We start from the raw sequence: 121,896 nt of genomic DNA, 5'->3' as shown, positions 1-121,896 counted from the left end.
GGCTAGTGTTTTCATGATCCTGGACCGAGGCTGTGTGAAGGTGAATCTCGCACGATGAAAATGGAAAACGTGGGGGTGCCGGTGTGGCTCAGTCAGTTGAGCGTCCACTCTTGATTTCGATTCAGGTCATGATCTCACGGCCACGAGATTGAGCCTCACATCCAGCTCCACTCTGGGCATGTCGGCTGCTTAAGATTCTCCTCCCTCACCCTCCGCCCCTCCCCTACTTGTACCCACTCTTAAAAAAAAAATGGGGGACAGGGGCGCCTGGGTGGTGCAGTCAGTTAAGCGCCCGATCCTTGACCTTGGCTCAGGTCATGATCTCATGGTTTGTGAGTTCAAGGCCTGGCATCGGGCTCTGGGCTCTGCGCTGATGGTGCAGGAGCCTGCTCAGGATTCTGTCTCTTCTTCTGCCTGCCCCTCCTCCACTTGTGCGTGCACGCACACACACGACTTTCTCAAAACAAACTTTTCATTTTTTTAATTGAAAATTTTAATTCACTAAAGACACCACAAACAGAATGAGAACAGAAACCACAACCTGACAAATGAGATTTGCAATGCGTGTAACTGACAATGGGTTAACAGCCAGAAGACATAAGGAACCCTGAAAGCCAGTTTCTTTAAGTCATTTCCAAAAGACTTGAATAGAAGCTTTACAGAAAGGAAACCTAAGACCAAGAAACACTCAGAAAGGTACAAAACCTCCATAACCAGTAACAAAGCCTCTGTAACACTTCACACTGCTAAACACGCACAGATCGCCATCAGACGCAGGCGAGGTCCCGGAAGAGCTGGAACATGAGAACGTGGCAGGAAGGCACACGCTGTTCGGCTATGTTGCGCCATCTAGTGAAGGTGAATGTAAACATGCTCTATGCTCCAGCAATTCTACTCCCAGGTGTGAACTCTGTGAAGGCTCCTGCACGCGTATGGTCGCAAGACATGCTGAAGAATGCTGCCGACCAAACCAGCTGACGTGACAACGAATGTCCATGGACGGCAGAATGAGCAAATAGACTGAGTTTGCGGGTGCTGACTCAGCTGCATACAAAATGGATCGATCTCAGAGAGGCAGTGTGGACTGAGACAGCCACCTGCAGAACAAGAGTAGAGCTCCACTTGTGAAGTTCAGTATGTATGAGGCCAAGTAGGAGGCCAAGTGATACACTGTTCAGAGACACGAACATATGTGGTAACGCTATAGCAAAGAGCAAGGTGGGGACTGACACAAAAGGAATACCCCCCCAGGGGAATAAAGAGGACACTGCGAAGGGCACCCAGGTCACGGTGACGCCAGTAGTCAAACCCAGTAGTAGGTACACCCGTGTACTTACATGTACGCTGAATTATTATTCCTTGTGTTTTGCGTATATCTTCTAAATATCCTTCATATATACCTAATACTTTATAAAATTTAAAAAAAAAGCCTACACTGTCTTCAAAGGTGGCAACACTCCAAAGGAAATGAGATGTTCAAATACAGACAATGAACCGTATACAACAATTCAAGCATATATCCATTGGTATAGAGATTTCCTAAATTAGGAAGAAAATGCCAGGCTACTAGAGAACAAAACTGAATTATATGCAACTGCTTATTTAAAATAACGTTCCGAGTCTTCCCATGATTGAACAGGCTTTGCTTCACTTTTGTCCTCTCAAACAGCTAGAAACCAATACTTAACCTTTTTGGTGTTTTAACCGTGACGCATGCTGTTTTAATGACATTTTTGTTTATTAGGACTAGAACCAAATGTATCAACTAGTAAGAAGTGTAGACTTAAACTGTCTTCTTGGTCGTTATGTCTTGAGGTTTATCAGGTGCTGGATGCTATTTAAAGTCCTCTCCATCTAGCTGTCTGACTTCGGAGACTCGCGCTATCTCCCTAGCCCTCCTCTCTACGAAAGAAAAGACTAGATTACTTCCACTGTTTTATCTGGCTGTTAAAATCCCATGACTATAGTCCTCATCATCTTCATTTAATTTTGCCTTTCTTTGCTACTTTTTCCACCTATAAAGCATAATTATTCACACTCAAGTAACCATGAATTCATTAAAAAATACACACGAACCCAAAATATTCTTGATCCTTCTAATATATTCCCATTAATAAAAGGGCTTTCACTTTAATTTTCATTTATTTCTACTTCTTTATTTAAAGTCAATAATAAAGTCACAACTGTAAAATGGATGCATTTAAAAACACAAAAGATACATTTCAATGACAAAAATATGTAATGGCAACGAAAACCTACTGTATACTTTGCCAAGGTCCAGAGTAAAAGACCATGTGAGCAAGTCAATCTTCAAATATATCCTTAACAAAAACTCTCTTCTGAGTAGTCAAATCATCATTTAAGAATATGTATGTTTACTATCTGGACACGAGCTCCAAAACCGACAGAGTGAGTATGGAGAGGGCGGCCGGGGTGGGGGGGTGGTGCTGGATAAAAACAGGTGGGCACCAGGAACAATACTAAACTTCTAAAACTAACATTTAATTTAAAATAAAGTGACCATTCCTAACAGATGACAATTGTATCAACTATTTTTTTTTTCCTTGATAGAAATGAGATGGGACATTTCTTAACAGTAACAGCTTAGCAATCATCTAAAAAAAGAAAAAAATTGTGGAGATAACACCCAACCCCCCAACCCCTATCACCTAGCCCTATAGTCACTGGTATAAAACAAACACCTTCCATGAAATTATCTTTCCCATTACTAAAATACCCTCATTTACTTGAGATAATTCATACTTAGAATATTTCAAATGCTCATTTTTAAATGTGTAGAATTACCAGAGCTGAGATTTTTTAAACCAACTATGTATTACTAATAGTTGAATCTTTGAAAAGAGATAATAACAATGCTTTTACTATGTATCAGTTGGGTTTCCTTAAACATAGTTGATCAACTACGGGGAACAGGGATGCTGGTGGTAATAAGTGATACACTCAGATTCTTCCTTTTAAAAAATACATAATCCATGTTACATGAAGTAATAAGTATGTTCCATTGTGTACTTTCTTAACAAGGAATGACTATTTTCAGGCCCTAGTGGGAAGAAAAGGAACAAATCAAAAATGGCATTTACTGTTGTATCGCTGATAAGCTATAATTAATATTCAAATGATGGATAGTTTGTGTGTGATATTAAGAAAAAAGTGATCATTAGAACTTCACCAAAAACAACAACAACAACAACAAACAACCCACACACCGTGAGAAAGTTAAATGAGCACAACATAGGTCCCAAAGATTACACTATGATTCTGAACTGGATTTTCAAAACAAGAGGCATCTACATACAATTCCTGTGAACATCTCCTACACGACAAAGATGAGTTTCTTTCCGAGGCTAGCTCAGTCCTACCTTGTCAAAGACAAAGATTCAAATGAACCAGAAGTTCCATTTGCTAAAGTGCACCTGCTTCTGAGAGCAACCCAAGAAAGGGCCCATTACTCAAGCTTACTCCCTACCTGTCTGTCGTATCGACAGTCATACACAACAGTGGATTTTTTTTTTTAAACCGAACACTTTATACAGTGGACAAGAGAAAAACCCATCCTACACATACTATCTTCTAAAACTCCAGAGAGTAGGATAACCTCATTGTTTTTAAATACTGAAAATGTAAAGGGTCCATACAAATCAAGAACTGTATTGAGTATATACTTTTTATTTAATATTCACTTGATGTGCTCTTAAAATCTCTAGGAGAGAAGCAGATATTTTCCCAAGTCTTTTGGCAATAGATTCAAAAGCAAAAGTAGCAGTGCCACTGAACTCCACGAAACTTTTTTTTAAAGCTAAATTATTCAACATCTGTATTGTTATTGCACTCATAGATTGCCCGGGATACTACAGCAACTCAACAATAGTGACTGCAACCAAAGTAAGGTGAGTGGGTCTACACAGCGTTTGATTTCCTAATTCGCTCAGAAGGTTTTCATAGAGGAAAGGAAAACAACTGCTGTTCAAAAACCAGTATATGCTTAACAATTATGTAACCTTCTATGAAATGAAATGTAAGCCTCAGCACTACAAATCTGTCAGGAATCAGAAAAGGATTTACGGTATACAAATCTTGAGTATTGTTGTATTCCACTCTTGAAGTCACTCTGAGTTAAAACAGCCTTTTTTCCAAGATTTAAAGAAAAATATATTTTATAAAAAGGGATTCTTTTTAATTACTGAATACATCATTTTTATTACTAAGACAGAAACAAGTTATACCTTTTCCACTATAGTTCGCTCTGTTGAAAGAATTCGCTCTCTTTTAACTCCTAACAAATGCTACATTTTCAAGACTAAAGGAATTATCAGTAGGCATTCTTTCTTCTTGATCTAAGTTATTTTTCTCTAAAATATGTCAAGTAAGCCTTTAAAGATTCAGGGAGAGGGAGTTTCATGATTTTTTCTCTCAGTAAATTCTGAGGTGGTTCCTCTGGCTTCATGGCATCGCTGTGATCTTTCTCGTCCTCTTCTTTGTTATTCTCCTCCATTTTCTCATCCTCCTCACTGTCTAGAGGCTGAGGGATAAGCTGATTACCCACAAATACGTAAGTATTGATTCTCTGTTTAACCCTCTTTCTTTTCCTTTTGGGTGGAGCCCTCTGAGGAATCCCCTTGGCCTGTATCTCATCATTTATGAAATTTCGAAGTGTACGTCGGATATAAATGCGAGCCAAGTCTTGGAGATTCCGGACGGCACAGGGAGCTAAAAAAAAGAAAAGCGCAAACAAAACACACACAGAGAACACATAAAAAAGCAAAACATTATACACTGCTCATTTCTTCACAGAACAAAATCTTTCCTAGCAAACGTTAGAAAACACCAAGTATAAAACCTCTTCTTTTTCGAACAAAGATTTCAAAGGTGCTCTCTATATGCCACGCCACCATTCTCAATTCTGTGGAAAGCGGGGAGGTGTCTATGTGTAGATATGTATGTGTGTCCCCAGGTATATGCATGAAAATTCTTTGAAAGAGGAAGTAAGAACTTAGAAATGGGTTCCGTAAGAATGAAGCAGTTAGGGGATAAGAAGAGAAGATAGATTTTATACCACATATATTTTTTTTATGTTTTTGATGTTGAAAACCATACAAGAGAACGATCTATTCCTAAAACTCAAAGGCAACATTTGAACGACTGCCTCAGTCTGAGCTTTAAAGCTTGTGCATGTGTGTACACACACACACACATACACACACACACACACACACACACACACACACACACACCGAGTTTTCCTCTGTAAATCAGTAAGTGCAACTTAGGCAAAGGCCCACCAGAAATCATGCTGTATACAATGTAATAGGCCAAAACAGGCCAAAGCACTGAGATTTCCTTCAGTGATTGATGTTTACTTCTATCAGATCCAGTCGGTCCTCCGCTCCCATCTCCCACAGATCTACAAACCCATAAGCCCTAGAACACATACTCTTCCTTGTAGCCTGCTCTGTTCCAGTGCTTTAGACATAGAGAAATTAATTCTCTCGTCCCACTTGAACTTCATTTCTCCTAGTTGCCATCCTTGTGGAAATAAAACTACCATCAAGGAGCCTTCTCAAACACCTGAACGAAACAAAACACAACCCTCCTCAGTTAAACAGCACTAAAAACTCTCCATGTATGTTTTATTTCCTTACTTTTGGTACTCTTTTTCTGGCTACTTCCCTTGCCAACTTTTTTTGTTATAACCTATGAAATCCTGCCTTCTGTAGGAACTCTTTGGTATGTGGCCTCCCTCTACCATCAGACTGTAATCGGCCCCCCTCTACCATCAGACTGTAAGCTCCAGGAACGAGGGGCCACGGCACTTCCTCCTTGTGCTCCGTACAGGGGCCTGCAGATACCAGAACTGCACAGTCTATCACCCTGTCCAAGGCTCCGAGTGCTTCCTTCCCCTAGACCCTATCACAGGCTGGATACACGCTGCAGCAAGGGACAGGGTTTTTGGTAAAACGCCAGCATGGGAGGCCTTTCCGGGCTGATTCAACGATCCCTCAGCACATACCTAAGTGGCCCACGACAAAATCTTCTCTTCAAACTTTTTTTTCAACTCCCCTACTGCAATCTGAAATAGAAAAGCATTCCCAAGGGCCACACTGGGCATGTCCAACTAAAAGTCATTTGTTCCCCTGTCTGGGCCTGCCCCCAACTACCCAACATGGAAACTGAAACATGTAACAATTTGAGTTCAAGTCCCGCTTCTGCCATCTGTGAGTTTTGTGAACACTGGTTAAGTAAAAACAGATGGGAAATCTCATCTCTTATATGTTAAAATGTGTAAACTACCACCTGTTCTGCTTATCGCCCAAAATTGTTAAGCTGTTTCACAGTCACTCAACAACCATGTGGTAAACTATACGCCAGGTACTATTAAAGAGCTCATTTAGATAGAGTGAACGATTTAGACTAAGAAAGTCCCTGCTCTTATGGAGATCATATATTTGGGGGAGGGATAGATAAAAAATAATTATGACAAAAAAAGAAGATATGAGAAAAAACACCAATGACGTACAAAGTAACATGGGGTATGGCTACTTCCGACTGGGTAGTCCCAGTGGTCTCCCCTAGGAGAGGCGTGTCTGAGCTAACATCTAGACGATACGAAGAAACAGCCGTCTGTGAATAGCTTCATGCACAGGGAATGGCGAAAAACACTAGAAGGTGAATAAGCTTAGCACGTTCAAAGAGCTGAAAGAAGGCTGGTGTCAATGAAGTTTAGAGCAGGAAGCAAACAGTAACGGAGGTGATCAGGGGTGATCTTACAGGCCCTGGTAAAAAAATGTGCCTTATATCAAGGGTTTTAAAAAGGCAGGGTCATAATGCGATGAAAATGGCACTGAGGGTCCGCTGTGGAGTATGGACCATAAAGAGAGGGAGCAGGAGCCCAGCGGGAATACTCCAGTAATCCACCTGAGATCTGACCACACTGTGATGCAGATTAGAGTAAGGGAGGTTGGCAGTAAAGACGTAGAGAAACGGACAAGTCTGAAACACACTTTGAAAGCAGGCTGGACGGGCACTGGATGTGGGAGCGTTTTTGGCCCAGGCAGCTTGGTAGATGCGACTGTCAATTAGTGACACGACAAAGAGGAAGAGTAGCTGGGGAGGAGAAAATCAAAACTCTGTTCCGTATGAAATCTGGAATGTCTGTGAACATCTCCTGGAAGAAGGTTTCAGAAAGGAAAACAACAGTGACCACCATCTCCGCGTGTTACAGGCAACAGCACACTTAGCGCTGGGGAAAAGGAAGTAGACAGAAGTGAAATAACTTGGTCTCGGTCACAGAGGTTGTAGGTGACAGGAGGTGGGACCTGAACGTGGGCGTTTTCACTGCACGGTCTCTGCTCCTGCCCAACCGCAAGCAGCTGAATCATGTGTCTGGGACTCAGGGGCGAGGCCAGGGCTGGGGACAGAAATCTGAGAGCCAACAGCCTCTGGCGAGCACCCAAGGGGGAGTGTGGACACAGAAGAAACCTGTGCCTGAGTGAACACTGAAAAAGCAGGGGTGGGGGAGGCTGGTGGAGAATAAATCTATAAAAGAGTCTTGGGAATTTTAATAAAAGAGCTAAGAAATAGAGCTATAATTAGTCTTTTACAGCTGGTCTTTGTTCTTGCACCCCGCCCTCATTTTCGGTATTCTCTTTTAACACCCGAATTATGTTCGTCCTCTGCCAACACTGCTATTCCAAGGACACTGTTAGAATGATGAACCTTTCAATCCTAAACTGTCAGAATACCTCACTTCATAAAGAACCAACCAGACCCAGAATGGAAAAAGATTCAGACTTAAGTCCTAAAATAGCACCCACAAGAGCTTCATGTAAAGTTTGTCTAAATGATACACAAACTTTTAGGTAATTCTCAGAATTGAAAGTATTCAAAATCCCCCCGTATTTTCTATTCTTTAACACTCCCTTGTTTGTAATGCTTCCAGTTATGAGTTAAGGATTTGATACTTACCCTGACTACTATTAAAACTTTATTTTGAATCAAAGCTTTCACTCCAAAATTATCATTAAGGTTATCTCTAACACGCACACGGAAGCTCTATTTGTTTCCCAAAAGGTAGTCTCTGCAAAGATTTCACGGGAACCTAGCAGTCAGCACTTTCGTTTTTATTAACAAAGACTGAAAAGGGCATTATATTTAGGCCAATCTCACAAAAGCATTGATTCGGGGCCACTTTTGAACCTACAAAAACAGCAGCTTCTATAAGTGGCCACATAACTGTTGCCACAATTTATGAAGTCTCTTGCCCCTTGAGATTTTTAACAAGAAGCATACATTTGGCTTTGCATTCCTGACAGAGCTCTGAAGACACCTGGGAGTTACCTAAGTAATAAGGGCATAACAGGTTCCTTTCAAGCACCCCTGGGTTTATGCTAATAAGGCAACTTTTGGTAAGCCCCTGAGTGAGTGGGCTGGTTGCCAGAGGACTGGAACTTTCACCAGCACCCTCTGGGAGGGGACGAGGGGCTGCAGGTTGAGTCGGTCGTAAATGGCCAATGACTTAATCAAACCTCCATAAACAGCCTTCACTGCAAGGGTTCGGAGAGCTTCCGGGCTGATGAACACGTGCAAGTGCCAGAAGGGCCCTCAGAGGAGGCGCGGAAGCTGGGTCCTTCCCACAAACCCTCTGTGCCTCGATTCCAGCCGGCTGTTTCTGTGCTGGCCCCTGTTACACTAAACCCCGTAATCCAGTAAGTGAACTGTTTTCTTGGGTTCTGTGAGACACTCCAACAAATTACTGAATTCCAGAAAGGGGTCACGGGAGTTCCTGATTTACAGCCAGGCTGACGAAACACGGGTGAAAACGTGTACCTGTGGCTGGGGGCTCAAGTTGGAGGAGATGGCGGCAGCCTCGTACAAGCCCTTTAACCTTCGGGGTCTATGCGAACAGTGGTTAGTGACACGAGGGGTCAGATCACAGGACACCTAGTTGGTGTCCACAAAGAATTCGAGAATTCCTTGGGGTGGAAAAACCCACATGTCTGAGAGATGAAGTATCTAGTGGGTGGTGTATGGAGGAAAGTTTTGCCTAAGTTGGTATAGAATTTTTCCCTTTTTCCTTTTCCCCTTCTAAAGGGCCCACCTGAACTTGAAGCAGCTCCTTTAGAATGTTGCATACCACCCCGTGAACAAAGGAAAGAAGATGTGAACTGAATCAAAAGTAGTGATAAACCTGAGGAAAATTCTAACTACATTTTAGTAACTATTTATATAGGCAATTTCATAGCTACAAAATACACTTGCCAGAGATTTGCATGTGTATTTTTTTAGTTCTCTTTTTTTGCTAACATTCTTTCGTAACTTAATCCCCTATAATTAATGAAATAATGTTCTCTAATCAGCAATTTTAACAGAAGAAACTTGTTCTTATTTTCCAAACATCCTATTAAGTTTTGACAAACAGTATCTTCAGAACTTTTTCTTTCTGTGAACATTATTCATAAAAAGGCTTTTATTTTTTTACAAAATCGTAATTCCTGGCTCATTTTTATGCTATTGGGAGCTGATGATTTTTTTTCCCTTTTATTGTAGAGACTTTCGAGTATGTATACAAGTGAGTAATAGTGTAACGAACCCCATGTACCACTCAGCTTGAACCCTCAGCATACAGCTAATCTTACCACACTCCCATTTCTTCCTCCCAAATCCATCACAGACGATTGTGATGACAAATTTGGATAGATCATTTCACCTGTAAGTATTTCACACGTATGACAGATTTTTTTTTTTTTTTTAATTTAGGCTCTTCCCCCTTTTATCCCTTTCAACCAAATTTATGCCCCTACTTTACATTCACAGTTATGTCCATCAACCCACAGAGGATAGTCTTATTAACTACCTAGAGCTGTACTGTATGGACATCTTTAAAATGAGAAAGAATGAAAATTGCCCATTTGTAACTGTGTTACTGCAAAACCACATTTACAAACTAGACTCCTCTAAAGGACACTAAACTAGGGAAACTGTCAGATAAAGAGGAATGTCTCGGGCTACAACAGTCTCCATGAGAAAGTGAAACACCTAAATGGCTGATGCACAGAAGTCCACAGGGACCTCTATAAGGACACTTATATATCTTTACAGATATACATTATTACATATGTGGTTAGGCCACCGTGTCACAGAATTTTTTTCATTACTTCTTTTTTGTGACTCTCTAACCTGTTATGATAGGTTAACGAAAATGGTCATAAATATGACCTGTAATTCTGATATTTGGAAAACAGGAGGGAAAAAGTAGTTTTACTTTGTTATTATTATTATTGCTTTTAGTTATTGCTTTTAGCAAGGAGTTGAAATATTCAATGATCTTAGTACGGTATGGTCTACTAAATATTATAGTATGTAGTATATGGTATATACATACACCTATATATACAAGGGAATGTGTGTGTATGGTCTACCAAAAAGTATACTTTGAAATAACTGTACAATGCATGTGAATACAAGTGACAGTTACTTGATTCTGGTGTTCCTAGCACCACAGTCCCTTTCAGTCCCAGAATACATCTAGCACGTGTCTCTGAACAGACAGGAAGGAAGTTTAAATTCAACATTCCAGCAGAGTAACTTTACTAACAGAATGGATCTTTTTGATAATCCTTTTTTTAATCATTCTTATTTTCAATTTTCTATATACTCAAGTTTTCTTATGTAATCGTCTTATGTCGCTCTGTTGTGTAGATTGACTCAATTTTGTAAGTAACGTACAACAGCAAAAAGTACGTTTGGAAAAAATGGCTGATTAACACTTTCCGAATTGTGAAAGGTTCAATTTTTTTTTTTGAACTGAGAGCCTGATTTCTTTCTAAATGAGATTAAAGTGAGAGCACTGTGTCAGAATTGATGCATCTTGTGAATCTGGAAAGAGTGGTCAACAGGTCTCTCTGATGGCAGCTCCCGTTACAAAAGAACGCTAGGAAGCCCTCTCCCGGGGTCTAGGGAAGAGACCCCCCCCCCTGCCGCTCACTGCCCCTTACCACAGAACCACATGGGTCTGTCTGCACCACCACATACCTTCGTCCCCACGGCAGGAGGAGTGGTCTGTATGGTTCGTGCGTGCGAAGCAGCTGTCCACGTGTGGCCTTTCCCTGGTCTTTTCCTCCGCTCACCCACACATGAAGCTCTGCTCCCCTGCATTTACGGAGCGAGCCCACACGACGGGAGGCTGGCCACTACTGCCTGTGGCTGCGTGGATAGTCTAACTTAAGGGTGCGGACCTGAGCCATATTCCGCCCCTACTCCTTTAGTAGGTGATAAAAATGACGTTTCAATTCCTAGCTATCTGACCGCCAAATCCTTCTCTCCATTGGGAAGAACGTGGAAGAGGGAAAAACAGGCCACAAAAACCACGTAGCTCACAAGAGGGTAAAATAAACAATGAAAATAAAGTTACATGTAAAGCCAGGTTCCTTTGAAATATATTCATTTAAAAAGCAAGTTAAAGCAAGAAGTCTACCATGGTAAAGTTAGTTCACTTTTGGGAAGGAACTTACTCACCGATTTCCAAAATCATGCTATATCACAAGCCAATTAATATTACTCTTCCCTCTGTTTCTACTTTCAGCTGCAGTAAGTTTATTACTTCCTCCTTCTTGAAATACTGTTTTTTTCATGATTTCCAACACAAGCACCTCTTCTCTCTCCTCACTCTCCCCCAAGTGCTCTCATCCATTCTCACAGCTGAAAATGCCATTTTTAGGTTGAGGATTCCCAATTTACACCTCCCCTTGTGCAGTGGGTTTACAACCACTTGACTACCTGCCACGTGCATGCCAACAGGAAACTCGAACACGGCCAGAATAAAATACCTGATCTTCCTACACCTGTTTCCAAACTATTCCATCGCCAGTCCTGCAAACAGCAATAAATGGTACCACCACTCAGCTAGCCGCTCAAGGCCAAACTCTCCATCCTTCTTTTTCTCTCTACCACCGCCTACAATTCAGTCTACTATTTTTCTACCTTCGAACAAGTCTATCCACAACCAACACTGACTTTACCTTTGATAAGGAAAGCCCTGTATATAATCTATCTTCTATACGCTAGCCAACCAACTTCGACTACCCTGAAACTTGTTTCTGGTCTTAGAACAACCAAGCTCTTTTCAGCTCAAATAAAGGCTGTTGTGTTTGTCATCCTTCTGTGTAGAAAATGACAACAAATTTAATATAATTAGTAAAGTCACAGCTATAATTAATAAATTCATGATTTCTTTGACCTGCCCCTTCTTTTCCTATGTCCATGAAGGCAGCTAACTGTGTCTGGTGCAAGGTAGGGGTTTTAACCCACCCCCACAAAAAAGCTGAATAAATCTGTTGAATATATAACTGCATGTTTATTTGCTTTTTCATAATCATATAGTCCATTAAATCCCAACCATAAGAGTTTAACAACAGTCACGGTTCGGTCGGAAAGGACCAACAGTTACTTACGGAGTCCTACAGAATCTGGTTTGCCATTATCATTCTTACTTGGTTGTACAAGTGGAGCAAACGAAACAGCAAGGATATTTTTACTTTCCCAAGTGTTTTGTCCAGTTCGCATAATTTGTGTTAACTATTTGGAGGAAAACACAGAAACAGAATAGCTTAATCCTGGAAATGCGATCGCCTTACAGTCACAATTTTGTTTTCATGGAATAACTGCCAATGGTTGCTATATAATCACCTGTACTTGAATGCAACCAAATTGCTATCGTTTAAATACTTGCCATAAAATAATACAGAAGAAATCACAAATATTTGCAGCTCAAGATAGATAAATCAATGTATATAGAATATCCAAATATGGTCAAGTGACCCATCATGTTATAGTTGGGGTCTGATACCTTCTAGGGGTCTCATTCCAACCCACGTCTGCCAGTGGATCCCAAATTAGATGCCTCACATAGGTTCAGTTGTTTGGTTAAAGCATTGTATAAAGCATTAATAAAACCACGTTCTGATTACTGTACCAATGAGTCAACTTCATGGTTGCCCGTGATGGTCATAAAATGCAGATTCTAATTCTAATCGCAACTTAGTACTTCACAAATAAACGTAATTAATCACAAGAGCATTACAAGTTTTACCTACCTGGCAAAAACTCATCCCCAGTCCTTGGGAAAAAAAAAACTAGCTCAGTACATGGCTTGATCAAGCTGAATTAACATCTTCAATTTCTATTATAAAAATAAGCCCATTTGACATTCGGATGATAGTATATAATTAATATTTAATAAAATACCAATGGGAAGCCCTATCTTAAAAATATTTGGAAAGGTATTTTCAACAGATAACAGAAGATTGTTCATCTGGGAGTCTCAACTCTGGAAGCATTCAAGTAACAATGTTTTTCCAGGAATGTTTTTTAATGAATGTTTTTATATTATGTCTTTTTAATTACGGACAAACAATTTGCTACAGAGCTTAGTGCATGGTAATGGTGAAGTCTACTGAGTTGCAAATAACATGCTGTGATGTTAAGGGACCCCCTCCCCCAAGATTATAAACTCCAAAATGATGAGGCAAGGTCCCAGTTGTTTTATATAATTTATCTCCTACCGTGTAAACCACAAGGCGTTTTAAACATCTCAAATTTAGGTTAATATGAATATTAAGGATTTGTTTTGAAACGCATTTTTATAAAAATTTTTTTTTTGAGAGAGAGAGAGAGCACACGTGTGAGCAAAGCGCAAGCAGGGGAGGGGCAGAGGGAGGTGGAGAGAGAGAATCTCCAGCAGGCTCCACAGGGGTTGAGGTCATGACCGTGAGATCGTGACCTGAGCTGAAATCGAGTCAGACACTTACCCGCCTGAGCCACCCAGGTCGCTCCATGTTTATAAATTTTTAAAGTAATTTCCTTTTGAAAGATCCACCCATTTCCTGAATACATTAGTATTTCATACACTTACTATCCCTAATAATTCCAAACCGAAGGCAGATAAATAACTGAAAAAATATTTTCGAATGAGTCTATGTCATACTAAATCAAGATTTAAAAATTTACTTGTTTCTTTAACGGATTTAAGCAGTCCAAACCAAACCCCAAATAGAATTTCTCTTTTCTACGCTCAAAGAACTAAAGAATGTTGGAAACTGAGTGGCTGGTAGAGATCTTCACACCCAACTGAACAGCTCTGGGTACAAAAACTGTGGGAGGAAGCAACTTGGCAAACATCACATAGGCTAAGCTCTGGGGAGACAAAAATCTCTTCAAACCCTAGTAGAAGGATCTCTTCTGTATCTGCTTTGGTTCAAGAGTCTGTTTCAAGGTTTTGTTTTTGTTGTTTTTATAGCTAGATCTGTGAAGAGTACTGCTTCCTTAAAAATCACAGCCTACTTTTCACTGATAGAACATTTCCCACCTTAAACTAACGTGCTTAAGCAAAGGACAGTAGAAGTTACCTGATCTTCTATAGGCATGACCAGAATGCCTCCAACTTTCAGTAAGATTTTCATGTAGTTTTCATGGTCCTTCTGGACACCAGCCCCACAATAAATGCGGTCATACTGATGACTGTCAGACGCTATCTGGAGGCAATTACCAACCACAAATGCGGGTTCACAGAACTCAAATCTGCACGAAAAAACAAATATCTTTTAATTCATTTAAACAAAAGGTTAAATCTAAAAAAATTAACATAATCCACTTCTTTGAAATAGTGAAGTTACCAAAATTAAGGATAAAATATCAGGAGATTTGATTTAAATATCATATTTATGAAGTTAAACTGATCAAATATATAGTTTTATTATCAATGATATAATTCACATTTTTAAAACAACCTGTTTTTTTTGCCATACTGAAACTTCACTTAGGGCTTAAAAAACGAGCATAAGGAAAAGCTCCTCATGATACCAATCTTGTGATGCCCCACAAGTGATATACACTAAGTTCACCTTCCACTGTCCTTTCCAAAAAAAAAAAGAAAAAAGGCCTATGGGCCAGCGGCCACGAAAAGGGCTCGTGCAGTCCACATCTCTGTTTGACATTTCTGCCGTGGCTAACAGTGGCAAAGTTTCGTCAGGAAAGGACGCACTTCAGCAACCACTATGATTAGGGAGATTTTAGCAAAGCTACGTTACAGGGCTGTTATGTGACTGCTGCTTTGGCCCCTGGGATCTCCCTATGCAACAGAAGGAGATAGGGCTTCAAAGCAAAGGCATCTTGTCCAGGCCGCCTGTTCCTGGTTACAGTGTTGGTTCATGGTATAGAGAGTTATGCTTTTACAACTATCCTATTTAGACTCCTACTTTATTCCTTAAGGTGTAACAAATCTGTAAATAGTTTCTAACGTATAACATTAATTAAAACCCAACGCACTAATAAAACCTATAATCTTTTAGAAAACTAATTCATGGAATATCCTTTTACTTTTAAGTTGATTAACGTTAATATGACCACACGTAAAACTCGGGCTATTATTTGAGGATGGAATAATCCATGTTAAAAGTTTCGGCATGCGGTAAAAAATGACAAAGATTGAATCATAATCATTTCTACTTTGTAAAACATATCCTGTCCTTTGCTAATTAATAGACTTATTACATAACAACCTTTCATTAAAATTCACTAAACAACAGACACGTTATATTCACTAATGTTTAAAGAAGAGTTTACCAGAACTATGCCCTGTCTTTGGTCCCCTACCTTCTTAGTGGAGGCTTAGAGGTGGGGTGGGAAGGGTTGAGGAGTTGGGATGGGATGACTTATCAGTGTACCCTCTCTTCCCCATACCCCCACACTAGGGTAGAGTCCATGCCCCATTATTTCTTTCACTGTAACTGCCTCCTCGCTGCTCACACTTCTCAGGTCTCCCCTCCATCATTTTGCTCCCTACTGCAGAGGACGGAGTGAAGCTCCTTAGAGTGCCACATGGGGCTCTTTATGACTCTACCATCAAGTTGTCCTGCCAGATTCATTTCCTGCTTCTGCCTTCCCTGCTCTTCCCCCTCACTGCCCCCCCCACCCCCCCACACACACATACTATGTTGTAGCCAAACTGAATTACAGTTGACCCTTGAACAAGGCGGAGGTTAGAGGTGCTGACCCCCTCCCTGCTGTCAAACATCCGAGTATAACTTATGACTCCCCCAAAACTTAACTACTAACAAACTACTATTGACCGGAGGCCTCACAATGATAACATAAACGGATGACTAGCACTTTTTAGTTACATGTACTTCATACTGTATTCTTACAAAAAAGTAAGCTAGAGAAAAGAAAATATTAAGAAAATAAGTAAGAGAAAATACATGTATAGTACCGTACTAAAATCTGCATTTAAGCCGTCCTGCACAGTTTAAGCCCATGTTGTTCAAGAGTCAACTGTGTGTGCTTCTAGTTGCTTAGAGGAACTAGCACGAATTGTTTGGAAATCCTGTAGCTGGGTACATGCTGCTCCTTTGACTGAAATACCCTTCCCTCTCTCCTTCCCTTGATAAATGCCTACCATCCCCTCAAGACACAGTTCAAGTATTGAAATCACAGTTCAAGTAATGAGATCTTACCCAACTCTATTTTAACAGTATCTCATTCTTCCTACTAGCATGGTACACATAAAAGTGCACCTAGGTTAGGGCCATGCTTAAGTTCCTTTTAAACTCAAGATTATGGTATGACCTATGATTGCCTAAAATATGGCCAACGTATAGTTTCTTGACTTTTAAGTATAAGATACTGTGGATCATGTGGTTTAATCATTCTACCAAACTCACAGTAAGCATTCTTTAACAAGAAAACATTAGACTATTTTCACTGAAATCTAAAAATCTTTATTCTTATAAAAATTCATCTTTAATAATTTAATTTTATGATAATTTAAGTCAGTCTTATTTTTGGGGAATTTGTATTTTAAAAATTAAATTATTAAACCTCTTTTATCAAGTCTATTAAATCAACTTAAAAAATATGCTTACGGTTTAAAAAGCTTCCTATTTGTTAAAAATGCACGGTAACTTACAGAACTATTACTTAAGACAACACCATTACGAGTACACAACTTACGATTAAGACCACTTCTCAGATTAGTGACAGTTTATCCGTCCTCATCCAAGCAAAATTAATTAGAAATAATTTAGTGCCTGATTCTAAAATCAAAGGTGTGATTCTGGTCAAATTTCCTAAGAAGCACAATTCATTAAGTGAAATATTATTTATCGAGCCCAGTTGTGTGTAAAGATTGGAAACAGAATGGGAAACACTCAAGCCTACATCTAGTGGAAGAGACAAGAATCAAAGAATGTCACTAATACAGATATACAGCTATAATAAATGCTCTAAAGGAAAGGAATATGATTCCATAAGACTAAGGACGAAAGGAAATAGACCTAGGGAATCGGAGAAAGGCTCCCTGAGAAATGTCAAGTTGAGACAGGACAATCTAGAACCACAGGGGAGCCAAGATGGTCGTCACTAGCCACGTGTGGATACTAAGCCATTAAAATGCAGCTAGTCCAAATTGAGCTGTACTGTGAGGATAAAATTCACACAGGATTTCAAAGATTTAGCCCAAAATAAATGTAAAATAGCGCAATATTTCTTTTATTTATGTGTAGGGGCGTGTGTATTTCAACAGCCACATAAACTAAAGATACTAAACAAATACCCTTCTGCTTATAATCTCTGACGAGGCGCTTCAAATACTTTCTCCTTAATACAGGTTTCCCTTTGAAACATTCCCCTGGTATTCCTTTCTATTTCTGTGAATATTTCTTCTGAATTTTAAATGTATCTCCATCACCTATGACAGTCCTCAGAATACATTTACTAAGAGAACCATACAAAAAACATAAATGTTTTCTACCTATCCACTTTGAATAGGAACCCAAAAAATCTTAGGACTAGAAGAGAAACTTGCCCAGAAAGATACAGAAAAATATGTGCCTATGATACTTTCTATAACAGTACGATGATCCTTGCTGTACTAAACTGGTCACTATTAAAAAGCTGTAACTTCATGCTACAGAAGATAGTTTTTCTCAAAATGCCAAAAAAGGCAAAACTCAAATAATTTCAAAAAATCCTCACCTTTAATGAATAAATCAACTGTCCTATAACTGAAAGGTACTTTTTTGGGCCTTTCAGAAGATCTTAAATAAGCCACAATAACATTAGGAAAACGACCTCATCTTTTTTCCCCCTAGAATGCAGATCAGAACAAGTATATTTTGCTTTCTCTTAGGGAGTAATCTCTAAATCTATAAATTTCTACTAATGCAAATGGAACATATATTTCTAACAAATACATACGAGTTCTTTACACTTTCATTTAACATAGTCAAATTAATTTATTTTAACAGAATATTCGAATCTGAAAGTTTAATTGAACTTGAGATGTTCCAAAAGGATTGAACTATTTCTAGATATAACATAGTAAAATTTCAAGGACATAAGAAAAACTGAGGACACTGTAATGTCTTCAAATGTTGGCACTAGAACATCTAGAACATAGAAAATTCATATGCCAGGGGCGCCTGGGTGGCTCAGTCCGTTAAGCATCCGACTTCAGCTCAGGCCATAATCTCACGGTTTGTGAGTCTGAGCCCTGCGTCGGGCTCTGTGCTGACAGCTCAGAGCCTGGAGCCTGCTTCTGATTCTGTGTCTCCCTCTCTCTGCCCCTCCCACACTTGCACTCTCTCTCTCAAAAGTAAACATTAAAAAAATTTTTTTTTTTAAAAAGAAAGAAAATTCATATGCCAAACACATTACCAAAAAATTGTAACACTACCAGTTTAGTGGTCATTAAGAAAAATATCTACCAGAGATAGTGTCTCATCTGGAGACTCTTGATTATAACTATGGCTTAACCTTTTCTACCAGTAATACATGAATCCTTCACATTATTAAAGAACACAAAACAATTCTCAAAATGCATTATTATTTTATACATTGTATCTAAAAAAAAAAGTAGGTAATGGACTATCTTTCCTAATAAAGGACTTAGAGATGAGCTTTAGTCCTTCTAACTAGGTACATATTTGAGGATCTTAGACATTCTGTATTCTAACAGTAAAACTGTGGCTTATTTTTATAACAGCATTTCACGTAAATAAACTCACACCAATTCCATGGCTAATGATGTGTGTAGGCCAATGTTTATGGATGTGCCCCCACCCGTGTCAGATGATGCCCAGGCAATATTTACAGAGAGCTGGACGACTGACTGGAGACGTGGACGGTAGCTACCGTGTCATCAGAGTAAATTACAACTCCTATTCATTCTTCCAGTGTTGACAGGAAAATAAAGAAAACATGTTCTCCCGTAGGCTTTCACTATCTTCTGAAAGCTGCATCTCACCTAAGTTTCCACAAACCTCTATAGAGGCAAAGGACATATTTTAAACCACAAATACAATCTGTGTATAATCTGGAAGACTTCAGCAATAAATTAACCAGAACTTTTCAGTTTACTATAAAATAGTACTACACTATTTATAGATCTATACAGGAAATCTAGGTTAAAATTAGTGAAAAGGAAAACCCAAATTCCATTTTTTCACATCAATCAAAAACTATACGAAACCTAGTGGGGAGCAGGGAGGCAAACGAAAATGGCATTTCCTTCGTGGTTATTATTATTCATAAATTATGGCTCACGTGTGCTTGCTCTAATTTTTATTCTTAATTTAGGAAAGTTCATTAAAATTTTATGTCTATTAGTAAAGTGAAAAGTAGCAATCATTTTTATTCTTTGAAGAAAATTTCCAAAACAAAATTTCCCAGATGGAGATGACTCACGCTCCTAAATTACACCGAATTATACCTAACGATAGAAGTTATCCGTACACAAAATAAACAGCTCTGAAATGCGTGTAATAACTACAAATTTATTCACTTGAGACTTTAATCATTTGTTGATTTAAATCTGCAAAGCCAGGAACTGTTTTCAGACTCTCTTATGCGGAGAGGGAAAACTATCTGGCACGCTCTTACTAATAACGTACACTGGAAATCATCTGTGGGAAAACAGAGAGCACATTATCTTGGCTTACACACGAACACTGGCCCGAAATAACACTGGGATTCTCATCACTTACCTTAGCAGTGGTTTTCTTTATAGGTGCGTGTTGAAATATCTTCATCTGGAGTCGGACAGGTGATTTCCTTCACAGCAGGGACCTTGCCAACTTGCCCATATAATTCTTTTGATAAGCTGCTAGGAGATCAGGGTGACCTAGCCTTGCCCTGCAGCTTCCCTCTTAGACGGATAGTCTAGGTCTAGGAGCTGACTGAGAGTAGAAAAAACAACATTCCCCTTCAATACACTGTTGAAGTGGGGGGCTGACAATTTGCACACCTAGTTTATCATGTGCCACAGGATGCTGTCATTGAAAGTTTAGACAATTATTCCAATGGAATAAAGGATTTCAAGGTCATAGGAAAGAATCCTACCTTGTTCTCAGACCTCATCCAAAACCACCTGCCAAATGAATCACAGAAACCTCTTTTTCTTAAAACACTTAGTCAAAATATACATTTTGGGTCTTGAGAGCTATGACTATTTAGTTAAAACAAGGCAAAACTTCAGAATTTTCCACTGGGAAGAAACATCCAGGGAAATATTATTATCTCTTGCTCTCCAAATGCAGTTATACCATTCAAAAACTCTTACAATCAATAATTACGCTACGGAATAGTGTAAAATTTAAAAAGCAAAGACTTTACCTTTTCAAGTGCTTTCCCTTCCAACTGCATCAATCTCATCTCAGAATAATTTCAAGCATTATTTAAAGCAAAGTGTGAAGAGTAAGTAAATACAGTGTTTTTTCATTGAAAGAAGCTTTACGAAAATCCATAGGATCAAAACCAGTTTCTAAACACTTTATAGGAAACAGGACAGGTACATCACATAAAAGCGAGCGTCCAAGTATTTCAACGGTAATTTCTTCTCCTAAATCCAACTTTTCCCCGTGCCATTTCTCACGGATGTTAAAAATACGGAACTGATGAACAGCCGTGGTGACTATTTTCAAGCACTTCCGTTGCCACCATTTGAATGTATGTCGTGACTGAAAACAGTTCACAACCTGTAGTAATTGCTATAAAACTACCATCTGAGCATTATTAGTGTATCGAAAATATTCAAGTATCTGAGAAATATTTTGAAGTAATGTTGAATGTACATTTGTAGATCTCAAAACTACTTCAAGTGTGCCGTAATTCTCTTAAAGAGGAAGTAGGACTATTCCAGTGGTAAAGTCGACAGGACATAGAAGCATTTTTCCAAGGCAAATCAAAGCACATGCAACACAAACCTACACTTAAAAATCAAATTAGGCCACTGGACACTGCCATAAGCCAATTACATCTTTGAAACATAAAAGAGTATACTATCTGCACTTAACTAAAACTCATACCTCAACTGCATTGCCTCGCTCACTCATCTCTGCCCCCAAAAGTAACTCACACCATAGGTGAGTTTCATCAGTGAACAGGGTAAGTATGCTTTGTAATAAAAATGCTACCGTGCATTTAACCATGTTAACAGCCCTCCTTAATCCTAATCAAAGGGAAATAAATGACGAAAATATAAGCGCTGCTTCAACTTTTGTATCTGGAGCTAAACTGCTCGACTGTCATTCATGGGTAGCTTCCTGCTGGAACAAATATTGGGATAAATCACTGTTTACATCATCATAGCTAATTCAGAAGTAAATAAAAAGATGGACATAGCCGAGGTCACAGCCTGTCCAGTCTTCAGTTTTCCCACTTGGGCAACGTGGACACCAAAATGGCCTCTAGGACTGTGGATTAAGCACGTGGAATGTACGTGGTACTTAATGAACAGACAATACATATTAGGTGCTATTATTTTTTATTATCTCATTACTGTTTTCAGTACTCATATCATGATTCATGTATATAACAAACTATATAGAAACTATAGTCTTCTGTTCAAACGGAATGAAAATCTTCAAATAAATCAAACAATGCTGCACTCATTTGACTACTGATGTTAGACTATTCCCAAAATTAGCTAAAGTATCCTTGAAAGGGAGGGGAGACAGGATCGAGCGATGTATTCCTAGGAAATGGCACACTCCAAAGCATGCATTCTAGGGAGCTGAGTCAACTACATGCGCATGTATATATTACATAAATACATAATATTGCTATAAAAAAGTGTATACCAATTACCAACTCATTTGCAAAGCATTTACAGGATAAAGGTTTACAATTCAGGCTACTTTAACTGAATTATTCTTCCAAGCAACTACCACCAGAGAGATTATTTTGCTTACTGCTCAAGCACAAATACTGATTATAACTTGACCTTCTCCAAACTTCTTCCTTCATGAAAGCCAGACACCTAAGGGCCTTTAAGACCTAGGCCCAAAGACTTGTCTAGATCAGAGTGAGCTAAAATAAAGGTGTTCTCAAGAGTGTGAAGATACAAGGGTCAGCAAACAGGCCAAATCCACCCTGCTGCTTGCTTTTGTAAAGCAAGTGTCCCTACAACACCTCATGCCCACTCCCTTTCAAAGTGTCTAAGACTGCTTCTGCATTATGGCAGGGTTGAGCAGTTGCTAAAGGGACCATTTAGCCCAGGAAGCCCAAAGTAGTTACTACTTGGTCCTTGACTAGAGAAGTTTGCCAATGTTTTAGAGGAGCCTAGGAATCAAATGTCATGTTTATAAGGGAATTTCAACGAATCTGGAAATACCAACGTAGAGCAAGGATAAACCATACAAGAGAGCTCCCCCTCCTGCCCATCTCCAAATACAGTCAATTCAGAGTAGCCTCTCCAAATTATTTTGTTTGCTGATATAGGAGTAAGGCATGGAAAGAAAATTTTAAAACGCATACATTACAATAAAGACACTTTCTTCTAAAAGAAGAAATACTACTTTCAAGACTCAGGAACCCAGCTTGCTTTATAAAATAAACACAAAAACACACACTTACATTTCTTAAAAGGTCACCTTACATTATTTTTTTTAAGGTTGAGTAGTTTATGGATTTTTTTTCCCTACCTACTGTATTTGGGAGTTATGATCTCCAATTGATACATGTAAGAAAATTTAAAAATGCAGTTTAAATCGTAAGTGACATAATAGTTTTGAAAAAGCAACTGATGGGGCGCCTGGGTGGCGCAGTCGGTTAAGCGTCCGACTTCAGCCAGGTCACTATCTCGCGCTCTGTGAGTTCGAGCCCCGCGTCGGGCTCTGGGCTGGTGGCTCGGAGCCTGGAGCCTGCTTCCGATTCTGTGTCTCCCTCTCTCTCTGCCCCTCCCCCGTTCATGCTCTGTCTCTCTCTGTCCCAAAAATAAATAAACGTTTGAAAAAAAAAAATTAAAAAAAAAAAAGATTAATCTTTAAAAGAAAAAGCAACTGATTAAAAAAGATCCAACCCTCCCCACCCCCCAAAAAAGATCCAAACCAATAGGATAAGAAGGAAGAGTATTATGTTTCAGCTACCTATTCTGCGTTACACATAATCAAAAATAATCTGGTACTAAGGAATACCTAAAGAGCAATTAATTTTCCAGAGTTCCTTTCTATTTTATTAATTAAAATATGCACCTTGATGACCTGTTTACAATATAATGTGACCGCTTAGAAATGGGATTTTTAAAATCACTTTGCACAGCAACTTTTTCAAATTCCAAAAGTTAATATAAATAGAAATATCATCCACAAACACCAAAAAAATTGCAAAGAAATCATCAAAACACAAGACAGAAAGAACACGATTATATCTTTATAGTTTGTCACCAAAACCAAATAATATAAAAGGACCAATACAGGAGGCCAATGAGAACTCATCGACTTTGATATCTCAGCTTCCAACCACTCACCACGTTAAGCAAATGGAAACGTTTTCCCAGTACCTAGTGGTCTTTGGATGTAAGATACTTCTATATAGAGATCTGAAATATTTAAATAATACTTCAGAACACTACCTGAAAACCAAAATAGATAATATTTCCAGAACTAATTTTTTAGACTAGTTTATTAATGTACGAATCTGCTTTAAAAAGTTGCAATGCTTCAAAAACAACTGTTATAAAGTCTGACTATTTTAACTAAAATAGCAAGACCATTAAAAATTATAAACATTTAGAGAAATCATATCACCATGTTTTCTAACTCATCATTTTATGAATAACAAATCTATATCACAGAGTAACAACAAATTCAAGAACTACAAGGAAATTTTAATCGTTTTATAATTATATGAAAACAATTTTAGAAAAAAAATTTTAATTGAGACAGTTAAATATATAGTCTTCACACTTCTCTGTTACGGATTATTTGATATTTAAATTACATCAACATAGAAATGCTTTAAATAATAACATATTTTATTGTTTCCCAGGCCTAGCTGTCAGCACTAAACTTGAGCTCCATAGATACCTGTATAGAGATGCTTCAGGGATTCAAGGTTCATCCTTGAGTGCATTCTGTTGGAAATGGATTACTATCTAGTAACACCAGACTTCATGGTAGAACTTAAACACTGGCTTTCACTAATAGTGCCTCTGTATTTTCTAAGTTCAAATGTATTCAAAAGGCCCTTTTGTGTATACTGTTTCAACAACAAAACACATAAAATAGGAATCCAATAAATTCAACAAAATTCTATAGTTTTGATCAACAATATAAAAAATATTCCTGTCCACATCTTAAGCATTTAACATGTTACAAATAAGCAGACAGAAATGATAAGACACAAAAGGATGATAAAACTGAATCCCAATTTCCTATAAAATAACTTCGGCTAAAAACTTTTTTTTTTCTGTCAAACAATATGTTATTCTTGGGAACAGACTATGAACCAACACGGTAAGCACTTGAAAAATGATTCCAATGTGATTTAAATTTTAACTACTTATAAAGACAAGCATAAATAAGACAAAGGATGGTGTTCCCCAAATTGACGCAGAAAATTCAAATGGCTTGCTCAAATACATGGAATTAACTATAGGACAAAATAAACCTGAACACGTTCCAGTTCACTCCAGCCTGCCCGCCTGAGGTCTCTCATAACCCGATTACAACCACAGCCAGACAGAAGACTCCCCTTCACTGAGGATTTGCAGCAGCGTATCCGTTTTCTAGTCGTCACCCAATCGAGTGCCACTTGCCAGAGGACAGATACACACTGGCCAAGGCAAGGGGAGAAAAAGCGAAGAGCAAGCAGGGGGACGGAGAGAGGGGCAGAGAAGGGGGGGAAAGAGGAAAAAACACTCCGGCAGACGTTCACAGGGCCTTCTCCGCTTCCTTCATGCACTGTCCCGAGGCTGAAACTCTTTTAGAAAAAAGCCTTCAGCCCTGACTCAGACTCCCAAGTTTCTCACCTCCGTGATCATGGCCAGGGTCTAGAGATGAGTGGGGAAGGCCCACTCCCGACAAGCAGAGTTAGAACTCTGGCTTTGTACTAAAACTTTGCAAGAGAAGGTGACCTTGTTCTAAGCTAGTGTTCTAAGCTCTTTAAGGCTTTCTTGGAAAAGATGACTAGTTGGAAGATATGCCATCACGTTTTACACAATTTCGCAGAGTTCGTGTACTTCAGCATAAGACACCCTTGTCCCGTAGCGCTATCATTGCTGAATTTTAGGAACACTACACACTGAGAAGACTCCCCTGCCAGGCGAAGGACCCAAGTCTGCACTCTCTAAGGGAAAGTCCGAATTCAAAACAATGTTTTACAAAGCAATGGCTTCAACACAACCTTATCACAAAATAGATCAATATATTTCTATGATAATTAACTCTAGTTATATTACAAGGTAATTGAGTGTTTTTAAGATAGTCCTTCGGGGGCACCTGGGTGGCTCAGTCGGCTAAGTGTCCAACTTCGGCTCAGGTCATGATCTCACGGTTCGTGGGTTTAAGCCCTGTGTTGGGCTCTGTGCTGACAGCTCGGAGCCTGGAGCCCGCTTCGGATTCTGTGTCTCCCTCTCTCTCTGCCCCTCCCCTGCTTGTGCTCTGTCTCTCTCTGTCTCTCAAAAATCAATAAATGTAAAAAAAAAAAAAAAAAAAAAAAAAAAAAGTCTTTTGTATGCTAACAGGTATCACCCTATGTTAAAGAGGGCAGAACTATTAAATTACCGCTCCAAAGGTATAAAACCAGTTTCAGAACAGTATTTTCTAACGCCAGAAAAGGTGCTTGTATGATTTTTAATGAATGGAACGTAACCCTACCGCCATTACTATCACTGTATCCGTCAGTGACGGATGCAGTGATACTAATGATTACAAAAGTTACTTTGCGTTTATTTATAATTTACAGTTACACAGAACAAAAATGATAGCGTGATTCCTCTAACTTAATTTTTTCAGTCATTTTATACCACACTGCATTTCTGCTGCATTCAGCGGAGCAATTCAGGATTGATGAACAGCACTGAGGAACAGACATGTCATATTTAGCTGCTTATCAACTGCTTTCAAATCAAAACTATAGATGTGAATACTTACTTGTCAAAGCTGTCACTATTTTTGATGAAGCTCTCCAGTTTTTCCTTGGCATATTCCACCACATCTGAATGAAGCTCAATCCCGTGATTTATTCCAAAAGGACCTGCAATTGTAGCAGCAGCAGCATTTTTATAAAATATATATATTTATAAATACACACACATATACGTATAGTAATATGTCTTTACAGAGTTCTTTTAACTTCTGGTCACTTTTCTACCACAGGGGCATTTAAAAGGCTTGAATATGTGAATGTCTGCTAGCTAGATTTAAAAAGCTGAATCGAAAATCTCACTGTTTCCATGGCTTTGAAAGAAAGAAAAGAAAAAAGAAAAAGAAAGGAAGAAAGAAAAAAGAAAGAAGAAGGAAGGAAGGAAGGAAGGAAGGAAGGAAGGAAGGAAGGAAGGAAAGAAAAACAAAGACTAAGTTATAGAGAGTTCTCTCGAGAGCAGCCCATCTGTCAGGACAATATTGACTAAGCAATAATCATATTCTTATCTAAAGTTTTGAGTTCTTCACCATTACATTTTCATTTATCACTTGTTAAAAACTGGGTAATTCTAAAGTGCCTGACACCATGGGCTAACATGGCTATTCTATAAATGTCTCACACATCCCACTATATGCTAAGTTCCTACACTCTATGCCTTCCGGAGCTCCCCACGTCTAGCAGAATGTGGCCACCAGACGGCAGGACTGCACAGCCGATTATTTACTCTTCTGTTCCGGTGTCTCACACTTCACTTAGCATTTCTTTCTACCCACAGCCAAGGAGGAGTGACATTCTAGGAATGAAGAAAAGGAGAGCTTTCTGAGCCCCAGGAGATGGTACTGGGAGGGAGACCTGGGACAGTCACAAAATACCGGCAACCGAATTCACATCTCCCAGAGCTACTGGGCGCATTACCGCCTGCCCCATGACACACAGGACAGTAACACAATCTCACCTGGGTAGGCTACGTGCTTTTGAACTTCCAAAACTGAGCCAGAGTTTTCTACTCTATACTTATATTTTTATTTTGAAATTGGTCTTCTAGGAAAAAAAGACGTGTATGTATCTTCCCTATCTTATACATACTTCTTTTTGTATCTTGTATCTTAGGAACTAATTAACTGGATATACCCCCTACTGAATGTCATTAGAATACAATACATAGTGGAGTTCTACTGACCTCTAAGATCTTTTAAACAAAAAATATCAGTCACCAATTATCATGTTTGAATGTTCAGAGGGCACCTGAAAAAAAAAATGATGTATGATCTACAAACTACCTAAACTAGAAAAATTAAACCAAAATGTTTGGATACTATCTTCAAGCCAAAATCAGATAATGCTTTAACCTACTGCATTTCTAACATATTCCATTTAATATGATTAAAAAAAACGGTTATACTTGAAAAATGTATTCAGATACGGGTAAAAAGGTACATGATCCATCAAAACGCAACAGGTAGAATTAACTACCTTTGCAGTGTTTTCATACTTTTAAAGTAAGTTATGCTGATTGATGCAATCTTAAATGTTCTGTTTTGGTCTCCTTACAGTCAAACAGTTGGGTCGTCTGAAAACTGGAACATCCTATCTGGTATCATTTTAGACCTCTTGTAATTCCTGATTATTACCATAAACAAAAATAACCTGTCTTCAAAAATGAAAGTGGCAAATAAATAAATAAATAAATAAACTCAGAGAACACATGGGGACATCTCTTTTTTATACTGAATCTGAATACTTTAATAACTTGAATTTCCATAAGGAAACAAAGAATGCTAGGAAACACTGAACAAAGTTTTCCTCACTAAAAAAACTCAACTCATAATTACTTAACATTATGCACATATTGAGGAAAATACTGTTCTAGGAGATAAATTCCTAGGTGATCCATTTAATGTAAAACAAAGACTTCCATATTTTCATTATTCATTAAGAATCTAGCTATAGTAATCAACTATTCTTATGAGACCAGACCTGGGCTACATGGATAAGAAATCAATGAAAAACATCCATATTGCTAGAATCTGAAGTTTCCTTTAAGACCAAATGCATAAGCTACATAATAAAGGTGTCATGTAAAGAATCTGGAAATCAAGGCTTGTATTCAGTATTTCACACTGCTTTCTTAAGAGAGGGAGTCTGACCTTGAGTTCTATTTCAAAGGGACTACACAGGTGGTTCATCACTTAGAAGTCTCTTTTTTCTTTCCTTGCTTTCTGCTTATTGTCTAAAACCAAAGTGGCAACTTTTGGAAATAAGGTTAAAGTTCATTTAGAAAATTTCTTAAGGATGTTTTTCACATAACTTGTTTTTCACATTACCTGGGTATAAAAACAATTTCATTAATATATAAAGGGTTTGACCATACCGTAAACAGACGTGCAGAATATATTATGTATTCACTTCTAGTGCAAATACACCATTTATGATTTTTTAATGAACGAAATATAAGTAACATGGAAACATATCCTTATCACTATTAAGCTGTATAATTAACATATTAAAAATAGTAAATTTAAGAGAATTCATTAATAAAAGACAGAACTTAAATAGCAATGTTGCCAATATCTCATTTATTTAGAATGTAAAATACAACTGGAACATTTTAAATATAGGATAAAAATGTAGTGTGATGCTGTTTATTACAACTCATATTTGACACAGGCATTAAATAGAGCAGAAAATAAAACCTAGAAAACTAAGAACACAAACACAGCTACTTCCAAGGAAAGGGCCTCAGAGACCTAGGGTGGGAAGGAGACATTTCTGTCATTACACCCTTTTGTCTAAAGTGTCCAGACTATACCCATACATATAACTTTTTATCAGAAAATAATGGGCTAGTCAAAGAAATCACCAAAAAATAGTCTTCAGATTTTCAAATTAATAAAAGAATTCTAACAGAAAGGTACAACGGAAAAAGTGAAACAGTATCCAAAAGAAGTGTCAACACTTTCTAGCACCATCTAAGAGATAAAGTATAAATGTAACTTTGTATTCAGTAGTTACCAATTCTATTCTGTATTTGCCAATGTGAAGAGGTTTTTCTGTAAATGCTAACAGTTTCATTTTTTGTATTACATATTAAAAAAATAAAAGTACTAACAGTTGACCATTATCTCTAATAGCTAAACATTAAAGAAAAAATAGAAATATATACAGAAATCAAAGTTTAATTAAGACAAATAGCGATTAGGAAAACCTAGGGGCTCCTGGGTGGCTCAGTCGGTTGAGTGGCCGACTTGGGCTCAGGTCATGATCTCATGGTTTGTGAGTTCGAGCCCTGCATCGGGCTCTGTGCTGACAGCTCTGAGCCTGGAGCCCGCTTCGGAGTCTGTGTCTCCCTCTCTCTCTGCTCCTCTCCCGCTCACACTCTTTCTCTCCCTCAAAAATAAATGAACATTTTTAAAAAATTAAAAAAAAAAAAAATTAAACTGTAAATGCTTGGTTCCCACCCCAGGCAGACCAAGGGAATCTCTCAGGGTGTGGCCTAGGCCCTACAGATAACCTTAAACACAGTCCAGGCTGAGCACACTAGCCACATCCTCCCGATTTTTAAAATCTCTTTGGACTATCCAAATCTCTATTCTCATTGGTAAAGTGTTACCAATAAAAGCATGTTGGATAAAACTAAGTATTTACCACAAGGGGGAGCAGGTGAATCAGTTATTTGAGTTCTATGAAACTAGTATAAAGTTTCTCAATAACAACTGAAATATATAATGTAAAAACATTTTTTAATAAGTTCCAATGATATTTTATTACTAACTTTAGTTGCATAAAATAAAGCATTGGGGGAAGATTTATAAGCAACTTTGTAAGAATTCAGAGACACTAACAGGTAAGAGAATAGGTTTCGTTCTCTCTGTAAACATCTTGGGGTATAACAAAGAGACACAAATAGTGCAAAGGTACCTAAAGGAAAGGGAAGTAAAAGCAATCCGCAAAAGATTAAGTAATCATTAACTAGATAAAAAGAAATTGATCTCATATATTGCCACTTAAGATGACAATTTCTTATGGTTTTCCGTACATTTTTGTACAAAAAGAGCACGTTAAAGAAAAACAGGGTCAAATGTTTACTGAGTCCTGCCACGTTCACATAACCATTCTGAAGCTAGCTGGATCTGCCTAACACTAGACTAGACTTGGTTCTCCGCTCTGTAGGTTTAGGAAAGGCTTCATGAAGCAAATCTTGAAAATTTTCCAGAAAGTTCCAGCTCCAGTCCCTCGAGCTCCTCTCAGCTGACGGCGGATTTCTAAGTGCTATTTTTCTTTATTACACTTGAATTTTAGATGTATGTTTACACAAAATCTGAACATGTTGGCTTAAACAGTTACAGAAAATAGATCCGAGCCCTTAAGTAAACTACATGTCCAAAACCAGACGTCACAATCAGATCATTTACATGTTTCCACCCAGCAGGCTAAGAATACACTCAAGTCTAGTATGTTCACAGCAACTTATGACTATCCCACACATCTACGGTGGAACATTAAAACAGAGATTAGGTTTCTACCAGAGTAAATTCAATCAACTGAGAATAAAACGTGCTCACCTACAAAAAACAGTTTTAAAAGTTAATTTAAACAGCTTTACACTTGATCTAAATTCTTTTTAATGCAATCATTTCCCCTGGAAGCGATTTTCAGCAGCTCTTTCACTGCACTGCATATTTGTGAAATACCTGAAGATACACTGGGGCCAGCATGGTGACCAATTCACATAACAAACAGTGAACTAAATGAAGAATGGGCTGGTGAAACTGACAACAATGCTTCTATTGCTAGTTCAGAAGTGAGAAGCACAACTTCAAGTGTACAGGATGGGTCTCGTTTTCTGCTGGATCCTCAGCAGCCACCACAGTGTTGAATATAACAAACACCTTTGAAGGAATAAAAAAGTACAAAAATGTACCTACGCTCCCAAACTTAAAAGGTTCACAACTCGGACTGAAGCAAATGATGTACACAAAACCTAAAATGTGTATTTTTCATGTCTAAATTTAAATATCACGTATACTGGCAAAAGTCATTAAGTATATGGCAAATCTATTTTATCTGTTACCACCACAGAACGAGGCACTGCAAGGAAGAATGAGGGAAATACATTCCATTCAAAAGAAGTCTGTTAACGTTAGCTACGATGGGAATCTTCTAAAAGGCAATACAAACTTTCCTTCATGTACCGAAGGAGATTATGACTTCAAGTCAGCTATTATCCATATAATCATGTGAGTATCATGCAAAAGTAGAGCTGTCCCCAACTCTATGAAGTTATTCTTGAAGTGGGGACCCGCCAACTAGACAAAATGGAGAGAAATGGAAAACCTTTTCGAGTATACCTTTCGACTCGTTGGGAATTTTTTAACCCTACCAGTATGTTACCCATTCCACAGAAACTGATGAAAGAGTGAAGAGAGTCTGATGTCCAGGTTTCCACCTGGAAGAATCTGGGGTAGAAAATAAAAAGCTACCTCTCACCAGAATGAGCAACAACAGGAAGAAGAAAACGTGAACTCTTTGCCTCGTGTGGGACAGAGTAAGAGACGGTGACCCGAGCCGGAAACAGGCTACACTTCCAGAATCTTGTGCACACTGAAGAGACGGGCGGTAAGCACCGTGATGCTGAATACAGCATCCAGTGTGTTGGCCCAGCCCGGAAGATCAAGAGCGTCCCCGGTTCAGGACACAGGCCAGGCCTTGGTGCTAGAAACTGGTGAATCCTCTGTACATGGATGTTACCTGAAGGCAGAAGAAAAGATCCACCCTTCACCCTTCGCTAGCCAAAGCCAAATCAGCTTCCCTAACAGGACGAAAAGTGTTCACAAAGGCAGTGGAAAGAGACTTGAAATCCAGGGAAAGAATCTTTGAATGCCAAAGGTGTGGGAGGGTAGCTGAGCTGACCCCTGCAGAAGCCACACTCCAAGAGAATGTTAAGACAGGTTCTAGAAGGGATCAGGAACTCCAGCAGGCCAAGTAGCCCTGCTGACTCAAGCCAATCTCTGGCTCTCATCTACGTGCTCAGTCCAACCGACCAAGTCCGCTCAGGGAAAACTATATGAGGAGAGGAAGGGAATAGGCACCAGCTCCTACACTGTGAGATCTTCACAAGTTACTTTACACATGAAGAGACAAATTCGGAAAGCTTAAGTAATCTTCCGAAACACAGGGTTGACACTCCTAACTTACGGTAGTTTATGTTCTATAAAGTTCAGCAAACACTGAATTACCAAGTGCCGAACCACTCTAGTAGGGGAGACACGTACACACACACACGTACCTCAAACACATAATAATCTCAAAACCTAAAAACTCAATCTGCTTGTTCGCTTTATTTTACAAAAGAGAAAACGAGCTTCCAAACTATTAAGAGATGTTTGCCCGAGAGCATCCCAGGAGGGGCCAAACACGGGCTCCAGAACCAGAGGAGCTGCTTGTGCTGCACTGTCCCCTTCTGTCTTCATCTGCTAGGCTCCTCTAAAAGCCAGCTGTGACAAGAAGGCACAGCTGTCCCCCGTCCACCCCAGCGAGGAACATGCAGAGTGACCCAAAGTGTTCACGCCTCTGCTCTCGTGCACAAATGACCTCAAAAGCCACCAAGTACTGATCTGAGAGTTACAAATAAACTTTAAGTAGCAAATTCACAAACAATAGGGAGCAACTAACTGTAAAACAAAGACAATCTGAGTTGGGGAGAGTTCATCCTGAAGATAAATACAAACTCAAGATGTGCAAGAACAACCTAAGATTTTTCACACCAAGGGGACTGCCTTGGAACTCTGAAGAACAGTATGAGGAAATATAACCAGAAATTACTGTGAAAACTTTGTAAAATTTCTAAAATCTATAGTTTCCTAATATTTGATGTTTGTATTACTATTTGTTGCCCTATAATAATTAGCAGTAATAGTCCATAAACACAAAATCACGTGGGTATTGATTTTTAGAGGGAGTAAAAATGAAAGATGGTTGAGATTAGTAATGACTTCCACTCCACAACCATAAGTGAAAACGGGGAAGAGCCCTAAAGTATAGACTAGTGATGGCAACTCAAGACGGGGTATGCACAGAATACCTGTGCAGAGGATGCACAGAAGCCTAACTGGGACAAAGAAGGAACAGTTCAAACAGCGATGAGTTTTACTGAATTCAGAAAATATGAGTAGCCTAAATGAAATAAATGGTTCTTTTCAAAACAGATTTGCTCAGAGCCCAAAATAAAGCACATGCCAAGAGCCTTTGTAACTCCTAAAAAGAAAAAAAGAAAAAGAAAAAGAAAAAGAAAAAACCAATCCTCACACAAAAAGGGTGGGGGGATGGGGTGGATAGAGGAATAACTGAGGTTAGGTTTAGTACAAAATATATTCTAAAGCAAACACTAAGAACCTGCAGAATGTGTTTTGTCTTATCAAAAAGAATGGGGGGTGGGGGCCGAAGACCACTCTGGATTTCCCTGATTCATCTCTGGCTTAAAGTGAGCCAAAATAGATTCCTAAAAGAGGTGCTTAAAAGAGCATGAAAAAAATATTCGAAGACCGTATTTCTGATAAAGCGTTTGTATGCAAAATGTATAAAGAACACTTAGACATCAATAAGAACACCCAACAGCTTAATTAAAAAATGGGGAAAAGATTTGAAGACATTTAACTAAAAACATGGGTATGACTAAAAAAACACAGGAATAGATTCTCCTCCACATCATTTGTCACTACAGAAGTACAAGTTAAAACCACAGTGAGATACCAGTTTATACCTACTATGATACTATTACAAAAAGAAAACAAAACACCACACAAGCATCAGTAAGGAAGTGAAGAAACCAGAGCCTCGTACATTGTGGGAATAGAAAATGGTGCAGCCACTTTTCTAGAAAACACTTTGACAGTTTCCTTAAACGTTAAACAAATTTACCATAGAGCCCAGCAATTCCACTTCTAGGAATCCACTCAAGAGAAATGAAAACGGATGCCCAAAGATCTGCACCATGTGAATGTTCATGACAGTATCGATCCTAATAGCTAAAAAGTGGTAACCCAAATGTCCATTAAGTGGTGAATGGACAAATGTGGTATGCCCATGTAATAACATATTATTCAACCATAAAAGAGGAATGAGGTACTAATACATGCTACAGCCTTGAAAACATAAGGACAAGTGAAAAAAACATACACAAAAGACCATATGTTGTATAATTCTACCTATATGAAATGTACAGAAAAGACAATCTATAGAAACAATGTAGATGAATGGTTGCCAGGGGCTGGGGTGGGGACAGGAAGTGGATTCAACTGGGAATGGGGGATGTTTGGGGGGGACAGAAGTATTCTCAAATTGGACTATGATAATGTTTGCATAACTGCAAATTTACTAAAACTCATTGCACGCTTAAAATGGGGTAATGTAAATCATACCTCATTAAAGAGGGAAGTGGGCTAAAATGAAAGCTAATACTGGAGCATCTCAAGTCAAAGCAATCTCACGGCAGTTGAAGGAGGACCATTCAGTGTCCTCTGGTAAACAGAAAAAGAGTACAGAGACGTGACGGCAACACGTAGCCTAACTCGTCAGCAACTGGGCGATACAGTGTGGGCAGGAAGTTGCCTGTTCAGCACATAAGCTTGCCAACTGTTTTACCTTTAAGTAGTACTGTAAGCTGAGGTAGTGGCAAACACAGTATTGGAATGATTCTGGCAGTTTCTGCAGTCATTTCTATTAACTCAGGAACTAGGCAAGGAAAACAATAAGTTGGATGAACCCTGATACTTTAAGTTCCGTAAGAAAGCTATAACTTTTACATCGTGGGTTATGTAAGAAAATTGGAGGGAATACCTAAGCAAAAAGGATCGGAATGGAGAACCACCCCCACCTGAATTAGAAAGATCGTAAGATCGATTTGCCTTCATAGATCTGATAGTTATAACTCAACTCTGGGAAACTGAGGACTTGGGAGCCCTTTTCTTGCACCCTGCTTTTCAATGGGATTCCATAGGTATGAAAAAGACAGCACTGAGAGGAGGAATCAGTACTTGATTCTTTGTGTCAGTCTTTAGTTCTCAGAAGACTTAAGGAAAAGCCAGAGGAATAAGAATTTATCTTTAATATAAAATAAGTTGTCTAAATGAGGCACATTAGGAGTCGGAGTGATCCGTTCTCCAGGTCTGGAGCAAAAACACATTCCACTTATGAACAACTGCTTCAGCCACGAGAAATTTCCTGATATTAAGAAAACCTAACTTCCTCTCACTGAACAAAAGCTCTCGCAAGATTGGAGCCTACGTGCTACAGGTGTGCTTCTGGAGTGGCGGTGGAAATTCCTCAATGAGCATTTTTCTCGTCTGTATTTACCAAACCACAGGCACCGCGCTCTCCGGGCATCAGCCAGGATTCCTCCAGATCAAGCTCGGTGTGTCCTCGGAGGAGAACCACTGCCTATGGTGAGCACCTGTCACCCTCATCTTGTGACCGGGAGAGAAGCATGGCTTAGAGCCATGATGTTAGTTACTTAATAAGGACAGAGCTTCTGGTAATAAGGTCACTGTGAAGCAATGGACCCAAATCCGACTCACCATGCTCGGGTTAATGACAGGGCACGTAGAAGCAACTTTCTTTAGTTCCATCGTCCTGGCTTAAAGCACTCACAAAGCAAACCAAAAACGGAGAGGCAGGGGTAAAAAGATTAGGCTTCCTCAGAAGCTAGACCAATCCAAGGTTTATTAGCTGTAATCGCTGTTTTACAGACTCTGCTTTCTGCCTTTCCTTCTTTAGAGTGCTTTTATCTTCCTCACCAAAGGACTATTCCACATCAAAACACGAAGAACTTTATCTTGGCCTTCACTCTGTCAGACACAGATAAATCCTGGCATAATGTCCAGTAACCATCGTCATACATGGAGCCTTGTAACAGGAGGAAAACGTCTAGTGCACCGTGGATCACTTACACGGGGGTCTGTTTCTCCACACTGCGCTCTGGTATGGATGTAGACATCCAAGACACAATAAAGCTTGAGGTCAGCCTACAGATGCGTCTATCTGGCCACAGGAAATGAACCTCTTGGAGAGGAGACTGAGCAGAGTTCAAGAGGGCAATCTCACTGCTGGCAAGGTTGCTAACTAGTTATGACCCGCTTTCCCCCCAGCCCTTGCGCTACGACTGACCTCCGTCTGCAGGAGCCAGCTGACAGGGCTAGAGGAGTCGAAGAGAGGGTAACAGGCGCTCTGAAAGTGGCCAGACAGGCTGTGCGGCCTAGACTCCAGCCTAAAGCTGCCAGAGCTGGCCAAAAAACGCACGGTTTCAAAAAGGCAACTCCCGTTTCTTGAAAGCTGTCCGTACTCCCTCGACCAATTTCCTTTCATTTGGACACAGTCTCAAACCCTAGAGACCGGGCCTTTTTCAAAAGGTAATCGATGTCTGGGGTCCCCAACCTGCTGAGAAGTTCCTGTCTCAGGAAGGGCAGGAATACCAATTTTAAATGTAAGCTGCTAAACTTCTTTGTTGGTAAAAATTAATAATTTGCCACCATTTTTTAACATACCATCCCGTATCAAAAACATACTCATCAGTTGTGGGATGAAACAGAATGTTTTATCTATTGGATTGTATCATGTATCACGAACTGACTCAGTTGTTTTTTTGTGAGCTGGACTGCAGGTTCCAGGACTAGGAGAGAAAGGAAGGAGCCAGTCAGTGTGTAAGAAAGGAGAATTTCAGGCCCGAAAATGCCTTTAAAGTCATTTAATGGGACTACATAATTGGCTGCCCAAACTAGGACAGTTCAGGAAAGAAAAGGACATTATAAACACTGATGCAAGGACGACAGGGATAAACTAGGACTGTCCCACACCCTGAGACACAGACTCCCCCTACGAGAGTATACTCATTTCTCTGTTCAAAATCCTTCAATGGTTCTCCATCACTTCAGAATGAATTTTAAATCACCGTCTCATCACTACAACTTGAGCACATGCCTCAACGATAGCATGTATCACACTGGATGAAAACTGCTGATGTTCAAGTCTCTCCACTCTCATCAGTCTGTGAACTCCAGGGCAAGAGTCCACATGACGGGCCTTGGTGTTCTACCTCAATGTTTGTCACGTAGCAGCACTTGGTAAAAATAATGGTGTTTCCATCAACATCATGTCTCACAGCATATTTTCCTCCATCCATGCTTTTTCAACCCACATTCTGTCTTTCCCAGGTGTCACTTCACAGCCATGTGACTTGAGGCAAGTCAGTCAACCTCTCTGTGCCTCAGTTTACTCACCTTTATACGCAGGATCCTAATGGTACGTACATCACAGGATAATTAGGATCATTAAATGAGGTACTCTACGTAAAGTGCTTTCACCACCACCCAGCCAGCTTCCCAAAGGCAGAGATCTGTTCCTTTGGATCACTGCTATATACTTACACCACGAACAATGCCTGACGGAACAGACAGCATGTCCTCCGCAAGCCTACTGACATGTACTTTCTTTCTCCAATCCCTTCCTTTGCCTCACCAGTGCCATGTATATACTCTACACCCCCTCTACACCCACTCCTGTGTCTCGATCAGAAACCTGGCACCCTTCCCTTTAAAATGGGACACAGAGGACCACGAAACTCTACGCCAGCCGCCAATCACAGCCCTTCACCTGAAATAGATTACACGAGACTCCTGAGCTCTCTGCCTACCAGCTGTCCAACACTGAACACAGACGATGACCGGGGGCTGAAAAACACTTCCGAGGACTTCTTCAGTCTCGGATGAAATGCACACGCTGCCTCTCAGGGTCAGGGCTGAGAGGAAGAAAAGACTGCTACTGCCTTGTGTTTCCACACTCAAGTAAGGAGGAGAACTACTCTATTGAGTATATACATTCAAAGGTATACAAATACAAAACCCTGGAAATCATAAACAGTTATACAAACTCAGCTTACTTTTTAAAATAAAATTTCACAAAAATAAAATTACCTAAAATTAAGCCCACCATTGTACTTAAATATCCGGTTCCACTTCCCAGGTTAAGAAAAGACAATCCTGGTTGAAGTTTCAACGCTTCCATAACTTCAGAATAAATGCAAGGTGCTGACAAGTGTATGTTGCCATGCTTCCAGGCTAAGTCTTTGTACGCATTGTCTCGGTAGCCTTCCAAATAGTAATCTCCGCGATCAATCGCTCTGAAGGCTTGCTCCACTCTTTCAGTGCGGATATACTGAGCTTCTTTTAAGTTATCAATTAAGTCATCATTATCTTCCCCAGCACTCACAGCTCCTCCCATGATAGTATTCAAATCAAATCATAAATTTTAAAATGTAATAAAATTAGCAGAAATGGCTTCCAATAATGGAGTGTGGTTTGCTTTCCCTTTAATATTGCACTTGATTTCCAAAAATAAATTAATCCTGAAAGGGAAGAATAAAAATAAACAGGTTTAAATTAATGCTCAAAGGAAAGTAATTCCAGTTTAGTAAATATATAATAGTCATCATAACTACCATTTTTCAAGGATATATTTTGTTCCAGACATAGGGTTAAGTTCCTCAAGATTATTATCTATTCATATAACAACCACAAAAGGTAGCTTAAGTTCGATCTCTTCTGTACCTGTGGCATATCTTGGACACTGAAGAGTTAAGTCACCTCACACTGAAAGGCCAAATATGGTAGCCATTAGTCACAGGTGGCTATTTAGACCTAAATTAAGTAAAATTAAATACGATGTAAAAATCAGTCAGGCACCCCAGCCACACTTCAAGTGCTTAACAGCTACGTGCGGCCAGTAGCTGCCACACTGAACAGAGCTGTTCTAGAAAGCGACAATTCTGGGACACAGTTCCAGGTCTTTCCGACTCCAGAAACCATGCTCTTAATCATTAAGGCAGGCAGCCTTCGGAGTATGGTGAGTCTAGTTTAACATGCGTGAATTACTTCACTGACTTAAAACTTCCTAAATTTAAAAATCCACTACCACCTAAATGCTAAAAATCTTAAGTGCACCACATAAATTCAAAATGTTAACACAAAGCAACATAATTACCCAAACACTGAATACAAAAACAAAACAAAACAAACCCACTTTAAAACAAACTCCCACATGTTTAAAATACACACACCCACACACAAACATATGTGTGTTCAAGTGTTTTATTTGGTAAACCCTGTGGTGATAAATAAGGAGACCACAAATTTTATTAAAAACTTTAATAGCATAAGCACCAGAACATGTTACACACAGGTACAATAAACTTCAACTAAAAATTTCAGCATCTTCAAATGAAAACATAAGTGCAACTTGATAAACTAAGAATTTTAACACATCATCATGATACACAATTTAATCTTTGATTCAACTACGGTTAATAAATGAATTTCACGTAACAACTGATTTCTGAATTAATAAGTCATGGGAGGGAAAGTGAGAAATGAAATGCCCATAGCCAAAAACGAAAGAGTTTTGACAGCCGGTCCTGGCAGGGCTGTACCCTCACTCTTGACTTTTGAGTACAGGAGCAACTGAGAACTCGGGCTTCCTCAGGGCTCTCAGACTTCTGTCACTGAACTGTCCCAATAGTCCAGGGACAGCTTCCTCACCAGGCCCTGTCCCCACTGTCTGTCTGTGTCCTCTTTTGTCTTTTCCTGTGATCTCCTTAAACTCTCTGAGCAGAGGAAATACTGTGAACTCATGTCACACTACTTAACTTACGGAAACTCACTTCAACCAGTGACTTGGCTGGCTCCAATGCCCCCACAACCCCAAAGAGAAGTAACTGGAAAAACACACGGGCTTACAGAACCATCCTCAATGAGTCGACTTGGCAGCACACTGGTGCAGCTGGAGACGTCAACGTGCTCTTCCTTCCACAGGTCTTAGTTTGGGCATCCCTTTCTAACCCAAGCATCTTAACTCGCTGAGCAAAATTCTAGCAATTAGAGATTTGTTTCGTTTTGTTTTTCACGACACGGCCTCTAGGCGTAGGCGAACTTTTCAGCTGGTACTCAGAGCGAATGCCTTCCCCCGGGATGGAAGAAAAAGTGGCTATGCTCATCAGTCCCAGCGTGGCACCTATCGCAGGACTTCATGAAGCCTAATTCTGACTCTGAAGACATTTGATGGCTCTCCTCGAAGTGCTGTATTTTACTAGTTTGAAAAACTATTCCCCTTCCCTTTGCTTCCAGGGCTAAGGAGGGACCCAATCCATCTCAGGTCCTTCTGGACTCTGACCTGCCCCAACTTATCACAGCAAACAAACAAATGTTGACTTCACTACACAGAAGTGCTCACTCGTGGTGAGAAAGGCAGGAGGAAGAATCAAACCAGTAAGAACTGTTCCCATTTGCTGACCGACCCTGTACCGTACTCAGTGTTTTCGTTAAAACACATGGTCTCCTTAAAAGCTACGCTAAGCCTATGAGGAAGGCAATCCCTTGCCCACTTTCAAGTAGAAACAATCTGTAAAGGCCGGCTGGGACACTGCAATGCATGTGACTGCTGCTACAGGAGCCCAAAGGAAAGTGGATCCAGGAACCCAGGAGAGCTTTCTCAAGAAGGCACAGACTGGGTAACACAGTTAAAGGACTAAGGGAATCAAAGGCTGAGGAAATGGCTATTAAAGCGACAGAGTAGATGACCCTTTTAAGAAACTACATGCAGCTGGGTACTTCCAATCACCTTAAAACCTTTATCCCGTCGGCCAGTGATTTTTTTTTTTTTTTAAGCCTGGATCCTTTTGAGAATCCGATCATACTTTGGTCCTTCTCATTGACAAATGAATGAAGGAAAAGTTTTACGCAGCTTCAGAAGGAGCCTGAGTTCCTGCAAACCCATGAGCTGAATCTAATTTAAGAACATCTACTTGATGCAGCAGAGTCAGCCACAGGTATTAACAAGGAAGGGAGATTAACAAGGGCAGGAGAATCCCACTTCCATTTCAGAGAGGGCAGTGTAATCTGTGTTTCTGATCTACTGCAACAGCCCGGAGAGCAGGTACCTGGAAAGTTGGGAAACACATCGCCTTGTCAAGAAGCAGCAGCGCAAGACCTGAACCAGACTTCCAGGACACTCTGGTCTGATGGGAAAGAAACACATCTGGACACAAAGCTGCAGCGTATCCAGGAGGGAGGTGATCAGGAAAGGTTCTCTGGAATAAGAGGAGCAATCACCGCAATGCATCATGTTTCCTTAAACAATATGTAAGGTAAGGATGTGCAGATGGCAGTCATGGTGGTCTGCATGTTCATGCTTTGAAGTGACAGCAAGGTACAAGCTTATGCACATTACAGAGACACCTTAGCAACTCACGAAAACTTTCAGCAAAAAGCTGAAGTTACAGAGGACCTGCTTCTAAGGTAGATGCTGTCACAGTTACTTCAAGTGGTCTGGGGAAGCTGTGAATGCAGATGAAAAAAAACGATAAGACACTGTCCCTGAATTAAAACAACATACAAATTAAGGCTATATCCAGGTTCAGATTTTAAAATTCTGATGAAAATATACATATGAAAATAAAATTATATCCATAAGCAAACTGTCTTCTAGGGCCTAAATTTCAAAACGAAGATGAACCCTGGGTTTTAAGGCTGGGAAAAACTGAAGGACTGTGATGCCAGGTGCAAATCCCAGTAGATTTAGCTATGCTAGAAATCTTACGAGGATTGCTATTATCTTTGTCAGTAACCTGGTTATACAGTTGCACAGGTTTTCAGTGGTATGCCCTAAGGCTATTTCTCGCACATGTCCCGCTGTTTTGTGAAACATTAGTAGGTGTTTTCAGATGTTATAGAAAAACCCAGTACTTGACCTCAGGCCCTTGAAGGATCTTAGGAAATGTGAGGGACCACAGATCAGTCTGGAGAAGACACGGCATGCCAAACTGCAAAATGGGATAAGCAGAGCCGTGCGAGGACATTACGGAGCACTCAGCCCAGACGCGGGGACGCAATAAAAGGACAGGAAGATTTTCCTAAAGGTGGAAGACCGGGTAAGCAAGAAGGCAGAAGGAAGGAAAAGTATTCAAAACATGTGGAAAAGACGAGGAGACAAGAGGCCATGCGTCTGCCCCCGGTAAGGCCCTACAAATAATAGCGCAGAGCTGAAGCGCAGGACTAGAAGCAGTGCTTGGTGAGGCAAGAAGACTAAGAGCCATGAAAAAGGAAGCTTGCAGGCCACACACACACACACACACACACCCACAGCGCTTGGACTTCCTCCCGCAGACAATGGAGCCAGCAAAGGCTTTTGAGATGAGAGACATATTGTATGACTAATTTTAAAACAAGATGTAAAGGAAAAACCAAAACTGTAAAAGAAAGAGAACATAATTACAATTCGTTGTTTGGTCTGGGGAAGACAATGTTTATACAGTCAGAATAGCGAAAACACAGTGGCTGATTTAATGTGAGTAGTCGCTGGGGCGCCTGGGTGGCTCAGTCCGTTAAGCATCCGACTTCAGCTCAGATCATGATCTCACGGTTCCTGAGTTCAAGCCCCACGTCGGGCTCCGTGCTGGCAGCTCGGAGCCTGGAGCCTGCCTCAGATTCTGTGTCTCCCCCTCTGCCCCTCTCCTGCTCACTCCCTCTCTCTCAAAAATGAATAAAAACATTAAAAAAAAAAATTTAACGCGAATAGTCATTTAAGCACACTAGGAAGGATGAGAGGGAAGAGGTGAAGAGATAAAGAGGGATATGGGAGCTAACACCTCATCTGTGATTCCGGAAGCTAAACGCTGTCTAAATATTTAAGAAGAAGAGCAAAAGAATGATCTTAGTTAGCAATGTGGAGGTAACTTCCTTACCATGAAAGAGCTGAACACATTAAGTTCCCTGTGGAGTGTGAGTCTCCAGGTAGAAACGAGTGAAGCCATGAACTGCCAGGCTTTGTCTTCAAGGGATCACTTGACTTTCTAAATTGTTCACATGCATTATTTGAACAAAACTGACAAGTAAAGCTGAATATAAAGGGTGTGTGTGTGTGTGTGTGTGTGTGTATTAGACCAGATGAATCTAAAGACACATAGAAAATAATTTCTGAAGGAATAAAAATACACTTAATAAAATAGTTTATGGTAGAAAAATCAAAGAACAAAAAAGAGATTATTAACAATTTATACCACAGAGCTTCAAAGGTAAGTCATTTTATCATACAGTTCCTAAAAGTGGGTGGAAAATGATTATAAATTAAGTCACATTTCCATAATGTTGACAGATTCAATTATAAAAATATGTGCATTTGCATAAAATTTGAAAACCAAGTAAAATAAAAATGATTCATAACCCTAATATTTAAAGAGCCACTGTTAATATTCACTTTCTAAGCACATATATGCTTTCTTATTAACAAAATTAGTAATATTATTATTTCAAACTTTTGCCAAATAGGTCTTAAGCATTTTCAAGTCATCAAAAATTCTTCCAAAATCCAGGTGTGCAATCCCACTGCATGGAGGCACCAAAATATAATCAGTCCCCTCCCTGACTGCTGGGCAGTGTATTTTGGATTACACCAACTGTGTATGTGAAGAGTTAGTAAGTTAAAATCTGTAATGAATATTGTGATAATTCAATAATAATTTCCTAACTTGAAATACACTTCATTTTTTATGAGTAAAGCAAACACTATTAAAAAACCATTGCAGCATTAAGTCACAGAAGTGTTTGTCGTTTGTTAATTCTGAGATAATTCCACCTAATCATGGAAAAGTGCCAAATGCAAGCCAAGAGACTAAGGTCTAGCCTTGGTCCCACTGATAAACTTTGCTGTATGGCTCTGGGCAGCTCTCCAAAACATCATTTCCTCACCTGTGAAATGAAGAGGCTAAATTCTAGGATTCCTAAGGTTCCCCAGAGCTCTAATTTCCCTGCCATTTTGGCATCAAACCCGCATTTGAGGACAGCTGAGTTCTAGTTGTGCAGGAATGTCTGTCCATGCCTGGGCACCTCTGTGACTTTGATCACATTTTTTTGGTGCCCCACTCCTGCCATTCTCTCCAAACATGGAAAAGAAAGAAATGGGAATGTTCAAGTCCTGCCTTAAACAATAAAAGCAAACTAAGGAATCGAAGAAAAAGAAAAGGCCAAGGCAGAATAGAGAAATGCCAGAAAAGAAGACTGGACAGCTTATGCAGTTAGATCTTTTGAAAACGAAGTCATCATATCAACTCACGGAACACAATTTCGCTCCTTGGCACTTTCTTTCTAGTATGCGTGCTGGGGTTCGGGGGAACACAACAGGGTGCGTACATTCACACGAGCTCACCTGAGATGATTTGTAAGGTGTTCCCAAAAGTTGCTTGCCAGTCTTTCAAAATAAGGGATGTGGTTTCAAGGTATTTGGTTTAGGGGAAGATCTACAGAAGGCCCAGTTCAATATTACGGTGTCTTTCAGGCCCCTTAGGGATGTTTTACGGAAGGTTAAAAACAAGTCAAAGGAGGCGGGCGGCAAACAGATGGCGGACAGATGTCGCAGCGCTGGGGAACAGTGAACGCTGACTCACGCTCTTTCCCTCCTAGCGACCAGGGGCAGGCAGCCAGGTGCTGCTCGCTGCTCCGTTCTCTGCAAAGGTGAGGACAGGGCTCACCCGCTTTGGGGGAAAGAAGATTAGTCATCCAAAGGACAACACGCTATTTGAGGGCATGAGCAGAGGGTCGTTCTTCCTCACGCCTCAAAGATCAGAGGAGCCATGCACGAAGCCTGTTTTGAGTGTGCAAAGACACGGGGCGGGGGCGGGGTTCTCAGTGATGGCAAACAGATCTGATGAGATATAAATACAGAACAACAAAAGAAAGAAAAGGGAAGGACAGACTAATGAAGGGGTTCAGAACAAGTCTCCCTGAGATGTACCACTTTGGCATGTGGACCATTTTGAGCTGAAGGCAATCAAGACCCAGCAGCCTAAAGCAAAACTGTTACCTCTCTTTAAACTACCTAAAGGAGTTTAGCTAAGGAGGTGGGCCCAGAAAGAAAGCTATTACCAAGGCCATTTTTTTTTTCTTGAGCCATCTGCAGAGTAGGACGAATATCTGCTCTTACCATCCCGTGAACCTCCCTATGACCTCCCAGACCCCTATCCCACTTCGTAGCTCTCGATGGATGGATGGCATGTAAACCTCAACTGCCCAGCTTCTCCTTGGGTCTGTCTTTGTGGGGCTCCCATACAATTCAAATTTTCTCCCATCAATCTTATATTAATTTGATTATCAGAGAAGCCAAAGAACCTAGAAGAGCAGAAGGAAAATATTTTCCTCCAATATTAAAGATTCACTACTCATGCGCCCAAAGCTACCTGGAGAACATCCAGGTAAGTCTATATCCAATGATAAATACACATCTTAATTTTTTTTTTTATTAGTGATAACATACACAAGCAATTTCCTATGTCTCTATTACATACAGGCTCTGGGCTCTATTTCTTCACCAAAACTCTATGAGGAAGTGCTAACTTCATTTTATAATGAGACCAAAGCTCAGAGCTTATGAGTAGCTGAGCCACAACTCAAATCCAGTTTGGCAAGCCATAAAACCCTTCTGAAACAGAACAATTTGCAAAGAGGCTCCTGGCTCATAATTCAAAAGTAAACTTTTCATCCCCTTAGCTAAGAAGATTCAGATCTCCCTCCCTCTCTCCAATTTCCTTTTTCCTCCCCTCTAGTACTCTGGGTTCCAAAAGAAGAATGGGATGGTGGAAATAAAGCATCTGATGTCATGTACTGACTATGCAGCCTCAGGCAAAAGTCTAACCTGTGATCTTCAGTTGCCCTTGTCTATAAAATGGGAAAAATATTAACTGCATCATAAATTTGTAAAGAGTGCACTGCGCATAAGACTTCTAACGTACACATGTCCAATAAATAATTCACTTTCTTTCACATCTAGGACAAAAAAGACACGTTCAAAACGTTCATTTTTAAACACAAAGGACCGAAAAGGGGAAACAAAAAAGTAAGTGTCAGTTTTGAAATCTAGTGACGTTATCACTTAGTGACCTCCTGAAGACAGAAGTACAGGGTGAAAATGTAAATCCTAAAGAAAAGCCAAGTTACAGTGTATGCAGAAGGGAAAGGAATAATACAGCCCTTCGCATGTAAACTGATTGAGAGGGGTTAATGTAAAAACAAAAAAACCAAAACCACAAAAAAACAAAAACCAATGCAGTGACTTCTGTCATGCTCTGGGCCAGAAACTAGGCCACGAGGCCCACATCAGGACCAGCTGCCCTCTGTGCTCACTTACACGGGCTCAGGAAGCAGGCAGGTACCGAGACTCTCTTTGGTAACTTACTAGCTAACTTCCACCTGTGCTAATTTTCTCTAATGGAGCATTTGTTCCATAAATCAGCAAAAAGTAGCTGTCTCGTATAGTTTTCTTTTGTTCAACACATCTTTTCTATCCAAATTGTAAACTCAATAGTAAAGATCAAATAAAACAAAGATAAAATAAATATTTAAAATATTCATCACAGTTGTAAAGGTGTTAGCGAGCATTTAATAAATAACAAACATAATACACTGTAAGAGCAACTTCGAGCTTTTTACTTCAGGAAATAATTTCAAATTTGAACATACCTAACAACTACCAGCAAAGTGAAACTGTATTTTTCCTTTAAATTCTCTTGAACTCTGGAATCTTCATCTGTATCAGACGGCTGATAAGCCTCTCAAGATAATTCAAGATTGTCGTCTCCTCCCCAACCCTTCAATTCACTACTACACATAGTCTCAAGTAACAAAATAAAGTTGTGTTTAGAAGCAACCAGGTTCTATATTTTGATATTTATCAAGTTGCAAGGTGCCTATATTCACAGACGTAGACTTTTCAGTTATATTCTCAATTCTATTCCAGTCTTGCTTCCTATGCCTTTTTCTTCCCTCTACCTCCCCCCTCATTCTTTTAACTTTCCTATTCTCCTTTGCTGGGGGCAGTGAAGACCAGCGCAAACTCAAACAAGACTGGAAAAAACAGTAGGAGGCGGCTTTACGTGAGTTCAAGGTATGGGATATAAGGTGAGAGAGGAATATAAAACATTTTTAAAGGACAAGATGAGACAACTCAAGCTGAAATCTTATCATTTTGAAAATTACAGGATTTCATGTACCTCCAAAGTCTCCTCCGCTCCACTCTAAGATCTGAATATATGACCTCTTAAAACCTCTGTGAGCACACCATTAGACATGTGTATCCCTAAACACCACACCAGTATACTCCAAATGCCCTCGATATGCAGTCCCACGTATCTCTGAACTACCAAAATCCTCAGAGAATTACTGCCTCAAAATTTAGGATTACTGCTTAACATCTTCAATTTTTCAAGAAACATTAAGTGTTGTACTAACCAACCTTAATACTTAAAAAAAAAAATTCCTTACAGAAGCTACGGCCCAGAAAAACTTTTCAAACAGAAGAGTTATTTACCTCCTGTAGCTCAGGGAAAGTCTGAAGCAGAATACTGAACTGACACTGGGCTTTCTGGTCTGCTGAACGATGCTCTTAGGACGTCATGAGATCAATAGGGAAGCAGGAGAGAAAAGCATATACATCGTCAGCTCCTCTTCGGTCAGTCTTTTAAAGTTGGGCTTCTTTTATTTGAAACATTTTGAGTTCACAAAAAACAATATTCAAATAAAAATAAAAGAATATCCCCAAAGCAAAATTCCACAATTTGGGAGTTCAGATGATCGGCATCTGTTCCCATCACAAACCAAGACATGAACTCACACCAGAGATATTCTTCCTGCATATCACACTGTGGAATGCAAAGACTGGCCTTGTCACACCATACAATTTTGAGCCAATTGTTATCTTTCCTGGCTTTAGTTTTTTCACCTGGAAGATACTGCTACTAAATCAAATTTTCTCGATGGCACCTGTAACAACTCTAAAACTGTCTAAGCATATTTGCTACACAAAAATAAAAAATGTAAACAGATTAACTATAAAGTTTTTTGGCCTTATAAAATGGTATCTTTCCAGAGTCCACCATGACCATTTTATCTATGGACAGGCAGTGAAAGCTACATAGAACAAAATACCTCGTTATACATCATTTTAATTTGCAGCGCTTCTATACCAACTCATACAATTTCATTAACTACTCCAGGATATTTACACAGGACAGGTGGTATTACCTGCACTACCCATGTGAAGAAAACCGATTGAGAACAATTTGTTCTAGATTTTCCATATAAGACATATTTCAGTCTTATTCATAGATCTAATGTCATGCATTACCACTAATATTCACATTATCAGAAATAAAACAGCAAATGTAGGTCTGAGACCCTTTGACAAATACACACACACACACAAACACACACACACACACACACCACATTTGATACTATACCTTCATTTCATTTATTGGGACAAATAACTCTATCCCTGTTTTTACTCATGACCCAGAGAAAGTTACGGAAGTTCTCAAACTGTAATCATAAGATCATCACCACAATGCTACAAGCTCTAAAGGAAGTGGTCACCTTAAATGATTAATCTTGTACCAACAGAACTCATTTGGAGAAAACTGTCCAAACTGAACCACCAAAACGCTTGTGAAAGCTTATTAAACTATAGTTCAGTACCTCCCGCCAGGCTTCACTTAAACAACTTCTTCACCACTGGTCCAGCAAGTTGAGCAGGACACAGGCACACTGAGGACAGAAAGTCAAAGAATGGCTTCAGTTCAGTAGACAATCTCTTTTCATGGAAATTAGTCTCTTAAATGGTTATTTTCATTAAAAAAAATGTTTAAAAATTACTTTCAATTTGGCCACAATAAACTGACACAACTGAAAGCTTTTAACAATGTAAGGAATTATTTCATACTAATTAGATTGGGCTTCAAACTGTAAACAGCAAACTGCGTACTCGTAACTGAGAATGCTTATTAATAGTACACTTTAAAATACTAAATGCTGTCGCTCTCCATAAAAAATTGCTCAAACCTACTAGTACTGCCTTCCATTTCGATATTCTAAGTTTTGCACAAAAGACTTCCATTTGGTGATTTCCTCATTCAATTAACAAAACTGGGCGCCTACTTACGCCTCAGGAACTATGGCAGTTATGCAGGACTAAGAGACCAAACTCCAGAAACTAAAGTCAAATTAGAGAGCTTTCTTATAAGGTAAGAGTTACAGAAAGCTTGCTTCATTTCATGGATAAAGAACTGAGCCCCAGCAGCTGCCTTGTCCAAGATCACACAAGTCATTGGGGCACCTGGGTGGCTCAGCGGGTTAAGCATCCTACTTCGGCTCAGGTCATGATCTCCCGGTTCGTGAGTTCCAGCCCCATGTCGGGCTCTGTACTGGCAGCTCAGAACCTGGAGCCTGCTTCGGATTCTGTGTCTCCCTTTCTCTCTGCCCCTCTCCCACTCATGTTCTGTCTCTCTCTCTCTCACAAACAAACATTAGAAAAAAAATTTTTAACTTAGAAAAAAAAAATCACACAAGTCAGAAACCCAAGTTTTTGCAAGTCATTATATACTAATCTTAGATAACAGAAAATCTATTCAAACATTAGTATAAAGCCAAAAAGGCTGAATTTACTCCTTTGTTTAGATTTTTTTTTTTAAGTTTATTTATTTTGATGGGGAGGGCCACCAGAGAGAGAATTCCTAGCAGGCTCTGCACTGTCAGGGCTTGAAGTCATGAATGGTGAGATCATGACCTGAGCCGAAATCAGCAGTCGGACGCTTAACCGACAGATCCACCTAGGCATGCCAAGATTTCTTAAAATTAAGTGAGCAGAATGCTTCTTTTTTAAAAATTCAGAAAATTTCCTTACATTCAGTATTTAATTACTGATAGCAAGCAATATTACTGAAACCTGACTTTATGACAATTTGTTGGAGATTGTAAGGAAAAAAAAATGCCCGAAATGAAACTACTACAGAAAACAATGTATTAAGTATATCTAGACTGAATCCACACGGGTTATAGTGGTGAGTTAGAACATTAACACAATGTAAAATTTTGGTCTGAATTCAACAGGATTTATACCAATAGGAATGTAACATTTTTACTCATTTGCTACCCTTAAAAAGATTATTTGTAGAATGAATATTAATGTATCAAACTATAATAATTTCATATCAAGTCGTAGCTTCATTACAAGTGATATTCTAACAGAATGTGCTGTTGTCAACATAAATAAAAATTATACTTAAAGATCATATAACACAGTGTAGGTTCTAGACTGGAACCCTAATTCTGTAACTTCTAGCTATGTGATCTCAGGAACATCATTCACCTCTCAAGGCCTTAGCTGCTACATGATAAAAACAATATTGGTAACGATAATTACCTCACAGGATTAGCACGAGAAGTATCTGAGATAATGTATGTAAACTGCCTACAACAGTCCCTGTCACACAGCAAGTACTCAATCCGTTACTGGTTTCTATTAACACAGGCTTACTTCATCCCCTCACAAAAGACCATGGTCCCATTTCAAGAAACATTTATCAAATGCATAAAAATCTATATATAAGATCTATAAAATACTTTGGATTTTAGGTGTCAATTTTCACCAAGATCTCAGTAGCTGGACGATGTTTCTGAGGGAAACCAAAGCATGGAATGACTGGAGAAAGACACTGCGAATATACCTTGCGATGCTGGACAGAATTGAAGGAATCATCAGTATGAGCTCGTTAACTTGACTCGGACAACTACACACACACACACACGTATAAAACAGAAAGCTACAGAAAACACACATACGTACTTTCCCTTTGTTTATGAATGCCTAAAAGATAAACAGTGATTCAAAATAAACCCAAACTCTGGTTGCAAAAGGTGGAGGAAAACATGTTTTGCATTTTTCTCTACCTCACCTTCCCATCTATTGACAGCAGTCTCCCATTCCCCCACTCCCACCGGAAGACACTCGAGTGTCCACTCTTCCATCGGTAGCAGGAGCCCTGGAATCTCTGCTGCGGTCTCCGCGCTCCGGCTCTCACAAGTAACTGAGCGTCTTCAACAACCACTCGAGCCCCAAAGTTCAACTCCAAGCACCTACTCCCGCCCGCTATCCAACCCCCGGATCCGTATTTTATTCTACAACCACATCTGACGTCTAGTTTGCCCATTCTTTCTCTACCACCACACTCATGGTCACTAGTGCAAAGATCATCCATCAAAGACCTGAGGGCCTCAGTAAATACCTGAGGACCTGCAGGCCTTAGTTTCCGTTAACAACTACTGAACTCTGTGCCTGTCAGAGCAAAAGCAGCCACAAACGACACGTAAATCAAAGTATGGCTGTGTTCCGAATTTTTTTATTTATGAACACTGCAACTTAAATTATAACACATATTTACAGATACATTTATATATCATTTATATAATTCTCACTTAGTCTTAAATTTTTTTTCCAACTTTTTAAAACGTGAACACCATTCTTAGTTTGCAGGCTATTCACAAACAGGCAGTGGGCCAGGTTTGGGCCATGCACCATAATCTGCTGACACCTATCAGTATCACTTTCTTCCCAAACCAAACATGTCCGATAAACATGGCTTCGCTCCATTACTTTCCGTTATTTCAACCCCTTGTTCTAACTTTCTGCCTCACTCCTCTTGTAAACGCCGGACTTTGCATCAATCCAGTATCTCTCTTCTGTGGAGTGTTTTATACCGTGGAGTGTTACAGAAGAAAAAAAAAATCCACCACTTGGATCGGTACCACTAAAGATTTCCGTTCTTCAATCTCAACTGGATTTTCAATAGCACCTAGCAATACCTCTGGTCTTCAGTCGCTCCCATCCTCCACAGCAAACTCACTACCACTGCCACCGTCCCCTCAAGATGAATCTCCCTAACAAAGGTGATACTTGTCTGTCTTCCACAAACAAGGTCATGAGACAAAAGCCTCAACTTTCCCAGACTGTCACCTGAACCCCATACCACCGGACAACAGTATTATTACAAATACACCTGCATCTGTACACACATCCACAAGCAGAGTATTCGACCTTTGTTCTGAAATTCCATAGGCCTGATTTTGTCCATTATTAGAATTTAAGTACCTTACTAAATAAGTACTACATTTATTAGATGCCTAGCACTCAACCAAGTGCTTTACAATGATCTCTCAATCTAGGAGGAACCCCTCCTCCTAGAAATCTCCTCTAAGCCCACCTCCAGAACACTCAGGGGCCTATCAGTCAGCTAAGGCTACCATAACAAAATACCACAGGCTGGTATTAAACAACACAAATTATCTTACAGTTCTATAAGCTAGAAATCCAAGATCAGGGTGTCAGCATGGTCAGCTTCTGGTGAGAACTCTCTTACATGGCCTTTCCCTGCTGTGTGGTCAGAGAACCAACACTGACATCTCCTCTTATAAAGACGCTATTCCTACAGGATCAGAGCCTGACCCTTTTGTACTCACCTTAATTACTTCCTCAGAGGCCTCATTTCCAAATACACCTACACTCTACACTCGGGGTTAGGGCTTCGACATTAAAATTTTTCAGGGACACAAACACTGGGGCCACAACAGTGCATTTCTTCAGTGCTCTCAAACACCCGTGACTATACCTGAAACACTGCTCCACAAAGTTATTTCATTTCTCACCCACTTGACTGTAGGACTGTTTTTCTTCAAGAGAAAGCTCCACATGCTACTCACCAATTCCTATCACTTACCAGAGAGGCTATCGTGGAAGCAAACAGTAAGTGACGAAAGAGACTAAATGAATGAATAAAATAACTTCGGCATGATATTCATTTAATGAAAATGGAAGGGTGAGACCAATATTTGAGTTACACAGACCTCTCAGGTTGTTTCTGCCTTTGAGACTGACGCACCTTATAACAAAGAAGATAATTCAAGACCACCCCCAGTGATCAATTTTGTTTAGTTTCCCAGTAAAAAGATATGGGAAGAAGAGCAGAGATATCTGAGTGCTAGACAAGTTATACCCTCCACTGCACTATTACTCTGGTCTGCTTTGGGGCATACTTCATCGCAGAAGAGAAAAAGCTTACAGAGCTTAAAATTTAGTTGGCGATACTACAGTTACAAAAAAAAAAAAAAAAGGCAAAATGAATGTTTCAGGAGTTCAAAACGAAAGCAAGTTAACAAGGAATGTAATAGCCAGAAACAGGCAAATGTGTGCTACCAAAAATATGTAAAAAATTATTGTAAACAGGGGCACCTGGGTGGCTCAGTCAGTTAAGCAGCTGACTTCGGCTCAGGTCATGACCTTAAGATTCACGAGTTCGAGCCTGGCATTGGGCTCAATGCTGACAGCTCAGAGCCTGAAGCCTGCTTCGGATTCTGTGTCTCCCTCTCTCTCTCTCTCTCTCTCAAAAAAAAATAAACATTAAAAAAATGTAAAAAAAAAATATTGTAAACATACAAATAATCTTCAACAATGTAATGATACTACATTAACCTGGGAGCAGAGATACCACAGTAGAGATTCCAGAGTCCTTAATAAAGGTGGAAAGAGTTGAGGACACTTTAATGCCCTCAGGATGGGAAGTGAGGAGATTACTGTCACTAGGAAAAAATAGACACAAAGAGACAAAAACACAGTGGGGGAGGAGGGCGCAGGCAGGGGACTTCAACAAATGTTCTTCTGAATTATTAATGCAATGTGAAACCACAATAAATTTCATAAAAGAAGGAATACTTTAGTTTTGCAAATACTGTAAATACAAAGAGTTACACAAAGGTTGGTAATTAAAATGTGTTCAGAAAGGCAACCTGAAAGCAACTGGGGCATATGGGTACCGCATTTTCTAAATCATTCACTTTTACAAGACCTTTTGGGCATCTTCCTTACAGCGAGGTACTGCGGCAGTCACAATAAAAGGAGAATAAAATGAGTCAAAAACGAACTACAGGTTTCCTGGGCTATCCCAGAGTGTCCCTGAGAAAACTTTCTCAACCCAAAGGGGCCTGAGGCAAAGGTATTCTCCCCACCCCCTAAGTCTTTCCAAGGCCACTTTGCTTTAAGAAAGACCTACATTAGTAAGGTAATGGCTCTTTTCATAAAAGTGAAAATTCTCTTCCAATTTCCTTCAGTTAGTGAAAACAGCTACTAAGGCAGGTCTTTTGTAAAAGCCAAGCGGTACAATGTGGACTTTCATAAAAGGGGGGATACCTATGTATTGCTGACACCTGAAATCTCATTCTAGAATTTAAAGTCTGTAATCCATGACAGCAGGGGCATAATTCATACAGTTTTCTGTGCATATAAACCCAGATAAGATACGGCACTTTGATATCCGTGAAAAGCAAGTCAAGAAAAATAAACTGTAAAGAAGAAAACTCCTGAAAGTATCAAGTTCACCCAGTCACGCACAGGACAAAACTACTTGCTCAAGGCCACTGTGACCGAATTCAAGGCTCCAAGTTTCTTTCCAGTACATCATACAACAAGAGCTCAAAAAGTGACGCCTTTTCTGAGATAACAAGCCTTTATCTGGTTTTAAAACAACAAAACCCCCACAGCGTTAAAGTAAGCCAGGGAAGAAGCGTGAAGTCCTTCCTTACGGTGTAGACCGAGCTAATTTTTGAGTCAGGGTAGTAAAAAGAGAGAAGCAGCGCTCAAATATTTGGCCCAGGGACTAGGACTGCTTTTTGATACTTAAACGTGAGAGAATACAGGCAAATGAGAAAGAGTCAAGACCAGCTGGCTGGGAACAACATGTAAACATAGGAACCGGCCTTTATGCCAAAAGGTGTCTGCCATCGGTTCAGCTGGGAGAAAGGCTTAGAATGGCGCAGGGAGGAAAGGCGACGGAGAGAGGCTTTAAGAGCAGCAGCAGCCAATTGCCCTGATTCCACCAGAGAGAGATGAGGTGCACGTCAAAAATCTCCTGGGGCGCCTGGGTGGCTCAGTCCCTCAAGTATCTGACTCTTGATCTCAGCTCAGGTCTTGATCGCAGGGTTCTGAGTTCAAGCCCCACACTGGGCTCCACAGTGGACATGAAGCCTACTTAAAAAAATTAAAAAAAAAGAATATTCTACTTCCAGAGAGTAAAATCATGGTTACCAGGGGGGTAAAACTGATGGGGTGTGAGAGTACAAACATGCAGCGAGCAGTTAATAAGTTACAGGGATCTAATGCCCAGCGTAATGAATACAGACAATACTGAACTGTAATTACGTCATGCGATAAATATAAGCTACAGAGGCAGGTTGCCCGGGTGGCTCAGTCGCCTGAGCGCCAACTTTGGATCAGGTCATGATCTCACAGCTGGTGGGTGTGAGCCCCGAGTCGGGCCCTGTGCTGACAGCTCAGAGCCTGGAGCCTGCTTCAGATCCTGTGTCTGCCTCTCTCTTTGCCCCTCCCCTGCTCATGCTCTATCTCTCAAAAAAAAAAAAAAAAAAAAAAAACCACAGTAAAAGAAAAATATTGCTACAAAGGCAACCATAAGATATGAATGTATCACAGTGACACATCACACATATTAAATTTATAGTGTCATATGTCAAATTCATTCAATTGAAAATAGAGAAAAATTCTATTTCCTGCATCAATTCCTACTGACGGGCAATGTCTGGCTGGAGCACGAGTGGATGGTGCCGGACACTGCACGAAAAAAGGGCTTTGCTTCTAGGTCCGGTGCACTGTTCGGCAGGCTTCTGCGGTGCTTGCGGGTTAACAGCCAGTGGCTTCCGCCAGCGCCCTCCCCTGGGTGGTTGGTCGAAGACAGCCTCTGGGAAAACACCTCTCTGTGAACATCTTTCGCTTGTACCCGGAAAGCAGATTTCTATAAAATCCATTAAGGAGGCACCAGAGCAACTTCTCTGCCACCCAATGAGCCACACGCTCTCTCAACGAAGTCTGGATCTCAGCCCTGGGTGGGCCTCTTCCTTGGGTGCTTAAATATGGCCCTTAGGGGCAGAGGCGAATCCTTCTATTTCCATATTCTTTAGAGCTCTCTTTCTGCTGACCAGTCAATTCTGTTAATGTTTCTCTACACTTCTCTACATTGAACTTTCCCTGTTCGTATCACCCTGTGTGGTTTCTCCGGCCTGTTTGGACTAGACTGATACAATGCTGACAACCATGGAGACTACAGTCAGGTCAGTGAGGCAATGGAGAACAAGCAGACAGGCAATAAAATGAACTGACAATACAACAGCCTGAAACTTTGCAGCCAGACATCCACGGTCCCTTGCATGTGACTTAAATTGCTATCTCCCGCAAACATTCTTGGTTGTTTTTTTAACTTCCAACTCTCTGAGTTTTAGTTTCACGGCAAAATGTTAAACACCTGTCACCAGCTTTTCCGTGCTGCAAGAGCTGTCCCTCCTGATCCCAGAGGAACGTCAGAGAGCCAAGTGACTAAGAGCACTGAGGGCAGCTGCCAATTCCGCCATCTTACACTCCTGCCCAGGAAATCCATCGTGGTCAAAATTTTAGATGGGAGGATGGCTTAGTGGCTGCATCTGGGAGTCAGCTTAAACATGAGCTCGTTAAATGCAGCACGTGACCTTTCTGGTGCCCATTTCCCCCCTATAGATTTCAATGATTATTAGCACACTTGGAAAAGGACAAAATCAACCACTGAAAAACTCATTCAATTTCATGTATGCATGTTAGGTAAGCCAAAAATAGAAACCCACAGAGAAATAAAGGAGCAGGTTAACAGCAAAGCCAAATTCTTGAAACAAACGCCAGGGATAAGCAATGGTAAAGGTTACTTCTTCTTGTAAGTGGCGTTTCAAAAGGAAAGAAAAGAGCATCAAAAAATATTTCTTGCAGGGGCACCTGGGTGGCGCAGTCGGTTAAGCGTCCGACTTCAGCCAGGTCACGATCTCGCGGTCCGTGAGTTCGAGCCCCGCGTCAGGCTCTGGGCTGATGGCTCAGAGCCTGGAGCCTGTTTCCGATTCTGTGTCTCCCTCTCTCTCTGCCCCTCCCCCGTTCATGCTCTGTCTCTCTCTGTCCCAAAAATAAATAAACGTTGAAAAAAAAAAAAATTTCTTGGAATAAAACAGTCCCAGAGTTGGAAAACCGTAGAGGGAAAACTAAAGATATAAGCAGGCACTAAAGAATTCAACAGATTTGTCGTATCACTCATTTAGCAGAAAACAATTTTGGAAGAAATCAACAGTAAATGACACTAAATAAGCCACGCACACTGTGCTGTGCTAAAACGCACTGACCAGCAAAGAAGAGGTAATTGCCAGAAAGACAGCCTTACGTTTCTATAGGGCATTTGTTTTATTTTAAGGAGTGCTGGGTTGGGACGTACTTGTGTTTTCGAGGAACAAAAATACTTTCAAAAACAGTAATTGGTAAGAATCTGTCTTATCCCACTACCTTACTCTAATCTCTCCAAACATGTTTTACAGCTGGCAAGCCTAGGGTAGAAATTTGTGTATTTACAGTGAATGCGCAGGGATAGTCTTTCCTTTCCACTGAGAACAAAGCACATGTACAACTTCTTCAAGTACAAGACTCTTGCCTCCCAACTGGAAAGACTCCACATAGCAAACTGACAAGGATCCCAGACTCTCGTCTGCCAGAAAAACAATGTCATGGCTGTTGATTTTGCTTCTGCCTTTCTCCAACATAACTGCCTCAGGGATTCTAGGGCAGGTACGGATTTCTCCTTTCTGCTACCCTGCTGACTCAATCAAAATCCTCCTCTTTAGCACAAATTTCACAGTGCATCTAATAAGTTTCCAGATTAATTTCACGGGGGATGGGGTTCCTGCCACCACTCCAAATTGTGTGTGAACCCAAAACCTTCTAGTCCCTCACCTCTCAAACTAGCAATTTTTTCAATTACTCATACTCCTCTTTAGTCAGAACGCTATTCTATCATTATCCTTATTAATGTTAGCTGGAGTACTGAAACTAACTTCCAGTTGGTCTTCATGCCTGTGGTTCTCCCAACTTCACTAGCGTCCTGCACACCATTCTGACCCACTTGCCAGTATGGCAACTTTATCATTAAAGAAAAGAAGCAGCTCCAGAAATTCAGAGGTGCCTCCAGGAAGCTGCAAAAATGAGAGGAAATCCACTTGGCAGGGGCTCGAGGCCACCACCATTTAAACCCACTAGCACTGGGACGCCCGGGTGGCTGAGCCAGCCAAGCTTCCAACTCCTGATTTCTGCTCTGGTCGTGACCTCACGGAATAGAGCCCCACGTGAAGCTCCGTGCTGGGAGCGGAGCCTGCTTAAGATTCTCTCTCTCCCTCTCCCTCCACCCCTCCCTGTAGCGCTCACTCCTTTCAGTGCTCTCAAAAAACGACACACAAAAGAACAAAATCCCAGTAGCACTAGTTTTATCAGTTTTATGAGGGTCATCTTCGTGTTTTCTTGGGGGAAGGGACTGCTTAGCAGTCATTTCCCTAAGAGAGCAAATGCTCTCTACGTACCTACCTTACTTTCCTACCATTGCCCTAACACACCACCGCAAACATCAGTGACTTAAATCCACACAACTTCACTACGTGACAGTTCTAGGGGTCAACAGTCTGACACCGGTCTCGCGGGGCTAAGATGATGGTGTCAGCAGGGCTGGATTCCTTTCCGGAAGCTTTAAGAGGGTTTGTTCTCTTGCATTTCGAGGGTCTAATATCCACCTACTTCTTTGGCTCACGACCCTTTGCTGAATCTTGAAAAGCCAGCAACATCAGGCGGAGTCCTCCTCGCTCCGCCTGCTGTCCTCACTTCCCACCAGGAACCTTGTGGTTACGCCAAGCCCATCAGGAAAATCCAGCGTAGTCTTCCTAACTCAAAGGTCAGGGGATTGGCAACTTTAATTTCCCTTTGCCATAGAAAGTAACATATTCAGATTCCAGAAATTAAAACATGAACCTCTTTGGGGGGGGGGGGCGGGGGAAGGACATTACTTGTCTACTACATACACTCCCCAGATTTTATTTACCCTCTATCTCCAGCAGAATACTGCTCCACAGGGAATCAAACGAACCCAACTTAAATGTGTAATATGTAACCCAAGTCCACTGTCACCTATCTTATTCCCCACCCCCCCCCCGGAGATACAGGAAAGGAAATAAGAGATCGCAAGAATAATCAGTGCAAAGACACATGCTCGTATCCCTGGACAGAACTTGGAATTCATTTTCTCTTTTTTTTTTAACACTTACTTTTGAGAGAGAGAGAGAGAGAGACAGAGTGCAAGCAGCGGAGGGTCAGAGGGAGACACAGAATCTGAAGCGGGCTCCAGGCTATGAGCTGTCAGCACAGAGCCTGACGTAGGGCTAGAATGCACCACGGACCGCGAGACCATGACCTGAGCCAAAGCCAGATGCTTATAACCGGCGAGCCACCCAGGCGCCCCATGGAATTCATTTTCTCTTAATGCATGGTCACAAATCCTCCAACTGAATCAACAATAACTACACCACAGACTAATTTTTAGTAAAAGAACCTCATAGAGACCCTGAAATTCAATTTGAAGTACCAACTGGAAAAACTGCAAAAAATAAAACCATCAACTGTTTGGTCTGGTTATTATTAAGCCACGTAATCATTTTTCTCTTAGAAAATCTATGCCTAATCCTAACCCTTGAACACAGCACTACAAAAAACTTGCAGTGTTCCTAATACTTACACCACTGGGAAAAAGTGTGCCTAAATATAAGCTCAAGCTTAAAAACCTCTTAGGGCACAGTACTGCTTAATTCCTGACCTTACTTTTAGAATTATGGAGAGCTACTATGCAGATTCACTGAGCGCTTACAAAAATTCAGTTCAGCATGAGTAAGACCCTGTACAACATATACATCTTTTCTTAGCTGTTGGTACCTGCCAAGATTTGTAGCAGATTCAAAACTGTCATATTTTAACGGAGTACTGGGCGCCTGGGTGGCTCAGTCAGTTAAGAGTCCAACTCTTGATTTCGGCTCAGGTCATGATCTTGCAGTTCGTGAGCCCAGGTTCAGGCTCTGTGCTGGGTGTGGGTCCTGCTCGGGATTTTCGCTCTCCCTCTCTCTGTGCCCCTCCCCCACTCTCTCTCTTAGGCACACGCTCTGTGTCTCAAAGTAAGTATTTTATTTTAATTTCTAATGTTTATTTATTTTTGAGAGAGACAGAGACAGAATGCGAGTGGGTTGGGGCAGAGAGAGAGGGAGGCACAGAATCTGAAGCAGGCTCCAGGGCTCCGAGCTGTCAGCACAGAGCCTGACATGGGGCTCAAACTCACGAGCTGTGAGATCATGACCTGAGCCGAAGTCGGATGCTCAACGGACTGAGCCACCCAGGCGCCCCTCAAAGTAAGTTATTTTAAAAAGAACAAGAAGTTCACCAAGTTGGCGTATACTTAATTTTAAAAAACCAAGGGGTCGCCTTGGGTGGCTCAGTTGGTTAGGTGGCCAACTCTTGATTTCAGCTCAGGTCATGATCTCACAGTTTGTGGGTTCGAGCCCCGCTTCTGGCTCTGCGCTCACTGCGCGGAGCCTGCTTCGGATCCTGTCTCCCTCTTTCTTGCCCTCTCCTGCTAGCGCTTTCTCTCTCTCTCTCAAAAATAAATAAACGTTGAAAAAATTTTAAAAATAAAAATAAACAAATAATTTATTTTTTTTTTACTGTAGTATGATTCCAGATTGACCTCAAGAGGGAGCAGCATCCTTTTAGAAATAGACTGCCTGCAGGTAAATGTTTTCTGTGTCTCACTAAAAACGAATGGAAAGACACACTAGACAAAAAATATGGAGACATTCAGGAGCAGGACTTGATTTTAATAATGTTCTACACAACAGAGAGTAGTAATGGATATAAAAGGAAGCAGGTAGACACTGAACTTTAAAACAAACGGGGTGAACAGTGAGAAAAAAAACACAGAATCAAACATTTATGAACGTCTGAGCTCCTGGCCTTTACCTTAACACTGTTAACCTCACCAGTGCCCATTCCTCAGTTTTAAGAATCAAATGAAATAATGGACATTATTTAAATTAGTAAAATGTTTTTTGTCTAACACGACTGAGAGTAACAAGATTACAGACAACCGAAAGGTACTCATTCTAAGCATTAAGAGGTACTTCAAAGGATTCCAGTATTTCAAAGATGGACTACTGAAACACAACAACACGTAAGCAGAACAAAAGCTGAGTGAGGCGCGTAGCTCTCCCATCACCAACAGAGGACCAACCTCGCGTTGGGCAGGACACGTGCACAAATTAACAAAGCGGAGAGCCTACCACAGCCTTGGTTACCCAGTGAAGAATCCAGATGGGAGAAAACTCAAAACACATTTTCCACGCTTCCACCACCCAATCTATCTGCCTCATGTGGTAGCATGATTTATAAAGCTGGGCTTTTCTAGTTTGTATTCTCAGTAACATAGAAATCTCTCAGAATTAACTACAGGATATACCATCCCAGGGTGGTAAACTCCTGACAATCCTTTGCTTCTTTATCTGTATTTTCTGGGTTTTCTACAGTGAATTCCTACTGCTGTTATATGGAGAAAAAAGCGAAAACAAGCCATCTTTTACTTATTATTTCTACAATGATTAGTAAAGTGCAGGTTAGGTGACCAAAGAGAATCACAGGTGTACAGAAATAAGTCAGTGCAAATGAACCACTGTTCTAAAAACCTAAACCATATGCAGGACCACTGTGAAAAGACCAATCTATCAAACATCTAAAACCTAATTTTTTAATGCCAATCAGAACACTCAAATCCCACATTTAAGACAGAATGACTGCAAAATGACAAAGAAAATACATCACTGTTCAGTAAGCCATATGGTAGTACTTTAAAAAAAATAAAAGTCACAGGCTACACAACTTAAACGACCTGTCAGGGGGCGCCTGGGTGGCTCAGTCGGTTGAGCAACCGACTTCGGCTCGGGTCATGATCTCAGTTTGAGAGTTCAAGCCCCGCGTCGGGTCTGTGCTGACAGCTCAGAGCCTGGAGCCTGCTTCGGATAGAGAGAGAGAGAGAGAGAGAGAGAGAGAGAGAGAGAGTGTGTGTGTGTGTGCGCGCGCGCGCCTCTCTCTCTCCCTGCCCCTCCTCCACTCACACTCTCTCTCCCCTTTGGAAATAAATAAACATTAAAAAAAACCACGACCTGTCAGGGGTAACCTGATAGAGAGGCCACAGTACCTAAGCAGTCGCTACACTTCACAGGACAGTGCTCTGTGTTTATAGCACCCTCGGTCTGAAAGAATCAAAGGGCATTCACTGTTTACCTTGTATCCCATCATCACCTTATTCACTTATTTCACTCAATTGTGACTTTTATCATTCTTACCATTTGTTATTCAACAGGATTCTGACATTCTTAAAATGTATGAATGTGTCCTTTCCGTTTATAAATCTGAAATGATTCACACCATACTATTAAAAAAACCACTGCCCAAGCAACCTAAGAGGAATAGATGTGGAAGGGGGGAGGCTCGCTGAAGAAGGAAATTCTTTTAATTTCATTCATTTTAGTAGTTCAAATCTGATCTTGGAATACGGAATAATAATACAATAAAGAAAAAAACCTAACAACCACATGAAATAGACTGCATTGCAGGCCATGAGATTTCCTTCTAGATGATACACAGGGAATTTAGTTCATCCCCTGAATGGCTTTCCGATCTATTTTAAGTATATCGTTAAAGGCCACAGTCCCAGAGACCAGTTTCTAGGTATCGAGGATTACTTCTCAGCACTTCCAAACATCCGGGGCTGACCTTTGCCCAGGGCACACGACTAGTCCTGGGAACTACCCATCAGGACTGCTGTCCCTACTCTACCAATTCAACAGTGGATGATGAATTCCAGCAAGCATTTTTGCACGAACTGTCCTTTTTGCCTTCTCTCCATTCACTTAGCCATTAATCATCCAGGGCAGAAAAGACAGCCATTTCATTCCCCACCATGAAACATCCATTTCAGCTTCCAAGCTTTATTTTCCCCTACAGGGAAAAAGCTACTACTTTTTCCTCCTCTTCCTTCGAATTGTTGCTTCAAGGGGTATAGCAGTAAACAACTGAAAAGCATCTAAATGCCCACCAAGAGAAAATATAGTTAAATTATTACATACACAATCTGTATATGTGACTATAGAGGGCAAATACTGTGAGGCTGCAAAACATATTTTTAAAGAATGAAGCTTTTTACCTACTGATATGGAATGAGTGATAAATTCAGTGAAAAACCACGTGAAGTGTACCTCATCTTTATGTAAAGAGAAAGAGTCTTTATTCATTTACTTGCATACAAGTAAACTCTTACTTTTACATCATGCCAGAGTTGAACGGCTACGTCCCAGTGGGGAAAGCAGAAGGCTGAGGAGGAGACAGTTCCAGTTTACAAACCTTTTTGTACACTTGAAATTTGAACCATGTGACTATATTACCTAATTTTAAAGTCGATGAATTATTTTAAACTTGCTTATAACTTTTATTTCCAGAGCATTTGTGGTTGCTGTGAACCCTTTAGAAAGTTGACAGCAGGCAGACTGGCAAATTGATTAGCTTGAGAATCAACCTCACTCCTTTATAATCATGCATTCAGCATCCCCAAAGAAACCCCAAATGTCTCCCCCAACACCATCACCAAGATATTCCACCTTGTTATTATTTAATGAAGCAATAATTACTTAATAAGTTACTAAGCTGTAACACGATATGGGACGCAAAGACAGATACCGGAGAAATATAAAATTGTAAATTCTGCATGGTAACCATTAACCTTGATGGGTTCAAATAAGTCTGAAATTTCACGTGAACTTTTTAGGAAGCAAAGAGTTATGTGTAATTTGTGGAGGACATTTCAGCTAATCATACAGCTGGGGAGAGTCCCGATATCACCAAAAGGAAGAAAATGACACTGCAGTATAGGGAAAGTTTTATTCTGCCTTTCATATCCATATAAGCAGAGAAGAAGCTGAGCCCAAAGAATTATGAGAATATTACAGTTCATTTGAAAATCTGTCTAAGAACATAGAAAAGAATTCAAATGTCAAACCATTAATTTTAAGAACTTTTATATACAATGAACTCACATATGCATATAGAAAAACAAAACAGCATTTTTAAAAATAAACTTATCACAATTATCATAACCAACTGTCATACTCAATAAGGATTATCATAATCAAGCTGGAAACAAAGAACTGGTTTGATAGCCTATAACAAGAAAATCTGGTTCTGTTATATATATACACACAATTAAAAACTCCAGTAAACTACTGTTTGTGTCATCTAGCAACTAAAATCAAACCCTACTTAAATGCCATTAAAGGAGCAGATGACTAGTGATCATTTTCATATTCGTCCACACGTATTTCCTGAGCATCCCCTGGGAAATACAACAGTAAGACACGGTTTCTGCTTTCAGGATTTTATAATCCAGTTACAACTGTTAGACTACTCAAAGACAAATTCAGAAGAGAAAGTGATTATCAAGAGGTTAAGCAACTACACGAGTAAGGGGAGACCTTACCACCCCGAAGACAGAAAAGAGGAAATAAGCTGTTATCTGCTAGCCTTTTCACTTGAAGGACTTCAGAAGGCAGAGATACTAGAGGGAGAAAATTCCAAGTGGAAATGCGTGAGAAACCAAGAGAGTTTACATTCTTTCTCTTACAGAAAGAATGCAAACACAAGTTTGAATAAAACAAGAGTTAAATTCCAAAAAGAGCGCTGAGACCTGAAAGGCAAACCTAAGGAACAAGAACTTCACTCTAGAGTTGATCAGGAGCCACTCTGGGGAGGAACAGCTGGAAGACACGTTCTGGATTCGAATTCCACCTCTTCTACCAACTAGCAACCTTCCAGGCTTGCGAGGTCTAAATTTCTTCGTCTGTAGAGGAGGAAAGTAGTATCTGCAACAGAAAACTACTAGGACGACCAAATGAGAACAAAGCATTAAGTACAAAGGCTGGCATAAGAAACATTCAAGAAGTGTGTTTTGTTTTGTTTGCTTCTGTTGGGGGGGAAAACGTGATCAGGATTGCCTTTAGGACAATTAATTTGACAGCAGTATGCACGATGAATGGCAAAACCTGAGATTAGGGATGTCTCCTATTAACGGCAGTTGAGGCAAAGGGATTAAAAGTATTCTGTTGCTGAGAAAATGGAAAAGCAGCAGGAGAACCTGATTTCTGAACCGTAACGCAATAGAAGTACAAAGAATTTGTGTGAAAAAGAGAATGAAGAATCAAAGGTAACCTTTGATTTTAAGCCTACGTGACTAAGAAAGTGGTAAGACCATTACAATCACAAGAAAATGAGGGGAAGATTCAATGTGTAAAGGACGCAGTTTAATTCTGAATCTTCTGGTTCCAGATCACAAAATGAGAGTTACTTACAGAGTTTATCAAGAACAGAAGGCAGGTCTGAAGCTTAGGAAAGAAAATGAGGCTGGCAGTGCACACTGGGACTTCAGCAGGGAAGGGAATGAACAGTGGAAACCATGGGTGTGCGTGCGACTGGAAAAGAGAAAAGACAACTCTAAAAACGGAGCTGTGAACTCAATCTAAAGTAACACTTGCAGAGAAGTGGGATGAGAAAATGCACAAAGGCCACACGAAGGCACAAGTCTGAGATGCTGGCTTGTGCAAGTTACAGAGAAGACAAAGCCTTGCCAGCACTGTGCATTCCACAGCTCTTCAGATGCTCGTAGAACTGAGATTACAAACTGACTTATGATGATGTGATTATTACAGGTTCTAAGAGCCTGCAAGTGACTGAAAAGTGTTAATTATTCCAACTCAAACCCCAGCAAGACACAGCTAACACAGTATAATTATAATTAGATAATTTTCCAGTATCTCCAAGCTCAAAGAAGTGTAACTTTTAAGTCCTCATCTTCCTTGACATCCATCCACACATTTGACTCTACCGATTACCCACTATTTCAGGAAACCCCTCTCCCTCTGTCTACTTGAGACAGCCAATTCCCAGGTTTTTTCCCTTCTATTTTGGGTTCTGTTTCATCTTAACTAGTTTCTCCCCAGAAACAGAACATTGAGGGAACAACAATCCTCTATGAAATTCCACAATAGTTGATTTAAACAGTTTTTAAAACCCAACTACATTTTAAACTCTGGATCCTACCTAACGCTTCTCTTGTTATCATTAATAGGACCTACATAGTTTCTTGATGGGGGGGGGGGGGGGGGGGGGCGGAGACACATGAATGTGTGTCTCCAAAAAAAGACTTCAGGCTAAACTGCAAAATAAACTTTCTATTTCTTTCCATCAGCAATAAGATCTATTAATTTTTGAAAATACACACATGCAGCATTGTATTCCCCACCCTTCAACAGCTGAAAAGTCAATAGGTCTTAACATACTCTAAAGACATCTTTCTGGTGCTGACATATTTTTGTATCCCACAACTATAAAACCTACTCGCATTCAGTGTTAAGTTGTCCAAGAGATAATCAAGAGCAGATCTGCCATTTAGATATGAATCCAGTTACCATCCTTAACAATCACCAAGAAATAAAAGCTCAAATGTTTTCCCATATGTGGGTTTCTTCTCAAATACATGTTACAACTGATCATACTTTATTAACTTCAGTTTCTGCCGTATTTCTTTAAAATGCAACTGTGTGACATATGCGAGGAAACTAAAACACGTACTATATACCATAATATTAGGACCTACACTTTATTAAATTGTCATGATGAGCTTTTGAGAAACTACAAAATACTAAAAATGAGATCATTTTTAGGGCCTTCTTTGTACTCTTTTTATCTTAGTAGTTTATAATTCATAAAAATGTTAACCTATATGAGGTTACCCATCCAAGTTTTTAAGAAGACACCTGCAATAACTACAATTTACTATGATACCCAAATTTAGCATGGCATCAGAGTGACTAAAATAACACAATCCTTCACCTTCTTAATGACACCAGCTCAAGGTATATTTTAATAACACAGCACCAGAAACCTCATCTAAAAGGATACCAGAGTTTCATAATATTTTTAGGCTATTTTTGAATGCGTATGATTATACTCGTGTCTCTACTTTGTAAGGAACATCTCTAAGCACAAAGAGAGGGAAAAACTCTAAGCTCAACAATTTTGTAAGACACTGTTCGTTAATGAAAGGCAACACGGCAGAGAAGAAAACACAGGTTCTTGGCTCCATCCTGAATCTAACGCAGCCACCACCACTAAAAAGGTGATGAGATCTTGAGCAGTTAAGTTAATCTATCAGAGCCTGTTTATTAATCCTCAGACTGGAGAGAATGCCACCTATGTTGTTAGAAATAAAAAAGAAAAAGCATATTATTACCAGCAACTGTAAGTAAAATGCCATAGATGTTTTGGCTCCTTTTGAGCCACAGCTCCCCCAAAAAGTATACACTTGGGCCTAAGATTTCAGGACATATGCATGCTTTTAGAACCAGACTTCTTTGCGATGATCTTATTCGGTTCTATGTTTTCCCTGGAAGCCAGCAAGAGGATGAACACACAGTGCATTGTTAATAAATACATGCCAGTGATTAGATCAACACGGCCTCCAGCACTTCTGCACACAGAAATACAAAATGTGACAATTTCCCAGCTTTCTGTCTTATTTAATAGCGAACAGTGTAGTATCACCGTTTCACTTACAGCTCACTCCCTAGGGTCAACTATCAAAATATTTAGTCCCTGGCTGCTGGGAGGTTTTGTTTTTTTAATCTGTTTTGAAATGCAAACTTCTAGGCCACTGGCTTTCTACCTTTTACTTTTTCTTCACATGAGCAGGTTCAAGTTTAAGGAACTGAATTTATTCTCAACTGACCATACGGAATTTAAATCTACCTTGAAAAATGCACGTACCAAAAAACAAAAAAGAAACTACTTTAGAAACCTGCTTTATGGAGTCATCCAAGCTTCATGTAAGCCACCATAAGCTCTGTGTAAACATATTACTTAACTTGCCTAATATGTAAGTATCCCCATCTGGCCTTAGACAATCTTGAAGTTTTACCACATTTGTTTCAAAATAACAGCTTGTAACCCTTGTTAAAAGCTACTTAATAATAGTTGAAACATTACAGAAAAACTGGATACAACGTTCAGCATTAAAAAACCAACATAGCTATGTAGCTTTTACAAAGAATGAGGTATGTAATAAAATGGAGGACTAAATGTGAGTACCCTTGGCCAATAAAAAGCATATATACTATGGATGATCCCAATTTTTTTCTTAAAACATACTTACATGCATAGAAAAATCCTGAATGGCTAAACACCACACTTGTAGACTGGTTACCCTGGGTAGTAAGAGGGGGAAATGGGGGGCAGGGGGTGGGGAGCAGACGTCTTCATTGTTTAGCTGCTTTTCTTCTTAAAGAGCACGTAGTAATTTTGTTAATTAAAAAAATAACCGGGAGAAAACAGCCACTGGTAAAACTGTACTTTCTCCTCCGTACCCAGATACTTCTAATGTGTAATTTTCAAAACATAGTTATGACTTCTCAGTTTAAAAAAAAAAAAGACCTACAAAAATACAGTACTAGAAGTTAAAAAAAAAAAAAAATCTTGCATTTGCAAGATTACTCCCGCTGGTTCTACTCAGGGCTCCTCTCTACGTCAGTGTTCGAAACGCCCTAAAAAACGGGCACCACACTTGAACGGTAGTAAACGCTCAAACAAACAAAAAAACCCAGAAAGTAAGAAAATGTTAGCGCCTGCTCTAGCCTCGCAAATCCCTTCCCAGCCTCAACCCCCAAGGCTTCCCCGAGCCTACGTAGGCTGGATTCTCTTCCTTCCAAATCAAAACAACAACAGAAAGTCACGGGGTGGAACTGAAAAGGCCTTGAAGGGGCCCGTGGGTGTCTTGGGACCGCAGCGTCAGGGAGTCCTGGTCCCCGAGCCCGGGTCAGAGCCCAAGGACCATCCGCCCGGACCTCCCATACCCTTCGACCCCTCCAGACTCCCTCGACCGCCCTCGACTCCCGGCCCCTGCGACCCCGCCGACCCCGACCCCCAACCTCCCGGCCCCCTTCGAAACCTCCGGCCTCCCTTGACTCCCCAGCCCCCGACCTCCCCGACCCGCCGCCACACTCCAGCACGCGGGACGCGCCGACCCGCACGACCCCGAGTCCGCAGGCAGCGGCGTTACCTGCGGCGAGACGGTCCGTCCGGCCCGCCGCAGCGACGCGCAGGGTCAGGCGCTAGGACTCGGCGGGCTCCACGGCAGCCCGCCGCCCCCACCGCCACCACACCACCGCCGCCAACGCCGCCGCCGCTGCAGCCCGGAGGAGGGGCGGGGCCCGGACCCGCGGCTGGGGAAGCCCGACCGTCGCGGCCCCGGGAGTCGTCGGGAACCTAGGCATGCGCAGAGCAGGGGGCGCGAGAACTGCTCCAGGAGGACGCCGGAGTCAACAAGGCTTCGGGGACGCCCCCATCCGGCTCCGCCCCTCCCCCCCACAGGCCTTGCTCCGCCCCCACGCCCAAACAACGCGAGGTCTTGAGGAGACTTGGGGACGGCCCCGGTTGAGAGAGATCCCGCGAGAACAGGGCATCGCCCTCCTCGCCCCCTTCCTAGCGTCAGGACGCCTAGGGGCTGAATAGGTGAGAGGCGGTCCGCGGCGGCGGCGCTGGAGTTGAGGGAGGAGGCCTGCCTCGGGGAGGCCGTTCTATTACGCCGCGCTTCGGGACGGGGCGTCTAGGTGTCGGAGCACATGCGAGGGTGCGTCCCCGCGGGGTAACTATACAGAAGCTTTTGCGGAACGTGCTCACCGGTTTATCTGAAGAGCAAGGATTTTCCACAGGATTGTGCCGCCTTAAAGTGACGGCTTAGAGCCCAGAAGTTGCCCCACCGCCCGGTGTTAACGCCTCCGCCGCCGGGCCAGCGCCTTTCCCTGCGTTCTCGGCCTGGCTCGGGCGTTGGGCTTGCCCCCACAGCTAACGTGTTCACATTTAGCGAATTGAGCACTTACAACCGGTGACACGTGTGCCAAGCAAGTTCCTCGTGGCTTGCGTAAACATCCCGTAGCGCATAAGCGGAGAGAAAGGGTTTTGAGGGAGAGGGGTTCGAAAGTTGACACAGGGAAAGGAGACGAGGGTCCGGAGGGCTGAGAAAACGCTGCCCCGTGAACCTGGGCAGCAAGCAGGCTGGTCACACTTCGAAGTGACGTTTAGTGCGCCTGCAAGTCAGTATGTCTCCTCGTAAGTGCAGTGAGTTTTGTGCCAGGGTTTTTCTTTCTTACTCCCAAGTCTCTCCGTGTGTGTGCCACTCCCGCCCCCGAGTAGGCTTGCGTTGTTTGAATTCTGCCCGGTTTTGGTTTTCAGATCGTCAGTGGTTTTCGGGTACCTACCTTTGTAGGTTGCCCCCTGTAAATCAGAATGGCCTCGGTGCCCTGGTTACTGTTTCCCACCATAGCTGATGGCGTACAAAGTGGTTAAGTAAGCTATGCGTGAAAGGAGAGCTTGCGAGCCCGGGCAGAGCTGGCCTCGCGAAATAAAAGTTGCGAACGAGAGCAAAGTTGCTGCTGCGGTGGTCGGCCATCAAGCCACCAACCTGGTGTTACTTTAATGAACTTTGTGTTGTTTGATGTGAATGCAAATACAGGGGGCGTTTTGCTCCGAACTGCAAAATCTCTATTCGCTTGCCGTCCAGATTAGAGCCCTTGCACAGATTTTTTTTTGGCCCTTGGCCTGGTCCCAGCGCACTCCTGACTGTGGTGAGATCATGTAACAGTCTTACAGGATTAGCTTTCTGCTATTCCAGGCAGAAATGTTAGCACGTGAAAATATCTTGCCATAAGCAAATTAAGTAGAAGTTATTGAGAAAAATAGTTAAAATCGTTAAGCAACTGCTAGGACTGCTCCGTCTTTTCTCCCCTTCGTGTGTGCATTTACTTTCTCCATTCTGCTGTGCATTTTTCGGGGCCCTGGACCCTTTTCTTTCTCCTCGTACTCTACTACATTTAAAGTTGACCACAGATTATTTTTAATAAGACTACTAGTAAGTACTTTGTTAATAAGTAGGACTAAGTGGTATTTTGTGGGTTAGTAGTTGAACAGTAATTAAGCCATCGACTGTATCTTCCGTGGTACGCATGTCTCACGGTGCCACGCCATCTATATCATTTAGACCACTTCTGATTATGCCTCCATTGAGCATGTTTCATGTATAGTTTACTTCTGGTGAGCGTGTGTCTTGTGAATGACTGATAATCCACAAAGTCTGGGCACGTGGCTACTGTGTTCGCTATTGCTTTCCAGTGGATAGTACAATGTCTGCTGAAATGTTGGTACTCTCCGTCTGTGGAATGGACAATTTAAGTTACTCCATCATGCAGAATTGTTCAGAGATGTATTTAGACCGGGATGAATTTAGATAACCCCCAAACATTGTATTCCTGGAGTTCCCGGTCCACTGTTGTAGCAAGTCTGGTCCTGGCAAGAGCAAAGCAACACTTGCTGTAACAACTTAATTCTCCATATCTGGTTGTTTCACTTTTAATGTTAAGCGGACAATACCCAAAGTGGATACTTGTGAATGCAGAGTACCGGGCAGGTAGGGGCCGGCCTTGTAATGTCAGAGATGCTCTGTTTCTTGAATGCAGAAGATATCCAACAAATACTTACTGAATTAAACGAGACTCAGCCTACGAAGTACTGTCACCTTCCTAGGAGTTCACCATCCCACAGGCATGGCATGGTTGCTGTGTGTTTCTTCAGCCTCAGAATTTGAGGTCTCCATGTGTTGCCCAGATTAACACATCATCTGGTTTTGCAAACACCTGTGTTGCATAATAGGCCTTAGTTTTGGTTTATCGTGCCAAGGCTGGCCTGTGAGGCCTGAAAAAATTTCCTTATAGCTTTCATTTAACCTGCACTGTCTGGGGAAAACCCAACACTAAATCCTACTAAATATGGAACTGTTTTGTTGTACAACTTTATTTCCTTGTACTATTTTCAGTACAGTTACAAGTCCCATCACCTCCTGGGTACCCCTCCCCCCAGAACACAATAAAGACAAATTTTTCCTCTCTAAAAGAGGGTTAGTCTCACAGTACTTGTTTTTCTGTTTGAAAAACAAAACATATCAACATTTCCTTATGTTGATGACTTTAAGAAGCAAAAATGTATTTTGTTGGGAAGATGATAATGTTTTCTAGAGTAGGACTAGTATTTGAAAATGAAGGAGAAAGCTTAACCCCCTACATTCCGGAGAAGTAATATCTATGTAATTTACAAATTGAGGAACTAGAAAACAAGCTTAGAGCTGACCCACTAAAAGGATTCTTCAAATTTATATCTTTGTCTATAGCCATTAGCACCTTTTGTAAATCACAAGATTTCTCCCTCGTATTGTATCTCACTGTCGGGGATTCCACTTATGATTGCTTCACATCCTGAGCAACAGTATAGTCAAAATTAAGGATTAAGAGCCCTATGACAAGATAAAAGTAGCTATTCTCTAAAGAAAAGTGAAAAAGACTTTGTTTAAACTAGCGGTTCTCAAAATGTGATCTGGGATCAGAGGCATCAGAACATCAGGGAAGTTACTGGAAGTGCAACTTCATGAGACCCTGCCCTAATTTAATACATCCTCTGGGCGTTTCTGATAAATGCTAAAATTTGAGAACCATCGGTTGTAATCATTAAATGTACATAGTATGTTGTTTATTTAATATGTATAATTCATAAGTATGAAATTGGGTAAAAATATAGGCTTCTTTGGTGAAAATACTCCATTCCTTGCATTCCCAGTGCCTTTACTACGATCCCTCTCTAAGGCAACTATTCTCATTGCAACTATACCCACCCCAATATTTTTTCCTTTATGAGCCTTTCTCAATCCTTGAAGTCATAATACAATGATGTTTTGTTGCCTCACATGTAAAGATGGTATTTGTGATTGTGGGTGTAGCTGAAAAGACTGCCCAGGCAATCCTTTCCATACTGGGAAGTTGCCCAGAATTGTGCACCCCTGCTGCATTATTGGGCCTTCATGTTTAGCAACTGTTTATTTTCTTTCTTTCCACCATAGGAACTACCTAGCCAAAATGCCAAGTTGATCAGACTCCAATATTTTTTGTAGCCTTTTCAAGCTATTCTATATTTTCTGAAATTTCCAAATGTGTTTTTGAAAGCTGTGATAAAGTTTATATAAAATTATAATAGAATCTTAGAAAATAGAAAACTTGGAAAAAATAGAAAAAAGAAAACTTGGAACATCAAAGAATACAACTCGTGTGAGACCTAACAAAATATGTAAATACACGTGACTTGCTGTGTTGAGCCACCTCCCTCCACCAAAAATATTCATAGCAAAATACTGAAAAGCAGAAAAGTTGCTCTTAGCCTCTCAAATTCACTGACCATTAAAATGTTAAACATAAAATTGTACTTTCCCAAAGTCATTTGATCCTATTCTTTAAGGGGATACTTCAGAAATTCCTGCCCTATTTAATATTAAAAATGAACTTGTTTGTCCAGAGTATGTCCAATTAAGAATGAATTTTAAGGGGCGCCTGGGTGGCGCAGTCGGTTAAGCGTCCGACTTCAGCCAGGTCACGATCTCGCGGTCCGTGAGTTCGAGTCCCGCGTCGGGCTCTGGGCTGATGGCTCGGAGCCTGGAGCCTGTTTCCGATTCTGTGTCTCCCTCTCTCTCTGCCCTTCCGCCGTTCATGCTCTGTCTCTCTCTGTCCCAAAAATAAATAAACGTTGAAAAAAAAAAAAAAAAGAATGAATTTTAATTAGAGAATTACTCTCTAGTACTTATAAGCCATTGTATATGTACATATATGTTATTTCTATATAGAGATCCCTCAAATACATAAAAACATCAACGATATTTAAATAATTGGTTTAGGCCTCATTTCTTTTTTAGGATTTGCTAAAGTAACCTATTTAGTATTGATGTAGGAATCAATTGTCCATTATAATGGTCCATTGTATGGACAGTATGTCCATTATAATGGACAATTGATTCCTACATCAACTCTTTTTCTGCTGGCTGGGGAGATGTCATTATACTTAAAGAGCTATACAGATAATCCATTTGATCATCCAGGTTGAGAAGTCTTAAGGTTACTTACCTTATATTTGTCAAACACTATAATTACTAATGTAATATTAAATTTGCCAAGTGGTATTTAAAATGATGTATAATATCCATTCTATTACTAAGTAAATTGATATTCAGTGAAAAAAAGGAAGAAGGACTAGTATCGGTCTTATTGAAGAGAAAATTTATCATTTATGATTTGAGAAATTGAGTTATCTAAATGCTGTGTTTATATGTTTTGATGTCCTATGTCTAAGAAGTTGATGAATGGTAATTTATTGCTGTATACATTTAAATATATGAAATAACAATTCGGAAGTAATAACATAAGTACTTTTTTTTTCAACTCAGACTAAAAAACACTTTATCCATTTCTCTCACCCTCCACTCCCTACCTCTAGCTACCACCAATTATTCTCTGTGAGCTTGTTTTCTATTAATTTATTTATCATTTTTTAGATTCCCCATATAAGAGATCACAGGGTATTTGTTTTTCTCTGTCCGACTTATTTCACTTAGCATCACACCCTTGAGATCCATCCATGTTGTCACAAATGGCAAGATTTCCTTCTTTTTTATGGCTGAATAATATTTGCTTATACACATATACCACTATTACTTTATCCATTCATCCATCAGTGGACACTTACCTGGTTTCCATATCTTCATTAACGTAAGTAATGCTGCCATGAACATGGGGTGCATATATCTTTTCAAGTTACTGTTTTCACTTTCTTTGAATAAATACCCAGAAGTGGAATTGCTGAATCATATGGTAATTCTATTTTTTATTTTTTTTAGGAACCTCCATACTATTTTCCATAACGCCTGCACCAATTACATACATTCTTATCAACACTGTAAAGTGTTCCCTTTTCTTCACATCCTTGCTAACACTTGTTATTTCTGGTCTTTTTGTTAGTAGCCATTCTTTTCTTTTTTTGAGGGGGGGTCTTGTGTTCATTACAAACCCCTTCATAACAGCCATTTTTCAGGTGTAAGGTGACATCTCATTATGATTTTGATTTGTTTTTTCCTGATGATTAGTGATGTAGAGCATCTTTTCATGTACCTGTTGGCTATCTGCATGTCTTCTTTGGAATAATAGATCTTCTGTCCATTTTTTTAATTGAATTGTTTGGGGTTTTTTCATTATTGAGTTGTATGAGTTTTTAAAATATATTTTGGATATTAGCTGCTATCAGTAATGATTTGCAAATACTATCACTCAGTAAGTTGCCTTTTCATTTTGCTGATGGTTTCCTTTGCTATGCAGAAGCTTTCCAGTTTGATATAGTCCCACTAGTTTACTTTTCCTTCTGTGGCTTGTGTGTTTGATCTTAGATTCAAAAATCACTGCTAAGACCTCTATCAAGGAGCTTACCATCTCTTTTTCTTTCTAGAAGTTTTATGGTTTCAGGTCCTATGTTCAAGTCTTTAATCCATTTCAGTTCATTTTTGTGTATGGTCTGAGATAATGGTCCAGTTTTATTCTTCTGAATGTGGCTGTCCAATTTTGCCAACATCATTTATTCAAGAGACGGTTCTTTACCCATTGTATATTCTTTCTGGTTTTTGTTTTTGTTTTAGTAATAAATTGACCACTTATGGGTGAGTTTATTTCTGGGATGTCTGTTCTGTTCTATTCATCTGTGTATTTGTTTTTATACCACAATGTTTTAATTATTATAGCTTTGTAATATAACTTGAAATCAAGGAGTGTGATGCCTCCAGTTTTGCTCTTTATCAAATTTGCCTTGGCTGTTTGGGATCTTTTATGGTTCCACACAAATTTTACGATTGTTTGTTCTATTTCTTTCAAAAATGCCTTTGGGATTTTGATACAGATTGCATTGAATTTGTATGTTGCTTTGGGTAATATGAGATTTTAACAGCATTAATTCTTTGAATCCGTGAGTATGGAATATATTTCCACTTATTTTGTATCTTTTTCAATTTGTTTCATTAATGTCTTAGAGTTGTCAATATCCAGGTCTTTTGCCTCCTTGGTTAAATTTATTTTATTCTTTTTGATGCAATTGTAAATAGATGGTTTTCTTAATTTCCATTTTTGGTAGTTCATTATTAATATATAGAAATGGAACAGAATCTGGTGTATAGGCTTTGTATCCTACAACTTGGCTAAATTAATTTATTCTAATATTTTTTAATGGGGTCTTTAGCATTTTCTGTAAATAATATGTTATCTGCAAATAGTGACAGCTTTTCTTTTTCCTTTCCATTTTGAATGCCTTTTATTTCTTGTTTTTGATTAATCGCTCTGGCTCAGACTTCCAATACTGTGCTGAATAAAGCTGCTAGCGTTCTTTTCTTCTTCTTGAACCTCTTTTTTTCAAAATTTTTTTTAATGTTTATTTTATTTCTGAAGGAGGGAGAGAGACAGAGCATGAGTGGGGGAGGGGCAGAGAGAGAGGGAGACACAGAATCCAAAGCAGGCTCCTGGCTCTGAGCTGTCAGCACAGAGCCTCGAACCCACGAACTGTAAGATCATGACCTGAGCTGAAGTCAGACGCTTAACCGACTGAGTCACCCAGGTGCCCCATAAAGCTCTCAACTTTTTTTAATTGAATATGGTATTAGTTGTGGGCTTGTCATATATGGTGTTTATTATGTTGAAGTACATTCCCTTATACCTACTCTGTTGAGAGTCTTTACATAAATGGACATTGAATTTTTTCAGATTCTTTTTATGCATCTATTGAGAGGATCATGCAATTTTTATCCTTCATTTTGTTAACGTAGTATATCACATTGACTGATTTGTGGACATTTAACCATCCTTGCATCCCTGGAATACATCCCACTTGATCATGGTATATGATTCTTTAAACGTATTGTTGGATTTAGTTTGCTAATATTTTGTTGAAGATTTTTGCATCTGTGTTCATCAGGGATATTGCCCTGTGATTTTCTTTTGTTGTGGTATCCTTGTCTGGTTTTGGTATTGGGGTAATGCTGGCCTTGTAAAATGAGTTGGAACAGTTCCATCCTCGACTATTTTCTGGAAGAGTTTGAGAAGGATTGGTATTAATTCTTTGAATGTTTGGTAGAATTCACCAATAAAGCTGTCTCATCCCATGCTTTTGTTTGTTGGGAGGTTTTTGATTACCTGGACAATCTTCTTACTAGTAATTGGTCTGTTCAAATTTTCTGTTTCATCATGATTCAATCTTGGTAGGTTGTATGTTTCTAGGAATTAATCCATTTCTTCTAGGTTGTTCAGTTTGTGAGCATATAATTATTTAGTATAATCTCTTATGATAGTCTTGTGCTATCAGTTGTAACATCTCCTCTTTCATTTCTGATTTTATCTTATTTAAGTCCTCTTTTTTTTCCTTGGTGAGTTTAGCTAAAGGTTTGTCAGTTTTGTTTACCTTTACAAAGAACCAGCTCTTAGTTTCATTTGTCTTTTCAATGGTCTTTTTGGTAATTATTCATTTATTTCTGCTCTTCGTTATTTTGTTACTTCTTACTAATTTGGGGCTTCTTTTGTTCTTTTTCTAGTTTCTTCAGGGTAATTAGGGCACATAGATTGTTTATTTGAGACTTCTTGTTTTGAGGTAGGCATTTATTGCTGTGAACTTCCTTCTAGAACAGCTTTTGCTCATCCTATAAACTTTAGTATGTTACAAATCCAAGGGATTTTTTTATTCTTTGAAAAGGTGTTTGGTTGTTTGGTAGCATGCCGTTTTAATCTGCACGTATTTGTGAATTTTCTTGTTTTCTTTGTGTAATTAATTTCTAGCCTCATATCATTGTGGTCAGAAAAGGTATTTGACATTATTTCAATCCTCTTAAACTTATTAAGACTTGTTTTGTGGCCTAACATATAATCTATCTTGGAAAATGTTCCATGTGCACTTGAAAAGAATGTGTATTTTGTTGCTTTTGGATAGGACAAAAGAACTTTTTATTGCTTCATCTTAAACAGTTGAAATAATTGTATACTGGGTGTACCTTTGCCCCCTTTTTCTCTTGCCCTGGAACTTGTCTTCCCTCCATATATCAGATTTTGCCTCTCTATAATAGCTTTAAAAGGACAAGTTAAAACATTTCTTTATGATGAAATTTACATTGTTTCTTAGTTTCAAATTTGGCAAAACAGACTGGTTTCTGGAACTCAAATATGAATACAGTAAAAGCTTGAATTGCGAGTGATGTGTTCTGCGAGTGTTCCACAAGAGGAGCAAGCATTTCTAATAAATTTTAACTTGATGAGCGAGCGATGTCTTGCAATACGAGTAGTACATGATGCCAACTGAGCCAGTGGTTCCTCTTCTTCTCTCTCTCTGTCTCTCTTGCTTGCTCGCTGTAGGATTGTGGGTGATCGTCTCCTATGCTCGGATTCTTGGTGTCAGCCCGCAGCGTTTGGCAGTAATCAGTAATTTTTCAGAACGTTGGGAGGTGCCCACAACTGTCATTAGTATATTTTTTGTCACTTCAAAGGCCTATGGACAGTTCTTTGATTTTTCCATACAAGAGTAAGCTTAGGAATGCTCTGCTTCATCCTAGGTCAGGCTGCCTGCAGATGTAGACCCTTTCTTCTGCTGCCTTATTGCCACTTACATTATATACTTACTGTTTATTAATACTGTACTGTAGTCAACATCCATGCAAGCGTATACAGTGGCCCCCATGCATAAAGAGGTTGAAAAGAAAGACAGTAAGAAGATGATCACAGCAGAAGTTAAGAAGGAAATCATTGAGAAGTACAATCGAGGTATGCGAGTGCCCGAAATAGCAAGATTTTAGAAGAGGTCTACATCTGCATCTCATCATCTGCAGAGGAGGAGGAGAAAAAGGCGGAGGAATCCCTCACCTCAAATGAGATTAGAGAGATGTGTAAAATGTAGGAAACAGTACAAGATTTTGTAGAAAAGCACCATCCAAATAAGGCTGTAACAGTGTGAATGATGAATCTGTTCATGGACAGTGCAATGTCACGTTTCCACGAAATACTCAAAAGGAGGCAAAAGCAAATGTCATTGGATAGGTTCCTTGTTAAAACTGCATGAAAAGAAAAAGATTCCATTGAGCCAATACATAGCAGTGATTCCGTTAGTGATAGTGAAAGTCAGCCTACACAGTAACCCTCCCCTGGTCTCCCTTATACCAGCCACAAAGGTTTTCAAAGGTAAGTGCAAGTTAATTTCTTTATTTTTCTTTATATTTTGTATTTTCTTTATTATTTTGTGTTATGTTACATTATTATAATCATTTTTATATGAATTTTTTGGGTTGTGGAATAAATCATCTAAGTTTCCATTTCTTATGGGGAAATTCATTTGATATTCGAGTGCTTTGGATTACAAGCATGTTTTGGAAAAATTATGCTCACAAACCAAGGTTTTACTGTGTTTTACTGTCATTCATTAGAATAACAATTTAGGGAAGGGATTGTCCTACTTAGGTAATAACTATTTTATAAGTACACATATATTTATGTATGTTAAGCTGTTAAAAAAAAAAGCTATAATAAGGATGTTATTTTATTGACAAACAGCATTTAAGATACTCTGTAACCATGAAAACTTTGAACTTCTCCTTCTTTTTCCAAGTTTTCATTGTCACTTTGCTCCAGGGTATCCAAGCACTAATAAATAGGAAAAGTAGGTTATTCAATTTTCAGACATCATTAATATTTAAGAAAATAAATATAACTGTCATCTTGGATCTGGATTCAGATCCATTTTTAGATTTTTTTTTTTTAAATATACCAAGGCTTATTTCAGAGAGCCACATATAAACTAATTATAACTTGAAGAGTAATGGCTTGTAACTTTCAAATTTGTTGATCTCAGTCTTTTACTGAGGAGTGGGAGAGAAATACTGGAAGTATATTCATTTCTATATTTCCTATTCTTTGGTACCATGAGAATTATAATCTACAAATGTTACATTTCTAAGAAGGAGGGTGACAGGAAGAGGAGGAGGGAGTACGAGGGAGGAAGAGAGCAGAGGGAGGAGAGAGCAAATTAAAACCTGTCAATACCTCCCATTCTCCATTTAGTAAAGTTCGTATCGGCCAAATTAGTTGACCGTTCTCATTCTTTTGTATTGCCTTTTCCATATTATTTTGTTTTTAACTTCTTTTACAGCTGTGTTCATATTTGTTGACAAGCCTTTCTAAATAGCTTGTGAGAAGGTTAATAGGAGCCTGGGGCCTACCACCATGGCCTGCTCATGATCAGTGCCCCACAAAAAAATGTATTCAGTAGAATTTCCAAAATATAGAAACTTCTGGGGAGGGAGGACAAACTCATTCATTCATCAAGTGTTTATTAGGATGTAAGATATGCTGGGCGTGGGAGATACAGCAGGTAGTACGTCAGCAAAGTCCCTTGCCTTCTTGAATACATATTTTAATGCAGCTGTATGTAAAACAGAAGATGAAATTATGGAATACTAGTATAAAAATTTTAAGAACTGAATGTTACCTTAGAAGTCATTTGGTGAGCTCCTCATGTTTTGCAGATGGATTATTAACTGTAACTTGGCAAATGTAGTAGATTTAACATTGACAGGATCCTGGAGATTTTTCCAATAAAAGGAAAATATAAAAATTCTCAACAGAAGGAATTTCTTGTTTTTTTCCTTTAATTTAAATTCAGGTTAGTTAACATGTAGTGTAATAATGGTTTCAGGAGTAGAATTTAATGATTCATCACTTACACATGACACCCAGTGCCCATCCCAACCAGTGTCCTCCTTAATGCCCATCACCCATTTAGCCCATCCCCCCACCCAACAGCCCTCCAGCAACCCTCAGTTTGTTCTCTGTATTTAAGAGTCTCTTATGGTCTGTCTCCCTCTCTGTTTTTACCTTATTTTTCCTTCCCTTCCCCTATGTCCATCTGTTTTGTTTCTTAAATTCCACATGTGAATGAAATCATATATTTGTCTTTCTCTGACATATTTTGCTTAGCATTATACACTTGTTGCACATGGCCAGATTTCATTCTTTTTGTTTGCCAAGTAATATTAAAAGGAATTTATTTTAGGAAAACATGTCTAATTTATTGTGTGCAGTAAATAGTGGCTTTAACTCTTAAAACCATTATGGTTTTTGTTTTTTTTTTTTACCCCTCCCCCGCCACCCTCCAAAACCATTATGGTTTTTAACCTACGTAGATGCTTTCCCTTCATTAAAATCCTGCTTATAAACTACATGCATCAAAACTACAGATAAAAATATTTTAAATTTTACGTAACAATTTTCAATTTTGAAGAATATTAAAAATTCAATGAACATTTTCTTAAAAGTATGATGCTAAAGATGTACAACAATATGTGACATTATTGCTTTCTTAGTAAACTTGTACTAAAATAACACAACAAAGAAAGTGACCCATGACATAATAAAAAGGGTACGCTGCTCCATGGCAGAAGTCAAATTTGAATCAAGATCTGAAATTTAGATAGAATTTTTACTTTACAAAGATGAAGAAAGCAGTCATTTTACGAAGGGAATAGCATAAAGAATAACACTGAAATAGAAAATTCATAGTGCATTTTCGAAGAGTGGTGATCAATCTCTTTTAGCTAGAACATAAAGTACAAAAGGGATAATAGGAGCTAAGTGTAGAAAAGTATAAGACCAGATATTGATGGTCATGCATCAGACAGTGGGAAGCCATGTTCATTTTTATTTATGTGTAATTAATTCTAGTACCTTATCTCAGAGCTAAAAGTCATAGTGTACATAACTATTGCTATGAGGTCAGACCATTTGAGAGTTTGCCTTAGTGATTCGTAATATACATGAAGTTACTGTGTATGTGTGTGTGTTTAAGCTATGACATTAGAATTCTGAAATGAAGACGATAAATTGGCCAAAAGCCTGACTTACTTGATCAGATTCTGAACCACAGTAGTGAGTCCAGGCACTGACGTGATAACTAGCATTTATAGACTCTTTCTCCTCTAAATAGGTTGATAATGTTGAACACCATAATTATGAGGAATTGCCGAGAACTAGATGGTCTTCAAATAGTGTTTTTTAAAATCCCACTGAATGGAATTATTTGCCAAAATCAATATTAAAAATAGGGTTTGTGGGGCGCCTGGGTGGCGCATTCGGTTAAGCGTCCGGCTTCAGCCAGGTCACGATCTCCCGGTCCGTGAGTTCGAGCCCCGCGTCGGGCTCTGGGCTGATGGCTCAGAGCCTGGAGCCTGTTTCCGAGTCTGTGTCTCCCTCTCTCTCTCTGCCCCTCCCCCGTTCATGCTCTGTCTCTCTCTGTCCCAAAAATAAATTAAAAAAAAAAAAAAAAAAAGTTGAAAAATAGGGTTTGTGACAGCAAATCCATTATTAGGACAAAACAAAACCTTTTAAATGAGAAATCCTAAAGCAAACCCTTGTCCTAAATAATCAACACCATTTTTTAGATGCTGAGTAATATAAATGCTGGATAAATCAATGTGATTTAAATTCACTGTCCTTTCAAGGAGACATTTAAAGAGTCTGGTCAACACCGAACCCTCTGGAAAAGTGTTCAGTGTTGCCCAATTTGAAGGTCGTGGCTAAGTGATAAAGGCAATCCAAAAAGCACAAATGGTTGGCTCCCCCTGCTTCCACTGCTCCTGCTGCCAGAACTGACTATAAATCAATGTGTCACAGGAGCAGAGTGTGTCATAGTTTCAGGGAACAGTGCAGTCATGCTGCCTACGGCTGTGTAGGTATCCCTCTAGAGTCTCGTCCACACCTTGCCCATCTATATTGTCCTATGGCCCGTCCTTTTCTCTGCTTCTCTGCAATGTGTCCTGTTGAACCCAGAACTCAGCTAGAAAGACCATACGGTAAAGGAATTCATACCAAGATGCTTCATATATAAAATCAGCTTTATTTCTTTTCAGGAATATTTTTATTTAGGCAACTCTTAAAATCTAAAATTATTACAAGGGAATTAAATAATGATATTCTACCAATGATAGAGAATTTTTGGCCTCAGTGGTAAGCGACCACTAGATTGTTATACTCTGGAGGACTTTTTGTTTTCTTAGCTTCCTTCAGTTTCTAATTAAAGGGCTGCAAGATGAACTACATCTCTGAACCAGTCGTTTATATTTATATCTGACAACTTTTCCTTTTTTATTAATCTGTTTTAGCAGGTAGCCAAGTTGTGTGGTTCTTTGCCTTGTTCAAGAGGTAAAGTATTGGCAAGGCAGAAACCAGACTTTGCTTACACAAAAATAACCCTCCAGGCCCTTCCCAGAATGGGAATGAAACAGGTGACCCTACATCTAAGGGGCAGCAAAACAAAACTTTTTTTTTTAACCAAACAGTGCCCCAAGGAGAGGGCAAAACCTCAAAGAAAGTGGATGCATGGTATATCCAGAGAGGCTGGAGTTTTAGAATTGGAGTTAACAGTTTTACTACATTTTCTTATGCCCCAAAGGTAGAATGGAATCAGTAGGACCAACAGAAGTGAAGGGTCCACACCAGCTGGAACAATGGACATTTCAGCAGTAACCACTATGAACTGATGACTTATGGCCAGCAGAGCCTCCTCAATGATTTCACTTTCTATAAAAACTGAAAATCCCAGAGAGAGGAGACCTGAAAATACAATTCAAATTAAAAATTTCTCATTTGTTTTATAGAATATGAGCACAAACTCAAAATTAATTTGACTAGAAAAACATTTGACTATATTGTCTTATGATCTAAAACTTGCACAATCTGCTGTGGTTTTAACCACATTCCAACATGCCACTAGAGAATGTTCTTGGAGAGCTATCTGATGGTCAGATGTTCCCAATACCTCTGCTTCTACTTACCACATATTTGAGGTGACCACACATTTTGGTCACCCAGGACAGTTCCAGTCTCTGACTGTTGTCCTGTTGTAATTATTAATAGTGTATCCTTTTAGACTCAAAAGTGTCCAGGTTTGGATGATAAATTATATGGCTTCCTGATACATAACTGATTCCACTATATCAGTCTGAATAGGCTAGATTATGCTGTTCTAGCAACACAAAATTGGCAGTGGCTTAGCACAACAAAAGTTTATCAGGTGACATTGTAGGCAGTTGTCCTCCTTGGAAAGGTTCAGTATTCCAGACACCACCATATTAATTTTCTTTTTGAGAGAGAAAGAGCACACACACACGTGAGTGAGCAGGAGGGGGATGGGGCAAGTGGAGAGAATCTCAAGCAGGCTCCATGCTGAGCATGGGGCTTGATGTGGGGCTTGATCCCATGACCCTGGGATCATGACCTGAGCCAAAATCAAGAGGCAGACATTTAACTGACTGAGACACCCAGGCGCCCCCAGACACCACCATGTTAACATGTGCTTTGCACGATTGTTATAATGGGAAAAGATGGCTCTTGGAGTGTCTTACGCCAGCAAATAAGTGGTCCAGCCTGGAGGTGACACACAGCATTTCTGCCCAGAACTCATTAGCTAGAACCTTTCATAGGCTCAGTCTATCTGCAAGAGGGTGGATAATTTTCCCATTTCCACAAAGAGAAGACGAGTGTGAAAAGTCTCACTGTGACTCTTCTGCTTGCTCATGTCTGCTGTTGCGTTTTTCATGCATTTATTGTATTCATGAGCTCCAGAATTTCTGTTGGGTTCTTTTTTTTTTTTTTTATGATTTGTGTCTCTTTGTTGAACTTCTTGTTTTGTTCATGTTTTCATGATTTCATTGTGTATCTGTTCTCTTGAAGCTCACTGAGCATCTTTAAGGCTATTATTTTGAATTCTTTGTCAGGAAAATCTGTAGATCTCCATTTTTTGGAGTTATTTATTGGAAATATATTGTTTCATGGCGTCATGTTTCTTTGATTTGTGTGTGTGTGTGCGCACGCCCACGCTTGTAGCTTTGTGTTGGGTGTCTTTGTGTGCACGCCTTGTAGCTCCGTGTTGGGTGTCTGCATTTGAAAGAACAGTGACCTGTTGCAGACTTTGTGAATTGTCGTTTGTGGGGAAAGACCGTCACCAGTAGTAGGTATGAGATTGCCTGCTAGGTGGGGTACACAGCAGTGACATGTCCAGGGATATGTGGGGATGCCACTTCTGGGGGGTTCTGTAGGGATGCTTGTTCTAGGAGGCCTGTGGTGGCACTGATTCTGGGGGATGCAGGGGCACCAGGGCTGGAGGTGTGTGTGCAGCCATGGCCCCAGCTGAGTCGGAGTAGGGAGTACAGAGGCGGCTGCAGCCAGGAGAGCATCCTGCTCAGCAGCATGGTCTTCAGGCAGCTGTGTGGGCATCAGCAAAGACCGGGTGGGCCTCGTTGGCAAAGGCAGTAGGTGTCTGTTGCAGTGGTGAGGGCTGCTGGGGTCCTCCTGCCCTCACCACCACTCCCCGCCCTCCTTCCCCCCAAGAGAAGTTGCAACTGAAGGGATCCCTCTCCCCGCAATGCTGTGCCGGGCTGGGGAATGAGGTTGACACAGATAAAATGCTTCCTGAACTTTTCTGTGCAGCTCTTCTTGGTTTTAATGCTCCAACAGGTTGCTGCAGCTTCTTAGTTGTGCACTGAAACTTTCCCAAAGCTATTTTCTTCCATGGGTAATTGTTCAATCACTGGTTTTGTTGTGGGGGAGGGGTGGCGGTGTGGGGCTGGGACCTCCTTATCTACATCTTGCTGATATTGCTTCTGTATGTATGACTCTACATAATTTTATTACTTGTGTAGGTTCCTGTAACCACCAGTGCAATTAAGACATAAAACTATTGTATCATCAATATGATCAGCAAATATCTTCCATCAACCACCCCCTTAGTAATGACAGCCACTTTCCCACCATCCCTAACTTCTAATAACCACTAATCTGTTTTCCATGTCTAATTTTGTCAGGTAAAGAATGTCACAGAAATGGAGTTACACAATCTATAACATTTTGTGATTGGCATTATTCACTAAAGATAATGTTGTGATATTTACCCAAGTTGTTGTGTGTATCAGTCGTTTCTCCCTTATTTCTGAGCAGTATTCCATGGTACAAATGTACCACAATCAATTGAACCATTCGCCTATAGAGGGGCACTTTGGTCATTTCCAGTTTGGAACTCTTACAAATAAAACTCCTATGAACAATCGAATACAGGTTTTTCTGCAAGCGTAAACTTTCATTTCTTTGGAATAAACACCAAGAAGTGCAATTGCTGGGTTATATGGTAAGTATATGTTCAGTTTTTCTAAGAGTCTGCCAAACTGTTTTCCACAGTGATTGTACCGTTTTTACATTCTCGCCAGCCATGTACAAGGGAACTAGATTTTCCACATCCTCACCAGTCTGTCATATTGTTGATATTTTTTTTTGTTTTAGCTTCTCTTAATAGTAGTGACCTTGAATATCTTTTTTATGTGCTTACTTGCCATTGGTATACTCTCTTTAGTGAAATGTCTCTTTATGTCTTTTTTCATTTTCTAGTTGAATTTTTGTGTTTTTAATGTCATTCTTTGAGAGTTCTTGACATATTCTAGGTATGAGTCCTTTGTCAAAATTGTGGTTTGCAAGTCTTTTTCCCAGTCTGTCGCTTGCCTTTTCATCTTTCAGCAGGGTGCTTCACGGGGCAAAAGTTTTAATTTTGATACAGTCCAATGTATCAGTTTTGTCTATTATAAATCCATATTTGGGGATCATGCCTAAGAACGCCTCCCCTTCTAAAAGTTTTATGGTTTTACACTTAAATCTATGATTCATTTCAAGTTAATGTTTTATATTAGGTATGAGTTTTAGGCTGAGTTTTGTTTTTTCCTATAATATTCAGTTTCTCTAGCATCATTAATTAAAACGATTATCCTTCCTCCATGAATTGCTTTTGCACCATTATCAAAAAACAGTTTGTAGTATGTATATAGAACTGTTTCTGTGTTTTCTGTTCTGTTTCATTGATTTATGAGTTTATCCCTCTGCCAATGCCACATAGTCTTTATCATTCTAACTATATAAGTTTGTTGTTGGGTTTTTTGTTTTTTTGAGGGAGAGAGAGGACACAAATGAGTGAGAGGCAGAGAGTGAGAATCCCACAAAGGGCGGAGAGAGAGAGAGAAGCAGGGCTCACCCAGGGCTTGTGTTTTACCTGAAGTAGGGCTGATGTTCACCCAAAGTGGGGTTTAAACTCACCCAATGTGGGACTCGAACTCATGAACTATGAGATCATGACCTGAGCTGAATGAAGTCAGATGCTTAACAACTGAGCTACCCAGGCTCACTAGCTATATAAGTTTTAAAACAGAACAATTATGCCCACTTTGTTCTTCTTCAGAATTCCTTTAGCTGTTTTATTGTTTTTCCTTTCCATATAAGTATTAAAACATTCATGTCCACGCCTATAAAACTACATTCCTGGGATTTTCGTAGAAACTATATTAAATCTGTATCTCAAAATTTGGAGAGAGTGGACATACCGTGTTGAGTTTGTCCGTTCATATGTGCAGAATATCTCTCACTTTGTAATTTTGTTGGTTCTTTCAGGAGTGTTTAATGGTTTTCAGCATACAAATCCTGTACATATTTTGTTAAATATGCAACTAGATATTTCACTTTTTTGAGCAGTTGTAAATGGTATTGAATTATAAATTTTGGTTTCCACATACTCATTGCTAGTATATAAAATGCTGATATTTGTATGTTGTCCTTATATCTTGTGACCTTGCTGAACTCACTTATTAGTTGTAGAACTTTTGTGTGTGCATGAGTAGATTTCTTGGGATTTTTATATAGACTGTGTTGCCTAAATTTCCAGTTCTGTTGATTGTAAGTGGTTAGAATACGTATACTTCCTTTTTCCTGATCTTAAGGTAAAACAATTTAAGCTTTCATCATTAAGCATACTGTTACCTGTAGGTTTTTTTGTAGATGTTCTTTATCAAATTGAAATGTTCTTATATTCTACTTTGTTTTTATCATGAATGGATATTGAATTTTGTCAAAGGCTTTTTCTGTATATATTGATACAATCATGTGATTTTTCTTCTTTAGTCTCTTAATAGGGTAATTACATTGGTCGATTTTCAAATATTGAACCAGAATTGCATCTCTGGAATAAACACCATTTGGTTATGGTGTATAATTCTTTTTCTATATTGCTGGATTCTATTTGGTAATATTTTAAGAATTTTTGCATCTACTCAAACCATTATTACACTATATGTTAGCTAACTTGGATTTAAATTAAAAAAATAAACAACAAAAATGAATTTTTGTATCTATATTCATGGGAGATATGAATGTGTAGTTTTCTTTTTTTACTGTTTTGTTTTAGTATCAGTGTAATATTGGCTTCATTGAGTGAATTAGAATGTGTTTTTTCTTCTGATTTTTGGAAGAGATTGTGTAAATTGGAGTTAAATTTTCTTTAAACTAGAATTTAGTAGAATTCTTTGGTGAAACCATCTGAACCTGGAGATCTCTTTTTTTGAGAGAGAGAGAGTCCACGTTCATGCACGCATGTGCAAGTGGGGGAGGAGCAGAGGGAGAGGGAAGGAGGGAATCCTAAGCAGGCTCCATGTTCAGCATGGGCTCCATCCTGGCATCATGACCTGAGCCGAAATTAAGAGTCAGACATTCAACTGACTGAGCTGCCCAGATGTCCCTGGAGATTTCTTTTTCAGGGGGTTTTTAGTTAAAAATTCAATTTGCCTAGTAATTACAGAACTGTTCACATTATTTCATACTGGATGAGTTGTGGTAATTTCATTTAAGTTGTCAACATTATGTGTGCAGAGTTTTCTTTGTATTCTTTATTATCATTTTGATGAATGCAGGGTCTGTAGTGATATCTCATGTTTCATTAGTGATATTAGTAATTTGTATCTTCTCTCCTGTTTTTTTGGTCTTCCTAGAGGTCTGTCAGTTTATTAATCTTTACCCAAAAATGTCTTTGTTTCACTGATTTTTCTCTATTGTCTCTTGCCTTCAATTTCGTGGATTTCTGTTTTTATTTTTATTTTTACCTTCGCTTCCTTCAGTTTTAGTTTGTTCTTTTTCTAGTACTTTGAGGTGAGAGCTTAGCATATTTATTTGGGACTTTCTTCTTTTCTAATATAAGCATTGTAGTGCTATAAATTTTCTTCTTAATGCTGGTCTGTGTTCTACAAATTTTTATATGTTTTTATTTTCATTCAGTTTAATTTTTTTTATTGTCCTCAAGATTTTTTTTTTTTTTTTCTGAATCTATGGGCTGTTTAGAGGTATACTGTTTAATTTCTAAATTTGGAAATTTTTTTCTGTTACCTTTTTGTAAGTGATTTCTGGTTAGATTCCATTATACTCAAAGAACACGCTCTTTATGACTTCTGGATTCCTGTCAATCTGGGACCTGTGAAACTAGAAAACAAGAAATATGATGATGGGACAGGTGTAGGATACCAGTTATTGGCATTCCCATCCCCAAGAGGAGAAAATGGAAGGTGAAAAGGACGTACTAGTTGGGAGCAGTTTAGAAATCCAACTTGTCAAACTCCATTAGGTTTTAAGGCCTGGGAATAATCATCTGTGCTCATGGATTCACCTTTGCCCTTGGCTCCTGGCCCCACCCCTGGAGTCATCTTTCTTTTTTCATAAAAGGTAGCAGTTATTTGCAGTCGGGTTTTACCAGCCTCTCTCTCGTCTCTAGGACTGTGGGAGTCTGACAGCGTGGACAGCCTGTCTTTATTTCCTTCTGCCTTGGTCCGTTTCAGTGCAGTGTTTCAGCCAAGCTCCTTGTGGGTCTCCCATGTATGTCTCAGGGATTCACTCCATTAAGCAATAGGCTTCTCCACAAGTCTTTCCTAGATAATCCCATATTTATTCCAGGGTTTTGCTCAGATGAGTCAGATGCCTACTCGTCACAGAGCCCCCTGTTGACTGAATACTCCAACCTTTCTGTCCTTCTGAGGCACTACCGAAAGGTTATCCAGCCTCACTCTTGGCTGTCTCTCAGAGCATGCTTTCCTGACAGTGAATCTCTCAATTTTAGCATCTTTGACAGTCCAGATAGGATGAAAATTTCCTAAATCATCAAGCCCAAATTCCTTTTTGCTTAACAGTTCTTTCTTCAGTTTATCTCTTTTGTCTCACATTTTACTTAAAGCAGTAGGAAGGAACCAGACTTCACCTTCAACACTCTGCTTGAAAATCCCCTCAGCTAAACGTTGACAAATTCTCTCCAACGACCAAACTTTAGTCAGGCTCCTCAGTCCTGTTTTGACTAGGCCTTGCCCTTGAGCTCTGTCCTTGGCCTATTTAGTTCAGTTTTAAGCAAGAACCTTGCTGGGTCAGTTTAGTGAAAATCACCACCCTTGATATCTGATCACATTCATCCCCAACCTTTGTTAGCCTGTCTTCAGCAAAAGTCCCCTCAAGTTAGTTTAGCCAGAATCCCCCTACCCTTGATGGTTCCTCTTAGTAATTTTCCATCCACTGACCTCTACCCTGCTCCTTGGCTATAAATCTCCACTTGTCCCTGTAACAGTTCAATCTCTTGTTTAGCTCAATCTCTCGCAGCCCGTCTTTAGTGACAGCCTGTCTTTAACAAGTATCATGAAATTTATTTTTCTTTAACGATGTGTAAGTCCAGGGGCACCTGGGTGGCTGAGTCGGTTAAGTGTCTTTGTGATCTCACAGACCGTGGGTTCAAACCCTGTGTCAGGCTCTGTGCTGACAGCTCACAGCCTGGAACCTGCTTCAGATTCTGTGTCTCCCTCACTGCCCCTTCCCCGCTTGCACTATGCCTCTCTCTCTCTCTCTCTCAAAAGTAAATAAACATTAAAAAAAAAATTAACAGTGTGTAAATCCATCACTTGTAAGTTCTGCTTTCCACATAAAAAATAGGAAACAGCGGGATGCTTGGGTTGCTCAGTTGGTTAAGCATCCGATTCTTGATTTCGGCTGAGGTCATGATCTCCCAGTTGTGAGATGGAGCCCCGTGCTGAGTGTGGAGCCTGCTTGGGAGTCTCTCTCTCCCTCTCTCTCTCTGCCCCTCCCCTGCTCACACTAGCTTGCTCGCTCTCAAAAAACAAAAACAAAAAAAAACCACACACAAAATTAGGAAACAATTCAGCTAAGATACTGCTGTAAAATAAGGATCCCTTTTCCTGTGATTCCCAGTAACATTCTTCATCTCCTTCCAAGCGCTCATGTCTTTGTTCTATTCCCAGTCTATTGATGATAATTTAAGTATTCTCTAATACTGTTATCATTTTTTCTTAACCCTGTCCTTCATTCTGAGTTCTCACTAGCAGAGCCATTAACATTCGTATTTTAACTAACAATGTATTCAAAACAATCCAGTCTTCAGGGCACCTGGATCGCTCAGTCAGTTGAGCATCCATCCACTCTTGATTTCAGCTCAGGTTGTGATCCCAGGGTCCCAGGGTCATGGAATCGAGTCCCGTGTTGGGTTCCAGGCTGAGCTCAGAGCCTGTTTAAGATTCTTTTCCTCTGCCTCCCTTCCCCACTCATGTTCTGTCTCTCTCTCTCTCTCTCTCTCTGTAAAATAAAATAAAATAATAATAAAACAGTCTAAGCTTTTTCCCATCATTCTCCTGAAAATTCTTCTAGCCTCTACACTTTACCCAATTTTAAAGCAACTTCCACATTCTTAGGTATTGTTTTTCCGCAGCACCCCACTCTCAGTACCAAAATCTTTATTAGTTTCCTATTAACGCTGTAAAAAATTACCACAACATCAGTGACTTAAAACAACAGAAATTTATTATCTTACAGTTCTGAAGGTCAGAATTCTGAAAATCAGGCTGCTTAGACTACAGTGAAGGTTCCAGCAGGATATTCATTCCAGAAGGTTCTATGGGAGAGTCCCTTCCTTGCCTTTCTAGCTGCCAGAGACTGCCTAAATTCTTTGGCAGTAAAGCAGTTATTGTCTAAAGGTTTTCTGTATTGCTAAGCTGTCTTATTTCCTCAACTTTTGACTAGATAGCAGGCGTAGGTTGTGACTGTTTTTGTTTTCTTTTGTTTTTATTTTTGGCACAATCACATTTGTGATTCTGGGTTGCCAGCTTCTCCAGTCTGGGAGAATGAGGTAAAAAGAAAACCCAGGAACTCACCACCGGTTTGTTCCTTAGGTCCTAAGGTCCCTATCCTGTTTGTCATCTTCTCTCCAACTTTCATAGTTTTCTTATGTTTGTTTTTATATGTAACGTTCAGGGATTTTTAGTTATACTTAGAAGGAGAAGTAGGGGGGAAGAACCTTCTCTCATCTTTTAAGACAATAGTGTCTCTTTTTTTTTTTTTTTTTTTTTTTTTTTTTTTTTTTTTTTTTTAAATTTTTTTTTCAACGTTTATCTATTTTTGGGACAGAGAGAGACAGAGCATGAACGGGGGAGGGGCAGAGAGAGAGGGAGACACAGAATCGGAAACAGGCTCCAGGCTCTGAGCCATCAGCCCAGAGCCTGACGCGGGGCTCGAACTCACGGACCGCGAGATCGTGACCTGGCTGAAGTCGGACGCTTAACCGACTGCGCCACCCAGGCGCCCCAATAGTGTCTCTTTTTAGGCTCTTCAAAGGCCCTGCACATATGGCTGATGTGTCAAGTACTTGAGAATCCTTCCGGCCGAGTCTCTTCTGTGATGCCCTGTGGAGGCAGCTTCCTGTAATTGGGGTTATACTTCCTAGAATTATGTGCACCTAGAGTCATTCTTCCTTCTCTGCCAGTGCTTGTTCTGTTGATTTCTGGGATTCAGAGCTTCACGATGGTTGTAGAAACGACCATAGAGCTACTAAGACAGAAGGCTAGATGTTTCCTCAAAGTAGAGGGTTCGGTATGTACTAAGGTAGTTAGAAACCCTCAGCTTCAGAGTCATAAGGTAAGCACTGGGGGAAGAAATAAGTTTCCCTTTGTTTTGGTGACAAAACATGTATTGCTTATTGTCGTTCTAGTAATGCTTCGGGTGTTGTTTTTGGAAATTCCTTCTCAGTTATTGTGAGATACGCTGCCAGTCTTAATTTATTTTTGGTGTTATCTTGTTGCCTTTTTGTGAATCTCGTAAGTGTCGGAGAGGTTATGTTGTGGAAAGCCCACCAGCACACTATTAACAGCACTTCCAGAGGAATAGTTCTGACTGCCCAATGCATAGCTCTACCCACATGTCCTGCGGGCACATCACCTCAAGCTCAGTACATCCTAGATAAAGGCAGGCCTGGGATCCAGCATTTCTTCTTACCTCCGTCTCCTCAGAGCTTTCTTTCAGGTAACGATAACACTAGTTACTCAATTGCCCGAGCCAGAAAACTGCAGGTCACAAATTTCTCCTTGCGCTTCACCTCCACATGTTTTATTTCTTGGGTCTTGTCAGTTTTCACTGGCTTTGTCTGGATTGGGCCTATCAGTCTGAGTCCCCGCAAACCCAATGGATTCCAGTCGAAGCCCCCTTCAATTTTTCTTCACTCTGCTACCAAATATCTTAAAAGGCATGTGTTGTCATATTGTTCTATTTAAAATTCTTTAACGGCTTCCTTCTCTGTAAGTATAGAAAAACAACAAACAAAATATTAATAAAAAGCAAATTCTTCGCAATCCAGCCCAGTGGTTCTCAAATCTGGATATTCCTGGAATCACCTGGATAGCTTTGAAGACTTAAAAGTTCCTGGGCCTCATGCCGGAAAATGCTGATTTAATTGGTGTGGGCTGATGTCCAGGCTTTGTTATCGTTGTTGTGCCTTGTTTGTTGAGGTGAAACTAACATAATATAAAATTAGTATTTTAAAAGTGACTAATTCAGAGGTAGCCACCTCTATTTACTTCTAAATTCTTTATCACCTCAAAAGAAAACCACATTCTCAATAAGCAGTTATCTCCCATCCCCCTCCTTACCCAGCCCCCCGGAAACCACCAGTCTTTGTTCTGTCTCTATATATTTAACATTTCTGGATGTTTCATCTAAATGGAATCATGCAATATGTGATCTTGTGTGTCTGAATTCTTTCGCTTAGCAAATTATCTTCAATGTTCTTCATTCTTTCCATGGCTGAATAACATTCCACTGTATGTATATATAATTGTTCATCCATTAATCCATTGGTGGACATTTGGCTGTTTCCACCTTTTGGATGTTGTGAACAGTGCTGCTATGAGTATGCACGGCAAATGGATTTTAGTACCTGCTTTTAGTCCTTTCAAAATGCATGGGAATAGAACTGCTGAGCTATATGGTAATTCTGTGTTTAGCGTTTTAAGGAACTACCGAACTGTTTTCCACAGCAACTGAACCAGTTTACATTCCTGCCAGCAATGTATGAGCATTCCAATTTATCTACCCTTGCCAATACTTGTTATTTCCAATTTGATTTTATTATAGCCACTCTAATAGGTGTGAAATGGTACCTCATTTTGGTTTTGATTTGCATTTCCCTAATGACTAATGAGGTAGGGCATCTATTCATGTGTTTGTTGGCCATTTGCATATTTCTTTAAAGAAATGTCTACATATTTTGCCTAATTTTAAAGTGGGATATTTGTTATTATTTTGTTGTTGAGTTGTAGTTCTTTATATATTCTGGATACTAGACCTTATCAGATATGTGATTTACAAATGTTTTCTCCCATTCTGTAGGTTGTATTTTCACTTTCTCGATAATAATGTCCTTAAGTGCGCAAAAGTTTTTGGTTTTCAAGAAGCTGAATCTATCTTTTTTTTTTTTTATTTTGTTTCTCATGCTTTGGTCGTATCTAAGAATCAGTCCATTGCCAAATAAAAGTCATGAAGACTTTTACCTCTCAGTTTCCTCCTAACGGTTTTATGGTTCCAGTTTTTTGAGTTAATTTTTGCCTGTGGTGTGAGGTAGGGGGTACAACTTCATTCTTTTGCATATGGATATCCAGTTGTCCCAGCCCCATTTGTTGAAAAGACTTTTTCCTCCATTGAATGGTTTTGACACCATTGTTGAAAATCAACTATCCATAGACACATAGGTTTATTTATCAACTCTCTGTTCTGTTTCATTGGTCTGTATGTCTTTCCTCATGCCAGTACACACTACTTTGATTACTGTATCTTTATAATACGTTTTGAAATTGGGAAGTATGAGTCCTCCAGCTTTGTTTTTCTTTTCTAACATTGTTTGGCTATTCACAGCTCTTCACAATCCATATAAGTTTTGAGGAAAAGCTTTCAACCTTTGCAGAAATTTTAAAAAAACAGTGGTATTTTGATAGGGATTTTATTGAATCTGTAGATTGCCATCTTAACTATATTAAGTCTTCCAATCCATGAACATTGGATGTCTTTCCATTTATTTAGGTTTTCTTTAATTTCACTTTCATTTCAACTATTGTACTTTTCAATTCCAGAATTTCTATTTTGTTCCTTTTTATAATGTCTATATCTTTACTGCTATCCTCTGTTTGTTTATACATAATTGTCCTGACTACGCTGGATTTTTTTTGCATAATTAAGGCAGTTGATTTAATGTCATTGTTTAATAAGTCCAAATCTGTATTTCCTCAGTCAGTTTCTGTTACTTCTGTGAAGGGCCATGCTTTCCTGTTTCTTTGTATGCTTCATAATTTCTTATTGAAAACTGGACATTTTGAACAGTATAATGTAGTAAAACTGGAAATCAGATTTTTCCCCTTCCTCAGCATTTGTTTTTGTTGTGTGCTGTGGGATGTTTTTGTTTAGTGACCCTTCTAAAGTATTTTTGTAAAGTGTGTGTTCTTTGTCATGTGTGGTCTCTGAAGCCTCTTTTCCTTTAGGTAGTATTCAGCTAGTGTTTTGAGAGTAATTTCCTTGAACACCATGAACTAAGGGGAAAAAAAGGGGAAGAACAAGAAGAAAAAGAAGAAGAAACAAAAATGCCAAGCACACAACACACACACACACACACACACACACACACACACACTCCTCTCCCAGTCTTTGCAGTTTGGCTGTTTGCTAGTGCACTCCATCAGTATTTAGCCAGCCCATTTAGAGTATTGTCTCCATGTTCTTCCTGAGTTCACTAAGCCCAGAAATCAGCCAGAAGTGAAAGCTTAAGGCTTTCTCACTCCTTCTGTGAATATATATCCAGTCTTGGCTGTATGCATAGCCCTCTAAATTCCATAATGTACATGGAAGATTTTGCATGCCCTTCTTCCCTAAAGACACTCTCTTTCCAGCTTTCCCTTTAACTTTTTGGCACTCTGTCATACACCTCAACTGTAATTTTTGTCCAGGTGACTACAGGCTGCTAGTTCATTTTAGAATGATTTGAGGACTACCTACTGCCTTTCCAGCCTGAGCTCTGAGTTGAAACAAAAACAAATCCTTCCTGTCCGTCCTTCAGATAGCCTCAGACAGATTAAAACATAGAGACCCTTGGGGCGCCTGGGTGGCGCAGTCGGTTAAGCGTCCGACTTCAGCCAGGTCACGATCTCACGGTCCGTGAGTTCAAGCCCCGCGTCGGGCTCTGGGCTGATGGCTCAGAGCCTGGAGCCTGTTTCCGATTCTGTGTCTCCCTCTCTCTCTGCCCCTCCCCCGTTCATGCTCTGTCTCTCTCTGTCCCAAAAATAAATAAACGTTGAAAAAAAAAAATTAAAAAAAAAAATAAAACATAGAGACCCAATTCTTTGCAAATAAGTTCTGCTCTGCTCCTTCCAGAGCCAGAGACCAGAGTCCCACACTGGGAATGTGGGTGGCCTTCTTCAAGACCACCCCTGAGCTGGGGAGGGGGTGCGGCAAGGGAAAGTAAAAATGCCATGAAGCTTTTCTACCATTTTTCAGTTTTTACCTTTATTCAGCATTTAGTAATGGCTGTTTTCCAAAGGTAGCTCTGATCGTTTCCCTTTGATTTTTTTTTTAATGCTTCTGTGGACGGATGAGTGCTTACAGTTGCCTACTTCCTCATTTTCACTGACCACTTACTATTTTTTAAAGTCTTTTTTAATTACTTTTGAAAAGACGATTCTAGTGAGCAGCCTCAATGAGAACGGCCACAGCCACAGGCTTCCCCTCCATGGTCAGCTATCACCACAGTCTCTCTAGTTCCGTCAGAGTGTTCATAGCTGCAGCCTGCCAGTGGGTCTGTTAGATCTTTGACTTTCCATTCGAAGTGCACTCCCATTTCTAACTTTTCCAGGGAGAGTCCGACCACCTCCATCACTTTCATAATTGTCTACCGGTTTGCTCCTCTAACTGAACTGTAGCTTTGAGGGCAAGCATTTTCTCTTCCTCACCTTCCATACCGCAATGTCAGACACATATTAGAGGGTCAACAAATGTTACAAGTGAACCACAAACTGTGCTTAGTAAGTCTTGCTAAAAATATGTATGTTGATTTAAAATATTTTCTGTATATTGATCTCAAGGAAAACACTGACAATCTTCTCCTCCTCGTCCTTCTCCTTCCATCATCATTTTCTTTCTCAGGCAACACCAGCCCCAGCAAGGAGTATTCAAAGACTGTGAATAAATAATTGTGTTAGGAGAAATAGTCCTTAGCCCCCGGATCTCACCAGTTCAATGACTAAAGGTCCTACTTCATTTCAAATGCACACCTTCGCTTGGCAGTGTCCTGGGATGGGTGCCTCTGATGCCCACCTGCTGCAAGCCTGGTGTAGGTTCTGTCATCTCTCTCTCTCTCTCTCTCTCTCTCTCTCTCTCTTTAAATTTTATTTAAATCCAAGTTAATAGACAGTGTAATGGTTTCAGGAACAGGATTTAGTGATCCATCATTTACATATAAACCCCCAGGGCTCATCCCGACAAGTGCCCTCCTTACTGCCCTTTACCCCCTTAGCCCATCCTCCCACCCAGCATGCCTCCAGCAACCCAGTTTGTTCTCTGTATTTAAGTCTCTTATGGTTTGTCTCCCTTTCCCCTTTCCATTTTTATCTAATTTCTCCTTCCCTTCCCCTGTGTTCGTCTGTTTTGTTTCTTAAATTCCACATATGCATGAAATCATATATGTATCTTTCTCTGACTGACCTCACTTAGCGTAATATACTCTGGTTCTATCCACATTGTTGCAGATGGCAAGATTTCATTCTTTTTTATCTCTGAGTGATACTCCATTGTATGTATATACACCACATCTTCTTTATCCATTCATCCATTGATGGACATTCAGGCTCTTTCATACTTTGGCTGTTGTTGATAGTGCTGCTATAAACATTGGGCATGCATCTGTCTCTTCAAATCAGCATTTTTTTGTGGATAAATACCTAGTGGTACGATTGCTGGGTTGTAGGATAGTTCTATTTTTAATTTTTTGAGGAACCTCCATACCGTTCTCCAGACTGATTACACCAGTTTGCATTCCCACCAGCAGTGCAGAAGACATCCTCTCTCTCCACATCCTCGCCAACATCTGTTGTTGCCTGAGAGGTTAACATGAGATATTCTGACAGGTGTGAAGTGGGATCTCATTGTGGTTTTGATGTGTATTTCCCTGATGATGAGTGATGTTGAGCATCTTTCCATGAGTCTGTGCGCCATCTGGATGTCTTCTTTCAAAAAGTGTCTATCCATGTCCTCTGCCCATTTCTTCACGAAAGTATTTTTTGGGTGTTGAGTTTGGTAAGTTCTTTATTAGATTTTGGATACTAACCCTTTATCTGATATGTCCTTTGCAGTTATCTTCTCCCATTCCATCGGTTGCCTTTTAGTTTTGCTGATTGTCTCCTTCACTGTGCAGAAGCTGGCTTATCTCGATGAGGTCCCAGTAGTTCATTTCTGTTGTTTGTCATCTCTTGACCTTAACTGCTGCTCCTCTTGCTCCTGCAGACTAGAGATGTGCCACTTCTCCCTGTCACTGTCAGCATGGTGCAAAGTGCTGTGCTCCTCACTTTCCTACTGAGGCAGGGGTTCTGGGAGCTCACATTTCAGGTATGTAGTAGCCGTGGGTTCCGACATTAACTCTAGCCCCTGCATTCAATTTCAGAAGTATTGTTTGTCTTGTCACCTCGGATTTTCATAGAATCTAGTGCTTAAAATACTGTCAAGACTTAGTCTTATGACATTCGTATCCACAGAAGCCTCGTGTGTTAAAAATGCTGTTTGCCACCGTCCTCCTGTCTCTTAGGTTCAGAGTCAGTGGTTCTGAATTGAGCTCAGGGATTTTACTGTGTGACACGTGCCCCAGGTGATTCTGATGCTGGCTGTCCTCAGGCAGCACACTGGTCATCAGTGCCTCAAAGGCTATTTATTGCGTCCTGTTGTGAGCTTCTAAGCATGAGAACAGTGTGCACTTAGAATTCACTGACAGGTCCACTGGTCCACATATTTATTTACAACGATGCCTGGAAAGTTTTTTTTTTTTAATTTCCATATTTAAATTGTATCGAAGTGAGGTGTCTCATGGTTAATAAAAACCGAATCTTCCTGTAGAACTTAAGGTCAACAGTCCCTTCGCCCATCCTTCCTTACCCCTGACCCACCCTTCCCATGGGACACTACTTCTAACCATTCCCTTTAAAATTTTGGTAGTGCCTATTTCCTTATTCTAAAATTATGCATGAACTGCCATTTATTGATCGATTATCATCTAATCTAGACTTCATCATCCTCTTCCAATAACGGATATGGAAATTGTTCCCTTCACTATTACTTCTCTTCTATTTTATTCCTGTGAATTTATTGTTTCTATATCTTCTATCTTTAGAAAAATCTATGTAAGCCTATGTTTCCTGCTCTATCCAGCATAAACAGCCTCTCAATTTTCCACTCTGTAAAAGGATGGCATTCACTTCCCATTTTCTCTTCCCAACTTCCAATCTCTGTGAGCTCTCAAGGTCATATCATTTTTATTATTTGTAATAAAATTATAATTGTAATTAAATTAGATGGGTTGTTCAACCTGGGACTTGATAAATATGGACTATAAAAAGGATTTTAATGGAAGGACTACTACAGAATGAGAATTGTGTAGTTTACAGTTCAAGTATGCATAATTTTAGGCAACAAATTTTGCAGAACATACATTAATGTTCTTAAATTGGTGTTTCTAAATTAGCTTTCAATATTTCTTCATTTAGAACTAGTACAAATTTCAGCAAGCTGGGTTTATCTGTTGCAGATTTTCCTTCTTGTTGTGTGAGTTCTGTTGACCCTCTTCCCAGTTTTTGCTTCATGCTGTTCTGCACCAAATGCCTGGGCTTCCTTGTAGCTGAGCCTCAAGTGGCCACTTGTCATTCTGTTGCTGCACCTCTAACTGCTCTGTATTTCAATTTCTAGTAATAAATTCCCTTTGATCTCTAAGAATACCTAATGCTTCCAAAGTAGGGTCAGTCAAATACCTGATTTTGGTTTCATATCATCCGAAAGCCTTTTCTAGATGTGGTTACATGCTTTCTTGAATCTTACTCATCACAATTCTTACAGATATATAACATAACACATGCTGTGCAGTTTACATTTTACTATCTCTCATTTGCTGTCTCTTATTTCTCGTCTGAAAAGTTGACTTCCCAGAGTTTTCCCTCTTGCCCCTTCCCCCCATTGCTGTGCTGTGTAGCCAATGCACCTGTTTTATTTTCTTTGTAGCACTCCTCTCCATGAGAAGTTGTGCCATTTATGCATTCTCAAGTGTTGCCCTGCCCTGGGAGTGAGCTCCGTGAAGCGAAGCAGGTGCTTTGTTCTTTCTCTCCCTCGATGACCTATCCCCTGATGTATCCTGAGAGCCAGAGCAGTGCCTCATGCAGACTGGCTGGCTTCCCGAAGATTGCTACAAATCTTCAATGCAACAAAACCTACTCTTTGAGAACCACTGCACTACACTATGCTGTCTCTCAAGCAGGCTTTAACTCCTGTATTTTGCATGGATTGTACTGACGGGATGAATTTATACCCTGCTTTCTGTGGGTGGGAAAGGGGTAAGTGTCACCTCTAGATTGAGGTTGAGGTATAACAAAAAATATTCGTGGGGAGCCTAGGTGGCTCAGTTGGTTGAGCATCCAGCTGTTGGTATCCGGTCAGGTCGTGGTCTCGTGTCGTGGGGTTGGGCTCCACACTGAGCGTGGAGCCTGCTTGGGATTCTCTCTCTCCCTCTCTCTCTCTCTCTGCCCTTCACCTGCTCATGCATGGTCTTTCTCTCCCTCTCCCTCTCTCTCTCCCTCTCCCTCTATCTCTCCCTCTCCCTCTCCCTCTCCCTCTCCCTCTCTACCCCCCCCCCAAGACAAATAAACATTTTTTAAAAATATTTGCTGAAGCAGTAGCTCTCAAACTCTAATGTGCCCAAGAATCACATAGAAAACTTGTTAAAACTCTAAATTGGTTCATTCTCTTTCCAGAGATTCTGATTTAGTAGATATGAATGGGGCACATTAATTTGCATTTCTAATAAGCTCACAGGATCAAACTGTGAAAACAGTGTTCTAAGACAGATCCATATGTGCTTCCTGATTAGTGCCAATACATCTGTGTCTGCAGGAACTGAGAGATTTTGTTTTTATGTTTTGTTTTACTATTTAACTATTTAGCACTTTCACACAATTTCCTCCGAAGGGAGCATGGGGTATCGCTTTCTCTTCTGTCAAGTTATATGAAACAAGTGTACCCAGGTCAAGGGATAGTTGAGTAACAAGGTCCACCTTCTCAAATCCACGTTCACCTTTGCCTCCGAATGGAGCCCAGAGACATTCCATCTTTCTCCTGACTGAGGACAAGCACTTGCCCACCTTGGGCACAAGGCAAACTATTTGAAGTGGTCTCCATATCATCTTCTTGTTAGAGTCTTAATCTGAGTTCTAGGCATGCCTGGTGAGTTACCTCTGAGATTAAAGCCCTGTGCATTATGAGTCCTGTAGGATCTCATTCTGTAAGGATTTCTGGTTGCCTATTCTGGCCTGTGAAAACACCAGTATAAACGCAGATTAGGAGTTGACTTTGGGACCCTAATTCAATTGGGAAGGCATGAGTAGGAAGAGAAGAAATATTTCCCCATTTTGCACTTAGAATTAAATAAATATGGTGAAATAATTTCTTTTTTCACACAGCTGTGAATTTGGAGTTGAATTACTTACAGGTCTTGCAAATAACATAGGATGATAGGAACAACTTTTACTATTATCTACTTTTTGCAGAAAACTGAAAAGAGTAAGAAATGCAAAATATGCATCAAACGTCAGATTCTGAAAATAACGCTAGAGCACTTCTGCAGGAAAGGCTGTACGATTGTAAAATAAGTTTTCCTGGCCCTACCCCATTGCCCATCCCAGGCAGTGTGAAGGATGGTGAAGAATTCTGAATGGGACTGCGGGGCCAATAGAGAGACTTCAGGGGGGAGAACTGGGGGGCTGTGGTCTCCCAGAACTCAGAGAAATAACAAAACTGCCAGAAGCCTTGCTTGCCAACAAATGGATGACGAGTCACACTGGCTGAGCTTGAGCGTGAGCTCGGCTCCATCAGCAACGTGAGCTGTATCTCCATGACTCTGTTTCCGTGTCTGTAAAATGGAAATAATAGAGTACCCGCTTCCCAAGATAGGTTCGAGGACTTGATGATAATGTTTGAGAAGAACAATGCCTGACACACGGCAGTGCTGTGTGTGTTAGAATAGAGCGAATTCACTCCTAAGTTCCAGGGGTGCTTTTTGTTCTGGGGGTGCAGCAGTGAACTCTGATACTTCTCAAGCATCATGTGGGGCCATCCTTTACACATCTCTGATTTTAAGATGTTTCATCTTTAAAAACCTTTCTAGTTCCAAAATTCTATTTAAAAAGGGAAATGTTACTAAATCAAAGTACCCATCAACACAACATTGATCATTTTCCTACTGTGATAGTTAATTTTATGTGGCAACTTGACTAGGTAGGCCATTGTACCTAGATATTTGGTCAGATACCAGTCTAGGTGTTGCTGTGAAGGTATAGTTTGGATGGGATTAACATTTAAATCAGTAGACTTGGAGTAAAGTAGATTATCTTTCATCCTGTGGGCAGGCCTTATCCAATCAGTTGAAGGTCTTACAAGAAAAATGATTGAGGCCCTCTGAGAAAGAGGGAACTGTGCTCCAGACTGCCTTTGGACTTGCACTGCAATATCAGTTTTCTCCTCATCTCCTGTCTGACAGCTCACCCTGCTGAGTTTGGATTAACTGGTTCCCACAATCACTTGACCGATTCTTTAAAATAAATGTCTCTCCCTTCTGCACAGCAAAGGAAACAATCGACAAAACTAAAAGGCAACCAACAGAATGGGACAAGATACTTGCAAATGACAAATCGGACAAAGGGCTAGTATCCAAAATCTATAAAGAGCTCACCAAACTCCACACCTGAAAAACAAATAATCCAGTGAAGAAATGGGCAGAAAACATGAATAGACACTTCTCTGAAGAAGACATCCAGATGGCCAACAGGCACATGGGAAGATGCTCAACATCGCTCCTCATCAGGGAAATACAAATCAAAGCCACACTGAGATACCACCTCACATGGGTCACAGTGGCTAAAATGAACAAATCAGGAAACTGTAGATGCTGGTGAGGATGGGGACAGATGGAAACCCTCTTGCACTGTTGGTAGGAATGCAAACTGCTGCAGCCACTCTGGAAAACACTGTGGAGGCTCCTCAAAAAAGTAAAAATAGACCTACCCTATGACCCAGCAGTAGTACTGCTAGGAATTGACCCAAGGGATCCAGGAGTGCTGATGAGTAGGGGCACTTGTACCCCAATGTTTATAGCAGCACTCACAACAATAGCCAAATTGTGGAAAGAGCCTAAATGTCCATCAACTGATGAATGGATAAAGAAATTGTGGTTTATATACACAATGGAGTACTACGTGGCAATGAGGAAGAATGAAATATGGCCCTTTGTAGCAACATGGATGGAACTGGAGGGTGTTATGCTAAGTGAAATAAGGCATAAAGAGAAAGACAGATACCATATGTTTTCACTCTTATGTGGATCCTGAGAAACTTAACAGAAACCCATGGGGGAGAGGAAGGAAAAAAAAAAGAGGTTAGAGTGGGAGAGAGAGCCAAAGCATAAGAGACTCTTAAAAACTGAGAACAAACTGAGGGTTGATAGGGGGTGGGAGGGAGGGGCGGGTAGGTGATGGGCATTGAAGAGGGCATCTTTTGGGATGAGCACCGGGTGTTGTATGGAAACTAATTTGACAATAAATTTCATATAATAAAAAATAAAACATAAATAAAAAACCCAAGATTTTACACAAAAAAAATAAATCTCTCTCCCTCTTCTGATAGATAAATAGGCAGGCAGACACACAGACATGTTTATAGATATGTTAAAGAGTGTGTGTGTGTGTGTGTGTGTGTGTGTGTGTGTGTGTGTGTGTGTGTTTATAGAGAGATACATGCGTATGTTTTTATTGGTTCTTTTTTTTCTAGAGAATCCTGACTAATACACCTAGAAAAATTAATTTTAGGCCCGATGTTTTATCATTTGGGGATCATAAACAATGTCACATCATTTAAAATGTAATATATATTAGCTGATACGAGAAACTCTACTGACTGCTCTGTTTTAATTGCCCGAGTCACTAAAAAAGGAAGTGAATGCATCATATAATCAACCGTTAGGAGACGTTGATTCCTTTCCACGGTCCTCTTCTCTATGAAATGTGGAGATTACAAGGAGTTAAAAGAAAAAGTCTGACACACGTTTAATTTTCAGATACGCCCTTCCAGGTCCACCTGGAGTGGACAGACACCGCAAGTCTGGCTGCTTGAAGCTGTGTCCTCCTGAGAGGGACTTTCCCGTGAGTTGTGCCCTGTTCTCCCTTTGCCAACTTGAAGTCCGGTTCTCGTGCCTCGGAACAATTTAGAGAAATAGTTAACGCCGTGATTACGGTTTACCATTGTAAACGTGAAGCGCAGCTTCTGGGGATGCCCACATTGCAAAATATTGGCTCTTTTATTAAAGATTAACGTATTGCCTTAGCTGGTGTTTGCCTGTCATTGGGGCCGCAGAGGGGACGAGGAGGCTCCTTGAATGCAGCTTGGCCAGGCCGAAGGGAGGAGGAGACTTCCACCTAAGTGTTTGGAGGGGCAAGGTCTCAGGCAGCGCCCGGAGTTTCAGGGGTGACATCTCTTTCCCTTTGGTACGTCCCAAATTTATACCAGAGCTCTAAGTAGGACCCCCAGCAGAAGAATTTTCAGTAGTCTGATTTTCCATGCCCAGGAACACTTCAAGGAAATACATTTTAGGCACCAATTTCTCCATTTTCTACTTTCGCAGAGTTTTTTGTTGTGTTTTGTTTTTTGGTGGTGCGTTTCAAAGTTCCGAGAACTTGAGACACTATGCTCTCAAGAGAGGTGACAAAAAAAAAAAAAAAGCGTTCATTCATAATGTGTCACGGGGATAACAATAACACCTACCTGATAGGCTTATCTAGAGGTTTGTGTAAGTCAACACTACTGGTAAAGCGGTCAGAACATTGGCTAGCACATGATGAGAGCCACATAATCGGCTTGTTAAGTAAACCCACAGCCGACCTTGGTAAAGGCTGCCTTGCCCCTGGCGAGGAGACACTCGGCCCTCCTTTATACCATCAGTAGCACTAAATCACACCTCCGACTTCCTTAGTCCAGAGCACTGAGGGAAGAACGAGTCTGTATTGTAACAAAAATAGAACAAAGTTTCAAGCACACAGAAACTCTAGAGCAAGATGTAAAGAGCAAAGAACATCTCGTGTTTTTGTTCTCTTTCTGTTTTGAACCGTATCTTACCAGACTGAAAGGGGTGCCACATGTTCCTTGACGCAGGTTATCAAGGCCAGATATGCAGAGGTTAAGGAGACCTCTTTTCCCACGGCAGTAGAGCCCACGCTGTGGGCTTCAGGAGTACTCAAGTGTCTTGGGGCACATTCGGGAAATGGCGTTTTTGATACACATCTTAGATAATCCTGATGCGGGTGTTTTGAGAATCGCCCTTGGAGAAACACAGTTCCAGTCCATTATTAGAGTACAAATTCATAACTTTTGAGGTACGCTGGCATTGAATAAGCTACCTGATGTTTTGCATTTTTTATAATTTTAGACGGAATGAGAATAAAGAACCTAGTAACCGTTATTCCGGATTCTCACATGCAAAATGCATGCTCTTTGAATAGCAGTTTCCTTTATTTAACATTTCTGACCTAACCTTTAATATCACATTAGAGTCCTTAATTCTTTTTCTGTTTTGTAAACTACTAAGAAGCAGTTGAGTGGTTCAAGCAATCCAAGAGCGTGTATTCCAAAAAATAATACCATTTGGGTATGAGCGTGGCACGTATGCCACGGGTAAAGCTTTGTACATAGGGATTTTCTTCAATGCTTCTGCAGTGCACCACAAAGCAAAGTTCAGCAAGGTTTTAGCCGGCTCTATCAAAATTTTTAAAAATCGATGATAGATCAGTCTATTAAAATAACTATGCTTATAGCCATAGGGTACATTACAGTACATGAAAGTATGTTTTATTTGTTTATTCATTTTTGAGTTGATAAATGTAAGAGTGTGGATGGATTTTATCTGCGGCTCAATATGTAACTTTATTCGTGTGTATGTATTAGAAAGTGGCTCATGTTAGATGACTTTCAAACAACTTTTAAAAACAATGTCATTAATAAATGTCACATCTCATGGAAACCATGGTTTTCCCAAAGATGAAAATTACAGGAAACAGGACCATTGAATTCTAGGAAATTAGTGTCTCTACCAAGGACAATGGTCTTTTAAATTTCGACATTCCTTTGAAGTCATGCCTTTTCAGATAAGCATGTGGGACAGTAGGTGCTTATATACAGTGACTTTGGGTTATGTTGATGGTATTATGAGAACTCTGGCCTTTTCCGAATGCTCAAATTTACCGTGTTCGGTCAGTATTTGTTTTCCTGAAATTTTTTTTTTTTTCCTAAAGAGAAGAAATGTCATTTAGTGTTTAAAGACATCACCTTTCTGTCTTCCAATATAACATAACAGGGACTTTAAATTTCCTTTCGTACTAGTAAGGTGAAACCATCATTTGCTGGTTAGAATGATTAATTCATGAAAATACCAGATGGTAAGGAGTGTGTATGAAAGACAGGAGCTCTAGAGGAACCACAGTGTGACATTGCATGGGGGAGAAAAGAGAAGTTATGACCTCTATCTAAAAGAAACCCAAGGAGTGAAAGAAAAACCCCTCAGAAAATGCACACGGGAAGTGATTAGTGGCAGTTGAACAAAGGGCAGATGTTAAGTGAGACATTTTAAGGACTAAGTATATGTGAACTCGGGCCCTGAGTGATTTAATAAGGATGATATTCATGGCCTAAGTGTAGAGCCATACATTTTTCCAAGAGCCCAGAACATTCTCAGCGGCTTTGTCATAGGTGGGGGCATTGTCTTTCTTGCCTAACCTATTTTTACAACCTCTTTTAAGTGGACACTCTGCCCACCTTCCACAAACCCACCATGACAACCTCCTACATAAATTCCTGCATATTTGGACCATTGCTTGGAGGGGAAAAAAAAAATCCACACTTCTTAATAATTGTAAGCTACAACTAAAGTTACAACTCTTTGGAACCAAAAGATCTAGGTAGAATTGGACGAAGCTTGGCAATTTTGTAGCCTGTGGAAAACTAATAGCCCTAAAAGATTTATGGGAACTTGAGGACCTGTTCTACCTCTTTAGTTGTGTTTCTGCAAGGGCTGGTGGGTTGTCCCATATGTGAAACCTAGTTCCTTTATGAGATCTCTCTCACACACACACACACAAAGATAATCTACTCACAAAAACCATGGATCTACTCAGGAATATGCAGGCTGCTGAAGGTCTGTGGTCCTTGGGGAGAAGCTACATTGCATACGGCAGACACAAGAGTTCTCTCCCTTGCCCTTCTCTCTCCTCACATTCTCCCCTCCTCCTCTGAAGCAAAGCAAACTTCTCTCATTGCTGCCTGTGCGGGCACTAAAATGATGAACATTTTTGGTTGTCGGGTCATAAATTTGGGGTTTCACCATCCATCTCAAGGTGCTCTATGAAGAGTTTTTCCCACTACAGAAAGTTCTCTTGTGGTGGGTATCTTCTCATGGTCCCTCAGAATTTTGTCTGTCCTGCCCTATGGACCACATCAACAAAAGCCTCCCACCTTAGGCTTCCAGTTAAGATTCAGCTAGTGGGAGGCCCTGAAGGTGATAGGAGGCTGGGGGAAGGGGAGGTCGAGGCACGCCTTTCCTCCGTGGCCTCTGGGAGATCCCAGGGTGGGTCGTGTCCCTCCTCATTGCCCTCTCTGGGTCTGGCCTGTCTTCTATTTCCACTTCAGGCCTAGGCTTGGCAAAGGGTTCCCGGGGAGTGACGTGAGCCCTTTTTGGTATCTTTAAACCCTGATCCACCTTTGTGAATAGTCTGTTAATGCTACTCAAATTACCCAGCTGAGTGTGCCAGGAGTCTGACTTCCTGTGTTGAATTAGGTGCCGGCTGTAATAGTGTAATTTCTCCACTTGAAACCACGTGGCGTATGAAGCTTAATGTTCCACCTTTCCTTGAACCTAATAGTGTTGTAACTCTGTGCCTCTGTGCCTTCCTGTGTTTGCCCTCCTGCAATATAATGCTCTTTTTCCTCCTTTTCTGCCTGGCACATCTCTCTTTAAGATCCCTCTCAGATATCACTTGTCTGGGGCACCTTTTCTCTGGCCCCCCGCCCAGAAGTGTTGCTCCGAGTGTTTTGACCTATTTGTCTCTCTCCCCCAGAATTATGCCTTCATTCATTCACTTATTTCCCCAAACAATTATTTACTTACTTATCTTCTACATTTCAGACACTGTTCTCAATCCATGGGAACACAACATCGAACAAAACAAAGTCCCTGCCCTCGCGAAGCTTATATTCTTGTGGGAGAGACAAACAATAAATCAGTGAACAAACAGGTTTATGGTACATCAGGTAGGAATATATATTATGGAGATAAACAGACCGGCTCAGGGGTACCCTGTGTTGGAACAAGAAGTCTACAAAAGCATAGTTGTTGCCTGGAAGGCCTGAGGGCAGAGGTGGTATTTGAGCATAGCCCTGAGTGAAGTGAGGATAGTATCTGCAGATGAGTCTTTTAGCCCAGGAAACAGCAGTGCAAATGTCCTGAGGGTGAAGTGTGCTTAACACTTGCGGGGTAGAGCATGGAGCCCAGTGGGCCGCGGGAGCCCTAGGATAGGAGATGAGGGACTTCTGGGGAGAGGTGAGCTCAGGACAAGCCTCATGGCCCAGGACCACAGATTTGAAACCTCCTGGGGAGCTGTAAGGAGTGCCCTGACTCGCCTATGTATTTTGTGACCCCCAGTGCCTTGCACCGTGTCTGGATGGACAGGAGATTAAGTTGTAGTAGTTCTCAGTTAATTCTGTGATCCAACCATCCCCCGCCTGTAGCCAACATAACTTCCCTACGTGTGACAAAAATAACTTCCTTTCTTGCAGATGTAGCACCATGCAGTAGAGCTGACATCCAAGGTGACAAGGCTGGGGAGCGGCCAGCCCTGTCCCAGCTAGTCTCTGCCTGTGTGTCTGTCTCTTCCTAATGTGCGAAGTTCTGTTCAAACCACGGGCGCCGAACAGCATGCAGTATATACTACACAAACTTGGTAAACTTGAAGCCAGGCAACAAAGATGCGGCTCCACGTCTGTCAGAGCTACGAGCTCATTTTTCACAGATTTTGGCTAGTTATTTCTAGTTTCTTAGGTCAATTTTTATTGAATTAAAAAAAATGAATGTCGGTATGACTTCCACTGAGGAAAACAGGTACTGATAACTCATGTGTTAACAGAATTATCTCCTCGCTTAAAGATTGGTTTGTGAAGTGTTTTCTATTCCTGTTCATGAATCAAAATATGAAATTACCCAAACAAGATACTAATTTCCTTATGCTTTTTCTTTTTTCAGTTTTAGCACAATGTAGCTAACTTGGGAGAATGAGGAATTAGATAAGAGTGGAAAAGGCTTGACCTCCAGTTCTGCATTGAATATTTATTTTAGTTTCCAGATAATGCAAGTATTTGATCAGAAGGAAACTGTTCTGGAAGTACTGAATCGCTTCTATTATACATACTTTGCAATTGAACATTCCAAAAGGAAAAGTTAGAAAAATATGTGTATTTAAATTTCACAACTTTGCTATTCTTAATCTTTTATTCCTAAAGTACATAGCACATTAAGAAAGCAAGTTATAATTAAACATAAAACAGATTGGTCACAGAAAGCTAATAAGCCTCTGCCTTAATTAAATGCAGCCAAGAAACACAGCTCTCTAGCAGTATGGGAGTGTGGCCTGGGAGCAGATGGTCCTTGTTTTGGTAACATCACAGGGATTTACCTAAACCACCGTGACTGCAATGCAGCCAGAGCTCCGTGATGGAAAAGCTTCAGTCTCAGGAATTCATTTTGGCTCTGTTCCAATCATTGTCTCTTGCCCTGCGAAGGAAATGAAAGTTTGTGCAAATTTCAGATGAAAATTGCTTCCTTAAAGATAGCTGAATTGCCACATTTTTTTAATTGGGGATATTGAATCATCTTTAATAAAGCAAATACAACAAATCCACTAGACATTGAAAAAGAAGACATGAGATGAAATTGCAATGTGAGACATTTGGTTTAAGTAGAAGAAGGACCTTTGTAACAGAAAAAGTACATAGACATTGCAAACAGGTTAGTGAATGGCCATAAGAAATATTTCTACTTTAGGGGCGCCTGGGTGGCGCAGTCGGTTAAGCGTCCGACTTCAGCCAGGTCACGATCTCGCGGTCCGTGAGTTCAAGCCCCGCATCAGGCTCTGGGGCTGATGGCTCAGAGCCTGCAGCCTGTTTCCGATTCTGTGTCTCCCTCTCTCTCTGCCCCTCCCCCGTTCATGCTCTGTCTCTCTCTCTGTCCCAAAAATAAATAAACGTTGAAAAAAAAGAAATATTTCTACTTTAATATATAGAATAATGTGTTTTGAAATGGCTAAAGTATTTAGAAATTAAAGAAATGAATTTTTTAAAGAAATGAGTAGTCTATTCAGAGAATTGTGTCAAAAATTTTTAGAACTCCTCCATCATCATTAATACACTGATATTACATAACTCATTTTCATTATTTTAATCACTGTTATTTTAATATTCAAAAGAATTTTTCTGGACATTTGTCTTATTTTTAACTTTATAACTTTTTAGTTACAGTAAAATGTACATAACAAGTTTTCTGTTTCAACCATTTTTAAGCATACAGTTTTGTGGAATTAAGTACATTCATAGTGTTGTGCAACTATCACTACTGTCCATCTCTCGAAATCGGTCATCATCCCAAACTGAATTTTATGGGAAAACAAGAATTCCCCCTTCCCCTAAACCTTGGGGACCAACATTCTATTTTTTTTTTCTCTGTGAATTTGACTACATACCTCATGTAAGTAGAATCATATAATATTTGTCCTTTTGGCTTATTTCACTTAGTATAATGTTTCCAAGGTTCATTCATGTTTAGCATGTACCAGAATTGCCTTCCTTTTTAAGGCTGAATCCATTTATTTATTTATTTATTTACTTACTTACTTACTCACACACCACAGTTTGTATACCCATCGATAGATATTTGGGTGATTTCTACACTTTGGCTACTATGATAAATGCTATTTGAACATGGATATACAAAAAAAAAGTCTGTTTGAGTCTCTGTTTCCAGCCACAGTTCTACTGTGAGTTCTGAGTTCTATTTTCTCAGAAGTGGAATTATTGGATTGTAATAGTAATTCTGTGTTTAATTTTTTTTCCCCAAGGAAACTTTTCCTAAGGAGCTGCCATATAGTTTTCTACAGCATCTGCATCATTTTACATCCCTCCCAGCAATGCACAACAATTCCTATTTCTCCTTGTCATTGTCAACATTTGTTACTGTTTTTATTTTTTTATGATAGCTATCTTAGTGTGAATTGGGATGTGGTTTTGATTTCCATCTCCCTAATGATTAGTGATGATGAGCATCTTTTCATGTGCTTATTGGCCATGTGTGTGTCTTCTTTGGAGAGATGTCTGTTCAAACCCTTTGCCCATTTTTAACCAGGTTGCTTTTTGTTGTTGTTGAGTTATAGTTATTTATGTATTACAAATATCAATCCTTTGTCAGGTATATAATTTGAAAATATTTTCTCCTATTCTGTGGGTTGTGTTTCATTTTGTTGATAGTGTCTTTAGATGTACAAAAGTTTAAATTTTGATGAAGTCCAATTTATCTTTTTTTCATATTGCCTGTGATTTTTGCATCATTCTATATTTTTAAAAATTTTACTTTTTAGAGATATTGTGTCAATTAGATACTAAAGGAGTACAGTATCTTTTTGGAAGAGATTATGTTTTATTTTTTTTTTATTTTTTTTAACATTTATTTATTTTTGAGACAGAGAGAGACACAGCATGAACGGGGGAGGGGCAGAGAGAGAGGGAGACACAGAATCGGAAGCAGGCTCCAGGCTCCGAGCCATCAGCCCAGAGCCCGACGCGGGGCTCGAACTCGCGGACCGCGAGATCATGACCTGAGCTGAAGTTGGACGCTTAACCGACTGAGCCACCCAGGCGCCCCAGAGATTATGTTTTAGTACACAATGTGGCTATTAAACACACCAATGAAAAGTCTCAAAAGAGTGCAAAGATGAAAAGCAAAATATTGACTACTATAATAGCCACTCATTCATTAAGCCAGTTGGTCAGTGAGCTAACCACTGATTATTTGGTGCCTACTTCAGATATAATCACTATGCTGTTATTACAAAGAGGAAAATCAAATATAAAATGTCGTTTTAAAAGATCATCTAGCCTGGTTGAGGGAAAAAAAAAAAAATACGAACCCTTCCCATAAGATGGTCCTTAAAATAGTAGCTCATCTTAATTGCTAGCTTACCATGTTTCTAACTTTGTATTATCCACTTTTCATGCATTATCTCTTTTTATGATCAAAACTGCATCTCTCCATGTAACTGAGGAACTAATACTAATTTCATTAGACTTGTAGGAGAGCTGAAGCTCAGTGAAATGTAGACTTGCACTAGTGTGTAGCCAGTACCATTCAGTGTAGACCTCTTTTATGCCTGTGGTAGAATATAAATTCCGTGTGGTCAGGGCACAGGCTGTCTCGTGCAACATAGGTGTTTTCAGTTAATGTTTATGCCTGGGATGGAAGGAAAAACTTTAATACTTTGTTCTTAACCATTCTGCTATATCAATAGAAGAGTAAAACTTTTCCCTCCTCCCTAAGTAATAAAAAGAGAACCAGTTTACATTGCTGCTAATTTCTTCCCTTGGGTCTTGGTACATCTCATGGCTTTATTCATACTCAGCCTTGATGAAGACAAAACTCTTGCAAGAAAATCTCATTTGTTTATACAGATGGTACTATGGTTTGCTCATAATGATGTTTTACAAAGTTATTCAAGTCATATTTTAAATGTTAGTGTATAATTGCTGTGAGTTTTTTAATTGCTTACTAAAACTTAGCCAAAGTGGGTAGAGATATGGCAGCCGGCTCATGTACTTTTACTTCATTACCATAGAACAAAACTAGTAACATTTTGTACTATGTTAAGGTCAAACATCTTTCCTTAAACAAAACTTGTAAACAGAGGTTTTGTATGGAATATCCCACTTAGTTGTATGGCCTTGGGTAAGTCATCTGACTTCGCCGAACCACAGTTTCACTATATATTTAAAAATAACCTTAAGAGTAACCTTGATGTCCCTCTAATCTTGTGTTGGTACTTAGGTAAATTTAAGAGTGAATTTTAAATTGAATATAATATTCTTCTGGAAACATTAAGTGTTTTATCAACCTTTAGAGAAAGAACTCAGTTATGAGGTGTTCTTAAATTAAAATTGATGTTACAAAACAACCCAAAATCGTTAACAAAATGTCAACAGTTAACAAAAACAATTAACAAAATCGTACATATCTATGAGTAATTATTTTAAATGTAAATGGACCAAATATTCCAGTCAAAAGACATAGAGTGGCTAAATGGATAGAAAAACGAGTCTACTGCCTACAAGAGACTCACTTCACATGGAAGGACATGTACAGAGTCAAAGTGGAAGGATGGAAAAAGGTATTCCGTGCAAATGGTAATACAGGGAAAGCTGGAGTAGCAATACTCATATCAGACAAAATAGACTTTAAAACAAAGACTGTAACAGAAGACAAAGAAGGACATTATGCAATGATAAAGGGGTCAGTCGAAGAGAATATAACATTCGTAAATATTTACGCACCCAAAATAGGAAGGCCTAAACCTATAAAACAAATAAGACAGACACAAAGGGAGAAACTGACAGCATACAAATAGTAGGGGACTTCAGTTTCCCACTTACATCAATGGGTAAATCATCTAGATATAAAACCAATAAGGAACTATTGGCCTTAACACGTTAGACTAGATGGATTTAATTGATATGTACAGAACATTCCATCCAAAACCAGCAGAATATACATTGTTGTGAAGTGTACATGGAACATTCTTGAGGATAGATCACATATCAGGCCACAAAAGAAGCCTCAGCAAATACAACAAGATTGAATTCATATGAAGCATCTTTTCAGACCACAGTGGTATGAAACTGGAAATCAGTTACATGAAGAAAACTGGAAAAGACACAAACACATGAACACTAAGCCACACAATACTAAACACAGTACTAAACAACTAGTGGATCAATGAAGAAAACAGAGGAAATTTAAAAAATTTTTGAGACAAATAAAAATGGAACATAACTTTTCAAAACGTATGGGACATAGCAAAAGCAGTTGTAAGAGGGTAGTTCATAGTGATACAGACTTACCTTAAGAAACAAAATCCCAGGGACACCTGGATGACCATTCAGTTGAGCATCTGACTCCGGCTCAGGTCATGATCTCACAGTCCGTGAGTTCGAGCCTCGCATTGGGCTCTATGCTGACAGCTCAGAGCCTGGAGCCTGCTTCAGATTCTGTGTGTGTCTCTCTCTCTGCCCCTAACCCACTCACATTATGTCTCCATCTCTCTCAGAAATAAATAAGCATTAAAAAAATTGAAAAAGAGAAAATCCCAAATAAACAATCTAATTTGACACGTAAAGGAATTAGAAAAGAACAGGCAAACCTAAGGTTAGAAGGAAGGAAATGGAAGTGTCAGAGCAGAAATAAATGAAATAGAGACTAAAGATATAATAGGAAAAAAATCAATGAAACTAGAAGCTGGTTCTTTGAAGAGATAAACAAAACTGATACACCTCTAGCCAGACTCATCAAGAAAAAAGGAAAGAGGATCCAAGTAAAATCAGAAAGAGAAGTTACAGTTGGTACCACAAAAATGCAAAGGATTGTAATTTCAATTGTAAGCCAACAAACTGAAAAACCTACAAGAAATGGATTAATTTCTAGAAACACACAACCTTTCAAGATTGAATCATGGAGAAGTGGAAAATCTACATAGACCAATGATAAGTAATGAAATTGAATCAGTAATTTAAAAACTCCCCAAAAACAAAAGTCCAGGGCGGTTTCGTAGGTGAATTCTACCAAACATTTAAAGAAGAGTCAGTACCTATCCTCCCAAATTATTCCAAAATGTTGAAGAAGTGCTTCCAAACTCCTGCTACAAGGCCAGCACCCAACTTGATCCCAAACCAGACAAAACACCACACACACACACACACATAAAATTTATAGGCCAATATTCCTTATATAGATAGATGTCAAAATCCTAAACAAAATATTAGCAAACTAAATTCAACAAAACATTGAAGGGATCCTACACCACAATCAAGTGGGATTTTTTCCGGGGTTGCAAGCATGGTTCAACATCCATAAATCAGTGAATGTGTACACCCCATTAACAAGACAAAGGATAAAAATCCTATGATTATCTCAACACAGGGAGAAAAAGCATTTATTTGACTAAATTCAATGTCTATGATAAAACTCTCAACAAAATGGATATAGAAGGAATGTACCTCAACATAATAAAAACCATATATGACATGCCCACAGCTAACATTGTAATCAACAGTAAAAGGCTGAAAGCTATTTTTCTAACATCAGGAGCAAGACAAGGATGCCCACACTCACCACTTTTATTCAGCATATTGGAAGACCTAGCCACAGCAATTAGGCAAGAAAAATAAGTAAAACATACCCAAATAAAGAAAGAAGAAAGAAAACTATTACTATTTGTAAATGACATGATACTATATATAGAAAACCCTAAAGCTGCACCAAAAAAACTATTAGAGTAAAAGAATGTAGTAAGGCCTCAGGATACAAAATTAACATACACAAATCAGCTGTGTTTTCATACACCAATAATGAGCTGCCAGAAAGAGAAATTAAGAAAGAAGTCCCACTCACATTTTCGCCAAAAAGAGTAAAATACCTGGGAATAAATTTAATCAAGGGGATGAAAGACAAGTACTCTGAAAACTGTAAGACATTGGTGAGAAAAATGAAAGATCACACAAATAGAAGATGTTGTGTTCATGGGTTGAAAGAGTCCATACTATGCAAATATAAAGATTCAATGCAATCCCCATCAAAATCCCTATGGCATTTTCCACAGAACTAGAACAAAGGATCCTAAAGTTTGTATGGAACCGTAAAAGACCCAGAATAGCCAAAGTAATCTTGGGAAAGATGAACAAAACTGGAGATATCATGTGCCCTGGTTTTAAACTGTACAACAAAGCTGTGGTAATCAAAACAATATGGTACTGACATGAAAATAGACACATGGGTGTATGAAATGGAATAGAGAGCCCAGAAACAAACCCATGCAGATAAGTCAATCTATGACAGAGCAGGCAAGAACATAAAATGGGGAAAAGACGGTTTCTTCAATAAATTATGTTGAGAAATCTGGAGAGTTACATATAAAAGAATGAAACTGGACCACTCTCTTATATACAGAAATAAACTCAAAATGTATTAGATTTGAATGTAAAACCTGAAACCATAAAACTAGAAGAAAACATAGGCAGTAAGCTCTTTGACATCAGTCTTAGCTATATTTATAAATGTATAAATAAATATATACACATATCTTGGGGCGAGGGGGAGGAACCAGTCTCCACAGACAAGACTAACAAAATCTAAAAAAAGACGGAATGGGGGCGCCTGGGTGTTGGCTCAGTTGGTTAAGCGGCCGACTTCAGCTCAGGTCATGATCTTGCAGTTCACTACTTCGAGCCCCATGTCAGGCTCTGCACTGACAGCTCAGAGCCTGGAGCATGTTTTGGATTCTGTGTCTCCTTCTCTCTCTGCCCCTCCCCCACTCATGGCCTGTCTCTCAAAAAAAAGGGGGGGATTACATCACACAAAAAGCTTTTGTACAGCAAAGGAAACTGTCAAAAAAATAAGGCAACCTATTGAATGGGAAGAGATATTTGCAAATTATATATTTTATAAGGGGTTAATAGCCAAAATATATAAAACCTCACAATAAAAAAATGAATAATCCTAAAAAAAATGTGCAGAAGACCTGAATAGGCCTTTCTCCAAAGAAGGCATACAGATGGCCAACAAACACATGAAAAGATGCTCCGCATCACTAATCATCAGAAAAGTGCAAATCAAAACCACAATGAGGTACCACATTACACCTGTCAGATTAGCTATTATCAAAAAGACAATAGCCATTGTTAGGATATAGAGAAAGGAGAATGCTTGTACACTGTGGGTGGGGATGCAAATTGGTGCAGCCACTGTGGAAAGCGGTATGAAGGGTCCTCAAAAAATTAAAAATTGAACTACCTTGCAGTCCAGCAATTCCGCTTTTGAGTATTTATGCAAAGAAAAGAAAAACACCAATTCAAGGAGATACATGCTCCCTATGTTTATTGCAACATTGTTTACAGTAGCCAAGATATGAAAGCAAGCCACTGATGAATAAACTATGGTATATATTATATATACATATATGTATGTATATATATATATATAAAATAGTGTATATTATATATACATATATATAATTTTTATTTACCATAAAAAAGGATGAAATCTTGCTATTTGTGACAACATGGATGGGCCTAGAAGGTATTATGCTAAGTAAAATGAGTCAGACAAAAACCATATGATTTCACTTGTATGTGGAATCTAAAAACAAGCCAACAAAATGAAACAAACCAACTCATAGATACAGGAAACAAACTGACAGTTGCCAGAGAGGAGGGCGGGTTGGGGGAATGCATGAAGTAGGTGATGGGGATGAAAAGGTACTTATTTCCAGTTATAAGTCCTGGAGATATATTGTACAGCATAGGGAATATAGTCAATAATATTGACTAAGTTTGTATGGTGAGAGTTGGGAACTAGACCAAAGTGGGGATCATTTGTAAAATACAAAAATACTGGATCACCATGATGTACATAAGAAGCTAATAGGATACTGTATGTCAGTTATACTTCAATAAAAAAATTGATGTGAAATACACTCTGCCACCGGGAATTTGGATGTCTCCATCAGGTTATTTGAGTTACTTTTTAAGACATTACTGTTAACTATGGCACATATTTGAAAGCAGCCATAGAAACGAAGCTCTGCATTCCCTATGCATGTGATGGCTGAATCCGGATCTAAAGTGTCTCCACTTTAAATAAGTACACATAACAACATATAGTTAACTTACTTAGTATATATTTAGACAATGACACATATCCAACAATACAGCATAGATTGTTAATATAATACATATATATTAACAAAGTATAATTAATATAGTTGTGAACTTTCAAAAATCCTTTTATCATTTCTGCATGAATTCCTTCATTTCGCTCCTCACTTCAATTAATACATCCACTTTAAAAGGATCCAGATTTTTCCAAACTGTGTGTGTGTGCTACAAACAAATTTAACAAGAAAAAATACCCAGTTTGCTCAGAGAACACATAGCAAAACCATATATAGGAAAATATCAAAACTCTGGTAGAACTATTACCAGGAAAGATATTATGAGGCAAAGAGCTATTTTATATAAGGGAAATCGGGTGCATTGGATAGTAAATTCCCATTATTTTAGAAGTTTTTCAAGCCTATGAAGGTGACATGAAGGAAAGTTAAGCAGTAGGTGTTTTAAATGGAAGGATCTTTCTAATCCTAAAATTATTTGAAAATAGCTTTAATATTTGGGATGTCATATTTGGGATTTGTGGTGACTTTTTGTTTTTGTGTGTATGAGTGTTTGCCCCACACCGTTAAATAGTTCTCTAATATCAGCCGGGTGTCCTATAATCCAAGTCACTTCTGACACTGTCCACCTGGAGAAGCATCAGATCCCACAGATTAAAGACTCAGTCCCACAAGACCACCTGCCCACACACCTCAGATGCCAGTTGCAAGTCCACATTGCTCCCTGTGCTTCTGGCCAATTGGGCTATAGATCAGAAGTTCCAGTGGCCTACTCAGGGTTGACTAATTTGCTAGAGTGGCTTGCAAAACTCAGAGAAGCATTTAACGTACTAGATTGCCAGTTTGTTACAAAAGGATGTGTACTGCCAGATGGAAGAAATGTGTAGGGCAAGACCTGGAGAAGAGTGTCCTCTTTGAGCTTGCCACTCACCCTGAACCTCCACCTGTTGATAAACCTAAAAGCTCCTCAAACCCCAACCTTTTGGGTTTATGTGGAGGCTTAGATAATTGATGCATTCAACCTCCAGCCCCTCTTCCCTCCCTGGAGACCAGGGAGTGGACTATGCTTATTGTGACTTACAATAAACAGATATTTGGTCTTTGTCCCCAATTCTGGTACTGAGTCCAAAAATCCTTGGAATTTCCTAAGTAGAAAACAATGGGAGTATCTTTTGCTATAATATTTGGTCTCTTGTCCTCAGTCTCTGAGATCACTTTGGAGTCTTTGGTTGTCTTGGTATTTGTAACAGATCCCTTTTAACCACCACTGAGTTTATGTTCATGAGGTGACTTTTGGAAATCCCCTAAATTGGGGGAGCTGGTTGCCAAGGGAACCAACTTGATTAGAGGGTTGAAACTTTCAGTTCCAGCCCTTGATCTCTGGGACAGGGAGAGGGACTCGAAGTTGTGATTGACATCTGAAATTGGGGGGAGGAGCAGTCTTGTGGGACAGAGCCCTTAACCCGTAGGATCTGACACAGTTTCCAAGTAACATTTCTGTTTCAGAAGTGACTTGAGTATTTACACAAAGAACACCCATTTTTGGTGGTACGGGGAAAATACCCACACATTGGACTTGGTACAGAATCTTAAAGAATCTTTCTAACCCTGATACTGATAATAGTTTTAAATATTTACAATTAATGGTTTTTTAATTTTTAAAAATGTTTTTAATTTTTTTTTTGTTTTTTTGAGAGAGAGAGAGAGAATGCAAGCAGGGGAGGGGCAGAGACAGAATCTGAAGCAGGCTCCAAGCTCTGAGCTGTCAGCACGGAGCCTGACGTGGGGCTCGAATCCATAAACGAGGAGATCATGACCTGAGGGGAAGTCGGACGCTTAACCGACTGAGCCACCCAGGCGCCCCTACAAATAATTCTCGATCTTCTGTCACGTTCGGGATTTGTGTTGCCTTTTCGGTTTGTATTTTTGCATGTCCGTTGAAAACATCTACTTTGAAATTTTTAAGAATTGAGAACGTCATGGCCAAACATGCATTCAGATAAATCAATCTTGCAACTCACTTGGCAGCATCAGCAATTCACCCAACAGTGGAGACACAAAGAGGGGAGCACAGAGAGGGAATCACAGGAGAGGCACCACCCACTGAAAGGAGAGCAGTAGGTGTCTCACTGCTGCCTCAAGAAGTGTCTCTGGAATATCGCTCGCTCCATACAGCCCATGCGTTTCTGCTGGTTTAGATTTCCTATTTTAGTCTCCAACATGCTTCTAGAATCATAAGTTATGCAGTGTTTTGAAGTTGAATAATGTTATTTTTATATATCCATAGAGAAATTTGATGCCAGTTGCGAACCAAGACAATTTTAAAGATGAATGTTGCGGCGCCTGGGGGGCTCAGTTGGTTACGCGTCCGACTTCGGCTCAAGTCATGATCTCAAGGTACATGGGTTCGAGCCCCGCACGGGGCTCTGGGCTGACAGCTCGGAGCCTGGAGCCTGCTTCGGATTCTGTGTCTCCCTCTCTCTCTGACCCTCCCCTGCTTACACTCTGTCTCTCTTTGTCTCTCAATAATACATAGACATTAAAAAAAAACTTGAAAGATGTATGTGAGCACAGCTGCACTGTGTAGTTACTTTAAACATCTGTCCCTCGCTGTGCTACACTTGATATACGGTTGAAGTAAAAAATGTCACAAGTTACGAGTAAAAATATTATAATGTGATTCCTATCACAAACACTGAGATGCACTATGAGCTAACTAATTTCCCAGAAAGCTACTAACTGTAAAAATCTGAAATAAAACATTTAGTATATAACTAAGGTGTCAGGACTCTTCCCAGATATTATCATACTTTTAAAACAAAACTTCGAAAATTTTAAAGGGAGGATGGTTTTATTTTTTTTAAATATGGTGATGGATGAACTTATTAATGAATATCTTTCATACACTCAAACTGACCACATGTACCTAGATATGAATGTATCATTGTTTTTGTTTGTTTATCGATAACCTACTACAAAAGAATCTAAAAATAACTGTTGAAGTCTTACCTGAGAACTTTCAAATCTAGATCACATTGATCATAATGCTTTTTAAATATAAGTGT

At 39.9% G+C, this 121,896-nt stretch overlaps 2 protein-coding genes and 1 long non-coding RNA gene across 6 annotated transcripts; 1 reads left to right on the top strand and 2 right to left on the bottom strand.

Annotated features, from left to right (window-relative positions):
* Positions 1 to 466: 466 nt before the first annotated feature.
* On the bottom strand, positions 467 to 69,633 carry PCMTD1 (protein-L-isoaspartate (D-aspartate) O-methyltransferase domain containing 1). 4 transcript variants are annotated; one of them, XM_025922733.2, is made up of 6 exons: positions 69,434 to 69,633; positions 38,397 to 38,827; positions 26,442 to 26,544; positions 14,421 to 14,592; positions 12,468 to 12,591; positions 467 to 4,728 (listed from the first exon to the last, which is right to left on the bottom strand). In XM_025922733.2, exons 2-6 carry the CDS (start codon positions 38,701 to 38,703, stop codon positions 4,361 to 4,363), a joined length of 1,074 nt encoding a protein of 357 aa, XP_025778518.1. In that variant the 5' UTR covers positions 38,704 to 38,827; positions 69,434 to 69,633; the 3' UTR covers positions 467 to 4,360. The 4 variants fall into 4 exon arrangements, with proteins under 4 accessions (XP_025778518.1, XP_086551421.1, XP_086551418.1 ...); XM_086695295.1 differs by lacking the exon at positions 38,397 to 38,827 and adding an exon at positions 20,055 to 20,246 and having other exon boundaries at positions 69,434 to 69,599; XM_086695292.1 differs by lacking the exon at positions 69,434 to 69,633 and adding an exon at positions 47,830 to 47,854.
* On the bottom strand, positions 49,975 to 60,882 carry LOC147572138 (uncharacterized). The gene is made up of 2 exons (XR_015247052.1): positions 57,379 to 60,882; positions 49,975 to 57,153 (listed from the first exon to the last, which is right to left on the bottom strand). It is a non-coding gene; the product is annotated as an uncharacterized LOC147572138 (long non-coding RNA).
* LOC147572137 (uncharacterized) lies at positions 68,990 to 105,137 on the top strand. The gene is made up of 2 exons (XM_086695296.1): positions 68,990 to 70,003; positions 104,872 to 105,137. Exon 1 carries the CDS (start codon positions 68,990 to 68,992, stop codon positions 69,641 to 69,643), a length of 654 nt encoding a protein of 217 aa, XP_086551422.1. The 3' UTR covers positions 69,644 to 70,003; positions 104,872 to 105,137.
* Positions 105,138 to 121,896: the final 16,759 nt, after the last annotated feature.

This window comes from Puma concolor, chromosome F2 (assembly GCF_028749965.1).
Source record: "Puma concolor isolate L17-30 chromosome F2, mPumCon1.1.hap2, whole genome shotgun sequence".
NCBI lineage: Eukaryota > Metazoa > Chordata > Mammalia > Carnivora > Felidae > Puma > Puma concolor.
The sequence above is the reverse complement of the archived record's forward strand: the minus strand, read 5'-3'. Positions and strand labels throughout refer to the sequence as shown.

Excerpts from the sequence above, each read along its gene's own strand:
- LOC147572137 (XM_086695296.1), top strand. The coding sequence starts at position 68,990 with ATGTTAGCGCCTGCTCTAGCCTCGCAAATCCCTTCCCAGCCTCAACCC.
- PCMTD1 (XM_025922733.2), bottom strand. The coding sequence starts at position 38,703 with ATGGGAGGAGCTGTGAGTGCTGGGGAAGATAATGATGACTTAATTGAT. Across the intron at positions 12,592-14,420 it reads TCATGCCTATAGAAGATCAG|TTAACACAAATTATGCGAAC; the intron begins GTAACTTCTACT and ends TCCTCCAAATAG. Across the intron at positions 4,729-12,467 it reads ACCAGATTCTGTAGGACTCC|CTCCCTGTGCCGTCCGGAAT; the intron begins GTAAGTAACTGT and ends TCTTTTTTTTAG.